Source organism: Sinohyriopsis cumingii, unplaced genomic scaffold, assembly GCF_028554795.1.
Source record: "Sinohyriopsis cumingii isolate HCF-2022 unplaced genomic scaffold, ASM2855479v2 utg001870l, whole genome shotgun sequence".
NCBI classification, from domain to species: Eukaryota; Metazoa; Mollusca; class Bivalvia; order Unionida; family Unionidae; genus Sinohyriopsis; species Sinohyriopsis cumingii.
The window spans coordinates 796,551-940,729 of NW_028316076.1; the positions used below are offsets into that span (position 1 = coordinate 796,551).

Here is a 144,179-nt window from a genome sequence, read left to right on the forward strand (position 1 = left end):
TTTTAAACACACATTCTTGTGAAATATTCCCTAAAGGGTAAAGAGAACAATTTTAAGCACACATTCTTGTGAAATATTCCCTAAAGTGTAAAGAGGACAATTTCAAGCACACATTCTTGTGAAATATTCCCTAAAGTGTAAAGAGAACAATTTTAAACACACATTCTTGTGAAATATTCCCTAACGTGTAAAGACAACAATTTTAAGCACACATTCTTGTGAAATATTCCCTAAAGTGTAAAGAGGACAATTTTGAACACACATTCTTGTGAAATATTCCCTAAAGTGTAAAGAGGACAATTATAAACACCCATTCTTGTGAAATATTCCCTAAAGTGTAAAGAGAACAATTTTAAACACCCATTCTTGTGAAATATTCCCTAAAGTGTAAAGAGAACAATTTTAAACGCCCATTCTTGTGAAATATTCCCTAAAGTGTAAAGAGAACAATTTTAAACGCCCATTCTTGTGAAATATTCCCTAAAGTGTAAAGAGAACAATTTTAAGGACACATTCTTGTGAAATATTCCCTTAAGTGTAAAGAGAACAATTTTAAGGACACGTTCTTATGAAATATTCCCTAAAGTGTAAAGAGAACAATTTTAAGGACCCATTCTTGTGAAATATTCCCTAATGTGTAAAGAGGACAATTTTAAGGACACATTCTTGTGAAATATTCCCTAATGTGTAAAGAGGACAATTTTAAGGACACATTCTTGTGAAATATTCCCTAAAGTGTAAAGAGGACAATTTTAAACACACATTCTTGTGAAATATTCCCTAAAGTGTAAAGAGAACAATTTTAAACACACATTCTTGTGAAATATTCCCTAAAGTGTAAAGAGGACAATTTCAAGCACACATTCTTGTGAAATATTCCCTAAAGTGTAAAGAGAACAATTTTAAACACACATTCTTGTAAAATATTCCCTAAAGTGTAAAGAGAACAATTTTAAGCACACATTCTTGTGAAATATTCCCTAAAGTGTAAAGAGAACAATTTTAAGGACACATTCTTGTGAAATATTCCCTAATGTGTAAAAAGAACAATTTTAAGGACACATCCTTGTGAAATATTCCCTAAAGTGTAAAGAGAACAATTTTAAGGACACATTCTTGTGAAATATTCCCTAACGTGTAAAGAGGACAATTTTAAGGACACATTCTTGTGAAATATTCCCTAAAGTGTAAAGAGGACAATTTTAAACACAAATTCTTGTGAAATATTCCCTAAAGTGTAAAGAGAACAATTTTAAACACACATTCTTGTAAAATATTCCCTAAAGTGTAAAGAGAACAATTTTAAACACACATTCTTGTGAAATATTCCCTAAAGGGTAAAGAGAACAATTTTAAGCACACATTCTTGTGAAATATTCCCTAAAGTGTAAAGAGGACAATTTCAAGCACACATTCTTGTGAAATATTCCCTAAAGTGTAAAGAGAACAATTTTAAACACACATTCTTGTCAAATATTCCCTAACGTGTAAAGAGAACAATTTTTAGCACACATTCTTGTGAAATATTCCCTAAAGTGTAAAGAGGACAATTTTGAACACACATTCTTGTGAAATATTCCCTAAAGTGTAAAGAGGACAATTATAAACACCCATTCTTGTGAAATATTCCCTAAAGTGTAAAGAGAACAATTTTAAACACACATTCTTGTGAAATATTCCCTAAAGTGTAAAGAGAACAATTTTAAACGCCCATTCTTGTGAAATATTCCCTAAAGTGTAAAGAGAACAATTTTAAACACACATTCTTGTGAAATATTCCCTAAAGTGTAAAGAGAACAATTTTAAGGACACGTTCTTGTGAAATATTCCCTAAAGTGTAAAGAGAACAATTTTAAGGACCCATTCTTGTGAAATATTCCCTAATGTGTAAAGAGGACAATTTTAAGGACACATTCTTGTGAAATATTCCCTAATGTGTAAAGAGGACAATTTTAAGGACACATTCTTGTGAAATATTCCCTAAAGTGTAAAGAGGACAATTTTAAACACACATTCTTGTGAAATATTCGCTAAAGTGTAAAGAGAACAATTTTAAACACACATTCTTGTGAAATATTCCCTAAAGTGTAAAAAGAACAATTTTAAACACACATTCTTGTGAAATATTCCCTAAAGTGTAAAGAGGACAATTTTGAACACACATTCTTGTGAAATATTCCCTAAAGTGTAAAGAGAACAATTTTAAGCACCCATTCTTGTGAAATATTCCCTAAAGTGTAACGAGAACAATTTTAAGCACACATTCTTGTGAAATATTCCCTAAAGTGTAAAGAGAACAATTTTAAGGACACATTCTTGTGAAATATTCCCTAACGTGTAAAGAGGACAATTTTAAGGACATTCTTGTGAAATATTCGCTAAAGTGTAAAGAGGACAATTTTAAACACACATTCTTGTGAAATATTCCCTAAAGTGTAAAGAGAACAATTTTAAGCACACATTCTTGTGAAATATTCCCTAAAGTGTAAAGAGGACAATTTTAAACACACATTCTTGTGAAATATTCCCTAAAGTGTAAAGAGAACAATTTTAAGGACACATTCTTGTGAAATATTCCCTAACGTGTAAAGAGAACAATTTTAAGGACACATTCTTGTGAAATATTCCCTAAAGTGTAAAGAGAACAATTTTAAACACACATTCTTGTAAAATATTCCCTAAAGTGTAAAGAGAACACTTTTAAGCACACATTCTTGTGAAATATTCCCTAAGGTGTAAAGAGAACAATTTTAAGGACACATTCTTGTGAAATATTCCCTAATGTGTAAAGAGGACAATTTTAAGGACACATTCTTGTGAAATATTCCCTAAAGTGTAAAGAGAACAATTTTAAGGACCCATTCTTGTGAAATATTCCCTAAAGTGTAAAGAGAACAATTTTAAACACACATTCTTGTGAAATATTCCCTAAAGTGTAAAGAGAACAATTTTAAGCACACATTCTTGTGAAATATTCCCTAAAGTGTAAAGAGGACAATTTTGAACACACATTCTTGTGAAATATTCCCTAAAGTGTAAAGAGAACAATTTTAAGCACACATTCTTGTGAAATATTCCCTAAAGTGTAACGAGAACAATTTTAAGCACACATTCTTGTGAAATATTCCCTAAAGTGTAAAGAGAACAATTTTAAGGACACATTCTTGTGAAATATTCCCTAACGTGTAAAGAGGACAATTTTAAGGACATTCTTGTGAAATATTCGCTAAAGTGTAAAGAGGACAATTTTAAACACACATTCTTGTGAAATATTCCCTAAAGTGTAAAGAGAACAATTTTAAGCACACATTCTTGTGAAATATTCCCTAAAGTGTAAAGAGGACAATTTTAAACACACATTCTTGTGAAATATTCCCTAAAGTGTAAAGAGAACAATTTTAAGGACACATTCTTGTGAAATATTCCCTAAAGTGTAAAGAGAACAATTTTAAGGACACATTCTTGTGAAATATTCCCTAAAGGGTAAAGAGAACAATTTTAAGCACACATTCTTGTGAAATATTCCCTAAAGTGTAAAGAGGACAATTTCAAACACACATTGTTGTGAAATATTCCCTAAAGTGTAAAGAGGACAATTTTAAGGACACATTCTTGTGAAATATTCCCTAACGTGTAAAGAGGACAATTTTAAACACACATTCTTGTGAAATATTCCCTAAAGTGTAAAGAGAACAATTTTAAACCCACATTCTTGTGAAATATTCCCAAACGTGTAAAGAGGACAATTTTAAACACACATTCTTGTGAAATATTCCCTAAAGTGTAAAAGCACAATTTTAAACACACATTCTTGTGAAATATTCCCTAAAGTGTAAAGAGGACAATTTTAAGGACACATTCTTATGTAACAGACAATTTCATCCATAATTAAGAATAAATTTGTATTTAAATTACTTCCAGAATACTGTGAAATGCATTAACTTTATGGGGTTCCAATTTTTTATGTGGGTGGGTGTCATGCATATCTTTATTTTATTTTACTCCTGGTATATGATTTTATCTATATAAAAAAATATATTTGTATCCATGGCTGTAAATTGTACAGATTATCTTTAGTTAAATTTTGCCTATGTGACTAGGGTCTGCTTTAGGAATATTAAGAGCGTAGAATTACATAGGATCTATTAATAGATGCTTACATATGCATTGACAATTCCTAATAATCTTTACAATAAGACCTGATGATGACTGGGTTAGTTTCTCATTGGCTGGTGGGGTTTGAACAGTTCTAGAAGAATAAAGTAATTTGCCTTTGATTGGGCTAGGTTACACAAATATGCACTTTTGGCATAAATGGAGTAGTAAGATCTGTTACATTGGGTCAGTTGTGAAATATACGTGTATATAAGGAGGGACCTGAGCAATCAAGAGTCATTCCTATTTTGGATTGATCCTCATTTGTTATGTTCCTCTTGTAAGTCTGCAGATGTGTTTTTTATTGTACTTAGATATTCTTCAAGAGGAAAAACAATAATTTGGACTGTTCTGTGGGGAAACAAAGTGCTCATTATTTGGACTATAATATTCTGTAACTATTGTGAATTATTCGCAGGAATTCTTGACAGCGCCATCTTGACATCATGATTCTTTGCAGGCATGTGCATTTGTGGTTTTGAAATTTATGTGGAACTTTTCATTTATTTGGACTTTCATAGAACTTTATCAAGATTATTTTGGATTCACTTCAAAATACTTCAAGTTTCTCTCACACTTTTATTTATAACTTTGATACTTAAATTTTTTGTTAAGTTTTACCGCCATCTGGACCCCATCTTTTGCAATGGAAATGCATCACCTGCTTCTTTGTTTTAATGCCATGGCAATCTATAGTGCTGAGACTGTGAAATATAATTAGGAAAAGTACATGCATGAGAAACACCAAAACTAACTGATTGCTTACAATTGAATTCCAGTGCAAAACTTCATAAACATGAAACCTCCTGTAACATTGTAATCACTCTAACTGATGTACAGAATTAAAAGCATATTTATGCATTGTCTGTGTTCTGTATTTCCTAAAGCACATAACAATCCCATTTTTGAATACATGTTTGCACGAACAAATGATAACGAAGCAATCAGCAGATTAGTCCCGATTTCCCAAAGTCTATTTTAATCCAGTCTCACCAAAGTGCTTTTTTGTCATGTGTACAGATAAGCCACTTGGCGTGAATTGGCTTTATGTTGCTAGATGTTTTCAGATCAACTGAGATCTTATTTGAATGTACCAACTGTCCTCCAGTTCATTTCATGGATCAATAACCTGTGTTGGATACCACTAATGATGTCGTATATTGTAACATTCTCCAGTTATTACAATACAACATTAATAACAGCACCATTAACCCCACCTTCGCCGATTCCATTTTATACCGCAACGTCATGGTTACCCAGTAAAACGTGGGTTTGTCACGTGGCCATATTAGGGGTCTTGGTAAACAACGCTAAGAACTGTTAAGAAGCAGTACGCGGCTCAAAGTGCTAAAATGTGGGCACCAAGAACATAGTAAAGCATTAAATGACCCCCAAAACATAAATGGAACTAAACTAAATCGATAAATATTGTGAACACGGGTCGTAACGGATGCAACGCCTTTTGAGTATCAGGAAAGACAACTCTGTCAGGGCTAAGTATGCTTACTATTCTGAAAATAAGAATTATTCACCATTATCGTCATCACTATCATCATCATCACCATCAGAAGCAGCAGCAGTAAATCAGAACATGAATTATGTTAAAATGTAAATGACTGTCTCGTAAGAGCCAACTGTACGTTTATTGCATAATTTTCCAATTACAAAATTATTCACCAAGAACTCTATTTAGCAATACCTCCTAGAAGAAAATGGAGGCTTCATTTTCTTTTATATATATATATATATATATATATATATATATATATATATATATATATATATATATATATATATATTGTAATAACTTGCATTTAGGGAGTGAGGTATGCATGCATATATACGGTAAACACTATTCATACAAGCCGTCCAATTCGGTATAGATTCTTTTTTTAAATTATAAATCTGTGCATTAGCAGTGAATTGCTCAAATGAGTTGACATTACTATTTTCTAGGATCCTGTGTTTTGTTTACTTGTCGATTAATAGTTAGCTGGTATAGTCTACGTGTTTTTGTGATAGCGAAAATAGGGAGTATCATGCCGGCGGCTGGCATCCTTGATAATTCGATTAATGGCTATTTCTAGTTAACAGCTTAAGACTGTACACTACATACTCAATGTGTTTATAGTCCCTGGGGTTTCATTTGTATACGTCATTGCATTTAAGTTTGTTTTTCCTCTTCTTTGTTTATTTGGTACATATAACTGTTGACTCCTCTTCATGCGGTCTACCTCGGTAATATTGTAAGAGTGCATAACACGGTTTCCGAACCATTGCTATAGCGACAGACTAACACGGTATGTGCCGCCAAATACAAATCTGAATTTTTTTTCTTTTTCTATTTTTACTTATGGCAATTCATTCGCAATGTAGCAATGTGTAAAATATCCAGCTGGTAATTTCCATAAATAATCACTGTGAAAATTAACTAAATATACACATGCAATACTAGCGCATGATGGTTTGAACATTCCAACAAGGATTGTGGGTTTTGTGGGCTTTGTGGGTTTTGTGGGTATTGTGGGTTTTGTGGGCGTTGTGGGTTTTGTGGGTATTGTGGGTTTTGTGGGAGTATATAAGGCTTTGTGGGCTGCTTGAGAGGGGTCAGTCAGCTAGCATCCATCAAACTAGGTACATCACAGTTATTGTGAGTTTTATTTTTTTTATTTTTTTTTTTTAATTTTTGTTTTGTTTAGTTTATTAGAGAATTATGTAACTTTAGGCAATATTTTGGACAGTAAATATTTTTTTTATAAAGCTTATTTAAGTACAAATCAATTTTTATTTAAGGTTTTGTTATTATTTTTAATTCCTTTCTCTCTTCCAACTTGTACACATTCTAGTCATTTCTAATTTATTTTACAAGCAACATAGATATTGTTTTATCATTTGTTATTTGAAATTCAGTTATATGGTCAAGTGAGTGTTGTCCTCACAGACCAATACTTTTATTCATTTCTTTATTTATTTACTTTATTTAATTAATTTTATGAAGCTAAATACATACAGAAAAGTTTTGCTACACTACAAATATATAATTCCTTTTTCTTAAATTATAGGTCCAACAAAGTTCTTAGGGAAATAAAATGTCTAAGTCAGTGTGAGTGTTTTCCTCACCAACTTGACATTTTAAATTCAATTCAACAATACTTGATTATTCTAGCAATCTATAAAACATAAGTTATTTGTCTATTTTATAATTTACTAGTTGTCTAAGTCACTATGAGTGTTTTCCTCACCGACTTGACATTCTAAATTCAATTCAACAATACTTGATTATGCTAGCAATCTAAACAATGTAAGTTATGTTTCTATTTTATAATTTATTAGTTGTCTAAGTCACTGTGAGTGTTTTCCTCACCGACTTGACAGCCAATTTACTTCCATTTATACCAATACACTTCAAATAAGTATTACGCGAAGGTTGAAGTGTAAAGTCAAGCAAGTGTTTTCCTTGCAGATTTTTACATTTCACGATTACAATCAAGTCATAGTTTCTCTGCTGTAGTAACCTTTAATGCAACTAAATTCACATATGGTAACTCAAATATAATCTTTACTCATCAGAAGAAATAATATAATGAACCAATAGCATAGTGCTAATGTGTATCCTGACCTTACATGAAATTATCCTATACCATACAGTACCTTCAAACAATGATAATATTTTGGCTTAGGACAAAAACAAGACTGTCATGGTCATGAACTGGCTTTATTCGCTGTTTCTTAATAAATGAATCATCTTGTGTTATGGTTGAAAAGAAATCAAGAGTTCGAGTTTACTCCATTCTCCCCCTCCTTAGTCAGCTGATAAGAAGCATACCACTCATTCTACTATAATGTGACCAATTAATGATTATTCATGTCGTTAACAAATTTGCAGTCGTAAAACGTTTATTGAATTCATTACACCATTAGTTTCTGTTTTGATATATACTATAACACGTTTTTTCTCATTTCAATTTAAATAAAGGTATCTAGACCTTTTTAATTGTGAAAATATATCAAAAATGAAAATCTAATTTACACGTAAAGTAATGTGTCGCTATGCATGCATCCACTTTTTGAATCCTTGACACTTTTTTGTGTTGGTGCTTTTCTCTCTATATTTCGATATTTCTATATTTTGTTGTTTTGCTTGATTGAAAGAAGACACGATCTCAAGCAATAAATACATCGATTATGTTTTATGCTGATTTAAACCTAGTCGCAAAAATTACATTAACTTCCGTAACCTTTTTATGTATATACCAAAACGTTTAGTTAAATCGAAAACAACTATCGGGTTTTTTGTAAGCTAAAAACAGAAAACCGTTAGCTCTGATCTTAGTTCTGTCGAAAAGAAATAGTTGGAAACTTTCTGCTAAGAAGATAATGAAATATAAAAAAAGGATGTCTTACTTAAGACATTAACTTCCGTAACAACTATCTCTGTGAAATGGTAAATTTAAACGGTAAATATTAGGCGAGTTTCACTGCAAGCGCTGGAAATCTTTAATATAAACTATTCAACGAAGACATTATCGATGTCTGTAACCAATAGTTCAATTTTAAATATAAAATATTAACTTCCGTAACTTTTAACTTCCGTAACGGTTTTTTTTCCGGAATCAGAAGTCGATACCGGATCGAGACTTGTACTTGGTGGTTATTTTTCACGATTCACCGGAAGATTATCGAATATAGCAGACATCATTTATCAACGATTTTTACTATAATTTAGAGCTACTTGTTGTTTTCTTCAGGTAAGTTCTTTGTGTACTAGTGAAAAAGCATGCCAGAAACTTGATTTTAATAGTAGAAAAGACAAATACAACTGATTTTCATCCCAAATACGACCTGATTATAACTTAAAAAAATCGTCTGCATGTTGTCGGTATAGAGTGAATTTTTGCCCAATCGAAAATCATGTCCGATTCCGTTATGGAAGTTAATTGAAATATTTTTTATATGGTTTTTGTATTCTTTTACATGTTATGCTTTCAATTGTCACTTCTATAACTTTAAATTTAAGCTATTCATGTGTAAATTATAAAATGGGCGTAAGTTAACATCGTGTCTACAGACCAGTGTTCTATGATGATTCTTGATGTTGAGGTATGGCTTATCAAAGATAAAACACACAATGTTACCCCCCCTCCTAAAAAAAGAAAAAAAAAACTAAAATCGTTGAACAAGAGATCGAGACTAGAAATAAAATTATCACCGTTTCCACTCAATTCTAATATTATTATATTAGTAATAGAAAAAAATGCAAATTGCTTTCGTTACGGATGTTAAAAGGTTAAAAACACTTCTTGTATTTTTTCAGTTAACCATGCCACTGTCAAATGCAGAACGACAAAAGAGATGGAGAGAGCGAAAAAAAGAACAGAATCTAAACGCATTCATGGAAAAGGAGAGAAAAAGAAAAAGGGAGTCATATGTTCCAGTTGAAAACCTTGGCGAGATAGCACATAAAAGAAGGAAAAAAGAAGTAAACCAGAGAGTAAAGAGACATTATTTGAAAAAGAAGATTTCCCAAATGACCCCTGTGAATAACATAGAAGATGGTCCAGGTACATCAACAAGAAGTCATGAAAAGACAACAATATTGGTGAAGTTTCCATCGTTTGGACATAATAAGGGAAAAGGCTTAAGAAAACGGTACAAAAGCTCACTCAAGAATGCACAGAGGAAAATTCAAGAGTTAGAACAGAAAAACGTAGATTTAAGCAAGTGCAACAAACGTATTCAAAAGAGAATAGAAAGACGAAGAGCAAAAAGTACAAAAACTCATGACTCTTCGGATGCAGACTTAGACACAACTCTTGAAACAGACGAAAACTCAGTTCCTAGCTCACGTATGACACCACGATCAAAACAAATGCACTGCTTAATAGACTTAAACTCACACCATCAGGAAGAAAAATACTTCGAAAAAGGCTTTTCTTTGCCAACTGCATCACAAAAGATTTAAAAGAATCTGTGGCTTCAGTTAAAAAAAGTGTTTTCAAGAAGCTCCCATTTTATACCGCTAGAAAGTATCGCTTCATGTCTGAGTTACATCGAAGAACTGGCATACACAGAAAACAGGTGGTCAAAATAACCACGCTTACAAAGAAACAAGCATCTAAACAGAATCTAAATTTACAAGTAACAAGTTTCCTGGAGAGAGAAGATAACAGCTCAGTACTTGTCAGCAAAAAGAAGAGTGATGTAGTGGTGATTGAAAACATCGAGCATCAAAAGAGAATTTTATCCGACTATATGCATAACCTTCATGACAAATTTCGCTTAGAGAATCCTGATATCAAGGTGTCACGAGCTCGTTTCTACCAGTCAAGACCGAAATATTTGTTGCTAGCTAACTTTGCATCTAGAAGAACCTGTTTATGCGCACGACATCAAAATATGGCTTTGAAACTTAAAGCAATGAGGTCATTAGGTCTAAATCTTCCAAAAAGTCCAGATGCTTTCATTAAAGAACAGGACACGAATGAAAAACTGAAAGAAACACTTGAAACCGGTCTCCCAGATATGGTTAAATACACTCAATGGAAAAAGGTAGTAGAAGGGCAGAAGTCAAGATGGAAAGAAGTTGATGAAGCTGTAGCTAAAACCGATTTTATTCATTTGATGGACAGTCAAACGTCAGAATTCAGAAACCACGTCAAGAGGGTAAAAGTACAGTACCAAGAAATGAGAAACCTTTGAGAAAATTTACCCTAGAATGAAGTAATGTTATGGATGGACTTTGCTGAAAACTTTGTGTGTACCTCCGTGGAAGCAGTCCAGTCTTCATATTGGAATCAGGCTATGGTCAGTCTCCACACTATAGTTGTTTATTTTCCAAAGTCACAAGGCCAACGTCTTCAAAGTTTTGTGGGAGTCTCTGTTGTCTTATGTCATAACGCAACAGTTGTTTATACAATTTTGAAGAAACTCATACCAATGCTGCAATCAACTTATCCATCAATCAAAACCATACACTACCTTACCGATTCACCAACGAGCCAATATAGAAACAAAACAATCTTTAAAATTTTGGCTGACCACAATGAAGACTTTGGTATAGCTGGTCGATGGAACTATTTGGAATCGGGCCATGGCAAAGACCCGTGTGATGGTTTAGGTGCTAGCATAAAAAGAGCCGCAGATATGGCCATTCGTCAAGGAAAATGTCTCATTCAAAATGCTGAAGATTTCTACACGTGGTCTAAGCAGACGGAAGAGAGTGGTAGCAAAATAAAATATCTGTACTACAACCAGGCAGACGTTGACATGAGCAATGAAACAATACAACAGAAAGAGAAGCCTATGCAAATATCCGGTACCTTTAAGTTACATGCAATTGTGCCAATAAACTCTTGTACGATCCTTACTAGAGAAACATCATGTTATTGTAATGGTTGTCTTGTCAATCCTCAAACCAGCGTCCATGAATGGCAGGAACATGTGATATGTAAAAGACAGGATGAGGAAGTCATTGATACAAATGGAACTCTCATGCCAACTTTAGAGGTCGCTGCCGTTACAAGCGACCAGGAAGAAGTGTTTGAATATGAACGCATTCAGTACTCTGACATTCAACCATCCCGCTGGGTCTCTGCTGTTTACGAACGAAATTTTTATTTTGGTCAAATAGTAGCCATTGATATTGACGATGATGAAGTAGAGATCAATTTTTTAGAGAAATCAGGAAAGTATGGCAAAGCATTCCAAATGCCGTCTAGGGAAGACAAATTGTGGATAAAAAGAGAAAAACTTCTGACCATACTAGAAAAAGAACCAAGACCTGCAGGAAAATCCAAACGATTGGATAAAACTTACCTGATTGACAAAAGTGAGATGGAAAAGGCCGAAAGGGCTTTCAAAATGATCAAATAGACAAAAAAATTGTTTGCCTTTAATCAGTGAACTAAAAGAATAGAATTACTTCGTTCCCTGTAATACAATTTTTAAGAATTCTTTCATGTTCTTTCATGAACTTAGTAAAGTTAACTTCCGTAACGTTTTTACTTGTTTTTTATAATGGAGATAAAAATATACAAGTGCACAAAAAACATATCACCTTAACTTGAAAGATAATGCATTATATTAGCACAAACAAGGAAAGTTAACAATAACTGGCTCTCCCAAACATGCTTTTGGATAGTTTATTTGTTTATGTGTGACTGTTATCCAAACGCAGTTTAGTCTATTTTGAGACTTTATTTGTAAAAACAAAGTATAAAAAACAAGCCTTTCTATAGTATATAATTAAAAGATAGATCAGAATTTAGCTTTAAAAAGTGAGTAAAAGGTTGAAATTTACTATTAATTGGATTGAATAGTCTTTAATTGATTCAACTAACTTCCGTAACGACAAGGTTCACCATGAGAGATGCATTTGGCGTAAAATGAAAACGGTAAACAATTTGTGGGCATTTTTTTTGTTTTCATGTGCGGTGAAATGTTAGTAACATGATTAAATATCCAACACTATGAATTTAGATTGAAAAAAAAATCACTGTATTATTCCATATTTGGTCCGAATTTAGTAGAATCACTGATACTCATCCCTGGTGCGATACTCCAAGATAGTATTATCAGGACCTAGCTTGGCCGTTACAATATATATATATATACTTGATGTTGCAAGAGACACTAAGAAGCACTAAAAAGTATAATTTGATCCTATGAACGTTTTTAAACACTTTAGTGAACTAAAAAGCATGCATAGTAATTGCAATAAATGATTAACTGTTGTTGCCGTATTCTGAAATGTAAAAATATACCATGATATTAATTTCAGCAGTTGAAAAACCGCGAATCTTTTCCCTTGCCTTGAAAATCATGTTCTCATTGTTTCATAATGTACACGTATATGTATTGGTCGCTTCGGGCCTGAGGTGACAGTCGTTTCCTACATAAAAGGATGGTTGTTAAAAACACGTTCTTGTGTACGGTCCAAAATGTTGCACTTTCTCTCAAGTAAAGGAAAAATGGCCTTTCCAAATAATGATTATTTATTTACGGATTTTAATTTATCATTAATACCATCGAGGTGACAGTCATTTCCTACATAAAAGGATGGTTTTTAAAAACACGTTCTTGTATACGATCCAAAATGTTGCACTTTCTCTCGAGTAAAAGAAAAATGGCCTTTTCAAATAATGATTATTTGTTTACGGATTTTAATTTATCATTAATATCATTGATGTTTTCAAACTTACAAAACGTAAGAAACGGCATTCTACCACTACGAGTGAAAAGAAAGAGAAATATGTTCCAGATTGAAAAAACTAAACAACTGTCTGTTTTTTTTTTAAATCGCTTTTATGGGATGTGAGACCATATGGTACTTTTTTATTGGTTTTGGGTTAATCATTTACTTGGCACTCAGCATTATGAGGCTAGTGTTAGTACTGGTCGGCCTGGTGCCAGGATAATGTGACTGGGTGGGATATGATGCTACATGTCTTCGGCATGATGCCCCTGTGCTAGATGTCACTGTAAACTGCCACACTGCAGACATCGTAGCATTTGAATGAATAATTGTTAAATATACTTTACAAATCCAATTCACACACACACACACACACACACACACATTCATGTAAAACGAACAAAAACGGGGACAACTTTATTTGAACAAATTTTGGTCGACAAAGATCAGTTTTGCTATGCATTTGATATATAAATGACCATTATAATTGATTTGTGCTTTATTTCCAAGAAATAATGTATCAGTCTTTTTATAAGTCATATGTAAATGTCGCCGTTTTGTAGGTACCATGTCACCGTTTTGTGTACGAAAATATTCCCTTTTTATGTACTTTGCCAAGTACACGTATATGAAAATGTCCTCGTTTTGTATGTACCATGTCATGGCATTGTGTATTTAAATGTGCCGAGTTTATATTTACAGTTTTATTATTAAAATGCTTTACTTCTGCATATATCACATAAATGATGTGTGTACATTAATGCGCCCGTTTTGTATGATCCACTTTATTGTTGTGTGTATGAAAATGATTCCAGTTTGTATCTACCAGTTCAAGGTTGTGTGGATGAAAATGTCCCCGTTTTATATATAATTCTGCAAAAATGTATGCACGGAAATGTCCCTGTATTGCATATAATATGTCTAGAAAGCAAAGTATAAATCTGTTTGCATTTTGCATATCCGTGTTGCATGTTTTAAACTATCTTCAGTTATTTTATGCCCAAGAAAATGACAATTACTAGCAAATTCTTCGTCAAGGAATTTTATAGGACAATGTCCTTGTTTCGTATATATCACAATATTACTGTTATCACTTAGCATATAAAACGCCGTTTGCGTGAAGTGTCTCCATTTTGTAAACTGCACTTCAAATTGTATTCATGAAAATGTTCTCGCTTGGTATAAGCACTTTTACATGCTGGTTGAGAAAGCCTCCAATAGGTCTTAAAAACGTAATTGTTATGCATATAACATTTTTTTTTTTTTTTTTTTTTGGTTGTTGTTGTTGCATTATCTCAAAGTCTGTGTCTCAAAATGTCTCTCAATTTCCTAGTAAACACGTTGAGTTATTGAGGTCGGCAGCCTCTAAATGTCCTTAGTATGTGTATTGTAAAAGCCCATAGGCTGCATAGATGAATATGTCACTTTCTGTTCTAAATGGACGTATTAATCGTGTGTATGAAAATAATCACAATAAGTATGAAAGAAAATATAAAAATTTGGCAAGAAATACGTAAACGTTTCGTAATCAAAGCCCAAACAATTGTGTGTAAGTCGAAATACTGGTTGATAATCGCCGAAAACGCAGTTCTTTTTTTTTTTTAAATGTTCTGTTATGAAAAGGATTTTGATCATAGCCTTCTTCTCGTTTCTTGCTATGAGAAGGAATTACTCATAACTTAATAAATCTCGACTAAATTCATGATAGCCAAAGAGTATAAAATTCAATAGTTGCGATTAATGTCACAATCATTTTTGAAGAAATGTATTTTACTAAATTTAAAATAGAATACTAATTTCAAATAGGTTACTAAAACATATTCTTTATTGCTTAAAGAATATTTTATTTCTAAATTAAATCTAAATTTGAAGTTGGTAACGAATTCGAATTTTCCAATATTGCATACCATAAATACGAATGAATATAAAATCTTTTAAACAACTAAACATTCTATTACATTATAATATAAAATAGAAATAGCTCACACAAATGTTGCAAAAATATAAAGTCTAGATTTAACTTTTCCGTGAAATTCTAAAGCATTTAAAAGTCCCAATCCTTTAAAGAAGGCCACGAACACAGACGATTCTTACCTGTAAGGAAAGACAAAGACAGAGGCTTCTGATTCTCGATGAACAAACTGATTTTGCGCAATCTTTTTCTCAATTTATACGCAATTTTGAACATATCCGCATGACCAAATATGGAAATTCGTCTACTTGTGTTCGTTTATTCCGATTCAGAACTGGGCTCTCATCTTTCTTTACTGAATCTGTTTGCATCTGCTTATTCATTTCAAGAAACGCGTGAATATTATAGCTGCTTACTCAGCCGAAAGGAATTTTAGGAATTTGCTTGTTCAGCAACTTACAACTGAGCCTAAAATTTGCTGACTTTTCGATACAAGAGAAATGTATTTTATAGTACAATGGGGTTTTGAACTTGCTCGCAAAAGCGCAATCTTTATGAAAATAGTATACAGTTGTAATGCAGAAATAAATAAAATTAATCACAATGTATTTTAGTGGATATTTACTTTCAATATAGTTTGAATGAAAACTTACTTTTAATACAATTTAGAGAATTTCAATCTTAATACTTTTACTCAAAACTTCTGTTCAATTAGTTCTTATGCAGTATGAACCTTTGAAGGTTGTATATATGAAATGCCTCAGGCCACCTACCATAACTTTCACCATAGTATAAGCCCTAATATCACATTTTAGCGTTCTGAATAAATAGATCATTAAGCAAATACACGATTCATGCGGAGAAAATAAACAATTTACTTACTATTTGAAGATATTAAGGCTGTAGATTGCGTATGACCTATAATACAGATCAGAAACTTCCGGTGTAATTATGTAATGACAAATCATTGGTTGAAGTCTGATTAGCTCAAATGCATTAAATTATATTTATTATTCAGTGAAATATAATACAAAATTAAATAAAATAGAAATAATACCTGGATATCACATTCTTAGCAAATACTTTACGGTCCATGGACCCGTTTCCCAAAATAATGTACGCCCAAGATTTTTGTAGTGTTTGCGTACGATATTAGTAGGTGATTACGGACGTTTTACTAACGAGAATTACGTACGTTTTTCGTAAGTTTCCCTTACAATTTTACATAACTTACGGCAAAGTACTAGGCAGCCGTAAGTGTCAAAATTTATCATAAGAATGTTTGTGGAAAGCGAGAACCAGTGTTTATAAACGTTCTCTCGAATACAGATAAATACGTCAATCAAACATTTAAGGGGTGGGGGGGGGGGCGCATGGGCACGTGTATTTATGCGCTTTGTTAATTCCGACATTTCTATTCATTTAAAACAAGCATGTAATAGAAAAGGTTTCTGCTATCTTAATTTGCATCAGTGTAAATATATTTTTGCATCGAAAACCGAAACAAAGACGGGTCGATTTCATTGAAAAGGCATATATGTTGTAAACTGAAGCATGGCTGATTAAACCACTTTATCCATTATGTTTCGCTTAATTGAGGTTTTGACCACTTTCAGTTTCAAATGTAAATTGAAACTGAAAGCAAATATTCATGCTATTGCTATTGTGCTATTCAAATTTGTGCTTTTAAGAAACAGTCGGCGTTCATGTTCTTGCCAATGTCTTAAATTGCTTGCAGAATTTTCAAATTTTCTATGAAAATTTTAAACAAAGTAAAATATATCCAGACGTAACCATATTCTTAAGCACAAAGTAAAATATATCTAGAAGTAACCATATTTTTAATCTTTTGTGAATTTATTTAAATATTCAAAATTGTGTGTGCTTCAATTTGTGCTGCTGTTTTTGGTTATCTTCGGGTTGTTGCAAGACTGGAGAAATCTGTATAAACGGAAGAATTTCTTCGTCAAGAACTCATTAACAGGCAGACTATAAGAACTGATTATACATCACTAATGTGTTTGGAATCATGTTCCGATTAGCCTCTCATTTACTATCAACCAGTAATGACCACTGGAAATGGAAACTGCCTTTTTAACGCAATATCACTAGCCATGCGCGGTAATGAATCCTGGAGCACGGAACTACGTTTACAGACTTGTACGTAAATGCTTACAAAGGTTACTACATTTCGCAAAGCTGTGCTAAATAACTTCTGCTCTGTGCGCCCATGTTTGATGAAGAATGTAGTATCGCTTGTGCGAAATCTGGAAGCATGGCCTTTGCAAGCAGCATCGGATGCGATAGTTTGTGACATTTATGCTCCGTACCCACCAGTCAATGGCATGACGGACGACACTGCAAACTTACGTACACGTGTTCATGTATTTCTGGTTAGTATATGGTTTAAAGTCAACATTAAACTTGCAAAGGTTGTTTTGTAACATGATCTCAAAAATATCAATGATTCTAACGGGTATTTAGCAGCAAATAAATTATCCTGTCATTTAAAGACTGACATGTTGCAGACTACATAATATCCTTAACACTGATATACCATCTCTGAATCAGTACCATGCTCTAGAAAGGATGCTTTTTGTTCTTATCAGTGACAAAGAAAATAGACATGGAAATCGGTCTGAAATGTGAGCCAGTCACCACGATGACTGTGTTCAGGAGAGGTTTATATCAGCATACCATGTATATGTTTAACTGAATTAAAGTGCTTTGCAAAAGATTTTAGTGTTAATTTCCAAAACTAATTGCTTTCTAGAGCCCGTAGTGTTTCTTAGTAGTTGTTAATGCTATCAGACAGTAAATGCATGCTATTTATTTGTAAAGAAAGTAACATCATGCAGAGATAGGAAGAAAGGAAACAGATTGTGCAACAAAAATGGAAATATTTTGCCAATTAGAACTCTTTGCACACAGTCCGAAAAAGTAGTTTTATAACTGTTTTATTCCCAGTTGTATCTGAACTATATATTTTTGAAGATTTTTATCTTCCCTGTTTACTTCTGTGTCATACCTGTTTCTTTTCCTGTTTTTCATATTCGTTTATTTTTGTTGGTGCATTTTTTATTGTTTTTTTTTTTCCTTTCTCGTTTAGTTTTCTTTGCGTTTCTTTGTTTTCCTTACATTTGATATATTTTAATACACCGAGCATTAAACCGAGGTTTAGACAGAGTTGTCTTTCCTGATACTCAAAATTCGTTTTTATCTGTTACGACCCGTGTTAACAAGATTTATCGGTTTATTTTAGTACCACATATGTTCTGGGGGTAATTTAATGATTTACTATGTTCTTGGTTCACAAATTTTAGCGCTTATAGCCTCTTAGTGCGTTTTAGTAGTTTTTAGTACTTCTTAACAGTTCTTAGCGGTTTTTACCAAGACCGCATATTATCAAACTTGTTAGGCTGACGGTCATTTGCGTTGTTTATGCGTCTATCCCTAACTGCTGACAACTTTATAAATAATAACGTGATTTAAAAACACACGGGGAACCTAACTACATAAGATTACGATAGTGGTATTAGATGTGTTGGCACAACTATACGTAGAACTTTTAAAATAAAAGTCCGCATTTTATTTCAGAACTAACGTTTACGCCTGATGTTAGCAATAATAATTGCAGTGCGGATTGCGCCCTCAATGGAAATGCATTTCGATATATTCTAGTAAACCTATACAGAGACATATGTGGGGGAGTTGTTTTTTTTATATAGAATGTTAGATACACGAAATTAGGTATATACGAATAGGTTGATTTTAAAAACCCAAACCACAAATTTTGAAACCCACGAAAATAAAGTGCCTTACAGTATATAGTTTGCCCAGTACATATGTCATGCCCTATTTTTCACGAGATACTTGCGTTCACAAACCTAACTATTGTGAGGCAGAAAGTTGTTAAATGTTGGAATGAATAATTCTGATTTTTTAAAAAAATACTCTGTCATCTTAAAGAAAAATTACTCCACACTATAAACAAGCTCAGATCTGTTTATATAAACTTTAGCAATCTACCTGGTAAAGATTCGATAAACCATGGGTTTTTTAAGGACCAAGAGAATGCCAGTGCCCTGAAGGCAAGTTCAAGTAAACATGTTTGCATACAAGTGATAATTTTCTTAAAATATAAGCTACGATCATAAACAAAAATTAAACACAGACAATCGATATACGTAAGAGATGGGTTTGTATGTTTTCTATATAACAGCTTGTCTGTTCGGTTTTCATTTACCCACGTTACATATCCATTGGTTTCTTCCAAAGTTTCACTTTACAACTCGCCTCCATATATACTTCGTTGGCGGGTCGAAACTAATATCAAGGATTTACATGGTTTATTTTGGTGCTTTGGTTGTTGGTTTTGCTTGTTTTGCTTATTATTATATTTTCCTATTCTTTGTTTGTTTTTATGGGATTTGTATGCTTCCTGGGTTTTGGGGAGGGGGGAGGCGGGTGTTTTTTTTTTTTTTTTTTTTTGTTTTGTTTTGTTTTTGCAATAACTGAGTATTCTCTATGTTTCTGATGGATTTGGAATTTGGATGGTCCTTATAAGACTTGTTGGTTACTGTTCTTGATATCAATAAGATCAATAGTTCACACACACACACACACTGGCGCGCGAGCAATCAACCAATCTGCTGAAGAAGACCAAATATAAAATTAGTCTCATCATCGTTACTTCCCGGACCATCCACTTGAGGTACTAGGGGATGTCCTCGATGATGTTAGTGTTACTGCATTTACATGGACATCTCCAAATCCCATTCTTTTTACATAGTCCGCTCCCACTATTAGGATCCTCATCGTTAATGTTGCTGTACCTGCTTCTTTTCGTCACTGTCTGTGACTTCCGCTCGTCTTTTTCTTTTTCTTTTTTTCTTTCTTTCTTTCTTTCTTTCTTTCTTTCTTTCTTTCTACGTGCTTTCTTTGATGAGCTCTTTTGCCATCTTGTAGTATCCATGTACATTTTACTAAACTCTCTTGGAGAAAGAGATCGATGTCTTGGAACCTGTCTATAAAAATTCTTGAGTTTGTAAAAATGGATGGTGGCTGTCCGAGGTCTTCCAATAATACTCGAGCATGGTTTTTTTGTTGTTGTAGAAACGATGATGAATGGCAAGGCTGGTGAATGCACTGGTTTATATACAGATATGAAGGGAACCATACCTCAAAAATAGAGATAAGGACGTAAAAGAAACGTCTCTGTGTTATTAGCATATGCTTTTAAAATAAGTAACAGAAAAGAGTGAAAAGCTATAAGCTTGGTAAAATTCAACAATCTATTTCCAAAAAATACGAAGTCAAAATGTCATAAAAAAGGATTAATGCTATTAAGAATTAAATTCTAAATAATTCTAGAATTACAGACTGAAATCCTAACAATATCCAGTAGAAGTCCCAATTAAATCCAAAACTGGAGGTGATGATGTGTCTGTGGTAGCTCGTAGAGTGTTGACGTGCCAACAGTCTTTTGTTGAATTACAGTAATATAATTCCGGGTTTGAATTCACTATAAATTCAAGTTAAACAACTATTACCAAATGGAAAATAACCTTTTAGAATGATCCTGACTTATACAAAATAAAATTATTAGTTATTATTGGAAACCTATTACTAATATTAACAATATAATGCCTGGACTAAGTCAAGCACACTAAGGAAAAAAGAAAACCTAGACCTAGACCCAGATAAACAAATTTACTTCTATTAATAATGATCTTGATGTTAAGCCCATACACACAGAGAATAATTTAGCTATGTATTAGTTGTTTGCAGAATAACATAATTAAAAGAATTCAGGTTTAGCAGAAATAAACTCAGTTCTTTACAAGGTCAAGTCTAACACACAATATTACATTACAAAAGCATGTAATCAAATACTATTTAAAAAAATTAAAAACAACAGACAATGCAAATTAAGTATACATAACACCAGGTAGCCATTTCAACAGGCGATAATAAATAGTAAGCTCACTCTTGACTTTGCCATTTTGTCGATAATCGGGAAGTCTCGGTTGTCAGAAAAAAAGATTCAATGCGTTTCGTCTCCAAAGAAATCAATGAAAGTATGGATTGTTCACTCAAGTCTTCTTATTATAGTTTCAACATTGCCTCGTCTGAGAGGCTTGTAACGTCGCCCTCTTATAAAGAGGGGTGGCTAATTGGGATTGGCTGGCGTTATGTAGAGGATGACCTCTCTCGATATTATAGCCCGGCGGGAGTGAAAGAAGAATGGAATTTCAACAAAGAACTGAGCGAGAATACTGAGAAGAAGCAAACAGTACGAGCCCCCTTTGACAAGAAAATAATAATATTGATCAGAACAAATTAATACCGGCAATTCAAATTCAAGTTAGATTATATAAGTAGAATTTAACAGGTGTGTCCAATTTGGATTTATTACATCATCATAACGAGAGGTGAAGAGAGCGCAATACCCACAATTGATTGCATCACCTTCATTCACTTTGATCGTATATTAGAGTCTCCTAGTTCATCTTTCTTGAACTCTAGGTTCTGCCCTTCATTGACTTACTGGTCCTTTATTCTAGCTTCGTCCTTCTTTCTTTCTTTTCTCCGTACTCCTGTCTTCGGACTGTCTCGTCCTTCTCTCAGAAAGCTGTTCCTTAAAGGACAAATTTACCCCATAATAATGTATACCTACTATTTAAATGCACATGCAATTCCCTTAAAGTTATTCAGAGTCTGTGGATATCCACACACCGCGTAAATTCTGACTTAGTATGGTAGGACATTGACCTCGCTTTCCAGCGGCAAGTCTTGAATTACCACGTCAACGACTACTAAGTATTACCGTATTAATCTGCATAGGCTACAACATGTTTGATTACTAATGCATGAAATTCAAAAGAAATGTAACTCACGGCATTCCTTAACTACAAGATTATCCAAGCATTACAAAATAAGATATAATTAAGTAAGTATCGTTAACTCACGATGATCTGTATCGTCCTTACAACAAAGAAAGCTATTTCATATAGCCATATGAAATCTTACACAAATGAATGTTTGGATCACATGCAATCAATTCTACCAATGAACTAATAACTGTATAATTAAAAAGGTAAATTGCATGACAATTCTGTCATCAACACTTTCAATGAAATTGAATAAAATATATTGCATAATATCTCTAGCATCAACATATTTCCATGAAAGTGAACAAAGTAAGTTGCATAACAGCTTTAACATCAACACATTTCCATGAATTGAATAAACGATACATAATATGGAATTCTAGTCATAGCAAACATATTTGCATAAAACAAGCAACCAAATAATAGAATATTACGTGGAACTAAAACTGCGTACCTCGTCGCTGTATTTTTTCCTTCCTTCAGGACTTGTGCGTCCTAGCACTAAAGATGCCTTTCTTTTACACGACGACCCACTGGTCCCTTTCTTGTTTCACGTTGAAAGCACTAATCTTGGGCTTCCACGGAGTCGCCTAAGTTTCCTCTTCTAGGAAATTTTCAGACATAAGAATTTCGATTAGGGTCGTCACTTTAAAGTCTGATTGCTCTAAAGTGTACGCCCTAATTTATTCTACCCAATCGTAGGCAAGGGTCCCTAATCTTTCCCAAAGAAATAATTTCTTTCATCAGATTTAGCTGAGAATCTGTGCACGAGCGTGCGCAACAATTTTCCTTTTGAAAATATGATAAGTGGACATAGGTTTCTACCAAGCGGTTAGGGTTGGTAGCTCAAATGTTTACTTCTAAGGACGTGTTATGATATCCCGGTCAATGTCACTGGGTCGGAAATATTGTTCCTTTGAATTTTACACTGACATGGGGGAGATGAACGACGAAAGTTCGAAGTGACCTTTCACAAAAACTTCTCTGGCTTAACTGTGATAAGACTTCAATTGCTAAATGCATTCAACTTTATAATTTCTGTAATTCAAAATTCGACAATTCACAATGCTTTTTCCACATATTCTTCAATACATTCGTTTTGATTCGTCGTCACACATGTGTCATTTTGCACTTTCCTAGAATGATAGATTTGACAAACAAAACAATGCTCCCAGATAAAAAAACAAATGTAGTCTTATTCCTTTCCTTCTCCACTTTGTTGTCTGTGACTGCTGTTTCGGATGAGAAACATTATTTTTTGCCTATGTCCATGGCTTCCTGTTCCACATTTTTAATATTCTGCAAGCACTTATCTGAGACTGATGATTGAAGAGAATTATCAAACTCTGTTGTTATGTATATTTAATTTAACTGTTTGTCAGTTTTTTTTTTGTGTTTTGTTTGTATCTATTCCATTATATGCTTTTTTATTGTAACTTTGTTTCCTGGACTTGACTTTGTCCGGAATTGAGTTCAATTCTGATTGACCTGATTGATTGTTTTATATTTAAATTTTATTATTTTATTGATGCAAATAACTAATAATAGCTTCATGAAAGATTGTGACTAATTGCCGACCTTGTTCCAAAATCAGTTACAGTTTTGGTAACCATATATATATTTATTTTTAACTTTCTCAGAGTAAGAGTCATTAAGTTGAATCAAGGTCATACCTGGACTACATGATATTGATAATGTGCCGATTGGTAAGAAACGTATATTTTTTTCCAGAAGAATGATTTTTGGCCCCTTGTCCGGGAATCTGTTTTGAATCTTAGTCGTATAACTGATGTTTCGATAAAGGATTGTCAGTTGGGCTTAAAAACACTTAACACGTTAAGTTGTATATTGCTGTGACCAGTTTGGGCTGAATTTTCTTTTTCTTCAGATTATTGAATTCAAGTGATTGTTTTCCCTGAAAATACAAGATTGCTCTGATATTTCTTGGACAAAGACATTCATTGGAAATTATACTGAATTCAAACCTGGAATAATATTTTCTATGAGTCAACAAGAGACTGTTGACAGATCTGCACGTCGTATGTTCTTACAGACGTCATCGCCTTCCATCTTCAATTTCATCGGGATTTGAACTGAAATTCACTTAGAACTTTTTAGTATTAGGACTTGTGTTTTTTTCTTTCTTTCTTGGATTACAATTTGGATTTAATTCGCAATACGGTAAGTTTTGTTTTCATTTTTCATTTTGTATTCTATGGAAATAAATTATTTGTTAAATTTTACAAAGCTTGTTGTCTTCATTCTTTTCTATTACCTATTTTAAGAGCATTGACTCGTACAACTGTAAACAAGATTACGCTCAATGTATAAACTGAAGTTCCACTCGGAGTTAGCCCTCATCTCTGCCTTGGTCTGGAGTCAAAATAAAATTTGCACAAAGCATATAATTCTTCATAATCGTCGTATGTACTCTTGGTTCCTAAGTGCCCTGTGGTTTGAAATAGAGTCAAGTAAGTTTTTCAGAGCAATAATATGTTCAAAGCAAATGTTTCTCAACGTCTGGCCTTCTCAGTTGACTTATTTAAGTTTTGTTGTTGTTGTTGTTTTTGTTGTTTGTGTTTTGTCTTGTTTTTGGAAGCAAGTTGTTGGGGTGGGGGTTTTGGGGGGTGTATTCTTCCTTTTACATTACGTTCTTAAAATATATCAGAGTAGGTTTAGCTGTATCTTCTAATGTTTTCTTGTGCAATCTGTTCGATGCATCAACGACTGAAATTATTGTTGTAAGTATGCCATGTCGATGAGATTTTGATAGGATGCATAGGCCTATATGGTCTCCGTTCTAGGTAACAACGAAGGAATTCCATCCACCGTTTGTAAGGAACAGAGGTTAATTTCCGTTCTTCTGTAAAATCCAAGGGTACAAGTGTGATGTCTTTCAGGAAAAAAATGACTTTGTATCACTTCATCATCTCATCATTCCTTCTAAAAGAAGGAGGATTCACTTTAAACAATGGTCCGATAGTCATGGTGGAAATTCATCTCGTTGAAAAGGCATATATTTTTTATTTTTTTTATTTTTTTATTTTGCTTTGGTGAATAAATAAAAATTGCACAGCATAACATATATTTTTTAAAAGACATAAAATGTGTTCAGAGTATAAATCTGCTGTATATACCTATATAATATTGTGTTTGAATCATCCGATTTACGGATAATTTTAATAGCAGGTCATTTGATTCAGTCGAAACATTTATTTATAATAAGAGATTTTCAAAACCTGATTTCTTTATTCAGCTTATTGCTTTCATATTTATCAACAAGACGTAATCTCTCTCTCTCTCTCTCTCTCTCTCTCTGTCTCTGGTATATTTACATATAATTATACGGAGCCATGTCACATTGGTGCCGCTATCCATGTAATTTTTATATAAGTGTCGGGTACGGCCTTACTTGAAGTTATGAGAATTTTTAGCCCGACCCCATTAGTCAACAATTATGACTGTGAAAATTGTTTAACTAGTTGCACACGAAGATAAACTAGGTAAAGAGAGATAACTCTTTTATAACTATACTTTTTTTATAGAAGAGTGAATTCCCGTTTCAAGTGTATTTGGAATCGGGTCACAATTAATACTTTAAGTTTAGTATGAACGAATGTAGTTCTAGTCTATTTTTAGAACATTTTTTTCTCTCTCATTTTGGTGTTGATAGAAGAGGTAGATTGATGTATGGATGGTAGGGATTTAAAGGTAATTGTTTATACTTGAGAATATGAGCTCAGGGTGTGATATTCCGTGGCTAAGTCGGCGACAGTGCACAGTGAGTAATGAGGCTTTGGTGATGATCCGGAAGTGAAATCTGCGTTGTTTACATGTTGCTCTGTTGACAGTCCAGCACCTCAAAAAAGAGCAGGTCAAACGTTGACAAGAACTTCACCGTGATGTCATGTTTGAATGTATTTTAGATTAACGTACGATTTGTATTGATCGTCAAACATTGGAAAGATCAGTACTGAGAAACAAATGTAGAGAACATATAGTGAAATTAATTATTCTATGGCCATGTGGCAATGTCGTAGTTTTCGAATGTAATTGCCGTATGTGTTTACCAGATGAAATACGCATTCACCCTTACCGTTCTCTAGTTACAGCCTGTTGAAAACCAGGATATTGACTTACTTGATACAGATGTATGATTGTTTATAATTCTGGATGTACGTTTGGTTTTTACATTTGATTTAGAGCAAAGAGACTACAAGAATTAAATGCGTGTTTTTCCATTGGTAAGAGCATGGCGAGTCTATCTTTCAGTCCTAGAAAAGCATCAGTTATCTACGATGGCTTGCACAACCGGTGAGTAGATATTTTAATACATAATCAATAAGCTAGTATTTATAACGTAAGACATTTTCGTTTTCTTTTCTTAATAGTACTTATTTGGCTTATAATTTCTTTTCTTTGATTTTGTGATTGTGACTGTCTTCTACGAGTTAGTGTGTACAAATATTTAGTAGATCCCTAATCAGACCTGCTCTGAGCATTCGTAAAAAATTCCCTACAAATCAACAGATCTTAATAAAATGTTTCAAATGTTTATCAGTATCTTGATTATGAAAATCAGTGATTTAATTAGCATTTATCAAAAATTTATTAAATAATCATTTAATTGATATGAGCCTGTAAAGCTATATTTTTATTTGACTTTGCAGTAAAATTGCTATTTATGTCTATAGTTATTTTACAGGGTATACTGCTACTACTAGCCCATTCTTCTGAGGAAATAATTATATTAAAACAATGCATGAACAAAATAATGGAAATGGTTACATACATAAAGGAGATTATGTAGTTGGTTCAAAGGATCTCATGAACTCCTTTTGTTTGGTGACACTTTACAAAAGTATATGTTGATGAATGGCCACAACAATAAGTTACTCTCTGCCATACGTTTTGTAAACATTTAGCTGTAAAAGAAGTCAATCATTGTTGAAAGTTTGGAAAGCAACGATATAGATTTATGGCTTATGCAGCTGTGTGGCAGTCGTTTTAGCAAATAAGAAAGGCTTTACCCAACCGAATGTTCTTTCTAAAAACAAAGTAAGAAAAGGGGTGGGTGGGTGTGTGTAACAAAATAGATATGCATAGTCTGATTCTTCTCTTTATTAATAAAATTTTGGTGCAGTGATCTACTTGTCAACATAGAAAATGGTTCCTATGAAAATGTGTTACTTTTGCATTCCTTTTTTATGATCTATTTACAAACCGGGAGGCCCCGGGAGGACGAGTTATCGAAAGTGCTCACCTGTACCGATAACTGCCATATTAACTCTGTGTGGGTGGGTTCGAGCCCCGGGTTCGGCCAATGTGAGTATGTGAGAAAGCTTGCCAGTCGGTCAGTGGTTCTAATATGGGTTTTCTAGGGATCTTCCTCCAACAGTTATGCTGGCCTTAATGTGTGGCCGATCGTCTGCTGAAAAGGGCGTTAAACCCACAACACCAACAGCATCAATTTTAAAACCCAAAACCCGTCGATTTTTTAAAAAGCTTCAGCATGTATGTTGTTTGACAAAATATTAAGAAAAATGATATTTATAGTGCAGTGGCATGTGCTTGTTTTGCGACCAAATTTCTTGATAATAATTTTATTCCTTTAAAAGTTACGATTTTCAGTATTACCAAAACTGATTGTAATTTTCATAATATTTCAAATATAGCCTCCATCATTTTAGTCAGTTTTATCATGTAGTAACATAAACATCCATTTTATAACATATGAAATTTTCCACACATTTATGCCTTTCTTTGTTATCAATATTGTCATAGTTTGTGATTTGGGGTGGGTGGTGAGGGGTGGGGTAAATAACTAAACCTTATAATAATGTGTTGCAAAGACAGCCACGAGAACGATGTAGAAAGCAGGAGAGACCTTCGTGGCATGTGTTAAATTTTGAGGCAGATATTTGGCAAATAATACATATTTTATTTCTATACAATTGATGAAATTTTCAATAAAAAACTATTCTACTTTTGATAGATAAATATGCGCTAAGACAGCCAGCCTTTATTATATCTATTAACCTGCATATTGAAGAGTATTCAACTTTGATCAATGGAACACACACACACACACACACACATGATACAAAGTGAAAATTTAAAAACAATTTGCAGTATTTTGAATTAAATCCGTAATAGTCCTAAAAGACATCATATATGAAGTTTTAATTAATTCCAGTGGAGATCTAAATTAAGTCCAATAACGAACGTGTTGACGTGGCTATGTCTCGAAATGCTAATGTGCCGATGGCCTGGATTATGGTAATTTGGTAACATTATTTTGATGTATCACAAACATATAATCCAGATTAAAGTTATGGCCTAAGAATATTACTCAGCACTTTACAATTCCAGTGAATACTATTCTGAATAAATAAATCCACCCAAAGTAAGAACTGAACAGAACAATAAGACTCCATGATTCCATTTCAGATGTTTGGGCAGGAATGAATAATCCTTAGGTAAACATGATCTCCAATTGGCCTACGTCGCAATTACTATTTTCTGGAAATACTCTGCAAACTTCATGGCAACTTTCCTTTCTGGAACTTTATAAGGACAGAATCAATACTATGTCTCTAACTCAAACTGAAGCAGTAAACATTTTGTTATACAATTAATAATGATGTGAATATGGAATCCACAATCCCAGAGAAATGTTAGCTATGTGGTATATTAGTAGTGAAGTGGGACGATATGGGGCAAATGAGAACAAAGAAGGAAAAGCACCCTCGGACGATATAGGGACAAAGGGAATTTAACATGGGAACTTGTAACATGGGAGTGACTATACAGGGACAAAACAGTATTGGGACTGTATAGGGGCAAGAGTAATGGAACAGGGCAGGTGACGTCACCGTATTGACGATGAGCAACAATGTAGCAAGAGGCTGACTTCAATCGGAACAAACAGCGGTGGGAAAAAAAAACATAGAACCCTTGGCGGCAACGTAACTGGCGGGACAGATTCGGACAACATACAGTCGACAAGCACATATACAACACACAAAAAAAAACAAATTTGAGGCAAGAAAGTCATTCCTTTCGAGGCATATGAGTGGCCCTTACATTCACTTCACATATTATATACTATCCACACACGCGAAGAAGCCAAAACTAACCACATTATTTACTATCCACACACGAGGAGGAGAAAATCAAATCCAAAATATACTATTCACACACGCGAAGAAGCAAAATTAAACCCAAAATAAGCTATCCACACACGCGACGAAGCCAAAACTAACCACAAATATACTATCCACACACGGGAAGAAGCTAAAAACTAAACACAAATACACTATCCACACACGTGAAGAAGCCAAAACTAACCACTTTATATACTCTCCACATACGGGAAGGAGCAAAATCAAATCCAAAATCTACTATCCACACACGCGAAGAAGCAAAATTAAACCACTAATCTACTATCAACACACATGAAGAAGCAAAATTAAACCCAAAATCTACTATCCATACACGCGAAGAAGCCACAACTAACCACATTATTTACTATCTACTTGCGAGAAGGAGAAAATCAAATCCATAATCTACTATCCACACACGCGAAGAAGCAAAATACAAACCAAAATATATTATCCACAGACGGGAAGAAGCTAACAACTAGCCACTAACATACTATCCACACACGCGAAGAAGCCAAACCTATCCACATTTTTTACTATCTACACACCCGAAGAAGCAAAATTAAACCCAAAATCTACTATCCTCACACGCGAGGAAGCCAAAACTAGCACTAATCTACTATCCACACACGCGAAGAAGCAAAATTAACCCAAAGTCTACTATCCACACGCGCGAAGAAGTCAAAACTAACCACTAATCTACTATCCACACACGCAAGGAAGCAAAATTAAACCCAAAATCTACTATCCATACACGCGAAGAAGCCAAAACTAACTACATTATTTACTATCCACACACACGAAGAAGCGAAAAACATAACCAAAATCTACCATTCGCACACGCGAAGAAGCAAAAAACAAAACAAACCAAGATATACTATCCACACACGGGAAGAAGCTAAAAACTAACCACTAATATACTATCGACACATGCGAAGAAGCCACAACTAACCACTAATATATTATCCACACACCCGAAGAAGCCAAAACTAACCACATTATTTGCTATCCACACACGAGAAGGAGAAAATCAAATCCAAAATCTAGCATCCACACACACGAAGAAGCCAAAACAAACACAAATCTACTATCCACATACGTGAAGAACCAAAACTAGCTGCAAATATACTATCCACACAGAGGTGCGGAACTAATACAAAGTGTGAGTGCATGAGTAAAGGTTCTTATTCTAAAAATGAAAATCAAGAGACACTTACGTTTTATGCATGGCCTATTCTGGTACAAATTTTACAATCCAATTCACAACATAACATAACACTTTAACATAAAAGTTCATAGGCTTTTCTCTGTGTATGTGTGTGTGTGTGTGTGTGTGTGTGTGTGTGTGTTCACTGTCAGTTTGTTTTTTAAATTTTGTCACTTTCACTGGGTTTTTTTCTCCACTTCATCCTCACTTTCTCATCGTCTTCTTATCGTCTCATGTTTCTCTTTCTGCACGTGGCTGGGTTCTTCTTTTGGGTTGGGTACCTCCTGTTCGGAACCCCGATCTTCTTATTGCTCCTGTTGTTTCTTAGGGCAATCTGAAGACCAATGTCATTTTTCTTGACAATGATAACATGTATCTTGACTTTTGTCTCTTCTAGCACCTGTTTTGCTTTTTTGAAGTCTGGACACTCTGAAGACCAATGCATTTCTTCTTACAGACATAGCAAGTATCTTGACTTTTATCTCGAAAGGAGGGTGAATAGTCCGTCGGCTTGTCTGAAGAAAATTTTCTTATGACACCTCGGAAAGCTCTGATCAAAAGTTCGATCTATGTAAGCTCTTCCATTGTTCCGCTTGGTTTGAGAGTGAAATGAATATTGGAAGAGAAGACACACGCCCTTTATATGTACACAAGATATATACACAGGTCTGCTATGGATGCAAAGTGACCCATGGTGTTTAAAATTTAGTCATTTGACTCTTCGTGAAGAAAGGAGAAGAAAGTAAGAGGCCGAAACGTGATTTATCGCCTCGTACAATAGCTGAAGTCTTGGTACAAATTCAAACCAGTGATATTGAAGATGACATGAGTGAACCAGAATCCAGACCCAGCTATTCTACACCCAGCCAAACTTCACCACCATTAGTACACCCGAAAAATTATTATCACATTCGAGAGTAGGAAAAGCGCTCCTCTAGAAATTAGAACAACGGCTTACACCTACACGGTGAAGTTTAAAGATTTCAAGTTCGACGTACCACTGGAGAAAGCAGAGGACTTCATCACCGAGGTGTGTGATTCTTTGTTAACCACTCTGAAACGCCAATGTCAAGCCAAGAAGACAATCGCTTGAGACTTTATATTCATCACGACAGCTTGAAGGCACCTGTTTGGATCGAGTTTAGCAACCTAGAAGAACTGACACCTTCCAAAGTTATGGAGAAGATACAACACGTGCAACAATCCAACGACAAATTTCACATCACCGACGGAAAACCGACACTGTTCATGACTCACGTCTCTCTACCCCCAAGGGACCGGACAACGCAGAAAAGTGTTATTGATGAACGACCTTCGTAGCATCAAGCGTAGCCTCGTCCAAATTAACCCTCAAGACCAGATGTGGTTAGCCAGGGATATCGTGGTGGGACGAACCTATGCTGACAAGAATGACATGACAGAATGTAAAAGAGCCTGGAAGAACATTTGGAAATCGAACAGAACCAAACAACAAAAAGAAGCAGAACTCCTGTTACATCAAGCTGACCTGTCCAAAGACACACCCTGTGGCATTCCTGAAATGCAAAAATAGCAAGATGTACTAGCTCCACGCTACACCTTGAAAGTGTACCTTCAGGAAGTGCGCGAGCCTTTGTTGTTTCGAGGCAAAGATTTCTAAGACGGAAAATACATTAACGTCTATCATCACCATGAACATTTCGATGCCATTACCAGTATCACCGCATTCTTGGGATACGGTTATTACAATGAGAAATGTGACTATCGCTATAACAATCGAGAGCAACACAAGCATTGTCGATCGAAATGCTCAGGATTCTTGGCCTCTCAACCTTGTCTGGACGAAAGACAAGAACGAGTGCATTGCCCTGCTTGTCAGCGCACTTTTGTCAGTCAAACTTGTTACCAACAACATCTAAAGACGCAAGGTTCACATCATAAAAGTACTTGCAACTTTTGAGATTGTGCCCCACTTGGGAACAAGGCATACTTACCAATAATGCCAAGTCACACGCATGCTCAGGAAAGAAACGATATCACATTTGTCACCAAATCGTGGACTTGGAACATCAATGGTACATTCGAAAATACCAGCCACAACAGGAAGACGATCACCACAAGAAGATAGGCAATTTCATCTTTTTCGATTTCGAATGCATACAAGAGACTGACATTCACATTCCTAATTACTTCGTGGCTCACCGAGCGTACGAGAAGTGCATCCAATAAACCTATTTTTAGTCATAACCCTCACTGTAGCAAGATTCATGGAGGACGTAAAAATATCTTTCGGGGAGTGAACACGCTGGCCAATTTCGCTCATTGAATCAATAGACCCCATTGACGAGACTTGGAGCCAAGAGGACATCAAACGTTACGGAGATTGTCATCGCCACGCCATAGTGATGGCTCACAAATTTCTAGGGATACGATGGACATTTTCGTTTGAGATACTATACGAAGCAAGGCACCGAACGTCCTAAAGTGACTTTGAATGGAGCCAAAACCATTTCCATGCAAGTGGGACAAGTGCACTTTAACGATTCGACGAGTCACTTGGCCATGTCTTTGAGTAGAATGTCTAAAACGTTCGGAATGACAGAAATGGCCAATGGTTATTTTCCGCACTTTTTCAATACCGAAGCCAATCAACACACCGTTCTACCCCATTTGCCCGAGGCTCACGATTACGACCCTGACAACATGCGTACCGAACAACGAGAAGCTTTCTATGCTTGGTACCAGGCTCACGCCACAGACACTTTCGACATTCAGGAAGAAATGTTTAAGTATTGTCGTTCCAACATGGACAATTTACGGCGTTGCTGTGGAAAACTTCGAGAACTGATCATGGAACACGGAGGGTCGATCCTTTCAAATAAGCTTGTACCATTGCCAAATCATGTTCATTAGTATACCGTCAAGGATTCATGCCCGAAAACACTCTGGCTGTCATCAGTCCTCAAACAACCAACTTTGTCAAACGTCAATAATCGGTCAAAGCCCTACGTTAGTTACATTACTTGTGCGACAAGGAAGACAAATGGATCCAATATGCCTGCAGCGGAGGAGGCGAAAAGACAATCGGAGTGTATTCGGTGGATGGCTGTAACCGCATGATCGTGTAAGAGTCTCACGGTTGCTTATTTCACGGATGTCCCGTCTGTTACCCTCAATGTGGCACTAAAAATAAGTTTTTACAACGGACCATGGAAGACTTGTACCAGGCCACTTGTCAGCCACTCCTGAAGTTAGAACAGCAAGGATACCAAGTAGCATAAATGTGGGAACACGAGTACGATCACCGTTTGAAAACCGATCCTGAGTTTAAACGGATCGTATGAAGTTACAAGCTGGTCGAGCCACTAAATCCGAGGGACAGTTTGTACGGAGGACAGACGATTGCCACCTGTTTGCTGTACCACGCTGACGAAGAGAAAGAAGAAGAAACCAAATACTTGGACGTGTGTTCACTGTATCCTTATGTGTGCAAATATTGTCACTTTCCTGCAGGGCAACCGCAATTGCTGACGGAACACATGACTTGGACAATATTCGACAATACGAAGGCTTGATCAAGTGTAATGTTTTGCCTCCCACCGACTTGTACCATCCCGTGTTACCTCACCACTGCCAAGGAAAACTGATGTTTCCCTTGTGCCGTACTTGTGCCGAAACGTGTAACCAAGACCAACCATGTCTACAACCATGAAGAACGTGCCTTGACGGGAACGTGAGTCAGCGTAGAATTGTTCAAAGCTCTCTACATGGGATACCAACTGTTAGAAGTGTACGAAATTTTCCACTTTCCCAAGACACAAAAATACCACAAGGGCGACGAGACCCAGAAAGGCATTTTTGCGCACTACGTGAATACCTTTTTGAAACTGAAACAAGAAGTCAGCGGCTATCCTACCTGATGTCACACTTCCGAAGATCAAAAGACATTCAAAGAGAAATACTGGGAACAAGAAGGCGTCACTTTAGACCACACCTAGAAAAACGAAGACAGGCGATCGTTTGCCAAAGTGATGTTAAATTACTTGTGGGACAAAATGGCATAACGACCATGTTTACCCAAGACGGAGTATTTGACAGAACCTTCCCACTACTTCCAGATGATTCACGACAAAACCAAATACATGAAACACGTGGAAGCCTTCCAGAGGATTTCATCTTAGTCAATTACGAAGAAGATCTGGACTTTGTAGAAGCCGACGAGCTTGGAAATGTCATCATTGCGGCTTACGTGACAGCCTATGCTCGATTAAAATTGTACGAAGCTTCAGAACTGTTAGGTGATCGCGTCCTGTACTTTGACACGGACAGTTGCAGTTACATCGATCGCCCGGGTCAACGTCACCCTAATATCGAAGGAGACCGTTTAGGAGCCTGGACAGACGAACACCCCGACGAGATGATTTTAAGTTTCGCTAGTGGCGGTCCCAAAAAATTACGGCTATGAATGCCGGAGCCCACAAGGAGAAGTGTACAAGTAGTGTAAACTGAAAGGGTTGATCTCAATTATAGCACCAGTTAAGTAGTGAACTTTCGGGTATTGAAAGAAGCCTTGCTGTCTGTTTAGAATGGAAACTTTAAAGTGACCACCTACCAACCGAATAAGATTGTACGTTTACCCATTCACCAAATCGTCAGTCGACCCTTGGAAAAACTGTATCAAATCGTGTACCAGAAGGGAGTGCGTCTTCCCAATCACGTCACTTTGCCGTACGGTCACGTCAATATTGGCCTGTATATAAAGAAGGACAATATCCAAGATTGAAAGTTCATTGTCACTACCAAGACCAAGTGAACATGCATGATGAATCCTTTAAAACAGACATCCTTCAAGTTGGAGGATTGTCAAAAAACATTTACCTCCCCATAGTGTGACTAGTAGTGGATGGATAAGGCCCATGCATTGCGACGGAAATTGTCCAGAAGGAAATTGCAAATGTGCATGCGGTTACCATTGTAATTGCGTATCGGAGCTTTCAGTGGAGTACGGTGTTGTGCCTTGCAATGAGAGCGATGCAGTAAAGCATCATGGGAACTTTGTTATCACTACTACTACTACCACTACACATGCCATAGAAAGTGATTTTCATTGTTGATGTCAACCTTCACGTTGCCACTCTACGGATGTCATCCAACACTGAGCAAACTCCTGTCGATGGCACCCTGCCCCCATCGAAACGAACCTGTTAAAGATGATTTGTTCCCTGTGCGTTTACCTGAATAATGTGACTTTGAAAATCGTATTCAATCCTTCAGATGAAAATGTCCAAAATATTTGGGAGGACCAACCCCCGAAGAATTAGCCAAAGCCAGATTTTTATACTTGGGCGAAGGGAATAAAGTTAAGTGCTTCAGTTGCAGTGGGAACAAAAAGATTCAGCATACCTGGAACATGCTCGATGGTCTCCGAATCGCCACTACCTACCTTTAGTGGGACCGAGTCATTGAAGTGACCGATCATTCCAACGTCCTAGGAAATAAGTCACTTTTAAACCTGTGTTAGTGACGGTGCTAGAAGAACCCGTCAATACGGACAACCACTCCCTTCAGGACACAACTGTCATGGACATTCCTGAAAGATCATTACCGGAGGACACTTGTGTGATATTACCCCATGTAGGAACTGTAAGAACATTACACACTATCCCTAGGACATTTTGGTTACCAAAAACATGTTGTACAGAGACTTGTTTCTATTCCACTTTGATCGTTTTGATGTTTATTTTATCGTTGTGCTTAACCCTTTGGCTTTTTTGTATATTTGTCTTTCGTGTCAATTTTAAAAAAATCAATAAACGTGTACTGAAAAAAGTATTAAAACTCTTGTCTGTCTTCGTGTCACAAGGGACATTCCTTGTAATATGGCTACCTCTACTGTCTCTGCTCCTTCTTCCTCCGCTTTCAAAGTCATCGACGAACACTTAGATCGTACCAGATTGGAGGCCTTGTATCTTAGCCATCCCTTTAACAGGTTAATTGCTGGACCTAGTGGTTCAGGCAAAACCGAATTTGTCAAACGTTGATCGAACATAAACATCATTTGATTGATCATCCACCTCAACGAATCGTGTGATGTTATAAAGTGTGGCAATCAGCGTACAGTCACTTGCGAGAAAGTCAAGGCGATTCCATTGTATTTGTGGAAGGCATTCCTAACGAAGACGACGGAATCTTGTCTGACCCCAGTAAAACTCATCTGGTCATTTTCGACATGTTAGGAGAAGACGAAGAAATTAGACTGTGGTTTACGCGCAAAGCGCATCATCGTAATGTCAGTGTCATTTACATCACTCAAAATTTGTTTCAACAAAGTAAAGCCCATCGCACCACCAGTCTCAATGTTCATTACGTGGTCTTGTTTAAAAGCCCTAGAGATAAATCGCAAGTGCAAGTCTTAGCCAAACAGTTAGGAACGCCTTGGCTGACTCATGCGTACGACGATGTCACTCAAACCACACATGCCTATCTACTCGTGGATTTGAAACCCACCCACTCCCCGATTATTTGCGATTTCGTACCCATTTGTTTCACCACTGGTGTCAAGACGGAGGGCCTGTCCTGTACATGTCTCCGTCGTCGAATGAATCAAAAAAAATCTATAAAAACCTCGGACACTTTTCGTCTGTCTCACACATCGTCAACATGACGTCCCTTCAGGCTTAACTTTCCGTCAAATTGATTCTTGCCTTGTATTGCATCAGTCGCGAAAAAAATCCACAAATACGTGTTCGTGTCTTAGAAGCCAGTCTCAAAGAAGTCTTACTATGGTTTACGGTGACAGCACGTCAATTACTGGTATCATTCACATCCCTCATCAAGCCAAACGCTTTTTTTGACAGAAACATAGTAGCCTTCACACAACTGGCCGATCGCCGCATCGACACTCATAACCAAAAAGCAAATTATTTTGAAACCTGGAGGGAGCGGTTCTCTAGGTGTCGTAATTTACTCCCTCTTAAAATGGGATCCTAATGCTACCAAAGTTCTCCCCAAGAAAATATCCACTTCCCAAAAAGCCAAACAAAGCCCAAAGAAGAAAAAGAGCAAAGGTGTCAGGACCAGGTCACAACCCCAGAAAAAGAAAATTCCTCAGAAAACAGCTTCTACCCGCAAGAGAGACACTTCGGCCAGGACGCAACCTTACATTCGCAAATCACGATCTGCAACAACAGGGATCGCGTCTCCGGTAGCCTCAGGTATTTCCACTTCTCCGTTGCTGGTGATGCATGCCCAACACCATTTGACACCCGTTCTTCCTCAAATGATGAAACAATGGAAACCCGCGTCTACAAAAACTTCACCTCCAGCGGTGACACCATCCTCCTCTTTAGCTGCAGTGGCAGCTGCTCACAAAGTACCTGCTCCCAAAATCAAAGCCCAAGAGAGATCGGACATATTACAGAGTTTAAAGAATTGTCTAAGCAAGAACTGTCCCGATTTAGACCGTTGCGAACCCCTCCCCGATGCGTGATGCCTGTCATCAAGTTGATGCGACGTAAAGACAATCAGTGCCGACGCGTTCCAGTATAAAAAAGCATTGGTGTCAGTGTGTTTTGTGCTCCAGAATGCCCAAAGATGTCCCCTCAAAGAAGTGCACACCGTCACTATCGTCATTCTCCTGTCCAAAAAAAAAGAGACAAGGACAGTCTCGTCGTCCGACAAAACGATTAGCCAAGCATCGACGTTACCCTAAGAAAAAACACCGTAGTCCAAAGAAAAAGAGGAGTTACCGAAGAGGTGGATTTTTTTGGCGATTTTGGAATACACATTATCACCTTTCTGACGAAGCGATAGTAAAAATAAAAGATAAAAGGGCGTGTGCGAAGTCATCGACGTCAGTGTATTTTTGGTGTGTGTCCCGGAACCAACAATCAAAGATGTCACCCCCAGAAAACATCCCTCTTCTAAACACAAAGGAAAGAAAAGGAAAGGACTGCCTTCTCATTTAGTCAAACATGGGGACATGTTGTCTGACCTGTCCAAAGATTCTTCACCCATGCGAACAAAAATACTTCAAGCGTCCTCCAAAGATGTCGTCGATACCGTGTGCGAATGTTGCTTGAACGTCTTGAAAAACACGATACCTTTGTCTCAACACCAGAAACAATGCTTAGGCAAACATCGTCATGTTCTTCGCCAAATGGTTCAAAAGATAATACCCATTCGTCAAAAGAAGATGTTGGTCAAACGCGGAGGAAGTTTGCCACTGTTGTTAGGACCTTTGCTGAAAGGAGTATTGGAAACCATGTTGGGAGGACTTGTGGGAGCAAGATAGGAGGGGCCTCTGAAGTCTAAACATCTCATACGTGACCCTTGAAATCGAATGGAAGGACGAAACCTAGCTGTATTGCCTTACCAACTTTGGATGGAGTACCATCGTTGGCAAGAACTACGGACCCGCATTTGCCTCCCAATCCAAATTTGACCGAGATGTCCCAGTTACAACATGTATTTCAGTCGTTGATGGATCGCCACGATTTGTCCGAAACAGAAAAATCACGAAAGTACGGTGAACTCTTGCAATGACAGCAACTATTTCGCCAGAAAGCTTCAGACGAAACAGCTCTACCCACTCTGAAAGATTTTAAGACCTTGATGAAAAGTCTATCACCCACACCACCACCACCACCACCACCACCACCACCACCATCAGCATCACCATCACCACCCCTAGTGGTCATGAGAGACGCAACTCCACGAAAGCCTGAGGAAGATGAGGTACGAGAAGTCTTTCAAACACCGTCTTCAGCTCCCATTCCTAGCAAACTTTCAGCGTCCTTGTTGACCCATACCTCCGCACCCCAACGAGAAGAAATGAAAGCTTGGGTTAAAAAGATAATGTCCACTCCTCCTTCGACAGAAGTTAAAAAGAAAGAAGGGAAACCAGAAGTGAAGAAAGAAAAGAAGACCAAAGCCATTCCATTACCACCTCCACCACTAGCTTCGACTGCTACTCGCGTAGCCCATCGGACACGTAAATCCGTTTCCAAACCACCCTATCGCCCCGTCCAAAGAAGCAACAGCGAAGAGTGGGTGACTTATTAAGACAAATGGAGAAGGTATTAGCCAGCATTTACTACGATCCATCCCATCCTACAGCTTACAGAGGAGTTCAGAAATTGTATCGTGCTGCCAAAACTCGACTGAAAAGTCTCCGTTTACCTCAAGTACAACGACGATTACAAGAACAAGCTACCTGCACTTTACACAAGCCCATTCGACGAACGTTTTCCAGAAATAGTACCCAAGAAGAAGGCATCTATCATCACTGTCTAGCCGATTTAGCCGATGTCTCTCATTTGGCCACCTACAATCCTGGTTACAAATATTTGTTTTGTGTCATCGATGTCTTTTCCAAATTTGCTAGGGTCGTGCCATTAACTTTCAACGGGTGTTGAAACAAAGCGGTCGCACCCTCTTCGATGGCAAACTGACAAAGGCACCGAACTTCTGAACCAAGCTTTCCAAAAAGAACTAAAGAAACGTGACATTCATTTTTTCACCACCGAGAATCCCGAAACCAAAGCCAGCATTGTGAAACGTTTTCCACGCACTTTGAAAGAACGCATGTGGAAATATTTAACGCAGCACCACACTCTCAAGTACATCGACATGTTACCGCACCTGGTTCAAGCATACAACCAATCTTACCATCGAAGCTCTGGACGTGCCCCCAAGAAGTGATTCCCGACAACGAAGTGCTCGTTTCTGATCGCCTGTTTGGTACGTCCCTGACGGTGGCTGTCCCCAAGAAAAGTGGAGTGCTAACCGTAGGAGATTCGGTGCGCATTGGCAAAACCAAAGGCACTTTCGACAAAGGCTACTTACCCAATTAGACCACCGAATTGTTTCGTGTCACTGAACGAGTGCATGGTCGTCATCCTGCCTTTTATAAATTGGAAGTCATGTACGGGGAAGTGTTAAAAGGGACAATTTACTTACCCGAGTTACAACTTGTCACCAAAATAAGAAGACGACGTGTATGACATCGAACGCATTCTCGAACGAAGAATCCGTAAAGTGGAAAAAGACGTGTCAAAGAAGTCAAAGTGCGTTGGAAAAGATATCCTCAAAGTTTTGATTCAAGATCGACGCTTCGCAAGTCATCGACTGTAAAAAGAAATGACCATCATGCCCTTTCACACAGACTCAGCTGCCGCAACCACTGCAGTAACCACTCTTTCACCCAGTTCTTCTCTGCAAGATCTACAAAAACAACCCTTATAGGTGTGGTGTGGAGAACGTGTGCCTAAAACGCAAATCGTCTTTTTCTGCCAAATCTTTGTGGTGGATTGTGTCATCGGTGCGGCCATCGCCAGTTTGAGATTGCAACAAGGAGACAAACAATTGTGGACGATTTTACTGAGTAGTTGCATCGGCTGACTTCTTCCCAATTCTTCCCTGAAATTCTTTCAGTAACCCATCGGACAGTCACAGAACTCTGGAATTATAAACAGCAATAACCAGTTTTACTTAACCTTACCCAGTGACAGTTCCATTGATGTGTTTCCCAATAACAATTTGTATTGTCACGTGGCCAAATTATCTCAGGTCATCCAATTACATCACGAAGCCCATTGGGAAGTGGCTTTAGTGGAAATGATTTACCCTACACAAATTTTAAAAAATCACTGAAAAGTAAAACACTTTCCGGGTCGAAATACTGAATGCACAATTGCAAGAAGAAATAAATAAAATTGGGTGTTCCGGGTACATCAAGTCAGCAAGCAATCCATCTTTCAGTATCTACATGTTGAAATTTGTTTCATGTTAATATTTTAGTAGTGAACATTTGTTGGACACCCTTGCAGACAAGTTCGACTTAGCCTTTGGCAAAGCCCTGAACAGAGACAAAATACGTTTTAATACTGAGTATCATAAAGTGGCTCATCGCCTCCTGATCAAATTTCAGAATACCGACACCGTGTCCCTCAGGTTTAATGGTAGTTTGTTTGAAATTTTGGGAGGACATCCACAGATGGTAGCACAGAATTTTGATCCCAAGATTAACAGTAATATGGATTTTTACAGGGCTTTTGGATCCCCGGTAGAACTGAACGAAGGACTCAATTTGATCTTTGTCTACTCCGATGTGGTAGAGTAAAACGTGGTGGGACACACCTCCGTGTCTTACTGCGTGTCATTCCTTTTAAAGTGAATAGTACCACGACCAGTGACCAGGAGGGTGTAAACACATATCACGTTCACATCGAATTAGTACATCATAACTATTTGCCCGTCAGTAAGTCGTATTTTGACACTGTCAACATTACTAAAAAAAAAAGGAGACCTAGGACAAAATATTCCATTTTCCAAAGGCAAAGTCATGGTGAAACTGCATTTTCGAAACCGATTCTTTAACGAATTGTACGTCATGTATCCACTGTAGCGAGACGTCGCTAGACAGCAAGGACACGGTTTAGGAGATATGCTGAAGTCGGCCTTTCGTTCAGTGGCTCCGGTGTTGAAACCGATGGTGACACGAGGATTGCATACATTGAAAGATGCCGCATTGACGCAAGGCAAAGAATTTCTCCAAAATGTCAGCATCGACGTACAACACCCAAAAGTAGCATTCTTGAGAGCAGGCAAAAAAAGTCTTGCTGCAAACGGGCAAAGATATTTTGGGCCGACGAGAAACACCTATAAATGCCCTGAACGCTACGCTAAGTCAGGCATTTCTGCTTTCCTGACACCACAGCAAGGACAAGGCAGAAAGAGACGACGAAGAAAACTCCCCTTCATAAGACTTCACACTCATAAAGCTAGACAGACTAAGAAAAGAAGAACTGCTCGAGACTTAGAAGTTTTTGATTATTACATCATAGAAACAGAAATGATGCACTGAGAGTCTTGCGCCTGTTCCAAGTCGGAACTGGATCTGTTTGTCATGCCACCGACCATGATGACGATGCAAGAATCCCAATGGGTCGAATTTCATCCCGTTTCCTCTTTGACGGACTCACCTCCCACTGAGTTTGAAATCAAAGGACAACCAGAGTAGAGTAGCTCCAATTAACAATTTCATGCATTCCTTGTTCAGTGAAGTGGACTTGTACTTGAATAACAAACTGGTAAGCAGCAGCATGGATACTTACCCTTATCAAGCGTACCTGGAAAATCTCTTGACGTACGGAAAAGAGAGCAAGAACACGCAATTGGATGATTGCGTGGTATGGAAAGCTAACACAGCAGGTGAGAACACGTTTAGCGACACAGCTTTGACAGCAGATGACGATCCTCACAATGTAGTTTTTAACGACCGTAGAAAGAAAAAATCCGGCAAGGACGAAGATTAGAACTAATGGATCGTTTGCTTTTGGACATATGGCTGCAAGAGAAGCATTTGCTGAACGGTATGGATATCCGCCTGAGACTGAATCGTAGCAGTACCGCATTGCATCTGATGGCCCATGCTAACGAATACAAAACTATTATCCAAGAGGCCTGGCTCTACGTACGTCGTGTGGAAGTGTTACCTAAAGTGGGAAACGACATCAGTCACACTTTAAGCAGAACGATCGCCAAGTATCCGATAAGACGCGTGGAAGTGAAACCTTTCACCATTGCCTCTGGACTCCGATCCAAGATCGAAGACAATCTGTTCCAAGTACAGTTACCCAAACATTTAATCGTTGGCATCGTGAGCAATGTAGCACTCAACGGAGCCCACGATCAAATTCCATTCCAATTTAAGCACTACAGAGTGTCCAAAATCGAAGTCTGTCACGATGGCAAGGCTTTGTCTACCAGACCTTTCGAACCTAACCTTACCCAGAAGAATTACTTGAGGTCTTACTTGTCCCTGTACGAAGCCACGGGACAGTTAGGAACCAACACCAGTCACAGCATTTCGTACGATGATTATACAGGAGGTTACACTTTGTGGGCTTTTGATTTCACGCCATTCCAAGGCAGTGATGAGGGACATTTCCACCCTTTAAAATCTGGTCAACTACGTGTGGAACTTCAGTTTGCAGAAGCTCTACCCCAAACAGTGAACGTCATTCTGTATGCAGAATTCGATAATACCATAGAAATCAACAGTTTGAGAGAAGTCATTCTAGACTATTAGAAGCCATGGAAGACTGTTATCCCTCTTTACATAGTGGAGAATCTTTGGACATGGAATGTGAGGAGACCGTGGAAGTAGAAACCCAAGACAAAGACGAAAAGGACAGAGTGATAAAGTCCAGATGGCCAGAACAAGAACAGCATTTAGTTTCCTATTTTGCCAAACACCTGGCAGAAAAAATTACAGAAAGATTGCTATGGATATCAAAACGATCACCCAAGTCAAATTCAACACGATAAATGTCTAATGCTGTGTCAAGAAGAAACATTGGACGAGTATCTGGAAGTAGCTTAGAGTCTCATCTCGGAAAAAGCCGTGTTGAATCAGTGGTATAAAGGCATGCGTGAGCATTCTTGTCCTCCATTAACGACTCTAGAGATCTATCACATCGAAGCTCTGGTTGCTCAGAGTGAAGAGACAAAACGAAGAAACGGTTACTTGTCAGACAAATTCAAAGGGAAAGTCAGAATTGAATTGATCACTTATCATTACCAGTGAAGAAAAAACAACACACAAATGGATACCTGGGAACTTTATTACCTTTTGAACCACAGTTCGTACACTGCGTTTTGGAATCATGTCGTATGTGCTAAAGATGAACTACCTCATTGCAAACCTCAAGACCATCAAGCTTATGTTATCAATACGGACGACAGTCATCTCCCATGAACCCACTGGGTAGCCGTCTACTTTCCTAAAAAAGGATGTGTGGAGTATTTTGATTCGCATGGATTGCCCCTTTGGAAGACGATTTCATTGACTTTATGAGAAGAAATGCCCAGGCAACACGATTCAATAATGAGAAATTATAAGACACAGATTCATTGGTGTGTGGACAATAGTGTGTGTATTTCTGCATCAGTACAGTCTTGGTTAGTCTTTAGATCATTTAGTGACTTATTTTGATCGTCATTCTTCTAGAAACGATGACAAGGTAGATCGATGGTTTTGTGACCATTATGGTTATCTTTTGTCTTTAGCTGGGGAACGTAGTGTACATAAATGACCCAATGACTTCCAACAGTGGAAGTCTAACTTCAGTTCAGAAGTTAGTTAATCTTGACCAGAATAGATGGTTAATAGAACAAACATGTTTATTGTTGAATTGAATTGTTAATTAAAAAAAATTTGTTAATTGTTAGTTGTTAGTTATTTAAATACATGTTGTGTTTTGAAAAAAAAATGAGTATGTCGTTTGTTTGCCATTTGTATGATGAACCATGCTCTTTGACTTCTCTCTATCCCTCAGATCAAACTATTTGAGCGTTTCGACTCTACACAGTGTAGGGATGTTTTCAATCGCATCCGCGCTTGAACCGTATAAAGCGGGGTATTCTCCAGTTTGACATTCATTGTTGACTCATCCTCCTATGAAGATGTGCTCAAGACTAGCCAAGTTGAACGAAGCTTACGCGAATTTACATCGTATCAGTCAAAGCCTGGTATCGAAACCTGTAAAATTTGTACCAGAATAGACCAGTCATAAAACATAAGTGTCTCTTGGTTTTGATTTTTAGAATAAAACCAACACTCATGCACTCACACTTTGCTTTTGTTCCTCACCTCTGTGTGGATGGTATATTTGTGGTTAGTTTTTGCCTCGTCGCGTTTGTAGATAGTAGATAATGTGTGAAGCGAACGTAAGGGCCACTCATATGCCTCAAAAAGAATTATTCTTGCCTCAATTTTTTTTACTGTGTTGCATATGTGCTTGTCTATTGCATATTGTCTGTCTCTGTCCCGCCAGTTACGTTCCCGCCAAGCGTTCTAGGTTGGTTTTTTTTTTGGGGGGGGGGGGCCGAGTGGCCGAGTGGTCTAAAGATCTTACCGTTACGGATCAGTGCCATCTCACCTCTGTCTGCGTGAGTTCGAGTCTCAGCCTCGGCTAACGTTGGTACGTGAGAAAGCCTGCCAGTAGCTTCTCGTGGGTAGGTGGTTCTTCCCGGGGTTTTCCAGGGGTTTTCCTCCACCAATTATACTGGCTGCCATGTATAGCCTATCTTGTGCTGAAAAATGGCGTTAAACCCTACAACAACAACAACTAGGTTGGTTTTTTCCCCCGCTGTTTGCTCCGATTGAGGTCAGCCTCTTGCTACGTTGCTGCTCGTCGTCAGTACGGTGACGTCACCTTCCCTGTTCCATTCTTCTTGTCCCCATACAGTCCCAATACTTTTGTGTCCCGGTATAGTCCCACCCATGTTAAATTTCCAATGTTAAATTCCCCTTGTCCCTATATCGTCCCAGGGTGCTTTTCCTTCTTTGTTCTCATATGCCCCATATCGTCCCACTTCACTACTTATATTGTTTACAAAATAAATGTCACTCGTACGATAGACCATAAACTTGATTTTGGACTAAGGTTGTGTATATATATATATATATATATATATATATATATATATATATATATATATATATATATATCAAACACACGCCGACATGTTTCAATTTTCGGACTTTCAGCAACACTAAAAGGCTAATTATATTGACAGGGCAGTGAGAAAAAAGCAAAAGGCAGTGGGCAGTGGGATATACTTTTCTCACCCATGCGACAGAGAATTCTAGCTGTTATGCTAACCTTACTTTTCTTATCTCAGTTTGTCATCTCAGACCAGTCGTCTCATTCTAGGTGTCCACGCGCTCAAAATTAATTTTAGAAACAGAAACTCATGTTCTCTTCTGCTGTGCCTGACGTAGTTGTTCTAAAATCAAACAACAACAACAACAAATATATAACAAAAACATAGTAACTTCATGTCAATCCATCTCTGAGAACACAACAAGCAAAAACATTTCGAGAGAGACAAAAACACACACGCATACGTGGTCGAGCTTTTTTGGTATAATGCTAGTTTGTTCCACATAGCATGTTCAATTTTATCATTTATACAGGCCCTGCTCAGTACATTTTCAGGTCAGCGTCATTAAATGTAGCTAAAGCTACGTAACTAGTTTTATATACTTCGTTTGAAACAAACTATATATTGTTAGCTACATTAAATGACACATGCCTGAAAACTGACTGTGCGACAGATAGGATACAATTCTCAATGCTGTGTAAAATTACCTATGACAGAAAACATTGATCTATGCACACAGACTATAGACCTATACACTTCATAGCCTCCCAACGCTCTTAACAACTACGGAAAACTTTGTAACAGCCAGAAATATGTAATGTCAAACATACTTTATTCTAATTTTATTAAGCATCTCCATTCTGTTCCAGCTGAATAAAAAATATACCTACAATATTTAATGTCAACTAATGCACTTACTAGCCAGAAGAATCATTTACCTGTCAACACCTTAATCCATAAGCAAATTTCACTGTAGCACTTGCCATATTTCCAAGACAGAAAAATTAATTTTCAAAGAATCCGTGAACATGAGAGTTTAGCACATGCATATCTGCTAGGGTCTGTATTTGGAAAGTCTTTTTATACACGGGGGTAATTTTACAATCAATATTAAGGATATACAAATCTTTATTTGCATCTTTTACATCGAGATTTAGAGAATTCATGGGGTTTTTTTTATTGTACAAACTTCATATATATATATATATATATATATATATATATATATATATATATATATATATATATATAGTATACACAATTTAAATTTTATTTAGGATTAGTTATGACCCAAGAAATCATTAATTCAACATTTTGCTACAGCAAATAATTAATTGTTCATGCTAAGTGTAACAATCTGTTTGGTTTATGTGCCCTTTTTAGCCATTACACAACGTACTTTGTCCGCAAGAAGTCCATGTGCACAGCGGAAACTATACATTGTAATTATATCTTGTAATTATACGTTGTAATTATATGTTGTAATTATACATTGTAATAATACATTGTAATTATGCGTTGTAATTATACATTGCAATTATACATTTTAATTATACGTTGTAATTATACATTGTAATTATACATTTTATTTATAGATTGTAATTATACGTTGTACTTAAGCATTGTAATTATACATTGTAATTAGTTTGATTGATAGGAATACCTAATTTACATTATTGTAATTACAAATAGGCACAAATAGTTAATCGTCTGTCACTATATCAAGTTATGCATTTTGTTTTGCTTTTAGATTTCCAAACTTCACGTAAACTTTACAAGGACCCAAGGATGTTTTTGAATTAGCCCTCTAAACCTGTACTCATAAAGTTACAGTTACTCACCTGCAACATCAGTGATCACAATAGTTTGAATAGACGAACACTGATGTGTGAAGACATCTGTGTATGAGCTGTCGTGCACATTTATAGGGTTTATGTCGACACTGTTTTAAATGTTTTTGACTGTCTTTTTCTGGTGAAGTTAGGAAACTACAAAGACAATTAATTGCTTGTTTAAGTGGCAGATTATTAAATATCATTATCTATTTGTAATTACAATACTGTAATCTGGATACTTCTATCAGCTGCTGTTTCACACGAATTGTCAAGATAGACCAGACCTTCTGGACAGTATACCTTGTAGAGGAAAAACCTGGTAGAACCCACTGACCCACAAGCAGCTACTGGAAGCTTTCTCACATACCCACATTGTGCCGATAACAAGACCTGAACCCAAGATGAGAGGAGACTGTATTTCAGTGATCAGTAAACACGAGCACTTTAGACCGCTCGGCCATCGGCGGCCGCCTCCTATCACTTAAATTTAATGCAATGCTTAGTTTGTTTCTGCGTTCATAGGACGTCCTACGGCCATAATGCATGGTTCAGTGACCATGAAGTGCGTTTAAACTGCAATAAATATGTTCCTGATGCTGCTTCTTTAAATCCTTATATTCATCCAATTCTCGATTATGGTTCATTCATTTAGAAACACTGCTCAAAGGAAAAGTAATATCTTGACAGTGGTGCTTTTATTTATGAACACTTTTCAAGGGAACAACAAACAAAAATGGAAGGGAACGCTTTGATGTTAGTGTTAAACGAGTCTACTATGGCAGCTAGTAAATGTTGTCTACAATTTGTACATCTTTAGAGAATAGAAGAAAATCGAAGGTATATGTGGCCTTCTTGGTCATTCCTCTGTGCTTTTTGGCCATTCAAAACATTCATTTGGACCATTCGAACCGCAGTGTTCATTTTGGCCATTCAAAACATTCATTTGGACCATTCAGACTATGGTGGTAACCAATATTATAGATGATTATCTGCAAAACTTTACAATTAGAGGGTTACTTACAACATATGGATCTTTATCGACTTTGTCTTTTGAAAACTCAATACAATTAAATTAGCTGTTTGTAATTAGAATAATACACCTGCCATAACACACATTGTCACATGATAAACACGACATATGACTCCCAAATATTCAGGCACGATCGGGTCTCTAAAAAACACAATTTTCAGTAATCTTAGCAGCAAAGTGTGTTGTTCAAGAATATCAACAACAAAAATGTCTTGACCACTGTGATAAAATTATGTTTGCAGTCAGTATGTATGAACAGTGAACAGCACTGCTCAGCTAAACCTGTCCTCGGGGCATACAGTTGATATCGAAACAATGAAAAAGGTAAAGTGGTCTGAGATAAACAACCTCCTTCAGATATTACTTAATTGGCTGATCATAGGCCTGCTTGGGGTAATATGTCGAGTCAACATTTGCTGTGGAAGAATCCATTTCGCTAATTCGCATATGTAATGTAAACCAACCCAGTTTGTCTCTAGCTAAGCATATCAAAGTGCTATGATACATAACGTATGTTATTACACAACACTGCACAGAAAATGTTGATACTGTCCTTAAAAAAGGATGCAATCAGCGGCAACGTTTCTATGAAGTCTGATTTTTCTTCTCATAATATTACGACTCTATGGTCTTAAAATAAGTAACAGAAGAACTGAGATGCAACAAGCTTTGTAAAATTTAGCAAATAATTTCTTGACCATGCAATACAAAGAGAAATGTAAAAGAGGAACTTATAGTTTTACGAATTAAACCTAAACTATCCCAAAATAACAGACACAAGTCTTAATGAATAAAGTTCTGAATAAACTATAGCGGAAGTTCAAGTTAAATCCAATGCTGGAAGTTTTTATGTGCCTGTTGTGGCCCGTGGTGTGGTGATGTGCCGGCAGTCTTTTGCTGAATCACAATAATACAATCCAAGAATGTATCTTATTTGAAATTTCGTTGTAAATCCAAGCCTCTTTTTCCTAGAATGTTATACTTTAAGCACTTTGTATTTACAGAGAAGAATCACTTGAATAAAATAATTTAAATAAATAAATTCCAGCCCAATGAATTACTGGACACAGCAATAATACAATTGATTCTGCTTAGATCTTAAAGCACAAATGAACAATTTCCAGAAGAACAAGATTATATATTCTTCTATTTGACCTCAGGTCACAATTAGCATTGTCTAAGAAAAAAATGAAATATAACTTTCTAAAACCTTTTTAATGTTTGCAAAATCAAATTTTAGGTATAATTAAAAGGTCTGTTATTAAAATTATGTTATAAAATGTGGAATATATCAGGTAGGCTATGTATATTTATAGGTGAATTCCAACAACCTAGACCAGATCCAAATGCAATATGCTTACTTCTATTAATAATTATCCTAATATTAAACCCATACATACAGATAATGTTATCTATATATTTATTGTTTACAGAATTTTTGCAAACATATGATTCGGGTGAAGTAGAAAATTAACTTGATTTTGGACAAGGTCAAGTTCAACATAAAATATCACTTTATCAATACCATGTTTTGAAATAAACAAAGAAAGAAAAACCTGGCTAATAAGGCAACTTAAATATACATAACAATATATTAAATGTAGTCTGGATACTCCTATGAGTTATTATTAAGTACAATTTGTAGTTTCTGCTGAGCTCATTTGACGTCTTGTGGACATTGTCATGTGCCCCCTACAGTATATTTACTAACACCAGAGAGGGATGGACAATTAAATGATTAAATAGCTCCGAACCCCCAGTCAGCGAGGCCGATGGTCTAGGTGTATAAAATATAAAAAATTAATAAGGTGAAAGGTATAACATTTAATAAACTACATCATGGTATTCAACAACTACAGGACAAGTTTTCAATGCATTTTCTTTAAATCGGTATAAAGACCTATTCAAATTGCCTGTTATTTCATCACGAAAACAATTAAAGGTGAGAGTGTTTCCATCCCGTGTTCCTTCTACATCACTCATCTGCAACTTCCCGCTTGTAACCCGGTACTCTTGTTTCTTTTCCCCAGCCATGTGCCTTCGCGCTACTGCCAATTCTCCCAGCCCTGCGCCTTCGCACAACTGCCTATTTCCACGTGTTCTCCACGTCATCTCTTCTTTCTAATCTTCGGGTGGCGCAAACAGGCGCCTAATCCCACCTGGAAAACTTCATCAGAAGTCTTTGTTCTCAATCTCTTCCAAATTTCCTAGAATTCATTTATCCGTCTCTTTTATCTGAGTGCACAATTTGCAATTGGAGTACCGTGATGTTTCTTTTGTCATGTCAAAATCTGTACTCATTCTTCAAAAAGGAATGTAACAGGATAATGTCAGGAGGCATGAGAAACCAGCCCGAAATTTGACTGTCTTAGTTCTGATTGGATTCCGGTGGTCTTTTTGAAACTGCCTGGGGAAAGTAGCACTGGCATGTTATGATGTCGGGTTTTCCGGTCTGTAAGTCTAAATCGACCAGTGACATCACTGGCTGGTTGCAAAATAAATAGAGTTTCTCAGCACCGCGCAAGGTTCTCTTTGAATTAACCATGAACTTGACTGTAACACAATGGCTAAGTCGCGGACAGGTAGTGTCTTTGTCTCAGAATCGGTCTAAAGTTGTAATATTATATAATACGGATTGGCACTACCCAAAGTACTTTGCATTATGATTCTATCCTGAAGACAATCGTAAACATGAGGCAGGAATTGTTCGCAAATTTTCTCCCACAACGTGATACACATAATACATGGTGTAATGACTCAGAAGGGCATGTGAACATGAAGCCTTCATAGTAAAGCAACAAAAATGATAAATAAAAGATATTAGTAAAAATAATTGTGACAAGGAATTAAAAGCTGGAAACAATTCTGAACTTTGAGTAAGGCATAAACAGTTGTAGTACAAAACCAGCAATATCACATGACACAATGCAGACTGCTAACGACGTCTGTTTCATTGGCCACTTGGTATGTATTTCAAAAATGAGTTTATGTGTGTGTGTGTGTGTGTGTGTGTGTGTGTCTGGTGTGTGTGTGTGAGAGAGAGAGAGAGAGCGATCTGGATTTTAATTAGATTTCACAATTTTTCATCATATTGCTATGATGTCTGCAGTGTGGCGGTTTATATTGATGTCTAGCACTGGGGCATCATGCAACAGGTATGTAACATCATGTCCAACCCAGTCATATTATCTTGACACCAGGCAGACCAGTCCAAATACTAACTTATAATGCTTAGCGCCAAGCAAAGCAGCTGCTAGTACCATTTCAGTAAGTCTTTTGTATGTCGAGAGAAACATTATTGAATATGTAAGATTATAATCTGTTTGAAATACAAATGAATACATTACTGTGAAAATAAATATGTATTCTTAGTGAGAATGATTCTGATATTAGAAAAGTATGTTTAATGCATTGTAACATAATGACTGTGAATTACCTGCCGAATGGTACATGTATTCACTAGATGTATGTGGGGTTCTTTAAATTATTGCAAAAGTTGCATCGGATTGTTTTCTAATGAAACAGTTATATGTGTCCATGAAATTCAATATAGTGACAAGAACTATGATTGTGTTATTCCATGTGCATTTACAAGTTGTCAAGCATAAAATTTGGATGATAATATTCTGTACATATCACGGAAAGGAACCTTCAATCAAACATGATGCAAGAACCATCAGGATGCCGTTAGTGTCTACAAAGTATGCTAAAGTGTTGTGGACACATTTGTCTGCATAAATTGCATGCCTGAATGAACAGATGAGATCACACCCATCTGTATATGTTCAGGTTTGGGAGCTGATTTAACAAACTGGGTCTGAAATGCTGGTCCTTGTATTCTTGTAAGTCAGTACAGATTTGCGGCTCATTTAGCAAACTGGGTTTGAAACGCAGATCCTGGCCTTTTTCTAAGTATGTTCATTCTTTCCTTATGACAGGTGCTCTGATGTGTGCCGGTGACATCCTATCACAAGTAGTCATTGAGAAGAGGGGATTCAATCGTGGCCAGAAATATGACGTTACACGAAGTATACGTTTTTTTGGATTTGGCATGGTTTTTGCCGTGAGTACATGATCTTGTATAGTGTTTGATATCAGAAGATGATAACTGTAGACTTTGATTCTCTCTTGACTCTGCCACTCCAAAATATGAGAACCTGAACAGCTTATCTGATGACCAGTCAGTCTGCAACCATCTGTCTTATAGCACAAGTACGTATAATTAGGACTAGGTACTGATCCTAATTACTCAGAGGAACGTCATGAAAGTTGGCTGGGTCTAGACAACCCTAATGAAACTGATGCTCCTCAAAAATCCAAGGTGGACACTACAATGGCAATCTCGAATATTCTTATCATACTGAAACAATGTTTCAACTAAAATATTTCTTAAGACAATCAAATATGGTCACCATTACTAAACAGTAACTAATAACCTTTATGTCACTGCTAAATTTAACCATATTAACAAAGAACATCATGACTTCAAGAACTGCACAGACAATTGATGATTGCAAATATGGCTTCTGCTGTTGCTAAGCCAGATTATAAGCCAACGACTGTTGCATTTAGGCAGCTGTTGGCAAGGCAAGTTTCTCAGCACGTCTTGGGCTTCCTGTCATGAATCTGAAACATGATTTACATGATGTTCCTTCTAAAGCAGAGCTTAAACCTTTACATTTGGTTCCATTAAATGTTTGCAAGAACTTTGCACAAATATGTTTATTGTCACATGTCATTAAATTATTGTCACACATTCCAGCTTGTACTTTTACATAACCTTTTAGACCTATACAGCATTCTTACACATGATTGGCTATACCATAATGGCTGGCACTGGCATCGGATGCATTCTTACACATGATTGGCTATACCATAATGGCTGGCACTGGCATCGGATGCATTCTTACACATGATTGGCTATACCATAATGGCTGGCACTGGTATCGGATGCATTCTTACACATGATTGGCTATACCATAATGGCTGGCACTGGTATCGGATGCATTCTTACACATGATTGGGTATATCGTAACTCTTGGCGTTAATATTAGATGCAGAGGTTATTGGTTAAATTTATGTTGTTTCGTAGCTCAGGATATTAAATAAGTTTTGCTTGGCAAGTAAACGTATCTTCTCACTTACCATCATCATCATCATCATCATCATCATCATCATCTTTATTTCCTTCCATGGAAGATTACATGATATAAGAATAAATCATCTGAATACAATCAATAAATATTTTAAAAAAAAAAAAAAAAATTCTATATCAGAATACAAATTCTTACACAACATCAATCAACAAAGTGTTCGTCAACTCATAAGTTGCAAGTTTCAATACCTTATTTACAGAAGATAGCTGCACACTGCAAGACAAAGTATGCTGCATGCAGGACGAATAGCTTGGAGTTTTCTTTGTCGATTACTCCTGATGGTAACCTTTTACCTAAAAGATATTGTAGTTGCAGCTCATCTTCTGCATTAAATAACGTAATGTGCAGGCTCAGGGGAAATTTATCAGTAAGGAAATCCCAGAAAGAATTTCGAAAGTTCGACATATAAGGACAACTAACACAACAATGAAGTATCAAGTCTGTATAAACATTCCCACATCTAATACACATATCAAGCTGTGTTTTTGGAACAGCAACCCATAGTTTAGCTACATACGTAAATACCTTAGTGTGTTGACTGGTTTTAGCCGACTGCCACACTGAGGCAGGTCGTAAGTATTCGTCTATCGAAGAGAATCTATCAAAATCTGCTTGATTAGACATATGAACTCTCCAGAGGCTTTTTTCAAGACCAACAATTTTTGACCTTACAATTTCTTTCCAATTATGTTTATCTGGAATTTCAGAATGATGTAAATAATCAGTTAGATACCCGAGCAAGTGAAACTTCTTTGAGGTATAATATAAATTTGAAATTAACCCGCAGCTTGACATGCATCCGCTCAAAATGAAGTGAAATAACGCAACGTTAAACACACGTTTAGTATGTACATTGTTAGGCATCAAACACAATCTGTGTAAAAACATCAATTTTCTTCTATCAATTTCGGACTGCGCTGATGTCCATCCTAGCATTCCCAGGGCAATGTCTGATCTTGTATGTATTGGAAAACCTTGTAAATGTTTGGCAAAATACCTCAGAGTTTTATCCAATAAAGCGAGGTCACTTTTTGAAATGTTACACCATAATTCACTTCCATACAACATTGAAGGGAAAATTACCTTTTTAATTACATTTGCAGCAGCCAAAGGATTTAAACCATTCGGTTTAATGCCAATACCAAACAGACCGTGAAAAGACTTTTTCCCTTTCTTGCATGCATCGAGTATTGCGTCATGCGACGTCAGCTTTGAGTTAATCCGGTGACCCAGGTGTGTTGCCGAATCGGTAACCGGCAAACATGACGGGCCAAGATACCGTTTCATATTGATATAATTCTTGTATTGGGGTTCGAAAATGATAATGTATGACTTTGTGACACTAAGCTCGAATCGCCACTTATTACTGTAGTCGTATGCTATATCTAACAGCTTTTGTAGATTGCTAGGATATATAGCCAAAAGTGAAATATCATCAGCTAGGGTTGGATTTCCCACAGCTAAGGATCCAATCTTTGCTCCAAATCCACTATTTTCTAATTGTAGCAGCAAGTCATTTATAAATATTGTGTACATCAAGGTTGACAAAACACCCCCTTGTCTCACTCCTTGGCCAATTGAGAACCAATCTGAAAATTGCCCATTTACAAGAACTTTACTCTGTAAATTTGTATACATGTTAAAAAGTATCAAAAGGGATTTACCCGTAATTCACAACGTGAATAATTTAAAAAGTAGTCCTTCGTGCCACACGATATCAAATGCCTTTTTTGTATCAAGAAAAGCAGCAAAAACCCGTAAACCCATGTTTACATTATATTGTACTGGTTGCAACAGCACAAAAATCGCTGTTGTGCAGCCTAAACCTTTTTGGTAACCATGTTGTTGTGAACTGGGTATACTAGAATTAGTATCTTTGAGCCAAGTTACCAAACGTTCATGAATAATTTTCTCAAAGGCTTTGTAGATACCAGGCAGTAAAGTAACAGGCCTGTAACTTTCGAGGGAGTTCTTTGATTTTCTGTTACCTTTGTACAGTGGTATTACTAACCCTTTTTTGCAATCTACAGGTATGTAAGATTGATCAATCATCCGAGTAAATAAAATTGTCATACACTCGATGAGGTAGTCGCTGCCATAGATCAAATGTTCATTGCAAATTTGATCATGGCCCGATGCTTTTGATTTCTTTAGACCTTTAATGATTTCTCTTACTTCGTTTAAACTGATGCCGGTCTGTAAGGTCTCGATATGGCTTACTTCGTCCTGTAGACCCCGATTTAATTCTCTCTCTATAAATTCATAAATGTTTCCGTCAAAACTATGGTTTAAATTCGGCGTGTGAATGTCCTCATAGTATCTGGCAAAGCCATTTGCGATGTCAGGACTGTCAACTGATGGAGTTTGTGTCCGTGATGGACACAAACTCCATCAGTTGACAGTCCTGACAAAAATTTATATTGTTCCCTCTCTTAATGTTGATCATTTTCCAAAAGTGTCTTACATCTCATTCATGTGCCTTTTCAATTTCTTCATACACCTCCCCCATATATTTTTCCACAGCCAGTTTTTGAACGTTTCTAAAGTCTCTCTTCTTATCTTTATATTCTCTGTAAGAATTAAATTGACTACCCCTCGGTCTTCCCTCATTTATCCAAGCATACCTAGCTTGTCTTTGAAGTTTATGTGCTTCTTTGAGTTCATTTGACCAGTATGGTTTGGCATGATAATTGAATTTAGACTTTGGAAGCGCGATGTCGCTTGACTGCTGTATTGCATTAACAATGTGCCGGTAAAAGCTATCAACATTGTCCGAAATAGTATCTATATCTAAAGTTTTCAGGCTAAGGTCCAGCTCAGATTGATAGTTTTTCAAGATATCAGCGTTTAATTAAAAATGAATTGTATCCCTAATAAGTAAGAAAGAGTCACAAACTTTGCACAGAAAAATACACATATTGATTTTGGGTAATAAAGCATGTTTATAGATTTTCCAGTCCTGCAATGATCGCCACACTTTGTAAAATGCATTGGGGATTCAGTGACACCCTCTATCTGTCAGCCTGCTTATCAATTTATCCACCTACCCATCCACCCACCCACCCACCCATCCATCCATCCATCCGTCTGTCCAATAAATTGCCACTTTTCTTCCTCACACTGAGTAAAATTTTATGAAGCCTCTTTGGGGATGATCTTCAAAGATGGTTGTCTATCTTGGCTTCAGTCCCTTGGAATCATTAATCATGATATTATAGTAAGAAGACACATTATATATGCAACATATTTTGCATGATGACTGCTAGATTACTGTCAGGAATGGGTGTGAGTATGGTGGGGTGGTGATAGTTTTAATGGTGAGCCTTTGCAGTGGCTCGTGTTTTTGCATCAGTTTTTGTTATCTTCATTTCTGTATCAAATAGAAATTCTTTTATTCTTTCTTGTTTGCTAGCTTTGAACTCTATACATGCACGAGGTAATCATGATCAATAAGATATGCTCACACAGCCCAGATGATTTAATCATGCACTTTCAGTGACTCAACTTTTGGATGTGATACTTTAATATATATTGTTCATGATGCACACCCTTTTCAAGTTTATTATGTGAAAAGGGCGCAAAAGCAAAATCTGGAGAAACCACTGAATAGCAATACCCATTTGCATCACCTAATAATCTCTGATTTTAAGCACATATTTTTATGTGATTATGCTGTTATCAAATTTCAGAATTTGAAATATGACTTGACTAAAGTTACTTTACACCTGGCCCTGTAATTATGAGCGATCGGATTCAAATACTTTACACGTGTCCCTGTAAGTATGAGCAATGTGATTCAAATACTGTATTGTTGTTGCAGGGTTTAACGCCATTTTTCTGCACACGATAGGCTATACATGGCGGCCAGTATTAATGGTGGAGGAAAAACCCGGGAAAACCTCAGAAAGAACCACCGACCCACGAGAAGCTACTGGCAAGCTTTCCCATATACCCACATTGGCCGAATCCGAGAATAGAACCTACGCAGACAGAGGTGAGATGGCAGTGATCCGTAACGGAGAGCGCTTTAGACCACTCGGCCACTCCGGGCCCCCCAAATACTTTACACATGGCCTTGTCTGTAATTATGAAATGTCTGATTCAAATCCTTTATACATGGTCCTGTAATTATGAGCCATCTGATTCAAACCCTTTATACCAGGCCCTGTAATCATGAGCCATCTGATTCAAATGCTTTACACATGGCCCTGTAATTATGAGCCATTTGATTAAAAATCATTACACATGGCCATGTAATTATGAGCCATCTGATTCAAATTCTTTACACTTGGCCCTGTAATTATGAGCCATCTGAATAAAATACTTTACACCAGGCCCTGTAATTATGAACCATCTGATTCAAATACTTTACACATGGCCCTGTAATTATGAGTCATCTGATTCAAATCCATTTCACAAGGCCGTGTAATTATGAGCCATCTGATTCAAATACTTTACACATGGCCCTGTAATTATGAACCATCTGATTCAAATCCTTTACACCAGGCCCTGTAAGTATGAGTGATCTGATTAAAATCCTTTACACATGGCCCTGTAATTATGAGCCATCTGATTTTAAAAATTACACATGGCCCTGTAATTATGAACCATCTGATTAAAATACTTTACACAAGGCCCTGTAATTATGAACCATCTGATTCAAATCCTTTACACCAGGCGCTGTAGTTATGAGCCATCTGATTTTAAAAAATTTACACATGGCCCTGTAATTATGAACCATCTGATTCAAATACTTTACACATGGCCCTGTAATTATGACCCATCGGATTCAGAACCTTTACACCAGGCCCTGTAATTATGAACCATTTGATTCAAATACATTACACCAGGCCCTGTAGTTTTGAGTGATTTGATTAAAATGCTTTACACATGGCCCTGTAGTTGTGTGCCATCTGATTCAAATACTTTACACATGGCCCTGTAATTATGAGCCATCTGATTAAAATACTTTACACATGGCCCTGTAGTTGTGAGCCATCTGATTAAAATACTTTACACATGGCCCTGTAGTTGTGTGCCATCTGATTAAAATACCTTAGACATGGCCCTGTAATTATGAGCCATCCGATTCAAATATTTTACAGATGGCCCTGTAATTATGAGCCATCTGATTTAAATGCTTTACACATGGCCCTGTAATTATGAGCCATCTGATTAAAATACTTTACACATGGCCCTGTAGTTGTGAGCCATCTGATTAATATACTTTACACATGTCCCTGTAATTATGGCCATCTGATTTTTAAAAAAATTACACATGGCCCTGTAATTATGAACCATCTGATTCAAATACATTACACCAGGCCCTGTAATTACGAGCAGTCAGAAAAAAAATATTTTACACATGGCCTTGTAGCTGTGAGCCATCTGATTAAAATACTTTACACATGGCCCTGTAATTATGAGCCATCTGATTCAAATACTTTACACATCACCCTGTAATTATGAGTGATCTGATTTATATCCTTTACACATGGCCCTGTAATTATGAGCCATCTGACTAAAATACTTTATACATGGCACTGTAATTATGAGCCATCAGATTCAAATCCTTTTCACATGGCCCTGTAATTATAAGCCATCTGATTTTTTAAAAAAATTACACATGGCACTGTAATTATGAACCATCTGATTCAAATACTTTACACCAGGCACTGTAATCATTAGCCATTGGATTCAAATCCTTTACACCAGGCACTGTAATTATGAGCCATCTGATTTAAAAAAATTTTACACATGGCCCTGTAATTATGAACCATCTGATTCAAATACTTTACACATGGCCCTTTAATTATAAACCATCTGATTTAAATACTTTACACATGGCCCTGTAGCTGTGAACTGTCTGAGGAACCCTAACTTAGATTAAGATGCCGAACATGAGCTATTGTAATTTAATGTAAATTAAATTTAATAATGAGAACAATTCATGCAATTCACACCTTCATGGCTAACAAAAATAAAATTTATATTGGTTTAGAAAATTTTTTTTAGTTCACTGTATTAACCTGACATCATTTTGTGTTTTGCATCCCTCACATTATAACATCATATGTCAGCGTTTTCTCAAGGGATGGCATCAAATAACATCCATTGATATAAACAAATTGCAAGAAGGCAGTATTTTTGCTGTTTCTTCTCCAGACCGATGTCTGTAAATTCTCTGCGCCAAAAAAGTCTGGATAAGCCGAGACTGCTTAGAAATACATAGTAACCACCATTGAATATTCATGTACCAAGTTTACCAGATGACATCATGTGCATATTGTACACCCCGACAGTGGTCATCATTGCATCTCATTGAATGCTAAGACCTATTTTCAGCTGAAACATTCCCATGTTTCTTTTCCCATGTATGAATTTAGTTCAACAATTCCATAATGGTATAACATTCTTTTGACATGTTTCTAGTTTTATAACAGACTTAGTTGTCCTCCATTTTCGGGAAATTTCCACCATTTTGTGCTGTACATTGTATCTCACAAAATATAATTTGTGCCTAGAATTTCTGAGTTTGATCTTGCTGGAAAACCACAAGCTGTTGCAAATGTGGCAAATGGTTTCATGATCATTGTTCTCAGCATGCATCAAACTCTGCATAATGCCCTAGATTTTTGTATGTAAGCTGGATGGCCTAATCCATTATGCCCTAGATTTTTGGATGTAAGCTGAATGGCCTAATCCATTATGCCCTAGATTTTTGGATGTAAGCTGGATGGCCTAATCCATTATGCCCTTGATTTATGGATGTAAGCTGGATGGCCTAATCCATTATGCCCTAGATTTTTGGATGTAAGCTGAATGGCCTAATCCATTATGCCCTAGATTTTTGGATGTAAGCTGGATGGCCTAATCCATTATGCCCTAGAGTTATTACATGCAAACTGGATAACATATACCACTGTATCTTATAGCTAATATTAACGGTGATATATATATATATATATATATATATATATATATATATATATATATATGTATATATATTCAGGCTGATGTTATATTTGGGTAATTTTCATACAAAATGTACCTCTAGGATTCCACTGCAATTTTACTGTGGTTGGATGAAAAAACTTGATCACTGTTCAGAAATGGAGGCATAATTTTCAGATAAAACGTTTAAACGACTGACCATTTTTTTCTGATTTAACAATTCCAATGGTTTTCTCAAGATTAAAAAATGTGTCCTTCACCATAAAACTATGTGGAAATATTACAAAAGGAGGAGGAGGAGGTTGGAGCAAAACCTGATGACCTATTATTCATACTTAAGAGGGACATATGTTCACACGAGAATAGATTCACAATTATTGTAAACAGTTGATACCTAGAATAGTAATGAATCTGGATGATACTTTGAGAATTGGAATAAATCTGCATCACTATTTTGGACATAGTCTCAGAATAGAATTGAATCTGGGTGAATAATTTGGACATAGTCTCAGAATAGAATTGAATCTGTGTGAATATTTTGGAAATAGTCTCAGAATAGAATTGAATCTGGGTGAATATTTTGGAAATAGTCTCAGAATAGAATTGAATCTGGGTGAATAATTTGGACATAGTCTCAGAATAGAATTGAATCTGGGTGAATAATTTGGACATAGTCTCAGAATAGAATTGAATCTGGGTGAATAATTTGGACATAGTATCAGAATAGATATGAATCTGGGTGAATAATTTGGACATAGTCTCAGAATAGAATTGAATCTGGGTGAATAATTTGGACATAGTATCAGAATAGATATGAATCTGGGTGAATATTTTGGACATAGTCTCAGAACAGAATTGAATCTGGGTGAAGAATTTGGACATACTCTCAGAAAAGAATTGAATCTGGGTGAATAATTTGGACATAGCCTCAGAAAAGAATTGAATCTGGGTGAATAATTTGCACATAGTCTCAGAAAAGAATTGAATCTGGGTGAATAATTTGGACATAGTCTCAGAATAGAATTGAATCTGGGTGAAGAATTTGGACATAGTCTCAGAATAGAATTGAATCTGGGTGAATAATTTGGACATAGCCTCAGAAAAGAATTGAATCTGGGTGAATAATTTGGACAGTCTCAGAAAAGAATTGAATCTGGGTGAATAATTTGGGCAGTCTCAGAAAAGAATTGAATCTGGGTGAAGAATTTGGACATAGCCTCAGAAAAGAATTGAATCTGGGTGAATAATTTGGACATAGCCTCAGAAAAGAATTGAATCTGGGTGAATAATTTGGACATAGTCTCAGAATAGAATTGAATCTGGGTGAATAATTTGGACATAATTTCAGAATTAGAGTACCCATAACTTGTTCCAAAGCCAACATGCATGATGACCTTATTATGACCATTATTACATTGAAATTATTAACACAAGGTCAAGTGTAGTCGACTAAGTTTGAACTCTAAGAGCTTTATATTAAAAGTCATTCATCACTATAATAATAGTCTTTTTGCCTTTGAAGTACAGTTTAAATTTATTTGGAATTAGCTACACACTAGTGTACAATTTAAAGTCTTTATAAGTAGCTACACACTAAGTATACAGTTCAAGTCATTTAGAAGTAGTTACACACTAGTATAAAGTTTAAAGTCATTTAGAAGTAGCTACACACTAGAATAAAGTTTCAAGTCATTTAGAAGTAGCTGAACACTAGTATAAAGTTTCAAGTCATTTAGAAGTAGCTACACACTAGAATAAAGTTTCAAGTCATTTAGAAGTAGCTACACACTAGAATAAAGTTTCAAGTCATTTAGAAGTAGCTGAACACTAGTATAAAGTCTAAAGTCATTTAAAATAGCTACACACTAGTGTAAAGTTTAAAGTCATTTAAAAGTAGCTACACACTAGTATAAAGTTTAAGTCATTTAAAAGTAGCTACACACTAGTATAAAGTTTAAGTCATTTAAAAGTAGCTACACACTAGTATAAAGTTTAAAGTCATTTAAAAGTAGCTACACACTAGTATACAGTTTAAAGCCATTTAAAAGTAGCTACACCCTAGTAATACAGTTTAAAGGCATTTAAAAGTAGCTACACCCTAGTATGCAATATAAAGGCATTTAAAAGTAGCAACACCCTAGTATACAGTGTAAAGTCATTTAAAAGTAGCTACACCCTAGTATACAATATAAAGGCATTTAAAAGTAGCTACACACTAGTATAGTTTAAAGGCATTTAAAAGTACTACATGCTAATGTACAGTTTAAAGGCATTTAAAAGTACTACACGCTAATGTACAGTTTAAAGGCATTTAAAAGTACTACACGCTAATGTACCGTAAGGCATTTAAAAGTAATACACGCTAATGTACAGTTTAAAGGCATTTAAAAGTATCTATACCCTAGTATACAGTTTAAAGGCATTTAAAAGTAGCTACACACAAGTGTAATTCTTTGGGAATATTCTAAGCCTGATTCATTGGTTTCTCAGCTAGTTTTCATTTGGGGTATATCTAAATATGCCCAGGTCACAGACACAGGGCTTTTAAATTCATTTTGCTTGTCTGGGTCACAACATTATGGCTCCAGGACAGGCATGTACAGGTCATGGGTGGACACTGGGACACACATTGGTACTGGAACAATGCCTAGACTGATACAAACATCCCCAGGGCAATATAAGCTATTTAAAGATAATTGTATTAGAGCAGCCTTTAGTAATGTCAAGGTCATCTTCAAAGGACAAACAACAACAACAATGTTAGAGTGTCAGGCAGTAGACAGTGATGTGCATTTATTAAATAAATCTGTTAAAACATGTAATGCACACTTGCTTGTAAGTTAATCGAACTGCAAACTGAACAGACCCAGATAGCCATCAGATAACGCACAACAATGCACATACAAGCTCAAGTCAACATATGGATTGTATAATCTTTGTAAATGTACAGTTTACATTTATTCCAGCTTAAGGAAACTATTGCTAATTGATTTTTGTTGGAAAAAAATCCTATGTTATTTCTAAAAGGGATGTCCAGCATTTTTCTGATGAGTTTATAACATTTATGTAGGAAGAGATGAAACGATTATGAGAACTGACCACACCCATAGAAGGAAAGGCCATCCAGGTATAGTGACCTAAACTTTAGTGGAAAAACTTTCCGGGACTGTAATTGTAAAATCTGTTTACAGTAAATCACTTTATGCAATAGCAGGTCATTATCCAATTCTTATAATGTATTTAGAAAAAACATATGAACAACTTAGCAAATAAAATTTTAGATTATAAAAATAATATTTTCTCTATACATAGAAAGAGTATCAAGCTTGACAGGAAATTATTTGTTGATTTAATAAGAGACAAACTGTGCCATTTTATTTTGATTTATTTCTATGATATGACATACTTTAAGTAAATTGGTAGTCCATGTAATTATGTACGAGACAACTATTATATGTTGAACTTGACAAGTATTTATAAAGTTTGATAAAGTTCTCACATGACATGGCTCCAAAACAAAATGTAATGACAAGAACACACAAGCATGACCATTTTAAAGCTAAGAAATAAGCATAAATACATTTCATTTACAGTAGCAAAGTACATACACACACACATGCGCACACACGCACACATATAGCAGTGGAACTTGCAATAATAACAACACAGTAAGCTACATATTAAGTGTAACCCAAATTATTGTTTGATTGGTCTTAAACATGAATAAAGAAAGTTGCTAGTTTCCTTCTGCTTGAATTGCAATCTACACACAATACACAAGGTATAGGCCAATCAGAGCTTGTATCTGTTTTGTTGCTCAGTATACATAACTGTCATAATATCACCTGTGATGCTGAAAGTACAATTGTTTTCATAAACATCCTGATATAGATATTTTTTAAAATTTCACATTTAATAATCTTCAACAAAGCCCCACCTCAGAATATGCCTCTAAGATGTTACATGTATACAGGGCCTGCGCCAGACCCAGCCAGACTATCTGGCGCCCTAGGCAAGGTTAGATTCTGGCGCCCCCCCACCCCCACCCCCTGGAAAATATCAATTTCAAAATTATAAACAATAATTTTTTTTTTTAAATGCACCCCCTGAAATCAGCGCCCTAGGCGGCTGCCTAGTTTGCCTATATGGTAGCGCCAGCCCTGCGTGTATAAATAAATGGTACACAGTCATGCTGAAGTAAAGTGGTTGGGGAGGTTTATTCAGCTAATTGTCATACAGACAATTAAAAGGAAAGGTGGTCTGGTATATATATAACCAACATTTCACCTATTGCTTAATTGCTTGATAATAGCTAGAATGATGTGTTAAGACCTTTGATGACTGCTGTGGGAGAGCCCATTATGCTAATTTGCAAAGGTAAACTTAACAAAGGGGGGAGAAAAAAAACAGATTCGTTTTCAGTAATAGATAAATAAAAAAAAAGATGCATGTTGAAGAACAAATGTGATTACACATCATGTTTACAAACAGCAGTAATGTTTCTTTGAAGTCAGATTTGTGATTCCACAGGTGAATGATTCTATCAGTTGAAGGGAAAATTAATGATAACACCCTCCCTTACTTCCAATTAGCACAAGGTAACTAACTCTTTTGCAGTTCACAACATGACCCCTCAGTGACTCTTCTATTTTTTCTATACTATATGTGCACTTCCCCATTTCAAGTAAGAGATTCACTTTTTAAGGCAAAATGCCTATACATATTTACAAGGATTGAATAAGACATCAGCAAATAAAGCACTCAAAGTCCAGCAAAACTAAATTTCAGAATTCCTGGATGATGGAGTTTTACTTTGTGAAGCAAATTAGCAATAGATAGCATCTAATTCTTTGCTCAAACAACTTATCAACATATGACTTACTGGAGTGTACAACATTCATCAAAATAGTTGGACCATCTGTATATAACCAAGGGACAAACCAGAACACATTCAACTGCATTAAGGCTTTGAGGGACAACTGGGGTATTTAGGATAAAGTATGGGGTTGTTATAGGACACACAGTACTAATTATATGGAAAAATGGGAACCAACCTGGAAATGGGTGACATAAAATAGAGTATATATGGGTTTGGCTGACCATAATTGGTTAATAATGTAAGTTATGTTTTAGAAAAAAAGAATCTTTTGAGTGTTTATCCTAGTTGTAAGTTAACAAAATAGAGACATTGTTTTATTGGTGGAATTTCAGTCATTTAACAGTCTTGAGTTTGGAACACTCATTACTAAAATTAGCACCTGACTCTTTGGTGCAGGATTGAAAGTACATGTTTCAAACACATGCAGGTCTAGAAAATGCTGTGACTCATATCCTTTCCTCTACAAAGAAGCCGACTTCCAGGTTTAATCTATACTGATAAATATAGGTTTGATCATGAGCACTCAAAAATTTTAAGTTAATGAATTTCAAATATCATCGTGTTTGCATAGGTTTACTGTGGTAACTGAATTAGTACCGTGAGTTTTATAGATATTGAAATACATAATGAAAGCAGCCCTAAAGCTGTCCTTTATATATGTATAATTATTCTACCTATATTAGACTAAATATTAGATGGTATAGACCTTTATATAGTTTAAAGAAATGTAATTGTATCCACAGCAACCAGGGAGTCCCCATGACTGCCCCATATGAACTTGAAAATATTATATCCCCACCCCAACCCCATTGCCCCAGTGAAATGGTAAGTCCCAAATTAGTTGTATATTTTTTTCTATAGAGACAAGTATATCTTGTGGTCAAACTGTATCGGGTACAATTCTGACAATGCCAACATTCAAGATTCATACAGAAAATCAAGCAGGCATGTTTGAACAACAGATTAATCCAGTCTCTGATGTGTGCAGAGAGAAACACAACTGACACTTGCATTACCTTCAAACACCATACTGATTTACTGAGAGCAGCAAAGAATCCATCAAATTAAGCCATTATTTTGCCATCCAATGGATTTTACAGGCAGAAAATTGTGTGTATATGTTTTTATTTAATGTCAGTGTGATTGTGATTATGTGATTGTTTGCACACATGTGTATGTGTATGTTGATGATAGTTGACAATGCTAAATGTGCCTGCCATTTTGTTCCTTTTAAGTGTATTAAATACTTTAAAGAAAACAAACAAATTATTTTCTGTTATTCAGATTTGAATTTACATTCATTTAATATAGGCTTATATGGAAAGATAGCCCATTCTCAAGTCACTTTTTATGTAATGCACTCTGACCACACTTGGGTCCTTAAAACACACATTTTGAGTCTCAAAACCCATCAGCACTGTAAGGGAATATTAACTTTATGATGGCAGATCTGGGTATGTGCAGCTTGAAGTAGGACTTGTCTTTCATGTCAGTATATATACGTTTTATGGCACCATAATTCAATAAATACGTATCTTTAATTCACTTAATATGTATCACTGGCTACTGGTTAATGTTGTTCAAATATTATTAGATTCCAGTAATTTAATTATCTTTCCCAGCGCTGTTTATAAAAGTCTGTTTACACTGTATTTACTGGTACCTTAGAAGTGTGTACCCCAGTGTCAACTCTTGACCTGGACTTATCTACCTTGAGGCCTAATCCGTTACTAAACTGTATAATTGTTGTCAACAAATATTTGCTGATGACAACATTTGATTGTAGCATGTTTACTTCTTGTATACCATCTTATTTACCCAGCCAAAGTACAGTTACATAACAAAATAATCAGAATAATCAATTTGGACATGATTTGGCCAGTTCAACCTGGTTAAAATGTGCATGCCACTTTGTACTGTATGATCAATACTGAATATTGCTTACATGTACATAAGCAAAAAGAAAAACATTTATCAAATACAACTGCATCATAGAAATGAGCATATGTATTGTAAATAAATACAACCACAGAAATTTGCTTTTCTCATCTTGCAGTTTGTTTTAATTTAATGGCCACATTTTTTATTTGAAATCTTTAACATAATCAAAGTAATATGACAACTGACCAGTGGCCTAAGTGGTTAGAGCATCTGCCTCATGTGTGACAACACAGGTTTGGTTGGCCTGGTGTCAGGATAATGTGACTGGTGGGATGATGCCGTAATGCTAGTCATCACTACAAACTGCCACACTGCAGACATCATAATGATTATGACTGATAAATTGTTAAAGATACATTAAATATTCAAATCACACACACACACACACACACACTCATGCCAATTAGAGTTCTTTTAGAAACAGAAAAAATAAGCTAAGATTTGGATAGGTGAAGTGAGAGCCACTATGGAGATATGTATTTGTCATAATGAGATCTAATCTAATCTGTGTGATTAAAGGATTATCAAAGGCATTTTGTAGTCACAGCCTACATAATTAACTGTTGATCAAAAATCAGTGGTGATTTAATTGATGGGTGCTGAAAAATAATAACATACTGGCACAGTTGCAAACAGAATCCAGGTCAGGAGAGTTTGCCTTTATAAAGTTTTGTTTACAAGGTTACTGTGATAGATACAAAATCACCATTCATCACACCTTTGTTAGGAAAGCAGGGGCGGATTAAGGCTCACTGGTGCCCTAAGCACTGACAAATCTTGGTGCCGCCCTCCTTTCCACGTACACCTGGGAAGATACCCCTAGGGTGCATCATGATCAAGAAACAGAACATTATGATCAATTTGCACTAGTTTTATCAATTTTTTTTACAAATCTTCATTCGTTTTTTTTTCTTCTTTTCACCCTTTTCTCAACTTTGTGGTGCCCCTTTTGGCCCTGGTGCCCTAAGCATGTGTTTATCTGCTTAATGGTTAATATGCCCCTGTACGAAAGGTAATATATAGTTACTATACATATGCAGTCAGATGTATCATTATTTAACACAGTTAATGCAGATACTTCCATTCAGAGTTCAGCTTTTATTACTGGAATTATATGATCCTTAGAATTAATTATCCATATGACATCTATGTCTTCAGTTGGTCCTGATGATCAACATTTTATTGGACAATCAACATTTTATTGGACAATCAACATTTTACTGGACAATTAACATTTTACTGGACAATTAACATTTTACTGGACAATGAACATTTTACTGGACAATCAACATTTTACTAAACAATCAACATTTTACTGGACAATTAACATTTTATTAACATTTTACTAGACAATTAACATTTTACTGGACAATTAACATTTTATTAATATTTTACTGGACAATTAACATTTTACTGGACAATCAACATTTTAATGGACAATCAACATTTTACTGGATAATCAACATTTTACTGGACAATTAACATTTTACTGGACAATCAACATTTTACTGGATAATCAACATTTTACTGGACAATCAGCATTTTACTGGACAATTAACATTTTATGACATTTATATAGTGTCAGCAAGGTGACTGACATTAAACCAGCATACCAAGCTGAACATGTCATACTATACTGACTAATACCTTTTCTAGTGATAGTACCAGTATGCAGACATTGTTTGACTTTGATTGAAATTTGGCAGTTTGTTTATTGTTTGATATCCTGGAACCAGACCATACCAAAAGATAAAAGTATGAGTTCCAGTATCCAACCACCCCACCTCCAATACATCTACCACAATTACAAACAATTTTGCTCTATATGCACTGAAGATCTACAGTAGTGAAAGCCTATTAGTGGTAAAACAGTATCCATTTAGGACAGCTATAGTATTCCAAAACCATTAGAGGTAAACAGGCCTTCATTTAGAAGAGCTAGTAGTAAACGGACATTATAAGAACTAAAGGTGGTGATCTACAGTTTCAAAATTTTCATAGGGTTAGAATTTTAAAGAAAACGAATTTCTCTGTGTTTCATCACTGGTTATACTAGCTCTTAAAAAATACCTTGTATATCTTAGGTATTGCTCAAAGAACCTTTAATTCCCTTTATTTTGGTATATGATTGATGCATGTAATATGTGTTATAGAGTATACGGCTTGGCCTTACTCCAGATGTGGACCTTTCAAAAAAACTGCTAGCTCCATTTGGTCATTTTTACTTTCTGGATTTCAGAGGCAAACTGTATAAAAATAAGGGCCAGTAACCTTTTTTTTACATTTTATATATTTGATAATTCTTTCATTGCACTTTTAGAAGCTGATATTGTCTAATTGGGCAAAATTCATTTTCCCAATTTTAATTGGTGCTAAAGATAGTGTACTTTAGACTAAATCAGGCTGATTTGTTTAGCACAAGGGAGCAGTCATTTTAGTCAATAGTGTGCTTAGATCATGTACAATTTCCAAAAGATCAATATCCAAAGAAATGTCAGCCACATTACATCAAAGTAGCATAGAAGTCTGCAAACACTCTCTTAACTGTGCATGTTTCAAGCACTAACAACTTCACCTTACATACATCACTGTATTAAAAGTACATAATAACTGATGATTGTCCCCACAGTAGCTGTAGTCCATTAGAGGCAAAATGATCTCCATTTAGAAGAACTTCAATAGTCAAAGACTATTACAGGTAAAACAGCCTCCATTTAGGAAAGCTGCAATTTTTAGATGGTTAACAGTAATGCAGACTGAGACTCCAGTCTTCTTATTTTCATATTTTGTGCTCATGAATTTTTCTGATCAGTTTAAATAAACACTATAACAAACATGATGTATGTTTACCCCAAATAAACTTAGGCAAAGAGAAATTAGTTGCATGTCTTCAAGTATTGACTGGGTCAAGTCATAATATTTAGATAACCACAACAGAGAAAGAAATACTTTATATTAACCAAGAAACATATGCACAAATTTTTCATCACATTTCTAAATATAGTTTGATGAACTTTGACATGAGCATCCATGCATAGGAGACTTCCAGAATTGGACAAAAAATGCTGATGTTTGATAAAAGACAGTCATCAGACGAACTATAAAACATTTGTTAGGCAATCAGCAGGTTTGGAGAAATTTCACCAGATAACATACTACTGTCCCAGCTTTCTTGGTCAGCTACTCTTGCTTTGGCTATTAAGAAGGTAGTGTTTAGGTGAGTGATCTCAGGCCCACATAGGTCTCTTGCTAATTAAAGACAAGTACAGCCAAAGTTAAACTTTTCTCATTATGTATTAACCTTTTCTAACAGTTGTCTTACAAAATCATGGAGTATTACTACAATTTCTTCTTCACCAGAGAAAGCATGTGCTACTATGTTTTGCATACCTATGGTAATAAGTGTTGATTTTACTCTCTTAATAAATACATACTGGTATTAAAGAAGTAATTTTAATTTGCATTTTTATTTTCTGTCAACTGATTTACTGATCTGAAAGCAATAGTACAAAGTTAGGCCCTGTCCATGCTTTTCTTCCATTCTCTTTTGGGGGCCCCAAGTGGCCAAGTGGTCTAAAGCGCTCTCCATTACGGATCACTGCCATCTCACCTCTGTCTGCATGGGTTCAAGTCTCGGATTTAGCCAATGTGGTATGTGAGAAAGCTTGCCAGTAGCTTCTCGAGGGTCGGTGGTTCTTTCCGGGGATTTCCCGGGTTCTTCCTCCACCATTAATACCAGCTGCCATGTATAGCCTATTGTGTGCTGAAAAATGGCATTAAACCCTACAACAACAACAACAACCATTCTCTTTTGCTAATATGGGGTATTGTTAGATTTTCCATTGCTTCAAATATATCTTAAAACTAGGTTTTAATCTAGAGCAAATATGGGCTTTAGGATGTTTAATATATATCATATTTGTGAAAGACCAATTTAGAAAACAAGAGGATGGATCTCTGTTTTATGTTAGTTTGAATGTAATTTTTATTGAAGACTAATGTTGATTTTACTCATTGTGAAACTATTGCAATGTTTGAAACAATAACTGTTTATTCATATGAATATAATATGTATCTCTTCATGGGAGAGGTAAAAGAAGGGAGATCACAACCCATTCATGAGGCATTAGACTTTGCAGGTGGTCAGCCCTTCCTGATGAAGGTTGACGTGTTTACATCGAGGCATAAAAATTGTTACCTTAATGGAAGACAAACATGTTTCTTTAAATCTTGGGTAGATTAAAATCTTGTTCGAAACTTCTTGTTGCAGTGGAAAATGTTTAAATTACCCAGAGTTCAGACGCATCCATGGAGGTTATCCAAAATCTGCATGTTTGGGAAATCTACAGGTGTTTTGAAGACTATAGGAATAATTCAAAGCAACAAGGATCCGAAAAATCAGGATTTTCTATATAATCTATGTGAGTGTCCATTTGTGTTGATTCCTGGAATTACTACAAGTATGAATTTAATGAACCAATAAAAAATATTTTATATGTAAGGACAAGCAGTTCTTGTTTTAGCATTTTATTGGTATCAACTTTTGTACCTTTGAGACTATTTATGTTTTTTTTAGCACTTAAAATAATTTGGATGGAAAATAGGGTCATCTTGTCTTTACAAATAAAATATTTTTGACTGGGTCTTTGTAGCAATATCATGAAATCCATGCAAATTCACACTCAGCAAATTATGTGTCACCTTGCATCCATGCCAAAGTATCAAAGTATATAACATTTCTTATTTGAATAAGCAAATCACACCATAGCCCCTTGTGAACTAAAGACCTTACAGTTAGAATACATTGCGATAAAAAGCATTTATGTTGACATATAAAAATGTTTTATCTTTTCTAGGGCCCAGTATTTAGCACATGGTACAGTATGCTTGATAGTACATTCAGAATGGCCAAATTTGGAAATTTAAAAATGGTATTTTTTGATCAGGTAAGTTAGTATTCCTTTTATTGTATTGTTACATGTTTAGGCTCTTACAAAACATAACAAGAAACAAGTGAAGACAACAAGCTTTGTAAAATTTAAACAATAATTTATTTTCCTAGAAAAACAAGGTAAAAATGAGACAAAGAATTTATGGTTTTACGAGACAAATCAAAAAGAATCAAGGAATTAAAAAATAGAAGTCCTAGTAATAAACAGTCCTTATGAAACTGAGTTCCAATCCCAATGAAATCCAAAATGAAGGCAATGATGTATGCTGTGGTCAGCATCATATGGATGTGTCAACAGATCTTTGTTGAATCGCAGAAAATAATATTCCAGTGTTTGAATTCTGTGTAAATTTTGAAACTGTCCTTGTCCAAGAATTAATTTAGAGCACAAGTATTTCCAGGGAAAAATAAAATAAATAATCTCTTGGAATCCAAATAATTTGAAGAAAACAAAATAATTAGCCCCAAAAACTGGTCACAATATAAAACACTTGGACTTCTCCAGTGTTAAGGCACAGAATGACTATTCTTTCTCGAAACATGAATATTAAGTCTAAGTAAGATGCAAGAGAGATGCCTGGATATGGGTCAATCCACTGGAAAAACCTAATTGATACATGTTATTTATCACATACTCCAAGTATGGCCTTGATTTCACTTTATAAATCTTACTCTGATAAAGAATCAGAAAAACAAAAGTTGTTTACTACAACTCTTACTGGTTCTGAATCAAGGTCAGGAACTAGGTCAGAATTAAATGCAAAGTTTCTATAAAGTTGTTTATGTCAAAAATAAAATAAATCAGAACTGAACTCTATCGCAGTAAATAAAGTTGCATTACAATAGCAAGTAATGGAATAAAAAAAATTATAACTTACAAACAAACAATTAAATATAATCAAATATAAGTTAAATCAAAAATACATCACAGTATGATCAAATATAGACTTTCATCACTTATAGTAAAAGAACTATAGTAACCAAATGGATATTTATAGCTCACTTTGCCATAATAACCAAATGAATATTTTTAGCATTCTTTACCATCATTAATTAAATGGATATGTTAGCCTTACTTTGCCATCATTAATTAAATGGATATGTTAGCCTTACTTTGCCATCATTAATTAAATGGATATCTTAGCCTTACTTTGCCATCATTAATTAAATGGATATCTTAGCCTTACTTTGCCATCATTAATTAAATGGATATCTTAGCCTTACTTTGCCATCATTAATTAAATGGATATCTTAGCCTTACTTTGCCATCATTAATTAAATGGATATGTTAGCCTTATTTTGCCATCATTAATGAAATGGATATCTTAGCCTTACTTTACTATCATTAATTAAATGGATATATTAGCCTTACTTTGCCATCATTAATGAAATGGATATCTTAGCCTTACTTTGCCATCATTAATTAAATGGATATCTTAGCCTTACTTTACTATCATTAATTAAATGGATATGTTAGCCTTACTTTGCCATCATTAATTAAATGGATATCTTAGCCTTACTTTGCCATCATTAATTAAATGGATATCTTAGCCTTACTTTGCCATCATTAATTAAATGGATATCTTAGCCTTACTTTGCCATCATTAATTAAATGGATATCTTAGCCTTACTTTGCCATCATTAATTAAATGGATATCTTAGCCTTACTTTGCCATCATTAATTAAATGGATATCTTAGCCTTACTTTGCCATCATTAATTAAATGGATATGTTAGCCTTATTTTGCCATCATTAATGAAATGGATATCTTAGCCTTACTTTACTATCATTAATTAAATGGATATATTAGCCTTACTTTGCCATCATTAAATAAATGGATATCTTAGCCTTACTTTGCCATCATTAAATAAATGGATATATTAGCCTTACTTTGCCATCATTAAATAAATGGATATCTTAGCCTTACTTTGCCATCATTAATTAAATGGATATCTTAGCCTTACTTTGCCATCATTAATTAAATGGATACGTTAGCCTTACTTTGCTATCATTGATTAAATGGATATCTTAGCCTTACTTTGCTATCATTGATTAAATGGATATGTTAGCCTTACTTTGCCATCATTAATTAAATGGATATCTTAGCCTTACTTTGCTATCATTAATTAAATGGACATCTTAGCCTTATTTTGCCATCATTAATGAAATGGATATCTTAGCCTTACTTTACTATCATTAATTAAATGGATATATTAGCCTTACTTTGCCATCATTAAATAAATGGATATCTTAGCCTTACTTTGCCATCATTAAATAAATGGATATATTAGCCTTACTTTGCCATCATTAATGAAATGGATATCTTAGCCTTACTTTGCCATCATTAATTAAATGGATATATTAGCCTTACTTTGCCATCATTAATTAAATGGATATGTTAGCCTTACTTTGCCATCATTAATTAAATGGATATGTTAGCCTTACTTTGCCATCATTAATTAAATGGATATGTTAGCCTTACTTTGCCATCATTAATTAAATGGATATCTTAGCCTTACTTTGCCATCATTAATTAAATGGATATCTTAGCCTTACTTTGCTATCATTGATTAAATGGATATCTTAGCCTTATTTTGCCATCATTAATGAAATGGATGTCTTAGCCTTACTTTATGATCATTAATTAAATGGATATGTTAGCCTTACTTTGCCATCATTAATTAAATGGATATCTTAGCCTTACTTTACTATCATTAATTAAATGGATATGTTAGCCTTACTTTGCCATCATTAATTAAATGGACATCTTAGCCTTATTTTGCCATCATTAATTAAATGGATATGTTAGCCTTACTTTGCCATCATTAATTAAATGGATATCTTAGCCTTACTTTGCCATCATTAATTAAATGGATATCTTAGCCTTACTTTGCCATCATTAATTAAATGGATATCTTAGCCTTACTTTGCCATCATTAATTAAATGGATATGTTAGCCTTATTTTGCCATCATTAATGAAATGGATATCTTAGCCTTACTTTACTATCATTAATTAAATGGATATATTAGCCTTACTTTGCCATCATTAATGAAATGGATATCTTAGCCTTACTTTGCCATCATTAATTAAATGGATATCTTAGCCTTACTTTACTATCATTAATTAAATGGATATGTTAGCCTTACTTTGCCATCATTAATTAAATGGATATGTTAGCCTTACTTTGCCATCATTAATTAAATGGATATCTTAGCCTTACTTTGCCATCATTAATTAAATGGATATCTTAGCCTTACTTTGCCATCATTAATTAAATGGATATCTTAGCCTTACTTTGCCATCATTAATTAAATGGATATCTTAGCCTTACTTTGCCATCATTAATTAAATGGATATCTTAGCCTTACTTTGCCATCATTAATTAAATGGATATGTTAGCCTTATTTTGCCATCATTAATGAAATGGATATCTTAGCCTTACTTTACTATCATTAATTAAATGGATATATTAGCCTTACTTTGCCATCATTAAATAAATGGATATCTTAGCCTTACTTTGCCATCATTAAATAAATGGATATATTAGCCTTACTTTGCCATCATTAAATAAATGGATATCTTAGCCTTACTTTGCCATCATTAATTAAATGGATATCTTAGCCTTACTTTGCCATCATTAATTAAATGGATACGTTAGCCTTACTTTGCTATCATTGATTAAATGGATATCTTAGCCTTACTTTGCTATCATTGATTAAATGGATATGTTAGCCTTACTTTGCCATCATTAATTAAATGGATATCTTAGCCTTACTTTGCTATCATTAATTAAATGGACATCTTAGCCTTATTTTGCCATCATTAATGAAATGGATATCTTAGCCTTACTTTACTATCATTAATTAAATGGATATATTAGCCTTACTTTGCCATCATTAAATAAATGGATATCTTAGCCTTACTTTGCCATCATTAAATAAATGGATATATTAGCCTTACTTTGCCATCATTAATGAAATGGATATCTTAGCCTTACTTTGCCATCATTAATTAAATGGATATATTAGCCTTACTTTGCCATCATTAATTAAATGGATATGTTAGCCTTACTTTGCCATCATTAATTAAATGGATATGTTAGCCTTACTTTGCCATCATTAATTAAATGGATATGTTAGCCTTACTTTGCCATCATTAATTAAATGGATATCTTAGCCTTACTTTGCCATCATTAATTAAATGGATATCTTAGCCTTACTTTGCTATCATTGATTAAATGGATATCTTAGCCTTATTTTGCCATCATTAATGAAATGGATGTCTTAGCCTTACTTTATGATCATTAATTAAATGGATATGTTAGCCTTACTTTGCCATCATTAATTAAATGGATATCTTAGCCTTACTTTACTATCATTAATTAAATGGATATGTTAGCCTTACTTTGCCATCATTAATTAAATGGACATCTTAGCCTTATTTTGCCATCATTAATTAAATGGATATGTTAGCCTTACTTTGCCATCATTAATTAAATGGATATCTTAGCCTTACTTTGCTATCATTGATTAAATGGATATCTTAGCCTTATTTTGCCATCATTAATGAAATGGATATCTTAGCCTTACTTTATGATCATTAATTAAATGGATATGTTAGCCTTACTTTGCCATCATTAATTAAATGGATATCTTAGCCTTACTTTGCGATCATTAATTAAATGGATATCTTAGCCTTACTTTGCCATCATTAATTAAATGGATATCTTAGCCTTACTTTGCCATCATTAATTAAATGAACATCTTAGCCTTATTTTGCCATCATTAATTAAATGGATATGTTAGCCTTACTTTGCCATCATTAATTAAATGGATATCTTAGCCTTACTTTGCCATCATTAATTAAATGGACATCTTAGCCTTATTTTGCCATCATTAATTAAATGGATATCTTAGCCTTACTTTGCCATCATTAATTAAATGGATATCTTAGCCTTACTTTGCCATCATTAATTAAATGGACATCTTAGCCTTATTTTGCCATCATTAATTAAATGGATATGTTAGCCTTACTTTGCCATCATTAATTAAATGGATATGTTAGCCTTACTTTGCCATCATTAATTAAATGGATATCTTAGCCTTACTTTGCTATCATTAATTAAATGGATATCTTAGCCTTACTTTGCTATCATTAATTAAATGGATATGTTCACTTTGCCATCATAACCATTATTTTTTATTCATTTTGCTATAGGTCATTTATGAGCCTTTGCTACAGCCCAACATCCAATTGCACTTTGTTCATCAGTAATTATTTGTTATCACTTAAAAGATTTTATCTCTAAATAGACTGTGGTCAAATATTGTATGACAGATTACATTGTATGACACATATTACATTGTATGAGAGATTACATTGTATGAGAGATGACATTGTATGAGATGATGACAGATTACATTGTAGAGATGACATTGTATGAGAGATGACATTGTATGAGAGATGACATTGTATGACACATATTACATTGTATGAGAGCTTACATTGTATTAGAGATGACATTGTATGAGAGATTACATTGTATGACATATTACATTGTATAACAGATATGTCTAATTTTTATATCAATATGGATATGTCTAATTTTTATATCAATATGGATATGTCTAATTTTTATATCACTATGGATATGTCTAATTTTTATATCAATACAGATAAGTATAATTTTTATATCAATATGAATATGTCTATGTTAAATTTCCTAGAGATCCAAGGTAGCTCATCTGGTACAGAGTCTACTTGTGATCCAACATTATGGGATCAGTACCCACCCAGTTCAGCCCAAAATGGCTTCCGCAGTGTGAAAGACAATTAGCTCCCATTTCCTCTGTATAATAAAGCCAGTAATGTTAAAAGTGGCCAAAAGTTCTAAGTAGTTTTAAAAAATTTAAAAAATCTCCTATGGTAGACAAAAGCACACATCAGGGTAGGGAGCCAGGGATACTGGCAGTAAAAACAATCTGCACACAAACACATACATCATGGTATGGAACTAAGGATGCTGAAAGATAAAACAATTTGAAGATGAAAATGCAGTTTCCAGACCACTTTGTCAGGAAAATTTAATGTCTCACCATCACCCTCCAAATGACTGGAATTTTACTGTAGTTTTGTTTCTGTTTCAGGGTGTGTTTGCACCATCATTTATTCTGTTTTTCTTCATGGCCATGGCTGCAATGAAAGGAGAAAGTATGCATGAGATTAAAGACAGAATTAACAAGGTAATTTTAACATCATATTCTCAGGTTTCATACCAGTATAACTGTTACTTGACAATTTTTGGTGGGAGTTGAACAAAGATCATAATTGATACGCTTCTAATTGTTTTACTTCTTGTCATTTTTTATTTTGACTCTGGATCACAGGTGAGACATAATGATTAATTGTCCAATGGTGCTGTCATCATAGGTGTCAATTTTAAGGTTTTACATTGAGCACTTTCTCTGACACTTTTGTTTACAGTCATAACATTTGATGGGTAGTATTACTCATTATGTAGGTCACAATGATATACTTTTCAACTCAGTTTCACTGATACTGGTATGCACAGTCATGAAGCTAGGTAGGTACATTTATCTGGGATTGTATTTACTCACCACAGCATAAGTAGGTAACATTGATGAAGATTCACCCTCCAGTGATTTATATCAAGTTTCTGAATTTAGCTTAGTTTCTATGACAATTGTATAGGTAGTTATGTAACTTTATTAGTATGTATAAACATCTTGGAAGATAATACCAATTATAGTTAAATAAAAGTCACAGTTACCAACAATTTTTGCTCTTGAAACTATAAGAATTTTGGATTATGCCATAAAGGAAAATGACCATGTCACCAATGTAGTTTTAATGTATTATGGCAGCGATATCTTTGAGACTATAAAATTTGAATATTTCATTAAAAGATATATCACCATTGTCTTAAAACTCTTGGTATTTTTTGAAAGTCCAGTGTACTGTAGCAATAGATCCAGTCATATTATCTGCAAGTCAGGACCATGACAAAACTAAAGACAGCAGAAGTAAAGAATCTCACTACAAATATATCTTATATTTTAACATGTTTTAAGACTTCAGTTTCATTTTCCTTTTGTCTCCTTTTTAGGATTATTTTGCTGTGATGTATACCAATTATCAGGTAAGCAGTTCATATAACAATAAATTTGTTATTTTGATGTGTTGTATACCAATTATCAGGTAAGCATTTTATATAATGATAAATTTGTTATTTTGCTGTGTTGTATACCAATTATCAGGTAAGCAGTTTGTAAAAACTAAACTTAAGTTCAATAAACCTTAATTTTTAAAAATGTGATTGATGAGTTAGTTACACTTTTATAACAGTATACTTATTCATCATGAGCATTAAAGGAGAGACAAGAGTGAACAATAAATAGTTCAAATCATGGATTTATATAGGCATTAGCTTTGTTGATATAATACAAATAATAATTATAGTTTGGGCATAATAATAGTGATCCTTGCTCAAGCCAAACAATACATGGTAGAATCCAGTCCAGTATCTGTTGTCCTTCATGGTAATGGATGCCTAAAAAGGGTGTAGCATGGATAAGTCCCGATAAAGTCATAATTATAACTATTTACTTTCAGCATATAAATGAGGTGATGCGGTATCTGATTGGCTGACCTTGTTCCAATTTCAGATGAAGTTTTTATGTTTGGCTGACTTTATTCCCATTCCAGATGCTGTATTTATGATTGGACAACCTTCCGTCCATCCCAGATGCTTTATTATGATTGGCTGACCTTGCATCTGTCTCAGATGCTGTATTTCTGATTGGCTGACCTTGTTTCCATTCCAGATGCTGAATTTCTCATTGAATGACCTTTTTATCAGTCTGGATGCTCTATATTCTGCAAACTAATTGGTGATCTGGCTGCTCTTGTTACCACCATAGTGACTATGAATCTGTGCTAATTTTGTTTCACCTTGGTGTCTATATCAACAAGAACATTCTGTCAATTATGAATGACATATCTGCATATTGATAAAATTACAGTCCTAGAAATGTGCGCCTTTTCCCAATTTCACCCAAACAATAGCCAGATTATAAAAGCTAAGATGCAGAGTAAAATGGCAAAATCTCTGTTCACATTTTGCATTTCTAAGTAGAAAAACAAGAAAGAACTTTAAAAAATAAGAAACCTGTATTCATCATGTTAATATTATTGGAAAATAGAAACATTTTGCCTCATTGTGTTGTTTAATATGTGTTATCTGTGTGTGTGTGTGTGTGTGTGTGATTTGGATTTTAAACATAGCTTTAAAAAATATCAGTCATATCACTATGATGTCTGCTGTGTTGCAGTTTATAGTAATGTCTAGCACTGGTGCATAATGCCACAGATATGCATCATGTCCCACCCAATGACATTATCCTGACACCATGCTGACCAGTTCTAACACTAACCTCTTATACACAAGGTGAAAGCTCTGACCCCTAGGCCACCAGAGCATTGTTTAATATTGCTAAGTAAGTCTTTTATGACAGTTCATCCCACTTTGCAACCATGCTTATCAACCACTGTATTGTGTGATGCTGATCAATGATTTATTTGGATAGTTCAATACACCTATAAACTATTCTCACTGACCACTGTATTGTATAACATTGTTAATAACTCCTTAGTACTGTTCAACCTGCTTTACACCTATGGATTTTCCCCATTGTAATGTGGTGGTCAGGGTCCATAACCAATAATAAAATTATAATGAGAAATGTGTTATATGTGAAACTATGATATACTGAGTATAGCACAATATACTGTAGTGTGATATAGTGGGAACTGTGCTATGTAAGAAGTGTGATATACTGAGTATAGCATAATATATTGAGCAGTGATAAAGTAGAATGCGTAAAACAATAGACTCTGAAAAGGAAATAAAGATATAACACTAATTTTTCATGATGATTATTGCATCCTGCAATGTTATAAATTGGTATTGGGTCCACAGTGGTACCATGTTGTGTCTTCAATCATATTATGATGAACCAGAAACTAACACACATGTTATCTTGGCTTTTATAAACTCTGAAACCTCCCAGTACAGGACATTATGTATACAATTTTTTTAATTCCAAGAGTCCCAGGACCCACTTTGGAGATGGTAGGAAAATTTCTCAGTGATATTATGTTAGATAGTGAAGCTTGTTACCAATCTAAAGACCAAGCTTGTTACCAATCTAATGACCAAGCTTGTTACCAATCTAGTGACCAAGCTTGTTACCAATCTAGTGACCAAGCTTGTTACCAATCTAATGACCAAGCTTGTTACCAATCTAATGACCAAGCTTGTTACCAATCTAGTGACCAAGCTTGTTACCAATCTAAAGACCAAGCTTGTTACCAATCTAATGACCAAGCTTGTTACCAATCTAATGACCTTTTATGACCATATTTAACTCAAACTTCAGAAAATTTCTTATTTCAGGAAGAGCTTAGATGAGTTCAGCTTAGCAGAGTAATTAAATGATATGGTGTTTGATTGGCTGAGATTGCTATAACCAGAGGTTTTATTTATCTATACCAATCTAAATCAAATCGAATATATGTATTCTTGTATCATTAAGGTCATGAAATGAATATATAATAGCTACAGGTCTCTCTCTCTCTCTCTCTCTCTCTCTCTATATATATATCTCTATATATATATATATATATATATATATATATATATATATATATATATATATATATATATATATATATATATATATATATATATTCCTTGATTTATCCACTAAACTGTCAAATAAACACAACAATAAAGTACAATTCACTAGGTCTTGTTCAAATTGTTGCTTAATGTCCGTTTTTTGGTATTATCATTATAGATGTTGCTTACTAAGCTTAATTCAGAGGTGACTAGGTCTAGTTTATACCGTATTTCTTTGTGGGATAATTGAACAATAGCGGTGTTGGTGACTAAGCTGGTTTGGTCATTATGTTTCTACAGGTGTTTAAACACTTTATAGCTACAAAGCTCAAGACAATAAAGTTAAAAGCTGATTTTCTTTTCTTGTCAGAAATATATTCTAATTGAATAGTTGCCAGAGGGCAAGTGCTGTTGAGGTTACATAAGATAATCACACTATTTTTTCTTTACTTTATATACATTGTGTTGCTGTGTCAGCACATCATACCTTTAGAACAAAATAATTTAATCCTAGTCCTTAATGAAGAAAACAAAGATGCCAAAAAACCAACTACATGTAGCTTTTATTAGCATCCTCTGGAACATTTTTAGCAATATTAAAAAGAAATCTTTGCCTTCTCATGTTACCTGAAATGCCAATCAGTTAGGTATTATATATTTGTAAGATTCTATCTCTGTTTGCTGTGAAATTAATAAGTCATTTTTAAAAATAGAATGGAATAAAATAATGTTCTTTGAGATTGTGTTGTATAGTGTTCTAAACAAATAAATATTTTTTCTATATATTTAAATTGAGAGTAAACCATTGAATCATATAAATATATAAAGTTATTGCAGAAATTTGGATTCTATGTTAATTTTGTTGCTGCTTTTTCTTTCTTTACACATTTTAATATATTATTTTACCTAACATAATTTTGAGCATAAATCTAATGAAAACATGAGTTTGACAATATATAATTATTGCTGTGAATGATACATTTTATCAAATAGATATGTTTTACAGGTCTGGCCACTTGTTCAGGCATGTAACTTCACTTTTGTCCCAGTACAGCACAGGTAAGCTTAGAGCTCCTCAGAGCAAACCATCCGCCTTCCATCCTTTCATCTTATCAAGCCATTTGAGAGGCTTGCAAATTTATTGCAGCTTAAGACGTTGTTCAAGAACCATGACTAAACATGTCCCCTGCTCCAAAACACACACTAGCTCTGAAGTGGGAGTAGATTGATGAGAACTCAGCTGGCATAGCATGCCAAATATTGATCTTCTATGTTTTTTGTTTTTTCCTGTGAACATATAAAGTTGTTATGGTTAAAACACTCAGGAAAAAGCAAGATAATCTGAGATTATTTTCCTTTGGCTCAATTGTTTCTTTGATATCTTGTCATTTCCATCATTTGAAGGAAGTCCATTAATCATTGTAGATGCGAATTTTGAGAAGAGAACTGTTTTCATTCATCAGTTGCTCTTTCTGCCCATCAGGGCTGTAATTATTTTTTCCATCCATACTTTTCTCCCTTCTGTCAATCATGACTATAATTTGTATTTCATGAGACCTATTTAGTCCAAAATTTCATCAGTGTAGGTGTATATTTGGATAAAGTTGAGTTGCTGTGATCTGTTTTCAAAACTATATTTAACATTGCTTTATAAATAGTGTTTGGTTACTAATGCTATTTGAATAAATTTATATTGCAAAAGAAGCAGTGTCGCTGTAGCCTATTAAGGTGTATTCAACTTTATTTAATATTAATCCATCGAGTGTCTTGTCAACTTGTTACCAGCTTACAGATAATACCAGTCATTTATGTTACTTACACTTGAAAGAGAAAACACAGCTTTTAATATGGGGATAGTAGTTGTATTTGTTACATGCCTACCATAAAGCAGGCATAATTATTTTGCTTTTATGCCAGTCCATATATGTGTATGTGCGTCTATCGCCAATTTTGTTTCTGCTTCCACACAATAACTTTGGTTGTCTACAATCTACAGTTACCAAACATTGTGGATGGTTTGCCTTGGAGTAAGAACTCTTTTGATTTTGGAGTCAAAGTTCAATGTAAAAGTGTCTCAAAAACAGTTCCTGCACAAATGCTCAATATCTCTATGGTTACAAAATATCGTTGATGGTTTGCATGTGGGGTGAGGAAGAGCCCGACAAAAGTGACTGAAAGATTAAATGGTTTCTAATAAATAACTTAAGTTTTCCACTATAAAAAATTACCAAACTTTGTGGATGGCTTGCTCTTGGATCAAGAAAAATGCCTGTTAGTTTCAGAGTCAACACATCTAAGGTCAAGGTCACTATGACTGAAAGAACAAAAACTTGTGCATTTGGTTTGTAAATGTGGGTGAGAGTTACCATGCCTACTGAAATATTATTTGATGGTCAAAAGACCAGCTGTTTAAAACTACATGAGATGGAACAAAGACCAAATTATGCTAAATAAATTTCATTTGGTTCCTCACACATTTTAATCTTTGTTATTGTTAGTTTAGTTATCACTCCTCATAATTGAATACTGTATCTATTAATAATGATTTAAACTTTTAGTGCTAGATTCTTTTTTTTTTGTTTAACTATTTAATCTTATTTGGTTTGTCTGGTGTTTAATATGGATATGCACTGGAACTATTTAGATTTTTTGCACTGACATCTAAGAAATCAAAAATGCACAGTTTCTAATTTGTTTTAAGTTTCATTCACACCACATAACTAAAATATATTTTGAAAGAAAGAAAAAGGTTTATATAATAAATACAAAACTGTTTTCTTTCAAGGCTAGGGAAAGAATTCACTAAAGCTTTGTATGACAGCCTTCTATGCACATCCTTATATCTTATCTAATTTCTTCTATCCTCAACCTCGGATCAAAACATGTATTTGGTTTTGTGCAGATCTCACAGGCAGTAGTCAGTGGTGAAATATATGTCATTTATCTGGCATGAGAACAACCAATGTTAAAGATTCTGCATTTAAAGTTTTGTCTTCAAATTTTTGTAAGGAGCAGTGGGTCCACATTTTGCAGTACATCATTATAACACAGACCATAATATAACACATACCATAATATAATACATACCTTAATATAACACAGTCCTTGATATAACATGGTGCTTGATATAACATGGTCTCCTGATATAACATGGCCTGGCTAAAATAGATATTTCCATATAATGTACACTAGTTTAAAGTGACCCTGCCTATATCACAGTACCCCATTATAAGGTGACCCTGCCTATATCATAGTAACCCGTTATAAGGTGACCTTGCCTATATCATATTACCTGAATATAAGGTGACTTTGTTTATATCACAGGACACATTTATGGTTTCCTGGAGGAGCATTTAGGACCAATGTACATTGGATGGCATCTTATATTAGGTAATATATCACTTCTCCTTAGCTGGGAACCACTGTATATTAGATGGTATATTATAGATAGATATACAGGTGAAATACCACTTCCTCCATACACTAGATGGTATACTACACTTGGGTGCACAGGCAATATACCACTTATCCCACACACCTTTTTACTACTCCGGATGGTATATTATAGTTGTGCACACAGGCCATATACCACTTTCCCCATAAACCTTGCTACTACACTGAATGGCATACTATAATTAGGCACACAGGCCATATACCACTTTCCTCATAAACCTTGATACTACACTGGATGGTATACTATAATTAGGCACACAGGCCATATACCTCTTTCCCCATAAACCTTGATACTTAACTGGATGGTATATTATAATTGGGTACACAAACCATATACCACTTTCCCCATACACCTTTTTACTACACTGGATGGTACATTATAGTTGGGCACACAGACCATGTTCCACTTTCCCCATAAACCTTGTTACTACACTGGATGGTATAATATACTTGGGCACACAAGCAATATACCACTTTCCCCATAAACATTGTTACTACTCTGGATGGTATACTATACTAGGGCACACAGGCCATTTACCACTTTCTCCCATGCACCTTGTTAATAAATTGGATGTTATATTATAGTTCTGCAAGCTGGAATGTGCGCACCATGTGTACAGGCATCTCTGACGACCTCAGAGAAGTGGACGAAACCAGAAAAACGGCCATCATCGATAGAGAACTCACCAGACTACATATCAGCATAGCTGCCCTCTAGGAAACCAGGCTCGCCTCTAGTGGCTCCCTCAGAGAGGAAAACTACACCGTCTTCTGGAAGGGTCGAGAACCTGAGGAGCCCCGTCAGCACGGAGTGGGCTTTGCCATCAAAAACAATCTCCTGGCCTCGGTTGAACCTCCCACAGGGGGCACTGAGCGTCTCTTGTCCATCCGCCTCACCACTGCTTCAGGTCCTGTCAACATCATCAGTGTCTACGCCCCAAACCTCACGTCATCAGAAGACGTGAAGGATCAGTTCTATGGGCAGCTGGACGAACAGATCAAAGGATGCCCCAAAAATGAACCACTATTCCTCCTCGGCGACTTTAATGCCAGAGTACGTGCGGACCACGAGTCATGGCCTACCTGCCTCGGATATCATGCCACTGGAAAGACCAACGAAAACGGCCAGAGACTGCTGGAGCTATGCACCTACCATGGCCTGTGCATCGCAAACGCCTTCTTCAAGTATAAGCCACAACACAAAGTGTCATGGAAACACCCCAGATCTCATCACTGGCACCAACTCGACTTGGTCATCACCAGGCGCTCTGCCCTTAACAGCGTCCTCTCCACCAGAACCTACCACAGTGCAGACTGTGACTCCGACCATGCCCTTGTGAGCAGCAGAGTGCGACTACAGCCACACACGCTACACCGCTCAAAACCAAAAGGACGTCCTCGTATAAACACTGCGCAGATGTCAGTCCCTGCCAAGGTGGAGAAGTATGTGTCTGCCCTGAACAAGGCTCTCCAGGACCTGCCTGAGTACGACGCTACAGCCAAGTGGAACGCCATGAAGGGTGCCATCTACAGTACAGCTATGTCAACGTTTGGCAAGAAGGAACGACCCAGCCAGGACTGGTTCAATGCACACCTATCAAGGATGGAACCACAAATCGAGGAGAAACGAAAAGCTTTCATAGCTTACAAAAAATGCCCTAACGAACGGACGCTTGCTGCTCTCAGAAGTGCCCGAAGTAACACCCAACGCGTTTCTAGACAGTGTGCGAACGAGTACTGGCAACAACTGTGTGAAGGGATCCAGCGCAGTGCCGAGTCCGGACACATCCAAGGTATGTACAGTGGCATCAAGAAGGCTCTAGGCCCTACAGTGAAAGGGGTCGCTCCCCTGAAATCCCTGACGGGAGAGAAGATCACAGACCGTGGGCAACAGATGGCCAGATGGGTGGAGCACTACTCAGAACTATACTCCCGAGAAACGTCAGTCACTGATGCAGCCCTCAGCAGCATAAAGAATCTGCCCACCATGGAAGAGCTCGACAAAGTGCCAACCTTAGAGGAGCTCAGCAAAGCAATCGACTGCCTTCCAAACGACAAAGCACCAGGTAGTGACAGCATCCCGCCCGAAGCTATCAAACGTGGAAAACCAGCATTGATTAAACCACTGCACGAGCTACTTTGCCGCTGCTGAGAGGAAGGAGTAGTCCCCCAAGACATGCGTGATGCCACAATTGTGACCCTTTACAAAAACAAGGGCGACCGCAGAGACTGTAATAATTACAGAGGGATCTCGCTCTTGAATATTGTTATTAAAGTGTACGCCCGCATCATACTCAACAGGCTGCAGTTGCTGGCAGACCGTGTGTACCCGGAATCACAGTGCGGCTTCAGAGCAGGCAGGTCGACGACAAACATGATCTTCTGCCTACGACAACTCCAAGAGAAGAGCAGAGAGCAAGGTCAACCACTCTACATGATGTTCATCGACCTCACCAAGGCCTTTGACTTGGTCAGCAGGAAGGGCCTTTTTGAACTTCTGAGTAAGATCGGTTGCCCCCCAAAACTCCTCAGCATGATAATCTCTTTCCATGCAGATATGAAGGGAACAGTCCTGTATGATGGATCCTCCTCAACCTCCTTCCCAATTAACAGTGGTGTGAAGCAGGGCTTCGTGCTGGCACCAACACTTTTTGGGATCTTCTTCTCCCTGCTCCTGTCCTACGCCTTCGACACGTCCACGGATGGCATATATCTACACACCAGGTCCGACGGGAGGCTGTTCAACCTGGCACGACTGCGCTCAAAGACCAAAGTGAGAGCTGTGCTCATCAGGGAGATGCTTTTTGCAGATGACGCAGCTCTTGTGGCCCACACCGAGGAAGCCCTCCAGAGACTGGGAGACCGTTTTGCTGTTGCCTGCACGCAGTTTGGTCTTACCATCAGCTTGGAAAAAACAAATGTCAGCGTGCAAGATACCACCATTGCCCCTTCAATCAAAATCAACGGTGTCACCCTGGAAGTAGTCAACAACTTTACCTACCTAGGGTCAACCATCAGCAACACTCTCTCGATTGATATGGAGCTGGACAGAAGGCTTGGAAAGGCAAACACCATCATGGCTCGATTAACGAAGAGGGTGTGGGAAAACAACGCGCTGACAGAGCACACCAAGGTCCGAGTCTACCAGGCCTGCGTTCTCAGCACCCTCCTATATGGAAGTGAGACCTGGAGTACCTACATGAGGCAAGAACGCAGGCTCAACTCCTTCCATATACGGTGCCTAAAACGCATCCTGAAAATCAGCTGGCAAGACCGTGTTCCACACAGCGAGATCCTGCAGCGTGCAAGTACCCCCAGCATGTACTCCCTGCTAATTAAACGCCGCCTTCGATGGCTGGGTCACGTCCGACGCATGGAGGATGGAAGGCTGCAAAAGGACATCCTATATGGACAGCTGGCCACTGGCATGAGAAGAGTCGGACGCCCCTCTCTCCGTTTCAAAGATGTGTGCAAGAGGGACATGAAGGCATGCAACATTTCACCCGATGGCTGGGAAGAGCTGACCGAGGACCGAGGCACCTGGAGACTGATGGTAAACAATGACATATCAGTCGCTGATGCGAGAAGAGGCCAGTTGGCGGCAGAGAAACGTAAGAGAAAGAAGAACGCAGCAGCAACCACAGTAACGCAGACTTCCCAGTATGTCTGCACCAACTGCAATAGGGACTGTCACTCACGTATAGGCCTGCACAGCCACAGCAGACGATGCCAACAGAGACAGACAACACCCCAAGGGCGCTATTCGCATGGTCTTTCGAGACCGAGTCGCCAATGATGATTATAGTTCTGCACACATGCAATATACCACTTTCCCCATAAACCTTGTTAGTACATTGGATTGTATATTATAAATGGGCACAGGCTATATACCACTTCCTTCTGGGTGGTATGTTGTAGTTGGACACACAGGCAATATACCATTTCCTCCATAGATCTTGTTCCTACATTGCCTGGTATATTATAACTGGACACACAAACCATGTACCACTTTTCCCATACACCTTGTTACTACATTGTATGGTATATTATAGTTGGGGAAACAGACAATAGACCACTTTCTCCAAAGAGAGAGACTATCAGTATTGTATTGGTGTGGTATATTATAGAAGAATACATATGAAATATACCAATGTCTCCTTGACCCTTGTTACTACATTTATTTAAAGTAGGTCCTAATATGGATCGAATAATGAAGAATAATGTTATTCTGCATAAAGTGCAAGAAATAAAGAGGGAATAATTGGAAGGCTTTTGTTTCTGTCCCTATGTATGCTGCATTGTGGGATGCAAAGTTGGTATTGTGAAAGTATGGAAGACTGCACATCAGTCTTTTATATAAATGATGTACAGTCTTTTTTGAAAATGAGATACATAACAGCAAACTCATTCGATATGAAGCTTTTTGATTTTTTTCTTTCATTTACAGATTTAATTTCTTGAAACAGTCAATTCCTTAAGCCAGCTGAAGTTTTGACCATTTAGATATCTGCTTAAAAATGTTTCCTGCCATTTAAAACTCTACATGTGGTCGCAAAAAAGGATCGTTACAAAGGTCTGCAGCTAAATACATGACCAACCATTTAAGGGGACTGGGCACGATTTTTTTTCAAACTAGGATATTTTTTCTCATGATAATTGAATTTCTCATATAATATCATGGATGAAAGGATATAATTAGTTATTTTGAAGCAAATCAGTGGGAGAATGCTTGTTTCAAACTGTTTATGGTTTGGAAACTTTTTTTCATCACAGCCTTCGACCACCACCACCACCACTACCATTACTAATTCCCAAAATTGAAATAGTCTGTTGTTGATTAGAAATCAATTGATTTGAAGATTTAAATTTTGCAACTGTCAATTCTAGTGGTTGTTACTTAACAATTTGTTTAATATTTGCAACTACAGTGCGACCCCGCTATAGCGTGCTCCATTATAACACGAATTCGGATATAACATGGTCGTGGTCTAACTCCCGAAATTTCATATGCATGTATTTTTCTTGTACACAAAAAAATCTTCTTAACGGTACGAAAGCACGTAAAATCTTTATTATCATTTTGGGGAAGAGATCGCGTATGAATAATACAAGACGATCGTGGAAATTTTGTATGTATTTTTTCTCGTACACTAAAAAGTAGTTTTTTCTTCTTAAAATTACGAAAAATAACGCATAAAAAGTTTATTCTGGGGTCGCGTAGGTCTTCGCCAATGTTGCAAGCTTGGATTGTTTTTCCTTATTGGCGGCAAATCATACCATGTGGCGATTTTGTTTTATTGGCGACGTTGTTGGCTGTTTAAACTTTTATATACAGCCATTGGTTTGGAGTGCAGAAATTCATTGGCCCCATGAAAGGAAGCCGCAAACTGGATATAAAATGCAATGAAATTTATATATTTTTACAAAAACAAATTCTTTGTCAATATTGACAAACCATCTAAACAATGCATTGCTATATTATAATCCGCTTATCATGAGATCAATCATCAGCACTGTATGTTGTGAAATATCCGCTTTTATGTTGTTGACATTTCTGGTAACGGAGATCAACCGTACGAGGTATTATCTAGTAATCTATTTTCATCGGATTTTCGGCCGCACTTGTAATTAATATATTTACAAAGACTGACATTTGTATGTGGATGGTAAATACAATTCCTCTTCTTTTCACTCAGAATTCAATCCTTCAGAACACTCACATTTTCTGTAATAATCCCTGTCATCAAACCAGAACACCTGCATCTTTATCGTCTGTTGAACCTTCGTTAATTTTCAGACGAATGCGTGGAAGGCAGCATCATGCTGCTACCACAAATGTAAAAAAAATAAAAAATAAAAACTACATCTTACTTATTGGCTTATTCAATAGGCATGGAGGGACAGTAACTAGAATAGTCCAAACGACAGCCAATTCCTTTTTAAAAAGTGTACCCAGATGAAATAGTTTGCTGAAATTTCAAAGGAAGCAGATTACCTTTAAATCACCGATTATTCTAAAAACGTACTCAGCAAATGGAGAAGAAAAAAAAATCAGTCTCAGTCATGCAGTACAATTATCTGATGTTGCCGCCGCAATACGAAATGGGAATTTGTTTGGTTCTCCAAAGCTGTCCTTTAGCGGTGACTTCAATAACGCATGCACCCTTCATCAAAGAAAGCCGACTACAACCTTTCAATAAAAACAAAGAACTTTTCATCAAAGGAAGTCAGTACCAAACTTAAATGAAAGTGATGGAATCTGATGGATTTTTGCATTTTCCATCGTGACTGGAACACGTTAACTGTGCCGTGAAATTTTCTTTCTGTAGGGAAAAAGTTTATGCTTACGAACGCTACCAACGGTGGCTTAAAACGCAACCAACTTTACCGACTTTAGTCGTACTGAAAAGTAAATGTGATTCGTGATTCGTTATGTGATTGTGCTATACTGTTTCACTGAATTCAGATCAATATGACCTGTGACAAAATTATTGAAGATTTTAAAGCTGCGTGTGTGCATATTTTCGATGGAATCACTTGTATTGTGGATTAAGTGTATATGATGATGTTCGCAGGTGAGTACACGGTGTTGATACTATTCATGCTATACATCAGACATGTATATATAAACAGTATTTACGTATATGTACCAATTCGTGGTTCTCTAAATAAAGTAAACTATTATATATGTCTTCTCTGTTTTCATTACAAGCGTATTTCTCATTTAATATGCATCAATTTAAGATGGTAACTGTGCCGATGAAGCACGTATTTTACCGCCCACATTTATTACCTACACCCCCTCCCCGCAATTTTTTTTGGGTACATGCATAATTTTCTTCAGCTAACTGACCTGGTTGATTTTAGCACGTTTCGGTCTATAACGCGGTCGGGTTATATGACTCCCAACTACCGTGTTATAGCGGGGTCACACTGTACTTTGTTGTTAACATTAAGAATAATAATTTACCTTTCAGAGTTTTGGTTGTCAATTTGGTGTCAGTGGGCTGGAACACCTACCTTGCATGGAAATCAGAGCGTGAATTGAATCATAAAAATGTCTTGCAGTAGAGGTAAAAATCATCTGACTGTAATCACTACATTATATGAGCTGATAGAAACTTCACAACATGGCTGGAAACATTATACAATGATCTTTATGCCCTGAATTTGAATTTTCAGAAAATTTCAGAAAATACTTTATACAATTCTGCAGAAGTGACAAAGCATTTTATTTGCCTAGTGATATTTAACTTGCTCCAGACTGTGTGGAAAGGGATTTTTCCACACCTGTTAAAACTACAGTTAAATGTTGAGGTATTCAACCTGATGCAATTATCAGTACACATAGGTTATGCAGCATGTGGATGAGTCACTATCGTCCACTTAGTCATTAGTGCTGCAGATATTGATATGCAGCCGTGTAAGTTACCTTAATATACAGGCATTTTTATGTGCTGCCAATATTTACATCATCTTATCATCTGTTATTTGTTACAAAAATAAACAATAGTCATTAAAGTAGTCATCTGGTAATTATTTACTACCTGATTCATTTACAGGTAAAAACACATACATGTATTTTATTTATCTCATCAGAATTTTACAGGCCAAGAGAGCTTTTGCTATGTACCAATTCATCATGGGTGCCATTTGACATCTATGTTTGCTTTCTGAAATTTCTCAACAAATACCTGAAAACTATCTTCATAAAAGGTTTTATTGATGCAAATGTATGGCCAACTAATCTTGCTATTAGCTAAATAGCAGATGCCAGCCAGTTGAGTGATTTTGTGCCGACTTGGGTCTCTTTTGTTATTCATGTGGTAACAATCTTTGCAGATTTTTGTGTTCCTATGTTGAACCATAGATTCAAACATCTAAATACCGACTTGCATAAAACTGTATGTTATGGTGTGTGAGAAAATAACATCTAAATACATGTACCAACTTGCATAAAACTGTGAGTTGTGGGTATTTTTTGGAGAAAATAACATTGATACAAATTCTAACTGAGTTCAATACAGTTACACACCAGACTTCATAGCCAGTAGTGCCTGAGATAATAGACTAAACACATGTTAACCGAAATCACTGGACTAAAAAATATATGTCAGAGTGACCTAATTTTCATAGTGTCAGAGATAATAATCTAAATGCAATCCTTAACCTGGAGAAAATGAGACAGATTCAATGTTCTCCAATACTGGTCTCAGTCATCTTGTTTTTACTATGGATGTAGTACTCGTCACGAATCAGTTTCATGCCATTCTGTGTGACCACTTAGGCTATTGTGCCTTAGAAAAATGAAAAAGATAACTTAACTCAGTGGACCATGAAATTAGGGTTACACTGACCTCATTTTATCGAAAGGTATAGTACACCACATGATAAATCAAAATGACATGTTATTTAACTATACAAATAATAATGTCTGAATTGTTTTTACATAAATACAAATCTTAACCTGAGAGTTAACATCAGAAAGATAGCATTACCACACTCCAGACAAGCCACAATTGCTTTGTAATTTAAGCATAAGCAGAGAAAAAAAACTTTAACTGATCTCTTCTCTGAGTCTTTTGTCAAATTTACAGACAACTTGCTTGATACAACGTTGCGTGAATCTGCAATCCAGGCTGTGTGCCACCTCATCATTTAAAAACAGACCCCCCAAAACAACATAAAACTCTTTCTAAAAACTGATCAATCAAATTTCACCAAATTGACAGCAAGCATTCACGCATGAATGTCCTCAGATTTCTAAACTGATGCCAATTCATTTCTAGACATTGCCACAGTTACATCCCTTAACAGAACGTTACCAAATTTGACAGAAAGCACTCTGGTATTGCCGGCTAATGAAATATATTATTATTCATGTGGATGTGTTTGATGGGACTATGATAACTTAGTAAACATGTACATTATTGGTTGTTGTTGTGGGGTTTAACGCCACTTTTCAGCACATGATGGGCTATACATGGCGGTTAGTATTAATGGTGAAGGAAGAACCCAGGAAAACCTCGGAAAGAACCACCGACCCATGAGAAGCTACTCGCAAGCTTTCTCACATACCCACTTGACTGAATTCGAGACTTGAACTTTCGCAGGCAGAGGTGATATGGCAGTGATCCGGAATGGAGAGTGCTTTAGACCACTCAGCCACTCGGGGCCCCGTACATTATTGGTACTCTTTGGTTAATTTTCTTCATAAAGCTTGGTTTTTGTTCACAATGTATAGATGCTGTTTTACCTTCAATAATGAAAATGGATGAAGGGATGCATTTTGATAAGTATTATACTCTCATCACAAAAGTAAGTCACTGTGACCCATATTTCATATCTTACTAACTTTGACTAAATGTTCAAGCTCTGTTCTTGCTAGAATCATTAGCATTCTGTATGCATCCAAGTCAAGAAAGAAGGCCCATTATTACCAGTGTAATTAGAAATAAGAATGAACACATTCATTCATTGATATTAACTGTCTGTGTTAATGATCATGTCTTGCATATTGGGTTAGATTACCTTTGAAAGGTTAACTGTGTATTGAACATGCAGTGATTCAAGGTGATTATTGATGCATGAACTACGCTTTTAATAATGGTTTGTTGGCTGTCATTGCAAGCTTGCTCAAGCTGTGACTTTTACCTGATAAAATCAGGATTGACAGTAATAATAGATTTTGAAGTAGATTTTAAAACAATGAGTTGAACAAAAAAAAATATCAAAATTAGCATCTGGTTTTATCAACACATTATAATAACTCTGTTTTGCTATCATAGAAAACGCTGTTCTTTATGTTCTTATGCTGTTACATTAGGTTACTTTTTGTGGTCAGGATCACTTTAGCTGGAATTTTCTTTGCAACATGGCTCCTGGATATTGTATAGGTGAGTTGTTTTATGGTTGATTACATTGTAATTGTTTTGTGTTTTTTCAGATTCCAGAAAGAACGGGACTTTCAGAATCATTTACCCCATTTATGGAAACATGGAAGCATTGCAGTGATTTCAAGTGTTCCTAATTTTTTTCACAGATGGGTTATTCTACCAGAGCTTCAACTTAGAGAATTATAAATTGAATATGTAATTTAGGTTTCAAAATCATTCAAATTGCTTTTATGATCCAATCACAATGATGCCACATTTGACATGATGCCTTGATTCAAATTCTTTTTTTCATATTTTGCAGAGAAGTTTGTATAGTACCAGAATATGTGCCTTTAGAATGTCTTAAATTAGCTCCAGTGATTATGATGTGTTTTTTTATTATTCACAAAAAATTTTAGTGCAAAATTCAACGCTCAACTTTTATCATGCTTTAATTAACTGTGAATTTAATTTTAATTGCACATATGTACAACTTTTTTCCAGTTATTTTTCTTGTTGCAAACCAGAAATTAAAAACCTCTCTGTAAATCACTGTCATTGGCATAATGACTGGTGATTTTTGTTGTTGTTGTTGGGAGAAAAGCCCACACAATTTTGCACAGGAAGTTTAAGTAACTTCTTAGATTCACAGCAAATCCTTATAGAGCTTTTTTATTTGTCGCTGTATTTTGTGATGTTTTATTCTTGGTATCATAATTTAATCAGTTTATTAAAATCTGCACTGTACTTCTCATTTTAATAAAATTTTTAATCCCATAAGTTGAAAGCCTTTTGAATATTGCTTCAGTTATCAATTAGCAATGATTTACCCAAACTTTGTTGATTCTGGTTTCAAATTCTGCACATATCATACAGTGTCAGCTGCCATTGTATTTCTCTGGGCAGTGATCTCAACAGCCAATGTCAGCTGCAATTGTATGTTTCTGGGCAATGATCTCAACAGCCAGTGTCAGCTGCCATTATATTTATATGGGCAATGATCTCAACAGCCAATGTCAGCTGCCATTGTATGTCTCTGGGCAATGATCTCAACAGCCAGTGTCAGCTGCCATTGTATGTCTCTGGGCAATGATATCAACAGCCAGTATCTTGGCAATAAATATTCTTTCATATGCTGATATTTAAATTATGCTCTTAACCAGTCAGATTTTAATGAACCTCACTTAATCTAATTATTGTAGAGCCTGGCTTGATGAAAGTTCACTGTAGCTATCAGAGTTATGTCTGTGTATGTGTGTGTGTGTGTGTGTATGTATCTCTGTGTGTGTGCATTTGTATTTGGTGTAAACTGATGATATTCATGAGATTACACACCAAGGTACCGAGGACACACCTCCAATTGAGGATGTCCTCGGTTGGAAAAATGGTAAAATCTTGCTTCTCCCAACTATTTTAGCATAGAATAACGTACCATCATGATTGGTAGGAAGGTCCCCGTTTACACGATTGGTTCTTGTTCGCGATTTTTGAGTGTATCTTTCTTTCAAAGCTGGCGATACACACGCCCGAAGCCATGTCCTCCATTGCCCGGTGGAAAACTTGTAGAGAGATCTCCGCTATCAAATTACACGTTGCGAAAACGTTGTATCTCCCTTTAGATCCAAAGATCAAATACCAGCTACTTAGCTAAACTATAAGAAGATAAGCTGGTGCATATAACAGTCCCTGGTATTTTTATTAATATTTCATGCATGTGAGAAACTCGGGAAACTCACGATACATTTATACCATACATGTCCAATACAGGCAAATAAATCTACGACATGTACGAAAGAAGTACATCAAAATGCTATTGGAAACACGCATGAATTCATTGTAGAGTTGTACCAAAATTGCTAATTATCCGACCCATCTGTAAAGTTAAAACGTCCTGTTTGCAGCGAGATTTTACACACATAAATATATTGAAAAGATATCCTTGATATGCAAAATTTATTTTATGATTATTAAATGAACTATATCCGCCCATTTTCATCATTTGCCTATTCAGCATTCAAACATGAGAGAACAGATGTGAATCAAATGAAAAATCCCGTTAAGGTGAGATCCAATTATCACTAGCCAAATTTAGAAGTTACATGCACAGAATTTCAATAAATATATAGAAAAATAAATGTATTATACAGATGTCAAACATTTATCAACAAGATGATCAGTCCGAAAATGAAACATTTAATTACAGCAATATCTTTTTGATTATCACGCTCTTAAGACCTGCGACTAAGCGTGCAAGCAATCATAAACTGTTGAATGCATTCAATGTTCTTTTAAATGTATATACTTGCTTCAGTTGGCGATTGGATGACTTTGCTGAACATATCATAAATTATATTTGTATCGGTAGTTCTGTTGTAAAGGAAGTCCTATTAAAACAACACACAACATGTAAAAACAAGGCGTCAATCTATATCATTTTCCCAAATTTAAAGAGGTTTTTAACAATAGCTAAAATGCGCAGGATGTTCTACTGGACCAACTTGGATTTATAACTTAACAGAACATTTATTTAGAGCTGCATTAGACTTTAATATTCTTACTCATTTAGTCTTTTTTTCAGTACGTTTTATACAGAAGGCGAGGCGGAATCAAGTTGTTTAAAACTTCCAATCAGCGATACGAAATACCTTTAAAAGTGTACCTTGAATTAGCAAATGTAGAAAACTAAGTGATTTGGAAGGTGAACCAAGAGGGTGTTGTACCATTAAAGTATATTCTTGCTCAATCATGGCTCGAAAACAATAAAACAGGATAAATTGTTTGTAAAAAGGTGTTAGAAAATTATCCCCATCCACTAACTCTATACATACATGTACTCTCATAGATCTATGTTCTTCACTTATGCAATTACTGACCTTTTAAGCTATTTAGGAAGTTTCAATTCAGTTAACATAGATAAGTTGTTGTTGTTGTGATTGCTGTTTTAGTATATCGTTATTCTTTGTGTTGAGGTTGATATAAAACACTATACAGATTACAACATAAATAATGTTGTATGCATCATCAATTTATTCAGCCAAAGTGACTTGAAAAATACAAAGTCTCTGTGAAATACACAATATGGGTAACACTAACATTCGTTCTTATTTTCAACTTTACATCTGCACATGCCCCCAAGAGAGGGAGAGAGAAGATTGATACGCGTGTAATGCGACGAAGATATTACTCTATTTTGTCAAAAAGCGAATAGTCATTGCCGATAAGGCGAGTTTCCTGCCATTTCCGCTATAAGTCATATGTTTACCCTAAATTTCCATAGACTTCTATACAACTTCAGTTGTAAATTAGAAAGCCCGACGTGTCCATTCTATACATAAATATTTTGATAATCAATGCAAGAACGGTCCTACTAAATACTGCTAAGCCTGACAAAGCCCGACAAAGCCTAACAAAGCCAGACAAAGCCCGACAAAGCCTAACAAAGCCACACAAAGCTATGGAAAGTCAGATTAAAAAAGAGTGTATATATTGTTCATTATATTGATGAAAAAATTAACTTAGCCGAAAGACTAATTTTCAACTTATTATTGCAGATTTAAATGACCGAAAATTGGGCGACAAAGTTTGAATTTCAAACAGTCATAAAGTATTGATAAAATATGACACAGTCAATGTTTGCTATAATTTTATAAATTGTTCTTCGACTGATTATGGAAAGAACATTCAATTTTCTCATATATGTTATAATAGGAAAAATACAATTGAACTTCATTAGTTTAATGTTGATACACTTTAATTCATGTTTTAAAACTGTGCTTAACAAGACTTTGAACAATAATCTTGGTACATATTTATACATTTTTATTTAACGGCGAGGCATGCCATATTTTATAGAAATCTGAAATCGATTATAAAGAAATTATGTGATACTTTCTGTTGTTTGTTGTTTTGTAATGTTAATAAATATATGCTGAGAATTATTATATATTGGTGTGTTCTGTGAAGACTGAATGCATGTGTGTTTTTCATAATAATGGCCAATTGGCTTTAGTGATCTCAATTTATTAGTAAAAACCAAAATTGCTCCATCGCCTTTTGTTTAATTGGTTAAGCCAGGTTCGTGTCTTTGTTGACGTAAATCGTCAAACAGAAGTCAGTCTGTTACGGTGAAATGATCGCTTGAACAACAGATGGTTGAGAAAGAAAAAAAAAAACATTTGTTATGTTCAAAAAAAGCACCGCAAAACATTTATTTAGGCATTGCGTTTGACGGCTTCGGGAGTAAATCCCCAAAATGTAACACCTGTATACATTTGAAAAACTAGCCAATTAAAATCATGCCAAATGATACCTATTTATACTAGGGGACACATACATATTGGTTTATCATTCAAAAATTTACTAGGTGTTAGCGTCATTGTATATCATTTACATCTCTCTGAAATATATTTCTTGTTTATATTTAACAAACATCATGCCTAGCGCTTCTGCTCCAAAAAGACGGTTTTGCGCCGATCAAATCCGGAAACAGAATTATTTATGTCCAAAAACAAGATGCAAAGAAAATACCCCTTTTTTTCTATGTCATGGGGTTCAAACTCAGAAGTTGGTATAGAGGAGCAGAGCAAGATCGGAGATGCCCCAGATATTTTCAAACGGGACACGAACCACGTGATTGCCCAGGCGTAGAACAAACAGCGCAAGGCACAACCAACAGGGATACGTACGCAAGTAGGGTGGCAGCTGCACCACTAAATCGTAACATGCAAGAACCCGATCCGAAACTAAAACTCAGAAAAGAAGTCAGAAATGAAAAAGAGCAAAATAAGGAAGCCACGGCAAGCTCACTCGCGGATATGGACTTAACAGAAATAAGAGGAGAAGAACAATCGACACCGGAGTGGCAAAAAATATTTAGCCCAAACAAATCGGGACCTTCAAAAACCCCAAACAACAAAGAGGGACTAACGTTGAGAAATAGGTACAGATGCCTATCAGAGGAAGAGGAACAGGATAACCATACTGGGAATGACTTAATAGGAATTCAACCCCTAACATCCACGCCCATACCAAAGTTGAGAATAAAAAGAAAAGCAGCCACAGGACCGGAATCACCCCAGGAGGGCGAAACAGGAAGAAATGAAGATTATACAATAGAAGAAAGGAAAAATGTGTCAGGGAGGAAGGAAACCATAACAAAAAGAAAAGGGAGGAAACAATTGAAGAAGAAACAATGGAAACAATGGAAACAGAAACAGAAAATGGAACTAGATTTGAACAGGAAAATGACAAAGAAACTGGAAATGATGATTATGAAACAGGACGTGAATACGAGAGTGAGACGGATGAAACGCAAAGAAAAGAAATGGAAGACAATACGACAGAAAACAAGACTGAACAAGCAAGCAAAGGAAATACAAATTCAACAGAAGAAACCCCATCCACCCTTTTGACTGGGTGGGGGGACTCTGAAGCCAGTGCCCCCGTTGAATAAAAATCTAAAAAATTATTATGAATAAAAATCAAAATAAAATCAAGTGGCAACCATAAATGCGGCAACCTGGAGGCAACCAGAAATGGAAGGAACGAACTTCCAAGTATACTCAATAAATGTAAATGGAATAAATATTGAAAAACTTGTCAAATTCAATAAAGACCTAAATTATGATATTTTTTTACAAGAAACCCATAATGGTTTTAAAAATGATGTGATATCTTTTTGTGAAAGTCACTTAAATGGAATTCTGTTGAAAAATGACTTTGAGGGGAGTGATGTGAAAGGGGTTGTGGCAACAATAATTAAAAATAAACCAGGAATCCAATGGGAGAGAATAGAAGAGGGTAAAGATTTTAAAGGGAGACGACTACATGTCAAAATTGGGAAAATACATTTTATTAACCTCTATATGCCTTCCAACAAATATCCAGGACAGGAATTTATTAGAAATCTATCAAAATATCTAGAAAGATATACAATGGAAGACGTAATATTAGGAGGGGACTATAACTGGGTAGGGGATAATATAGATAGGGAGGGGGAACTAACAACCAATGATATAAGATTTAAGATAGAAATGGAAAACTTCATAAATAGGCATACATTTAACGATGTATACCGACAGTTAAATATACTTAGGAAACAATATACATATGAATATAAAATAAACAAAGGGAGTAGAATAGATAATTTCTTGTGTACAAACTTTAACGAAGAAACACACAAAGAGGCTGCAATTATTGATTTTCAGATCTCTGATCACAAACTTATATATATGACAGTAAATTTTAAAGCTAAAAATAACTGGGGAAAAGGGGGCTGGAAATTTAACAATAAGTTATTGGAGGATCCCAATTTTATAAATGAAATTAAAAATGAATTAAAAAGGTTTATTGAAAGAGGAAACATGGATATTATTAGAGAATGGGATAAATTTAAATTAAAAATAAAAAGTATAGCTATTGAAACTTCAAATATCTGAAGTAAAAAACTTAAAATGGAGAAAGAGGAAATAGAACGACGGTTAAAGAGGGAAAACACAGCAGATATGGAATAAAAACTAAACGATAGACTAAACAAAATAATAGAAGAAAACATCAGGGGTAAAGAAATGAGAGCGGGAAAATTCACACATATATACAGAAAAGCGGAAGGGCTGTATAAGCGAGAAGAGATTGGGGGGGGGGAGAAAAAATTATGGAGACCTTGAAAATTAATGGGGAAAAAACTACTGATAAAAATAAAATACTCAAATACATCGAGGAATACTACACCCAAATATATACATCTCAAAAAATTGAAGACTACAAAATTGATGACTATCTAAAAAATATTCAGTGCGAGAGGATAACATCAGCACATAAAGACTTATGTGATGAGTTCATCTCGCAAAATGAAATAGTGGAAAGTATTCGAAGCCTCACCAAAGGAAAATCCCCAGGTAGAGATGGACTCACCACGGACTTCTATGCGAAATTCTGTGGTGAGTTGTCGCTCATCTTAGAATGTTTGTATAATAACATTTTACTTAGAAATGATGTCATGACAGAGAGCATGAGGGAAGGGATAATAACACTACTGTATAAAGGGAAGGGGGATAGGGAAGATCTTAAAAATTGGAGGCCCATCTCCCTCCTAAATACGGACTATAAAATACTAAGCAAAATTTTAGCGAATAGGATAAAAAAGGAAATGGGGAAGATAATAAATATAAATCAAACATGTGGTCCCAAAGGCAGAGACATACAAAATAATATATTAAGTATAAAAACAATTATTGAACATATAAATGATAGTGGGCAAAAAGATGCTATGGTACTTTTTGACCAAGAAAAAGCCTTTGATAGATTAGAACACAACTATATACAAAAAGTCTTAGAGAAATTTGGCTTTGGAAACAGATTTCAAATATGGACCAAAATCCTGTATAGAAAACTAACTTCAAGAGTGCAGGTGAATGGAGCAAAGACGGGTAAATTTGATATTAAAAGATCGGTGATGCAAGGCTGCCCACTATCTATGCTATTATAAGTAATAACGATTGAAATACTAAGCATGAGCATTAAACTAAATAAAGATATTTAAGGTATTAAAATACCGAATATAAAAGAAGTGAAAATGTTACAACACGCCGACGATTGTACAAACTTTATAAAGGATCATAACTCCTTTAAACACCTGATCCAAGAATTCGACAAATTTAGCAAAGCATCAGGATCACAGATTAATCACGAAAAAACGGAAATACTCAAAATAGGAAACTGGAGAGGTAACCACCCAGGTTTACCCCACATTTAATCAAGAAAAGGGTCAAAGTTTTGGGAGTCAATTTTGGAGAACATGAAGAGAAGGAAAACTGCAGACAAATAAGAGAAGCAATCGAACAGAATGTGAAAATCTGGGCACTAACGCCACTTTGCCTAATGGAGAGAGTACAAGTAGCGAGAACATACATGTACGCCCATATTAATTATATCTTAAAATCTATAGATATTAGTAACAAAGCATTAAGCACAATAGATAATAATATAATAGACTACATTTGGGATTTTAAACTTCATTATATTAATAAAGAAACTATATAAAGCTAAAGAAAGGGGAGGGGTAGGACTCCCCAGCCCTATACTACTTAAAGCCGGCAATATTTTAAATAGATTTAAGAGGCTAAGAGTAGAACCAAAGAGTCCATGGGAAGGTAATTACATATACCGTTATGGATTCTCCATAAGAAATAGGACGATATTTACAAAAATAATAAATTAATAAAACAATTAGAAATTCCAAGAAAATTCAAAAACATAAAAGATTTACTAATAAAATATAGCGATAAAAAAGAACTATGGAATAAAGAAGAAACCTTAACATATAACTGGATAAGGGAGGACGTAACAAAAAATATTAAAAGCACGGCAGAAAAAGAAAATTTATACATTAACTGGGACAGAGCATGGGGGCACTGGATGAAACTAGTCTCCCTTAAAATTCAAAGCCTCTGCTTTAAATACATGCACAATGCATGGTTGACAGGAGAGGCTGCAGTGAGACGGCGCATGGTCAGAGTACCGCCAAAATGTCCACTGTGTAAAAGAGGCCCGTTTTCTAAATTCCATGTGATAATACAATGTGAAAAAAACAAAAATTAATAGGGAAAAGGTAATAGCTGAAATAAACAAAGCAGATAAATATAAACAACAAAGCATTTTATTTCTTGATGGGAATTTTACTAAAAATACGCTATATAAAATTACTGACTATATCGTTACAACAATGATGGCCTGTGGCCAAACAATAGTCATAGGAAAATAAACTAAAGTGAGAGGCATATGTAATGATAACTACCAACGGTAGTTACCCCAATGGGACATTACTCCTGCCTACTCTCGACAAATAATAGTAGAACGTATACCTCTCCATTTATACTTCAAGTGCCATACCAGTGTATATAAAGTAAATACAATTCAATATTATTTGAATAGAAAATCAAGTCTGGAAGCGGTATAAAAAAAAACCGATGAAAAAATTCGCCATAATAACTGAGAAATACGCTCAGGTGTGTTTTCGAAAATAATACACATCGGACCAATTTTATCGCTCGGTAATTTCCGGAGTGTGTAGATCGCCTGACGTCATATTTTGAACACACAAATTACTTCTGTTTCTATCGAAACATAAACAAAGCACTTGTTCCGTTCCATATTAGCTAGTTTGAAAAGTTTTATCATCACAGTCATGCCAAGAGGAGATCGTGGAGGTACAAGCAAGGGCAGCGGGGTCAGGTGCAGAGGCGTAGCTATGATATTTTGCGCCCGGGGACGAACTATAAAACTGGCGTCCCAGCCCCCTCCCCGTTTAATCACATTTTTGAATATTACCCTTGTTTGCTTATTATAATGTAACGTTGTAAGCCTCATTTTGGCGCCCCTGTACCTTGGCGCCAGGGGACATATGTACCCCCCTGCCCCCCCCCCCCCCCAGCTACGCATCTGGTCAGGTGTGTTACAGCAAATTGTTGGAATTCAAATGCTGATGGGTTTTCCGCGCATTCCTTTCCGAAATACCAAGCACTTCGTCGCAGGTGGACAGATTTTGTAACAATCAAAAGAGCAGACTGGGACGGTCCGACTGAGTTTTCTGCCCTCTAGGCTCTACTCCTTTCAGTTCACACCAGAATGCTTCCCATTTAGGTATAAATTTGATGTTGAGCATATGGGTAGGGCACCAAAAGAAAGTCAAACTCAATGATGCTGCTGCTCCGTCATTCCACTGAGTGAAGGAAACTGACAACCAAGCCAAGGTAACTGCAAATGTATCAGAAACTTCAACACCAAAGCATCAACTGTGTAGGCTTGAAATGTTGTCACCATCAGAGTTAGTAACTTGTTAAGTGTCACCACCAAAGAAAGTAAGAAGGGGCTATTCAAGGAGAGAAGTTGCAAGGGTGAGTTTTTAATGACATGTACCATATTATATATATGATATTCAACAGATCAGTCACTGCAACATTTTCATTTCTACCCTATAGAACGTTTTTTCATGGTTTTCAAAACAAATGCATTAAATATCTAATCAATCAAGAACTGAGATATAAACAGTGGATATATGTTCATGTTGCCTTCAACTTTGTTTGACCATGTGAATAGAAAAATCTTTCTGCTGGTAGATTTAGAAGGCCTGCATATATATTTCATTGTCGGACAAATGTGTGAATCAGATTACATATATATATATTTACAAACGTGACGAGGTTTATTCCCATCTGCAATGAATAAAAATCTGAATAACACAAAATGTGGTAGAAATTTTACAATATTGTGTTATGATTTTTTTCAGTGGAGCAGAGGAGGGGAACAGACCACTTAAGGGAAGGGTCACCCTTGTTATACAAAAAAAATAGTGACCCTTCATAGAGGTCAAATACCATGTCTACAATTGTTTGTCCCCAACATAATTGTAGACGAGCCTCCTCTGCTGCTATGTTATTCTGAATAATCCTGGGATTTTGTTTTATGTTTCAAGTAATATTCAAGTTCTGATGGTGGTTTTTCTATTTTTGGATTTATGTTTTTTCTTTTTCTGTAATATATCATCAAACTTCTGTATCGATCTCCACCGCAATTTTTGCAAATCTGATATAATCCTCTAACGCCGTTGTTACATCCAACACATCTTCGTGGACCAGCATGAGGGTTTTTCTTTATAAGATAATTATGTTTTTTGCAATATTCTCCACGACATTTTTTATCACATTTGTTAGTGGTTCCTTGACGCAGCCACGCACAATTGTTCATTATATTAATGATATCAGTTTAATTTTATCATCACCCCTCTGCTGTTATAATAATTAAATCATTATGGTATAATAAAATGGTACATCCGGAATCTCATACTGCAAGGATAGCTCGAGAACGATTAGAAGCAATTAAAAAATTTCTTCCTGTTAGAGATTCATTTAGAAAAAATCTACAAGCGCAGCAAGAAGCACAAGTTGAGTACGAAGAGGACACTAAAAAACTGTTTAAGCCCGTCACTGCAGCTACTGAACAAGTTGCAACAGTCATCAAAGAAGATCTTCTTCCGGTATCAAAACAAACTGCGGCGCAGACTGAAAAAATAGCAAGAAGAACTAAACAGACAAAAAAGATTTTACGAGATCTTCCACCTGGCATAGCCAGGGAAATAGCTGCAGCTCAACCTCCATATGTCGGTGAAGAAATACTTGAAGGTATTGGAAAACTTCGTACTGAAGTCGCCGACGTGCAAAAAGAACATGCATCTGAATCCAAACCAGTAGGAGAAAACTTAGAATTGATTGCAAAATTTAAGGAAGGGTTTGCCGAAGATATTAGAAACACTGAAAGAGAAAAATTACCTGAAAAAATATTATTTGGTATATTTAATAAATCTAGTATTTTAAAACCTAGTCATGAAAAAGTGAGTGATGATAATCTTATTAAATGGATATATCGCATATATGCAGACGAAAGACGGGTTAAAAAGAATGATTTGAGATACAAAGCTCTTCATAAAGAAGTAAAAATACTTTATGGAAAGAGACTGGAACAACTAGAACAAGAACAACCCTTCCACTGGAAGCCTCCTCCACCTCTGCAACGAGCAGAACAAAAACAATCTTTTTCACCGCTGTCGAAATTTAAGGAGATGTTTAAAATAACATCACCTGAGAAATCAGAAGAAGAAGGAGCTACTGGCAGTGGTCTGGGAGATGATTTTGTTTGTCCTGATAATATCATCAATGACGTGTCACGGTTAGAAGTTCTCATAGGAGGAAAACGAGCCGGAAATAATTCACCAGAATTAATTAATGAAGCATCTGATATTTGCCGGCGACTATTTCAAGGTGGTATCATGGATATCGGCGTTTACCGAGAACTTATTGATGAGCTCGTTGATGATTAGTCACCGCGATTAGATAAATGGTAAATAAAATAAGATGATCGTACACAATAATCATCGTAAACCCGTATCGGTCAGAGCGGTAAACTCACGATTACCAATCTATAGGGTTATTTACGGAGATGGACTTGGTGATGTCATTCGGGGATTATTCACAAGGATAGCTCCAAAAGCAGCACCTATTGTAAAACAATTAGGTATGAAGGCTATCGATATTGTTCGTGAAAAAGCTCCTGGAGCAATTGTCAATGTTGCTGGTAAGGTGTTCTCGGCGATCAAGGACAGACTATCACGATTATTGCGACGAAAACGACAACCACCAGTGAAACTGGCAAGTACTGATATTATGCCCGCAGACGTAAGTAAAATAATAAATCAAGCTGCAAATCAAAAACTAGCAGCGTTAGCAGATCAGGGACTCGGTGAATCGGGAAATAATGTCTCAAGTTTGATATCCGGAAGTGGAACTTCCCGAAGTGGAACTTCCCGAACGCGGTAATCAACGTGTTAGACGAAATAATTATAATAAAATGTTCAAGCGCGTATCCGACACAGCATTTGACATGGAAGCACCTGTCCTTAAGGATGAATCGGTACGTGATTATCAGTTTTATTCTTATGAAGCACGAGTACCAGATCAACGTGGAAGAATTGAACTACAAGTTCATGACACAAGTAGATACTTTTTACCCGCTGAGGCGTTTATTGAGGTAGAAGGTACAATTATAAAAACGGATGATACTAATTACGCAGGTGCAGTAAAAGTTGGTTTTGTCAACAACGGGATCATGGCATTATTTGATAGTGCCACGTATATGATTGATGGAAAAAATATTGAATCGATTGAGAAAGATGTAGACGTTGCTACAACAATAATTGGTCTAGCAAGATATTCTGATGATTATACAAGATCAGCAGGTCCCACAATGATGTTTGTGAAAGATAACTCCAATAACCCTGAAAGCGATCCGTATAATATAAGACGACCAAGAAACTTCGCCGATAACAATGATGCTGATGTGTGGCCAGTGGTTCATGGTGCTAACCCAAATTTCAACTTGGGGTTTGCAACGCGTAGAAATATGTTGTCAGGAGACAACAGAAGTTTTTCATGTACAATTCCACTATCGCACATTTTTGGATTTTGTAGGAATGTTAAAAGGGTTATTTTTGGAGCTAGACACACGGTTGCTCTTGTAAGAAAAATTAATGATGACGACGCTCTGTGGAGACCTGCTGGTGATGCTGGTAAAGTAATATTATCGAAACTTTCACTGTGGATGCCGGTAATGACTCCAACGATCGCAGAAGAACAAAAATTGATTTCTTTCATGGACACAGGTGGTAAATCCTTGTTGTCATGGTTGATAACAAGCACAGATAGTATGCAAACTAACGTTAACGGTCAGTTTACATGGCATATAGCATCACAACAAGGTGTTTCTGCACCACGGCATATTTTTATTGCGTTTCAGAACCATGATCGATTAAACTCACAAACTCACTCTCATATGATATTTAACCAACTAGGTCTCACAAATATTTCCTTACGGATAAACGGACAACAAGAACCAACAGAAAATATACAACTAAATTATGCACAAAATCATGTAGGACGTGCATATCATCGTTTGATGTCATTTATGGGACATGATCAAAATGTAGATACTGGGTTGCAAATATCACAATATGATTTCAGAACCTTGTATCCGATTTATTATTTCTCACTGGAGCATCTTGATCTATCAAAACAATCTGTCGTCGATATACATCTTAAAGCAGCGTTAAATACAGGTAATGTTAATTATAGAGCAATCGCGGTTATACTTAGCGATAAAGCCATGTTACTTGAAGGTGGTAGTGGTCGAATGAGAGTCGTTGATGCACCAGTGGAAAATCTTTAATCGTGTTATTTAAAAACACGAGTATTATCATAAAATGCCATATCAACACGTTAGTGTCAGTCTGACTCACGGTCAGATTAAAAACCTTCAATCAAATTCAGCAAAAAACTGCGGAATGAAAATATCACTAAAGCGTGATCAGATCACGGGTGGTCAAAATAAGCTATCATTATCAGAACACCAGCTTAAACATTTCAACGACGCTAAACAATCAAAAACAGGCGTCAAACTCAATCTCTCTGCGGGTGCGGTTAAAGACTCAATTAAAACAGGCGGTATATTTCCACTTCTCGCGGCCATTCTGGCATTAATAGCTGCTGCCGCGCCAGCCGTAGCAAAGGCAGCCGCGTTAGGTGCTGTTGGAACAGCTGCTGGAATGGCTCTAAAGAAAGCAACAGGGCAAGGATACAAAAAAAAGGGACGCGGCTTAAGATGGCCAGGATCTCGTTGGGGAAGAGGCCTAAGGCTTCCACGTTAGACGTTCCAGCATCAAATTTTGATTTACTTGATGCCGCTAAACGATTAAAAATATCTGCCTTTAGAGGTGTTTTCATGCGAGATCAATTACCAAAACAACCAAACAAGCTCGAAACAGGTATTATTAATCTCGACGAACGTTCCGGACCTGGTACTCATTGGGTATCATACGCGGTTGATCCACGTGGAATCGTTTATTTTGATTCATACGGGTTAGCTCCGCCTGTTGAATTTATCAAGTATGTTGCACCACTTCACGCAACAACCAAAGTTTGGTATTCAACGCTACCCACACAAACAATGACAGATCCGCCAATATGCGGCCGTGAAGTAATTAATGTACTCGATGCTATATCAAAATCATCCAGGCCGCCACATAAAGTCGTGCATGATTATGCAAGCAACCGATTCGTTTTAAACAACAGGTCTTATTATAATGGTTGATATTTACGGAAGATCTTCCTCACGCGTTAAGAAAAAACCCGGCGACGTTGATCTATCGAAGTACGCGACTAAGGATGACCTCGCTGATATTATGAACCTGGCTGGAGTTGACCCAGATGAGGTTGTTATTTTTCAGGATCGACATGGTAAACTAAAAAGCAGCAATATCAAATGGAATGATATAGTTCGACGAGTATTTGGTGCAGTTGCGGATAATATACCCGTGTTTACCGACAGCGGCAAAATCAGGGATTCAAGTATTTCGTTTACAACCATTAGAGATGAAATTGGAAGAAGCGTTGCTAATCGCGTGAAAAACACCGGTGACACAATGACGGGTGAACTTAACATGAACGGAAACAAAATAGTAGTTTTAAGAGATCCAACATCCGACGAAGATGCTGCAACAAAAAGGTATGTTGACACCGTAGATGGTAAATTATCCACGCTGAGAGCCGAGTATGATGTTCACGTAGGCGCTTTTGGAAGATTTCGAAGAAACCATCAAAAAACCACAGAAGAATTCTTCGGAACTCCGCTTATCGTCAACATAAAACTCGTTGATATCAAAACCAACATTGACACGATCAAACAAACACAGCAGGATATCAAAACTAACCTAGACACGATCAAACAAACACAGCAAGACATCGTAGCGGGAATTCCTGAAATCGTTAACAAAACAAGTCTGATTAAAATCCCAGCCGGAATAACTTCCGGGCATATTACCAACATCGTATGCACGGTATCATCGGGATTTGCAACATGGTCGCAGCAAAATAATACTATCAAATATACCGCAACAGTCACTGGCGTGTACAGGCTGTCTGTGTTTAGTGCTGCAAAATTTGAAATATTTACAACGTTTCCATGGCGTCATTCCACCGACAGGTTTTCCGGGGTTGTATCTGTTATACTAAATAGCGGAACCGAAGAAATATTTATTCTGGAAGCAGCTGATAAGAAATTAACCGCAACATCCTTCTGGTGGTGTTTGGAATTTGTAGCTGGAACACCTCAATTGATTACGGCATAAAATATAATGAGTGCTATCGACGTTCAAGGATTTAGGTACAATCAAGCGCGTGAATGGCAGGCAGCGTTGAAAGATCGAGTCGAACAATATACAGTAAAAATAAAAAAGTATCAACGACGATTAGTTATCATCGACGTTGTTGTTTATTCGGTATCCGCTGTTGTTGCCGGAAGCGGAATAATATTATCCGCGGTAACAATGATGGCACCAGTAGCTGTGACTATTTGTGTTTGTGCAACTACGACAATTGCAGGTGTGCTTAATATCGTTGCAAAAAAAATATGTACTTGCACGAACGAAAAATTATCCGATTACAAGATAAAATTACACATAGCAACTGTCGCATACACAAGGTTATCCTCGTTGTTATCAGCGAGTCTCAATGATGGAATTATATCCGATTTTGAGTTTTCAATGATGATCAGCGTATACAATTGCGCCGGTATTAAAGGTACGAGTATCAATAATGACGGAATTACTGCAGCAGATCGTGACAAACACAACCCCGCACAAAACCACGATGATCTCGCTAAGTTCGATTAATCCTGAATTTAACATCAATTTTCCAACAGCAATTCGCGCGAATGAAATTGCACTAGCACAATTACGAGTATATTACAGCTGGCCAAACATCAGATCAAAATCATTTAATGGTACACCAGCAAATAATTCGCTTGTGTTTGCTGATAAAAACAAACCCGATGGAACACCTGACTGGGTTGTTGTTGGAATACCAACTGGTAGTTATGAGGTCGAACAAATCAGTGATGAATTTGCTCGTAGAATAAAATCAACAACAGGAAAAGAAGCAAAAATATCAATTAATGTTCATGAGCCGACCCTGTCCTCGACGATTGAAATAAACTCGCCTGATTATGCCGTTGATATTTATCAGTCCACGATAAGATCCGTACTAGGTTGGCCTGAAATATCACCACCGACAACACAGATACCACCAGAACCGAAAAAGTCTGATTATGTCACGGATAGGCAATCATATCATGAAATTAATCCATCATACCGCGAACAACTACGTATTTTAAAAAATAAATCACTGTTTAGATTATTTATATTTGTCGGTGATGTTACTGAGGCGTGGACTTTTATAAATTCTGGGGAAACAGGAAATATTTTTTGGTATTGGTCAGAGTGATATTATTGAATATTTTCAGGAAATCAATCAAGAATGTAAAAAACAACTAGATCAACTAAATCAATATTTTAACGAACATATTTTTGACATATCAGCGTCATCACGTAAAAAAATCATCACGCGTGTGGAAATATTAAATCAGCTTATATCAGATATGGAATATTTTAATGACCGAATAGTTCAAGCGATGCTTAGTTTAAAATTTTCTGAAAAATCTGATGCAAAAGCATGGTTAGATAAATATAAATTAACAGAAGCCGATGTACCAAATTTTAAATTTCCCGGGTATAGTGTAACCGAATTAAGAAAATCTGTCAATGATGTCATTGATGAGTTCTTTCCTAAAATACTTGGTGCATGGACAAAAATAGCCCCACCAGCAACTGTTCTTAGATATGATAATGATCCACTCGGAGGCGGTAGGCACATATCTCCGGGAATCGTTAATATAACATCGACGATCGCGGTTAATCTAGTTTGTGACGTAATTGATGGCAGTTATCAAATAGATCTTGGAAAATCAAATCAGGCTCAACAGGGATACATCCTATACACGTTCACACCACAAGTCCCCCCTGGCGATTTGATCGTGCAAGTACCAACCAATCCTGTCTATCTACGCACACATAATCAGTATTTGTCACGAATAAATTTCAAACTCACGGACCACCTTAATCGCTTAATTGACCTACGTGGAGAAGAGCTTGTAATAAATCTGTATGTAAAGTCGTAAGACTTTTGTCGTAGAAAGATCCAACGTGAGGGTTTTTATACACTTGAAAACGCGCGTTTTCACAAAACATAGAACAATTTAGCCACGGAAACGAGGATTTCTTATTAACACAATGAACTCCGGCGCACTCCTGCATCAAAGTCGAATAAATATATTTGATGAGGTAATTCATCTTTTTTAAAATGTTTTATTTTTTTCTGAAAATTTGATCATTTCACATAAATAAGAATCTTTGATTCTAAGTACCAACTCACCCATAGAGTTATAAATAAATAATAATTCAGAATAAATAATTTGTAAAATTAAGAAATTTGTACAATTTTATGTTTTTGATGGGGTAAATGGTAGCAAAATTAAGAAATTTGTACAATTTTGTCAATTTGATGGGGTAAATGGTACTCAAATTTACAAAATTGTACAATTTTATGTTTTTGATGGGGTAAATGGTAGTCAAAATTAAGAAATTTGTACAATTTTGTAAATTTGATGGGGTAAATGGTAGTCAAAATTAAGAAATTTGTACAATTTTGTTAAATTTCAGTAAAAAAAAAACAAATTAATTCAGAAATAAATAAATAATAATTCAGAAATAAAATAATAATTCAGAATAAATAATTTGTAAAATTAAGAAATTTGTACAATTTTATGTTTTTGATGGGGTAAATGGTAGTCAAAATTAAGAAATTTGTACAATTTTGTGAATTTGATGGGGTAAATGGTACTCAAATTAAGAAATTTGTACAATTTTGTAAATTTGATGGGGTAAATGGTAGTCAAAATTAAGAAATTTGTACAATTTTGTTAAATTTCAGTAAAAAAAAAACAAATTAATTCAGAAATAAATAATAAATAAGAATCTTTGATTCTAAGTACCAACTAGCCAATCAGAGTTATAAATTGCATAAATCAGAATCTTTGATTCTAAATCTTTGATTCTAAGTACCAACTAACCCATCAAATTCAGAAATAATATTTCTGATCAAAGATCTCAGTCATCTTCATCGGAATTACTACTCTGGATCGTTTCACCAGTAACGAAGTTACTCTCTAACATAATTTTTCTTAATAGTCTTATGCGAGCACTAATCGTTTTCTTTGCCTCATACTCGTGGGATAATAACGATTTAATTCTTTCTACGGCGGCAGAGACAGGAACGAACTCCTTCACATGATCATCTTCTACGGTAGCTAGCGACTGAAACATTGCCGCCTGAATCCGTTTCATGAGACTGTATTCAGATGATAGTGTGTGTGTCCCCTGGGTTTTACGTTCTTGTAAAATCTCAAAGTCAGAAACTATTTTTTCAGGATTTAGTTCATCAGATATATTAATTCCATCTTTTTTCAATTTTTTAATAGCAACAATTACATCATTGATATTTTCATGGTTCATTATATAATATATAAATCTTTAAAATAAAAAAAAATATCCCTAGAACACCTATCGAGTGTTTAGCGAGTTCGTCGGGATGTTTCAGGGACAGCACAACATATACAATGAATGAAGAGCTCCTATCGAGTGTATTAGCGAGCTCAGATTATGAATGAAGAGCCCCTATCGAGTGTATTAGCGAGCTCAGATTATGCATTGGACGGCACAAACATATATTATGAAATGGAACCTCTATTCGAGTCTTTTAGCAGGTTCAGTAAATATGTAATGAATGAATGAATGTAATGAGATGTAATGAATGAATGTTATGAGATGTAATGAATGAATGAATGTAATGAATGAAATATATATAATGAGATGTAATGAATGAATGGCCATTTTTCTCCGCTCAACAGAACCACCTACCCCAATAATCAACCCGTGGGTGGTACAAAACATGTATCAACCACCGGTGATACGTGGTTTGGATGGTTTTGAGAGCGGAGAGAGGCTGGCGGTGCCCCAATTAATTATAAAAATCGCTAATATGCGTAACCACCGACCAATTGTCAGTCATGGGATTCGATCCAGGACCGCGAGCGTCACAGTCCAATTCGATACGGATTGAGCTATCAAATCTTATTACAAACATATGTTTCGGAAGTTAATATATAGCTACAGCAATTCTGAATTAAAACAGCGGAATAGTTTCTACATTTAAATAACTGTTTCTACATTAAAATGACGGTTTCTGAATATAACAAACGGTTTCTGAATATAACAGTGTCTTTCATAACAGACTGCAAATATAAACCTGCGTGCAGTGATCGATTTGTGCATAACAACGGTTTGTAAATGCAGCTACTTGCGGATCAATAACAACGGTCAAGTTACCTCAGTTTCTCGCTATGTTGTATGATGGGAAATTTCTATTTTGTAAGTTAGAAACCATAAATATACTTCTACGAGTAATTAATTACGACGTAAATGGTTAATCTGACCATAAAAATCGGAAATTTACGAAGAAAACTATATATTACAAAGTAATCTCCCTTTTGCATAATTAAAAATTCAGTAGTATAAGGGGGACATACAGCAACTAATATAATTCAATGTGGTTAAATATAATTCGAGGTGGTAATGATAATTATTGATATCGGAAGATAATTTTTTGCTTATATTTTTTCGAGAAAGATGTTTTATATATATTTTCTGCTACTTTTTGTACTGAATGCGGGGCAATATCAAAATATTTCGCAGCTGAATGCATCGAACGAAATATAATTTCTTCGCCAGTTTCTGTGTTTGTAGCCTTGATCACCCTTCTAGAAACTGTCTTACCTCTTCCTGTATTACCACGCGCAGAGTTCACGCTTTGCGTGACAACACAAAGGTTGGATAAGGAGTTGTTCTGAGGATCCCCGTCAAGATGATCAATAACAAGACCGTCATTGATCAATCCGTTATGACACTCATAGGTAAATCTATGACACAGATAATGTTTCTTTCCTCCCTCGTATGTGAACGCTAGATAACCAGAATTAATGACATGACCAACTGGTTTTTTTAACCTGCAGTGTCTGATGATACCATTAATATTTGATTCGTAGTTTGTCACGACAGGATGTGGGATAAATATATTTTGCTCCATATATGATAATATTATTTGTTTAAATTATTGTTTGTCTGAAAACTTAGTTAGATAATCCTCCACGGATTTTATAGCATTTTCACTATTATTATTTTTTTTGTCATAATATCTTTTAAGCTCTCTGAACCGTTTTCCCCCGCACTTTCCACATAATTTTGTTTTTCCTCGCACTCCAGTACCACATCGCAGACATGGTATTGGTCCTAAGCTTCCACGGTTAACGCACTGCATGTGTTGTCCGCAGAACTCCCTTTTACAGGATTTATTACAACGAGTCAATGAACCCACCATGAGCCATCTGCATTGAGACATTGTATACATAATATTTTAATTTAAATACTTGTCTGAAATATAGTATGAACGAATTCGATAGATTATCCCGAATAAAGCCCTGGAGCGTGGATAAATTCAACCTTGACAGAATATCTCCAGACTTGCCAGTACGAGATCTGGTTGATCCGAAAAATAAAAGTCTGATCTCGAAAATTCACGACGCCAAGAAAGAATTTCACACAGATGGTGCATCTCATGTCTGGTCAACGTTCAAGATTATACGCAACGGCGCCATTAACGCTATGATGAACGACAAACGAGCAGCAATTACCATTAACTACCTCTTTGATATTCATCAAAGTAATCGCAAGTATCTTTTCAAAATAAAATTTTTCGTGTTGACAGAAACAAATGATTGGATTATCCGTGACAAATATGATCCTGTCCACGGTAATAAAAAAACTGTCGTACTAAGTAAAGATTCCAAACCAGGTCTATTGACAGGTATTGACAAACCGTATTATGAACGAGCATATCCTGTGACCGCGGTTATTTATGTAATCTATGTGATAAATGAAAAACCTAGCGTTGATAAACTAGCGCCGATGAAATTTTCAAAAATAAATTGTGTAGCTGAACGAGTAACAGAACATTTTACCGTTTTGACTCGTGGAAACGGCTTAACGGATAAGAGACGTAAAATAATAAACACGTGGGGAGAAATGGTTAAAGATACTAGTGCGTCTATGAAAGATGTCGCTGAGTTAGGAAAAAGATTAAAATTTCCAATAACCGTAGCGACGATAACTGGAGAAATTTTGTATGAATCAAAATATAGATCAAAAGGAGCTTCGATCGAAATTATTGATCATAACTCACACGCGTGGACCAACGCAGTAACAATATTTCCACGAGATCGAACTGTTAAATGTTATCCCGGAGGCATGTTTGATTTTATTAACGAAATAAGTAAAAACGATCCTGTGTCAGTATGGTTATTTCATTCTTGCGTGGAAGAAAATAATCAATTTGATCGGTTTGTGAGGCCAAATGGTGTTATTTATCGAACAAATCATCTTCACGAGAAAATGAAAAATCTTGCGCTGCAATACACTGATGACACTGACGAATTATTGACCAACTGCTTTACTGTTCCGTCCGTTGCGGCTCATTTTGCTAGAAAGAAAAATTCGTGGAAACCAACTCGGTTTGATTTTCTCAATGACATAGTATCCAGTTGTGTCGAATATGGACACGGCGGACTATGGAATACTAAATACGATCATAGAGATGTTATTTCAGTTGATATGGTTGCGTGTTATCCGGGAAGTTTTCTTGGATACGGAGATTGTTCTGTGTATTTTGAGCGATTCGGTCATCCCACGCACGAAATGACGCGAGTATCGATAAATGGACCATTACCGGATTTTGATCTGACTGGATTTGCTCGTATCGAGTCATTCGAAATGTCTAAAGGGCTCCATGCAATTTGTTATGTTTGGTTTGGAAAACATTTTTCGGAAAAAATGTGGACACCAATAGTACTATTACGGTATATGCTTGATTGCACGATGTTAATATCGCTGACGATCAGCGAAGCAATTATATCATATCGAAAACAAACCGAAGTTTGGTTACCACATTCGGATGAAACCGATTCGAAGGATCTTGGTAGAAAAATAATTGGCAAATTTACCCAAGGAGCAGCATATGATCACAGACAACATTGTACAAGATTGATCATGGACGACGCTGAGTTAGATTTTATAATCGCTGATACAACGAACAAGAACACGTTTGTAAGTCGAGAAACAGCTTTCTTGTCAAATGGAAATAAACTAGGTACAATTGTGAACTACATGGACGGTGAGTCACCTCAGTATACTCATTTAAGATCATCGATGCTCGCGTATGTTTCAATAAATCTATTATCGATGATAAATAAGGTTTCTACGCATGCCGTCAGAGTTGCTACCGATTCGTTTTATATAAGCAAAAAACATTCAATGCTGTTAGAAGGATTAAACATAGGCACTTATGCATCGTGGGGTTCGTGGAGAATAAAAAATGAATATATGCTCGATTATTCCGAATCCGCTGATGTTGCGGTTAAAGATATTTACTGTAAAAAATATCAAACGTTGACGACTTCGTTGTTACCATCGATATACGATCCAATAACTAGACACAAAACGGTTTATCTAAACGGACCTGGCGGCAGTGGTAAAACCACTCGAGCTATCGAACTATTTCAGAACTCGGATATGATCGTGCTAACACCCACACATAGACTCGCGCGAGAGATGAAACAACGCGGTGTTAATTCCTGTACTTATCACAGCTTTTTTCGATGGAAGGGTGATACATGGACATCTTTAAGGATGGGTGAGAAATACATTCCAAGGATTATAATATGGGATGAAATATGCACTGTACCGCAAGAAACATTAAAAACATTTCTTGATTGGTTGTTAACAAGAAATACTGCTGTGATAATGTGCGGCGATCACGGTCAACCACCACCTGTAGCTGGACCATCTCCACATGATTGGCTAAAGAACTTTGTCGACCACTACGAAGAAATAACTGATGATCATAGAGCACTTGATGCAGCATTAAAGGAATTTAAAAAATTAATCAGACTGCAACCGAATAAAATACAGTGTGAAATAATGCGCGAGATAATTTCAGAAACACCCATGAAAGACTTTATGCAAACGTGGCGACCAAACGATTTGATAGTTGCAAGTAGAAAGATAGTTCGTGATACACTTCAGCGGGAGTTGTTTCAGTTGCAACGAGAAAAGTTTCCAACGTTGTCAGTTCCACTATGTTATCGACCAGCAGATACGCGACGGCAAAATATCGACGTTGATATACCAGGAGAGTCAAAGAGGAAACAGAATCTTGTATTGAATGATATTGTTGCCGTCGACGTTGATGTTGTTGAAGATGCTCTACGTGCTGATAAATCCCCGTGGACGCTCGGATACGCGATGACGATTCATTCATCTCAGGGATTAACTATTACTGACACAGTTGTTTGGATCGTTGATGATCACATCGAATGGTCGAACTTGGTTTATCTCGCAGTGTCTCGAGTTAGAAAAATATCTCAATTGAGACGAATCGTCATGGACTCGTCAGTGATCAATGATGATGTTGACGGTGATATAATAAGAAAAAAATTATCTGGTTATAAACAGTGTGATAAAAAAAATAAACGCAATTTTGATCTTGATGTTGATTTTATTAATGCGCTAAAACAACAACAGAATAATCATTGTGCAAGTTGTAATTGTATAATGTTATGGCGGTATCTGAAAAATGATCCAAGACAATTTACCATAGATAGAAAAAATAACAATCTTGGTCATACACGAGAAAATATCATGTTGACCTGTCTTGAATGTAATCGACGCAGAGGCGCCAGTGCTAGTTAAGTGATTTTGGTGGTAATTGTGTATCCGTAGGGATTACTTGTAATTGTTCACGCACAAATCCGCGTTGAGGAGCAGCCGAATCTAGTCTGTAGATTGCGGGTCTACCTGGCGATCTTGTCACGGTGGATATCTTATGCGTGGTAACACTCCAAATAGGATCAGTCGCTCTCGCTTTACCGCCTTCAAGTTCGCCGGGCTCATATAAATATCTAACTGTAACATCACCCAATATTTTTTGCTTTTCAATATCTTTTCGTTGTGTTGGTATATTTGTTTTGGTAATTGCATTAATGGGTTTCATGTTGGTTGTTCGTGTAATCTCATTATTTAATGCAGCTATCACGCTTGGTAATCTTGCCACCCATTCACGAGATCTTTTATCCTGAATCAATTCCTTCGCGTATTGATATCCAAATAACCGCTCAGCGAGTGTTCGACTAAATCGCTCAACAATCGCCTGATCACGATGAATTGCAGTATGCCCTCGTCGTATTTTGGTATTATGTTGTTTCATCAACGATGATACTGGACCAAGAAATTCCTTGCCAGGATCAACCTGTAGCAGCTGTGGCCATCGCAGACCACTTTGTGGTCCACCACCTCGTTGATAAATTCGTTTAAATGCGTCGGCTACTTCAGCGGCTGTTTTAGTCGTTAACGGTTCTGCTTCTTTATATCTACTTGCAACGTCAATGACAGTTAGCACGTATTTGTACGTTTTTCTACGTACAGTATCATATGGTAAAAATAAAATATCAGCTTGATGAACTTCATTAGGAACACTGACACTGAAATACGCGTACTGAATTTGTTTAGGACGTGGTAGATAAATTTGCCATATTGCCTGCCTGGACAACCACGCGCTAGCGGCAGAATGTTTAACCGCTGCTGCATCAGCGAGTTTACTAATTGCTGATTTACCCTTCCAGTATCCAATTGGTGAATAATAAATCGATTCCATTATATATTACCAGCCCCTAGCGCTAATTTACTTTTCATCGCGGATCTTACTAACCAATTAGCTAATGATTCTCTGATATTTTTATTTTTTATGGAATTTAATGAATGAACTAATTTCACATCTGCAATATGCCTATCTTGTAGATTTTTACTCTTATAAGCTACATCATGAACATGACAAGCTCGATCAATGGCGTTTATTGGTTCCTCGCCTGGTTTTGGTTGATCCTGATTATCAAGCCTGATATCGAGTCGAGTACCAGGACCGTAATAATTATATCCTGGTAGATGTTTTTCTCCGCTGTATTTAGCCCATGGAGCACCTGGAAACTTTGACATCAAATTAGCAATATCACCACCGCGCCTATTAGGTAAAAACGAAAATTTCTTTCTACCGCATACAGAACATTTTCCACCATACGCTATTTTTTTATTTTTTGTTATAACCGTAGCTAAATCAGTGGTTGGAGTTTTAACTTTACAGCGTAAACAATATAAATTCATGTTATAATATATATGGATATAATTGATTTCTCAGCAACTCGGCAGCGAGAGCCAGTTAAACACCATCCTGCACTACCGAATTCCATCAGAATGATTATCATGGGACCATCTGGATCGGGTAAGACGCAATTATTACTTAATCTGATAATGAGATGGTTGAAATGGGATAAGTTGTATTTGGTAGCACCATCCGCTGATGATCAACGATGTTATGAAGTACTTAAAGATTTTAACGAAAACGCGCGATTACTGGACGAAAATAATGATGTTATAGAGTTTATAACAGATATTGATGAAGCACCGTCCGTTGATGTTTTAAACGGATTTATTAATAATTTAGTTGTGTATGATGATGTGATGCTAGATAAACAGTCAAATCCAGCTAGGATTTTTTCCCGTGGTAGACATAAAAATACCGATGTTATTTATGTTACTCAACGATACACACAAATACCAAAAGTGATCAGAGATAACTGTAACATTTTAGTTGTGTTTAATGGCGTAGACACACACACGTTGCGAAATATTCATCAAACCTGGTGCAGCGGTGACATGGATATAATTAAATTCAGAAACTTCTTTTCACGAGCGCAAACTACTCCGCACGGGTTTATAACAATAAATTTGCACGATCCTAGAACAAGATATCGTATTGGACTTGATAAAATATTTGGATAACGGGGGGTGATGATAAAATTAAACTGATATCATTAATATAATGAACAATTGTGCGTGGCTGCGTCAAGGAACCACTAACAAATGTGATAAAAAATGTCGTGGAGAATATTGCAAAAAACATAATTATCTTATAAAGAAAAACCCTCATGCTGGTCCACGAAGATGTGTTGGATGTAACAACGGCGTTAGAGGATTATATCAGATTTGCAAAAATTGCGGTGGAGATCGATACAGAAGTTTGATGATATATTACAGAAAAAGAAAAAACATAAATCCAAAAATAGAAAAACCACCATCAGAACTTGAATATTACTTGAAACATAAAACAAAATCCCAGGATTATTCAGAATAACATAGCAGCAGAGGAGGCTCGTCTACAATTATGTTGGGGACAAACAATTGTAGACATGGTATTTGACCTCTATGAAGGGTCACTATTTTTTTTGTATAACAAGGGTGATCCTTCCCTTAAGTGGTCTGTTCCCCTCCTCTGCTGCTAGTGGTGGTGGTGTTGTCATGTTCAACAATTTTTCAGTCGTATCTTGGCAACAATCATTTAAGTCCATCAGGTTTTTCAGTTAGTAGATTTATTTCTTATTGATCAATGATATTTGGTATGCAAAAGCATCTTATGGGGCATATGTCATATAGGTATGTGACTTTGATTTAACTGTATTGGTGTAGTAATTCATTGAACTTAGATACAAAAATTCTGATTCAGCTTTTTCAGTGTTTTATTTATAGTCCAGTATATTCATATTCAAATTAAATCATAGATATCAAGATCTGATCTTTTGATATCCTACAATGTAAAATTGTTTAAAACTTTTTAGTGTTTTGTAATGTTTGCAAATAAAGTATCTATAAAAATAAATTATCTGTATTCTGATAGAATGATATACTGTATTTTGCATCTTTATTTACTTTGAAAAAGGCTTTAGCTAGCTGCATTGCATTTTAATGAAAACAGCCAAAGAGAGAAAGTATGCATTAAAGGAGACTAGAAATCAAAATTTTCCTTTTACGTATGTAATTCTCTACAGATTTTAATTCGACTGCAATGTTTATAAATTAAATATCGTAAGCGGGTAGTGATTATATTGCGTGGAAGATACCACGATTCCGTAAATTGCCGAGTTTTTCCGAGTTTTGATGAGACGACAGATCACGTGGTACGTGACGCTATACTAGCCAGTCCACGAATACAAACAAACATTGGCGAGCGAGGCAGACAGGAGACCACATTTGGGTTGCACATTCAAAAGTTGAATCTGCAGTCTGATATAATAGTTTATGTACTGTACTGGTAAGTGCTAAAAGAAATTTGTTAGGCACAGGCCCCGGGCTGGTGACTTAAATAAACTAAAAGTCCTGAATGAAATTCCACAAGCCCGGACAGTTCATACCTGTCAACTCTCAAGCCGGGAGAAAAACCTCCCGATTTTGGGGGTATTTCCTCATCTACCTCCCGATCTCGTAATATCTCTCAATTTTGCGCAGCGAAGTCCCGATTATTACATTATGTCTGTCAATTTTCATTTGTCAGAAGAAAAAAGCCCAACCCCAAACCATTTATAAATATAACGTATGCAATCCACAGTCTAATCTGCCACACGGCAGACATCATAGCGATATGACTGAAAAATTGTTAAAGCTACGTTAAAAATTAAAATCACACGCACACACGTCTAAACCCGGCACTGGACGAAATAATTAATATCATACAACAGTTTTTTTTCTTCTTTTATTCTTCTTCAGTAAATAGAACGTGAAGATTAAACATTATTCAAGTAAATTTCAGATCTTTTAAACAACTACAACATTACTATAGAAAATAAAATATTAAAAGAATAAAATTGTCACAATTAGCTTAAATGAATGATCACTTTGAAATTTTCTCTGCAAACAAAATCGCATCTCCATTTCCGCCAAAGAAACTCGGCCAGTTAACACCTGACATTCCTCTTCCTTATATGAAAAGTTTAATTACCATGATTAAATTACAAGGAATAAAACAAAATATACCATGCAGTATATGTGGCCCTAAAGAACTAATTCTATAAATATTTTAATCAGCAAACAGTGTTACATGCATTAAGACTTAAACCTAAGGAAATAAGGTGGGGCATAAAACTTGAGAAAAACAGTTGCCACATGTACGGTAACTTGTGACTGCAGATTTGAACTGTTAAAATGAAGTCCATGGCATTGTAAGTAACAACAAAATAGGCATCGTTTACATGTATTTGGCAATCAATTGCTGGTGCTTACACATACACACACTGTCGAACATGGTTTCTTTTGAAGTATGTCCGAAGGGCAGTCCTTTTCACAAGATCAATGCAAGGATAAGGATTATGTTCATTAGTCACACTGGCTTTATTGTTTGCGTACTTAAATCAAAACTTTAGCTATTTTGCAATTTAGCCAGAACTGACCAGAATATGCAAAAGCGGCTTGTCATGGGGAAATAATAAGGCGTATCACATGGAGAAAAGGCACGTCAAATGGACCGTCGCACATTGGGGCAAGGGGGGGGGGGGGGTCAGTAGTCCCCTCTCCCGTTCTATTGTCAGACAGTTAATGTGAAACTTTGACGTCTTTTTTTTTAATCGCTGCTTTTTAAACTGCCCAAGGAATAGTTTTATATCAGTTCCAATTATTACAGATCACCGATTATGCATACTACATGTATACAATGCATTTTTGTTTCAAATTTTAAATTTTTATAAGATTACTGAAAATTGTGTTTTCTCGAAACACGACAGGTTTAGAATCTTATTTTTAGCAAAGCTTCCATTTGATTAAAATCAAATCTAAATTTCACCTAGGACAGAGGTGATTTGATCTAGATTGTGCCATGTTAAGACATGTATGTCAACATCTTGAAAATACATTTACTCATTTCACCAGCGCGATCAAAGTTTCCTCAGGCAAACAATTTTTGTTTCGACAAGCCTGACGGGCACCTCACTTTGAATACAGGATGGGCCGGAACTAAAACCAGAAGGGGCCTAGGGTGTCGGGCTATCAGATTTGTTTTTAGCACTGCTGTTTTAGATAAAAGATATGTGGATTGATTGTTGCATTTTGTGGTCACTTACTCGTCCTTCTGCCTATTTTCGTAACTCACACGTTTAACACTTTTCCCAGGATTTAAAATGTCCAAAGGTATGTCTGGAACAGCGCCAACTTTTAGTCTAGGCCTAGCATTTGCGTATCTTTGAGCTGCCATTTTTTCATGATCCCTCTCGTAACATTCCTTTGAGAAATGTAACGAGCACATAGTGCTGTATGGTTTTTGCTTTGAAATCGACTCGTTTGTAATAATGTACCCATTCTTTCATTATGCCTTTGTCTTTCGGAAAAGAAAAAAAAATTATGTCCACAGTCTTTTCTTAATGTTCTATTACACCCGTAAGCAACGCAAAACGGTATTGTCTTTTACTCTGGCAACTCCCACTTGGGCTGCTGGAGTCGCTACTATGACGTCACATCCCGAAAGTAACCGAATAGGCGCGGAAATTTTGCATACGAGGTCACGGAAATTCAGCTCCTAGAAGATAGGCCAATATTTAAATATTGGCATTACGGTCGCAGATGATACTTCAGAATAAGGTTTTCTGCTATAGTACTTTTATTATTATTCTATATTTCGACTGATTTCTGGTCTCCTTTAAGGATGTGAGTGCCAGATATAAAATACTGTATCCAAAGTACAAGAAAGGAGAATACACTGTCAGGAAAATCCTTGTTGACTCAACATATGGCAAGAATATACATTAGTAATTAATGAACATAAAGGCATATATCACTTAGAAATATAAATACTGTTGTACCAAGTGTATGTACCTATATTATTTTTTTAAATTATTAAATTCAAACAGTAAAGGCAAAATATTTGTTAAAGTTGACACTCCTTTAATTTTAAAGGTCATGAATTTTCCCTGTGGTAAAATAGTAAAAATATACAAACAATTGTAAAGACAGATACTTTTAACTCATGTATTAACTTCAACATTATGTATGAGTCTGTATGAGAGGCCTGACAAGGATATTGCTACTCACAATCTTCTTAGCATGTTTAATTGCTGTCAGCCTCATGAAAGCCAGTGTAGTTCAGGTTTTGATCAGGAAAGGCAGTACGGATCCTCTGAAGAACACATGATAGAATGATGACCCTCACTTCCTTGCCCAAGAAGTGCCAACACCACAGAGCAAATTGTCTATATGCTGTATACCGATGTCTTCTGAAATAATAATTTGAAAATTGAGTTGAAATAAAATATGCTTTATGCATTAGATCAAATTTGGAAATCAAAAGTTTTAGTAGATAGTATTAGTAGTGGCCCAGTGTGATTTATCATTATTTTGTATATCAATAAAGTTAAATGATTCCAGTATAATCTGTGTGTATATATATATATATATATATATATGACCATCTTACTTTGCGACACAAAAAATGAAATAAAACAATATTTGTACATGTATATGTGTTTTTTGCCATGATTCATCAGTATCACTGGCATAAAGGTTAGACAGTGTAGGCCTCCAGAACATGGGTTCAATCCAAGAAGATGTCATAAAATGACTTGAAAAAGTGGCTTATTTATTTGCTGTATTAATAACCCCAATACTATGCTGTCATGCATAGATCATGAAAGCAAAATTTATGAAAACAAAAGATCATGAAAAATTACTCTGATATTTTATTTACTCATTTCCTTGTTCTGGATGTTCTCCAAATTGTTGTCTATACTGGTAGTATGAAACTTTTAAAACATGGATGTTGAGACAAACTGCAATGATCCCTGGATGGTGTGCTATACACTGTATCCCCTGGTATTCATTGCGGATACTTGTGACCTTCTCTATGTCACAACAACATACACATTCCCTTGCTGTAGGCATTACCAAACAATGTCCACATTTACATGTAAAATAGAGTTTTCTTCTTTAATGCATTGTGCTGTGCTTGTCAAATTTAATCTCATATTTATGAACACATAAATAGCACAGTACAATGATACAAACTGACTAAAGTCAGGAACAGATAAAACGTTTAGTACAGCACTGTAAAATTAAATTAGATATGAAAGAAAATAGAAGTTGCAAGAAGATGCTTACCACAGACAAAAAAGGTTTATTTCATAGTATATCAAAATCAATTATTAGCATACATATGAGAAATTCGAAATTTTAACTTTTAATACAGCGTACAGAATATGAATTCAATTTTAATGTCATGAGGGTAATATCCTGCCTATTTCAATAGTTGTGAAAAAAAGCGGACCTCCTCTCCGAGAAATCTTAAGTACAGTACTTCTAAATCATATCAACTTGTTCACAGGTTTTCAAAGCTTACAACTGTGATCCGATGTACCTTTTACTTATCAACGTATAGATACGTCTCTACCCATGAAATGCTATACACTTGTGCAGCCTTTATTACAGGTTAGAAAAAAATCCAAATTTGGAGAGGAACAGGAGACTGCCAATATCGTCAGATACACATATTTATCGTAACTTAGGCCGTGGACATATTCAAAAAACAATTACCATGAATTGTCCGTCAATCTATCTTGTCTTTCTTCTTCGGCATCTTCATCTGCAACTTCGGATTGTTCGGTATTGGAAATATAGGGTTCAAACTGGTACGGATTCATTTTGGGTGACGATACCAACTGAGCCTTTGTTTACAACAAAATAATGTGACGTCACGCTTTGTTTTCACTAAATACCGGAAGTGGTCGGCGGTTGCATTCAGTTATTATCGTAAACAGGTGCAAACGCGATATTAGGTAGGCTCCCATGTAGTTATTACTGAAAATTTTTCAATCGGATTTTTTACATTCGTATTTTGAATATATAATCTCTTTTACCAAGAAATAAACTGAATAAATGTAGATACACTGTTGTGGCACTTTAAGCAAATGTATATTGAATACAAATACCTTTCTTTTATCTTTGAGAATTATAGGAACGAAACACGGACAGAGACCTACACTCACATGGAGCTAGGAAGGAAGGAACAGACATGCGACATGGTCCGGAAAAGTAGACATACAACACAATAGAAACCAATCTATACTAGCACCTATACTGTCACTCAGTTGTATAGGAAATACAAATTTTGGCAACCCTTTTCGGAAACATAATAAATAAATAAAGGTAGCCAAGTTCGAGAGAGTGAAGTAAAAAAAAGTAAAGTAAATATGAAGCTCTCTCGAACACAGCTGATATCAGCAGAATATAGATTTGCGAAGAACGACACACACATAACACACACTAAAACAATAGTTGTTTATTTTCCCTAAAAATATTATTACACCGTTACTTCGCCCAAAATTCAAAATTCTTATTCTAAAAACTTGGAAATATAAATATGTACAAAATCTAGAACATCCATTTTATAAGGATCGCAGGACAACTGGGGAAATATTCGATATAGACGGTTGTCCCAACACGAACACAACTATAGCACGAACAAACATATAGCACATTCACACATAGCAAACACGGTAAGTAGGCGACCTTTAGCCAAGGTAACAAAGATACTAGGAGAGGGACTCCGAGGCAGGTGATTGAAACCGACTCGGAAGAACAATCCTATAGAATACACTAGGAAATAAATACCCCGTCAAAAATTCATTTAAAATTTTTGATCGAAATTCTGTTTAAATTAAAAAAACAAAGCAACATATCTGGGGGACTCAGTGAAACATAAAAACACTTTTATTCTTTGGCTGGGGGGGGGATCTGTCTGGTGCCCAAAAACAAGAAAGAAAAAGACAAAAGACGAACTGGTCCTGTGCCTTATGTGGGCTTAAATATGGTGTTGGATCCCTTGCTTGTGATAATTGCAAGTGTTGGATGCACGCAAAGTGTGATGGTTTGACAATTGATGATTTAAAAACTATTTCTGGACAATATTCTTATGAATCTCGTATGTGCAGTCGTACAGCCGACGGTAGAGTGTACAACTATGAAAGTGCAATGAACAGGCTAAATACGGTAATTGTTATTATTATTATTATTATTATTATTATTATTATTATTATTTTGATTATGAAAAAGCGTTTGACCGTATTGTCAGAAACACACTTGTCATAAATTAGCAAATGAAAATAGTAAAATGCTTACTATACTAAAACCCATATATGCAGATGTCAAAGTTTATGTGAAAACGCCAAATGGCTTGCAATAAATATGTAACTGCCCGGCCGGGGTGTTTTATCACCTTTTATATTTTCATTATTTCTAAACTATTTCTAGACATATATTCCTGACCATATTCACGGTGTAAGTAGTGAAGTGGGATACCCTGGAGACAATGGGAATTACCATTACAGGACCCCTTGGGACAATCTGGAGACAATGGAAATTTAACATGGGGAAAAATCATGGGACAATCTGGTGACAATGGAAATTTAACATGGGGAAAAATCATGGGACAATCTGGGGACAATGTAAATTTAACATGGGAATAGATTGTGGGTCTGTTGAGCGACAAAATGAAACAGGGTCGGGACCCTATTTTAATAAGGTCCCGACCTGAGGGGTCTATGGAAAGGAAACAGGGGAGAGGGATAGAACACACACACACACACACACATTTAAAAAAACAAATGGGGTAGGCAATTGAAAGTCGATCTCTTTTCGAGAAATGTGGGTGGCCCTGAAAAGGGCCTTTGGGTTTATATATGCCCTTAACATAAAGGGCATCTGTGACTTCTTCTTGTCCTTAGGCTTCGTCTCATTGTAGGACCGTAAATCAGGACTCTTCTGAGGCATCCTTGCCTCTCCACGTAAACCCTACGTATCCATAGGTTGCTAGCGGTCCTATGGACAACTGTCCATTCAGATCGGACATACATCGGTATGTCCGTCCTGAACATCATCGAAGACACAAGGGTTGATGATTCGACTGTGGTCCACATCTTGAGGCGCCGAGAACAGGTGAATCAATGCAGTGAACTGCGCTTATTTATAGGTAGAGGAAGGATTGAAACGGATTGAGTTCATTGACCAATCCAAACACGCGTTACAAAATTCAGTCAGCCCGCATCCAAGCCGAAGAGAACAGTCTGTGACGTCACGTGGTCTATATAGATTCGCTAGCGCCTGTGCGCTGTCAATCCATGCGACAGTTATTCAACATGACGGAAACTCAGAAAACGATCCATTGGGGTACACCAGCAGTGGAGACTACACAAGGGAACCCGGACTTAATTTCAGAAGAGGTACATTGGGATTTTGTGGATTTTCTTACCTCGCAAGAATTTGTTCCGGAACCTTCATTACCACACGTGGAGAATTTTAGACAGAGACAGAAAGAAGAATTGGAGAAATTTATACAACGACAAAAGGAAGCGGAACAAGCTTTTCGTTTACAGCAACAACAGCAAGAAGAGTTAAGAAAAAAAAACAACAACAACAAGAAGCAGCAGCAAAGAAACAAGGGGGTGAAAATCAAACGGTCACGGTACTGTTAGACATTTTAGCGGAGTTAAGAAGTCTGAAACAAATGTATCAGACTTCTTTATCACGACCGAAGAGAATACGACCTTCCCGAGCTAAACACGCCAACCCTGTGACTAAGCCTACCGTGCCACCCTTAGTGATTTCAACCAAATCATCATCATCAACAGTACGCAGTCCAGAAGTAGGCCTCGACCGTGGCAAAGGCTTAAGGCAGTTAAAGTTGATTGCTTAAACTCACCCCTTACACCAAAAACCAAAGGCCCTTTTCAGGGCCACCCACTTCTCTCGAAAAGAGACCGACTTTCAATTGCCAATAACTCAAAAAAAAAAAAAAAAAAAAAAACATTTTACCCCTATAGTACGTGTATATGAGTGCGTGAGTATAGCTTCTTATTTAAAATCAAAACTCAAAGACACTTACCTTATATAATTAATGTATTCTTTTATCAATAGTTACAGTCCAATTCACAATTCACAACAGAGCACTTTAAAAAGTACATTCACTTCTTCTGTCTCACTGTTTAGTCTCTGTTTTTTTAAATTTCTTCACCGTCACAGTCTTTTCCTCCTCTTCCTCCTCACTTTCTTCCCTTCTTCTTTTCTTCTCCTGTTTCTTTTTCTTTACCTGGCTGCTTTCTTCCTCTGATGAATCGCTCTCTTCTTCTGAAGAATCCCTCTCTTCTTCTGACTCCTCTTGTTTCTTTTTTGGGCAATCTGGAGACCAATGTCCTTTTCTTGACAATAATAACAGGTATCTTGACTTTTGTCTTTTCTAGCCCCATTTTTTTCTTTTTTGACGGTCTGGACACTCGGAAGACCGATGCCCTTTCTTCTGACAGATATAGCAAGTATCTTCATTTTTATCTTGAAAGGAAGGAGAGTAGTGCGTCGGCTGGTCTGAAGAAAATTTTCTAATGACCCCTCGCAAAGCTCTGATGAAACGTTCGATTTGGCTAGTCTCTTCCATCGTCGTGCTCGGTTTGAGAGTGAAATGAATAGTGAAAGGACAAGACACACACCCTTTTATATACGCTGGTCTGCCATGACTATAAATTAGTCTATGGTGTTTAAACTTGAGTCATTTAACGTTTTGCACTCAAGATGAAACGATCCAATTCATTTGAGAAGAAAGAAGAAGAAAGTAAGAGGCAGAAACGTGATCTATCGCCTCGTAACAGAGCTGAAGTCTTGGCACAAATTCATGCCAGTGATTTTGAAGAGGACATGAGTGAACCAGAATCCAAACCCTCTAAACAAAGTTCACCACCCTTAGTCAACCCTGAAAAATACTATTCCATTCGAGAGACCGAAAAGCGCTCCTCTACAAAATTTAGAACCACGGCTTACAAATACACGGTGAAGTTTAAAGATTTCAAGTCCGAAGTACCGTTAGAGAAAGCAGAAGGATTCATCACTGGGGTGTGGGATTCTTTGCTCACCACACTCAAGCGACAATGTCAACCCAAAAGAAGACGATCACTTGAGACTCTCCATACAACACGACGGTTTGAAATCCCCTGTTTGGATCGAGTTTAGCACCCCTGCAGAATTGACCGCTTCCAAAGTCATGGACAAAATTCAACACGTACAACAATCCAATGACCAGTTTGACATCACCGATGGAAAAACCACACTGGACATGACCCACGTCTCTCCTGCTCAAGGGACTGGACGCAAAAAGATGTTATTGGAAAAAGAGCTTCGCAGCACCAAAACAAGTCTCATCCGAATTCACAACCCTCAAGACCAGATGTGTTTAGCCAGGGCTATCGTGGTGGGACGAACCTATGCCAACAAAAACGACACGGTAGAATGGAAAAGAGCCTGGAAAACTATTCAAAAATCGGACCGAGCCAAACAACGAAGTGAAGCAGAACTCCTGTTGCAACAAGCCGACTCGCCCAAAGACAAACTCTGTGGCATTCCTGAAATGCAAAAATTGCAAGATGTCCTAGCTCACGATACACCTTGAAAGTGTACCCTCAAGAAGTGCGCGGACCTCTGTTGTTTCGAGGGAAAGACTTTAAGGATGGAAAATACATTCATGTCTATTATCACGATGACCATTTCGATACCATTACCAGTATCACTGCATTCCTGGGATACGGTTATTACTGTGAGAAATGTGACTATGGCTATAACAATCGAGAGCAACACAAACATTGTGAATCGAAATACTCAGGATGTTTGGCCTCTCCACCCTGTCTGAGCGAAGGGCAAAAACCATTGCGTTGTCCTGCTTGTCTGCGCACGTTTCTCAGCCCTGCCTGTTACCAACAACATCTGAAGACGCAAGATTCACAGCAGAAATGTGCTTGTCAACTGCTGAGATTGTGCCCTACATGTGGACAAGGCATACGTACCAATAATGCCAAGGCACACGTATGTTCAGGAAAGAAAAAATGTCACATTTGTCACCACATCGTGGACTTGAAACACGAATGCTACGTGCAAAAATACCAACCCCCACCAGAGAAAGAGGACGGTCACAAGAAGAAAGGCAATTTCATCTTTCTCGATTTCGAATGCATGCAAGAGACTGGCATTCACATTCCTAATTTCTGCGTGGCTCATCGAGCGTGCGAGAAGTGCATTCAAGAAACTACCTTCAGTCATTGCCCTTACTTCAGCAAGATTCCTGGAGGACGGGAAAAAATCTTTCGGGGACCGAACACGCTAGCCGATTTTGCCCAATGGGTCTTAGACCCCATCGACAAGACGTGGAGCCAAGAGGACATCGAACGTTACGGAGATTGTCATCATCATGCCACGGTGATGGCTCACAATTTCTCCGGATACGATGAACAGTTTCTTTTGAGATACTATACGGAACAAGGCACCGAGCGTCCTAAAGTGACTTTGAACGGAGCCAAAATCATTTTCATGCAAGTGGGACAAGTACAGTTTAAAGATTCGATGAGTTACTTCGCCATGCCTTTGAGCCGAATGCCTAAAACGTTTGGAATGACAGAAATGGCTAAAGGGTACTTTCCACACTTTTTCAATACGGAAGCCAATCAACAAGCCGTTCTACCCCATTTACCTGAGGCTCACTATTACGACCCTGACAACATGCGTACCGAACAAAGAGAAGCTTTCTACGCTTGGTACCAGGATCACGCCTCCGACCCTTTCGACTTTCAGGAAGAAATCTTAAAGCATTGTCGTTCCGACTTGGACATTTTACGACGATGCTGTGGAAAATTTCGAGAACTGTTCATGGAACACGGAGGGGTCGATCCTTTGAAAGAAGCTTGCACCATTGCCAAAGCGTGTTCCTTAGTGTACCGGCAACGATTCATGCCTGAAAACACTGTGGCTGTCATCAGTCCTCAAACGACCAACTATGTCAAACGTCAATACTCGGGCAAAGCCCTACGCTGGTTACATTACTTGTGCGACAAGGAAGACAAATGGATTCAGCATGGCCGCAACGGAGGAGGCGAAAAGACCATCGGAACGTATTCGGTCGATGGCTGGGACTTAGAAAACCCCAAGATCGTGTACGAGTTTAACGGTTGCTTATTTCACGGATGTCCCGTCTGTTACCCTGACCGTGGCACTAAAAATCAGATTTTACAACGAACCATGGAAGACTTATACCAGGCCACTTGTCATCGACGCCTAAAGTTAGAACAGGAAGGATACCAAGTGGTGGAAATGTGGGAACACGAGTACGATCACCGTTTGAAAACCGATCCCGAATTTAAACGCCTCGTGGAAACTTACCAGTTCATGGACCCGCTGAACCCGAGGGACAGTTTGTACGGAGGAAGGACCAATGTCACCTGTTTGCTGAACCAAGCCGACGAAGAGAAAGGAGAAGAAATCAAATACTTGGACGTGTGTTCGCTGTATCCCTACGTGTGCAAATATTGTCGCTTTCCTGCAGGGCACCCACAATTGTTCACGGAACACATCGACCTGAAAAACATTCGACAATACGAAGGCTTGATCAAGTGCAAAGTTTTGCCTCCCACGGACTTGTACCATCCCGTGTTACCTCACCATTGTCAAGCAAACTGATGTTTCTTTTGTGCCGTACTTGTGCCGAAACGTGCAACCAAGATCAACCTTGCCAGCACACCCAGGAAGAACGGGTCTTGACGGGGACGTGGGTCAGCGTAGAATTGTTCAAAGCTCTGGACATGGGATATCAACTGTTAGAAGTGTACGAAATTTGTCACTTTCCCAAGACACAACAATACCACAAAGGTGACCCCACGCAGAAAGGCATTTTCGCAGACTACGTGGATGCCTTTTTGAAACTGAAACAAGAAGCCAGTGGCTATCATTCCTGGTGTCGCACTCCCGAAGACCAAATAAAATTCAAAGAGAAATACTGGGCACAAGAAGGCATTACTTTAAATCACATTTAGAAAAACGAAGGCAGGCGATCGTTTGCCAAAGTGATGTTAAATTGCTTGTGGGGTAAAATGGCACAACGTCCGTGTTTACCCAAGACGGAGTATTTGACAGAACCTTCCCGCTACTTTCAGATGATTCACGACAAAACCAAATTCATGAAACACGTGGACGTCGTTCGCGAGGATTTGATCTTGGTCAAGTACGAAGAAGATCTGGACTTTGTACAAGAGGACCCTTTTGGAAATATCATCATTGCGGCTTACGTGACAGCTCATGCTCGATTAAAATTGTACGAAGCTTTAGAACTGTTAGGGGAACGTGTCCTGTACTTTGACACGGACAGCTGCATTTACATCCATCACCCGAGTCAACAGCACCGTGACATCGAAGGAGACCGTTTAGGAGACTGGACAGACGAGTATCCCGACGACAAGATTCTAAATTTCGTCAGTGGCGGTCCAAAAAATTACGGCTACGAATACCGGGACCCACAAGGAGAAGTGCACACGAAGTGTAAAGTGAAAGGATTGACTCTGAATTATTGTACCATTCGTGTGGTCAACTTTGGGGTATTGAAAGAAGCCTTGCAATCTGGAGAAGATGAACACTTTAAAGTGACCAACTATCAACCCAACAAGATTGTACGTTTACCCAATCACCACATCGTCAGTCGACCCTTGGAAAAAGTCTATCAAATCGTGTACCAGAAGCGAGTGCGACTTCCCAATCATTTCACCTTACCGTATGGATACGTCGGTATTGGTCTGTATATAAAAATGAACCCTAGGCAAGATCGATAGTTCATTGTGACTACCAAGACCAAGTGAACAAGATGAATACTTTCAGAGAAACACAAAACAAGTTTAGAAAGGCACAATTGAAGTTTGGGGCTTCTGAAGTTGAATGCGATTGTGAGCCTTGCGACTTTTCAACCTGTGTTAGTGACAGTACCAGAAGAACCCGTCACCCAGGACAGGACTGTCGTGGACATCCCTGAAAGATCCTTTCGGGAGGACACTTGTGTGACCTTACCCCCTACAGAACTGGTCAGAACATTACCCAAAACATGTTGTACAGACACTTTTGTTTATTCCACGTTGATGGTTATCATGTGCCTTTTATCGTTGTACTTAAGCCTTTGGCTTTTATGTATTTCTGTCTTTCGTATTCATGTTTAAAACATTCAATAAACGTGTCCTGAAAAAAGTATATAAACTCTCGTCTTGTTTGTTTTCGTGTCACAAGTGACATTCCTCACACTATGGCTACCTCTGTTGTCTCTGCTCCCTCTTCCTCCACTGTCAAAGTCATCGACGAACACTTAGATCGTGCCAGTTGGGAGGCTTTGTATCTTCGCCATCCCTTTAACATGCTCATTGCTGGACCTAGCGGTTCAGGCAAAACCGAATTCGTCAAACGCTTGATCGAACATAAACATCATTTGATCGATCGTCCACCTCAACGCATCGTGTTGTGTTACAAAGAGTGGCAATCAGCGTACAGCCTCTTGCGAGAAAGTCAAGGCGATTCCATCGTGTTTGTGGAAGGCATTCCTAAAGAAGACGACGGCATCGTCTCTGACTCCCGTCAAACCCATTTGGTCATTTTTGACGAAATGTTAGGAGAAGACGAAGAAGAAATTAAACTGTGGTTCATGCGCAAAGGGCATCATCGTAATGCCAGTGTCGTTTACATCACTCAAAATTTGTTTCAACAAACTAAAGCCCATCGCACCATCAGTCTCAATGCGCATTACGTGGTCTTGTTTAAAAGCCCTAGAGATAAATCGCAAGTGCAAGTCTTAGCCAAACAGTTAGAGACACCTTGGCTGACTCAGGCGTACGACGATGCCACTCAAACTCTACATGCCTATTTACTTGTCGATTTCAAAACCTACGATGATTTGCGATTTCGTACCCACTTGTTTCACCACTGGTGCCAAGACGGAGAGCCTGTCCTATACACGTCTCCGTCCTCGACTTAACTTCATTCCACAAAAAATAATCTATAAAAACCTCACACCCTTTTCGTCTGTCTCACACACATTTTGAACATGACGTCCCTTCAGTCGCATCTTCCCGTCAAATTGATTCGTGCCTTGTATGGCATCAGTCGAGAAAAAAATCCACAAACACGAGCTCGTGTCTTAGAAGCTAGTCTCAAAGAAGTCTTACGATGGTTCACGGTGACGGCACGTCAATTACTCCAAGGAATCATTCAGATTCCTCATCAAACCAAACGCTTTTTTGATCGAAACAAAGTCGCTTTGACCCAACTGGCCGATCCCCGCATCGACACTCAAACCAAAAAACAAATCATTTTGAAACCTGGAGGGAGCGGTACTCTAGGAGGGGTCATCATTCGCTCTCTCTTAAGATGGGATCCTAATGCCCCCAAAGTTCTCCCCAAGAAAAAAGTCAAACGAAGCTCCAAGAAGAAGAAAAAGACCAGGTCCCCAAGGAGAACTTCTCCAGTGGCGGGACCCTCCTCTTACCAGACACCACCCCGGAAAAAGAAAAGAAGCCCCCAGAAAAAGAAACAGAGAAAAAGTCCCCAGAAAAAGAAAAGTCCACAGAAAAAAACTAGTCGCAAGAGAGGCACTTCTTCGGCCAGGACGCAACCTTACACTCGGAAGCCACGACCTGCCACGGCGGTGACCGCGTCTCCGGCAGCCTCAGGTTCATTCACTTCTCCGTTGATGACACCAAGAACTGAAGAGTACTTGGAGACGTTGATCACACCAAGAACTCCTCCGTTGATGACCCCAAGAACATTTCCAGTGGCAGGACCCTCCAATTTAGTGGCAGTGGCCGCTGCTCACAAAGTACCTTCTCCCAAAATCAAAGTCCAAGAAAGATCGGGCATGTTACAAAGTTTACTGGATTTGTCCAAGCAAGAACTGACTCGATTTAGTCCGTTGCGTACCCCTGAACGACGTGTCATGCCTACCCTCAAACTGATACGACGTAAAGACAATCAGTGGCGACGCGTTCCAGTTTAAAAAAGGCCTGTGACCAAGTCGGGGGTATCAGTGTTTTTGGTGCTGAAGACTCAAAGATGTCACCCTCCAGAAAACATCCCTCTTCTAAACAGCCCCAAGGAAAGAAAAGAAAAGGACTACCTCTTCGTTTAGTCAAACATGGGGACATGTTATCTGTCCTGTCCAAAGTTTCTCCACCTCTACGAAAAAAACTCATTCAATCAGCCTCCAAAGAGGTCATCGATACCGTGTGCGAATGTTGTTTGAACGTCTTGAAAGGCACGATCCCTTTGTCCAAACACCAGAAACAATGCTTAGGCAAACATCGTCACGTTCTTCGCCAAATGGTTCAAAAGAAAATTCTCATTCGTCAAAAGAAGAAGATGTTAGTCCAACGTGGAGGCATTTTACCCCTCTTGTTAGGCCCCTTACTGAAAGGAATCTTGGGAACCATGTTGGGAGGACTGATGGGAGCAAGATAAAATAGCCCTCGGAAGTCCCAAGATCTCAGAATCGACTCCTGACAACCCCATGGTAGGACGAAAACTAGCTTTAGTGCCTTACAAACGATGGATGGAATACCATCGGTTGCAAGAACAACGCACCCCGCATTTACCTCCCAATCCCAATTTGAGCGAGATGTCCCAATTACAACACGAATCGCAGTCCTTGATGGATCGCCAAGATTTGTCCGAAACAGAAAAATCGCAAAAGTACGGTCAGCTCTTGCAACGACTGCAACTCTTTCACCAGAAAGCTTTAGACGAAACAGCTCTACCCACTCTGAAAGATTTTAAGACCTTGATGAAAAGTCCAGCACCATCACCAGTACCAGTACCACCACTACCAGTGATCAAGACAGAAAAAGGAGAAGAAGAAGAAGAAGGGTTTCAAACTCCACCAGAAAAAGTGCACAAGTTAACAACATCACCTACCTCCAGAATTGGATGGATTAAAAAGATGATGACCACCCCTTCTTCATCACAAGAGAAAAAGAAAGTGAAGACAGAAGTGAAGATAGAAGTGAAACAAGAACCGATATCCCCTGTTCACACATCCTCCTCCTCGACACCTATTGCCGGTCGCACACGCAAAGCATTGCAATCTAAGAAAATACCCCAAGAGGAAAAGAGTAGCATTCTCCAAGAGTGGGTGTCTTATTAACACACAAACACAAAAAAAAAATGGAAACGTCTTAGCCAGCATTTACTACGTTCCCTCTCATCCTGAAGGTTACGCAGGAGTTCAAAAATTGTATCGTGCTGCCAAAATGCGACTGAAAAGTCTCCGTTTACCTCAAGTGCAACGATGGTTACAAGAACAAGCTACCTACACTTTACACAAACCCATTCGACGCAAGTTTTCCAGAAGTCGCACCCAAGTGGAAGGCATCGATCATCAATGGCAAGCCGATTTAGCCGATGTCTCTCATTTGGCCAGCTACAATCGTGGCTACAAATATTTGTTTTGTGTCATCGACGTCTTTTCCAAATTTGCCTGGGTCGTGCCCTTGACTTCCAAATCCAGCAGCGAGTTAGTGCGAGCCCTGCAACGAGTGTTGAAACAAAGTGGTCGTCACCCTCTTCGATGGCAAACGGACAAAGGCACCGAATTTCTGAACCAAGCTTTCCAAAAAGAATTAAAGAAACGTGACATTCATTTTTTTACCACCGAGAATCCTGAAACCAAAGCCAGCATCGTGGAACGTTTTAAACGCACTTTGAAAGAACGTATGTGGAAATATTTTACGCATCACCACACTCTGAAGTACATCGACATCTTACCGCACCTGGTGCAAGCGTACAACCAATTTTACCATCGAAGCATCGGACGTGCCCCGCAAGAAGTGACTCCCGAGAACGAAGTGTTGGTGTTTGAGCGCCTGTTTGGTACGTCCCCGACGAGGGCTGCCCCCAAGAAAAGTGGAGTGTTGACCGTAGGAGATTGGGTACGCATTGGCAAAACCAAACGCACTTTCGACAAAGGTTACTTACCTAACTGGACGACCGAATTGTTTCGTGTCACTGAACGAGTGCATGGCCGTCATCCTGCCGTCTATAAATTGGAAGACATGAATGGAGAAGTGCTCAAAGGAACGTTTTACTTACCCGAATTACAACGTGTCACCAAAAAAGAAGACGACGTGTACGACATCGAAAGCATTCTCGAACGCAGAACCCGTAAAGTGGGCAAACGACGTGTCAAAGAAGTCAAAGTACGTTGAAAAGGATATCCACCCAGTTTTGATTCTTGGATCGACGCTTCGCAAGTCATCGACTATACTAAGAAGTGACCATCATGCCCTTTCACACAGACGCAGCTACGTCGACCACTCCTTCACCTAGTTCTTCTCTGCAAGATTTACAAAAACAACCCTTGTGGGTGTGGTGTGGAGAACGTGTACCTAAAACGCAAATCGTCTTTTTCTGCCAAATCTTCGTGGTGTATTGTGTCATCGGGGTAGCCATCGCCAATTTGAGTTTGCAACAAGGAGACAAACAATTGTGGACCATTTTATTGAGCAGTTGCATCGGTTACCTGCTTCCCAATCCCTCCCTGAAATTCTCTTCCAACGGGAACCAGGGGAACCTTGTGTCCAGTGCCAGTGTCAGTCACCACTCCAATAACAACAACAACCCTATTTTGGGCGGAGACACTCCTCTGACGTCCAGTAACCCCTCGGACAGCCACAGAACTCTGGAATTATGAGTCACCAAAACCAATTTTACTTAACCTTACCCAGTGACAGTTCCATGGAGGTGTTTCCCAAGAACACGTTGTGCTGTTACAGGACACACGGTACTAATTATACGGAAGAACTGTGAACCAGTCTAGAAATGGGTGAAGAAATAATAGAGTATTTACAGGTTTGGTGGTCCATAATTGGTTAATAATGAAAATTAAAATTTTAGGAAAAATATCTTTTGAGAGCTTATCCTATATGTAATGTAGAAAAAATATTGACAAATTTCTACTGATGCAATTATAGCATTTTTACAGGCTTGACTCAGGAGTACTCAATACTGAAAGTAGCACCTGATTCATTTGGTGCAGAATCAATAACACGTGTTTCATGCACATGTATGTAAACAAATTGCCGCGGGTCATATGGTGTTCTCCACACATAAGCTTGCACCAAGGTTAGATGTGCACGAAAAATCATAGGTGTCATTATCAGCACCCATAAATTTTAAGTTATTGAATTTTGAATATGACAGTGTTTCCATATGTTTACCATTGGAGTGGAATTAGTACCGTGAGTCCTATATGCGACCTATACCATAATAGGAGCTTGTTGTTTCCATGGTTACCACGTGCATCCAGGGTATCAATTTGGTGGTTTTTACATACGACAATCATAATGGAGTCTTTTTATCATGGTTTGCATGTGATTTTGGAGAAAAATTCTATACAAAAGACAGATGGGGATGGTTTTATACACTGGAGAGTGGAAGTAGATGGCTCAGGCCATAGGAAAAAGAGCATAGTATGGCCTGATGGCAGAATTTCATATGATGGTACCCGTAGATTGGCCTGTATGGTTAAATACCATTTAACACATGCAATAATTCCCCAAAATGGGGTGGGGTGGGGTAGATTTTATATGTAAGCCACTTATGTCACAATCACTTATGTATCAGTACTGATCATTTAACTTTAGAGACACACTCAGCAGATCAAAGCAGAGAACATTGTAAAAAAAAGGACTATGCACAAAACTGCACATGCTGCATTGCCTCAACCTTTAAATTGAATTATTATATGTCGAGTCACATTGAATATCAATTATACCGGTCTTATTTCTTATCCTAGAATTAAACTCCTTGACACCTATTCTATGTTCAGCATGTTTCTCATATTGGTACATTACATTTTTGGGCAAACAGTATTGGAACTTTTCTGCATTCCTTTTGTTGAGGGAGCAGGGAGGGATATTTTCACTTAAAATAATAGTTTTCAACCCTTCATTCCCAATATGTCTGCAAAAGTCCTATCTGTATTGCATTCTTTACACAGGCAGTTTTTCTTCCCCAACCTCTCTTCATACAGTTGAAACATTCTTAATGTATAACTGCATGTTGAACATACTGCTCTCTCCCACCAAACCAGATCTCTTTTTTCTTCATGTACCAAGTCCCATGATAGAAAACCTTTATATTCAGGGTGTTGCAACTTGTGGTCTCAGAACACATTATTCCAAATCTCAGCATTTGGTTACTGCGTGCACTAAGTGATATGTGTTTTGTTCACCATATATGTTGTTGTGAATAAATGAAAACAAGCTTCATGTCAGAAATATGGTTTCATATCTGAAACAAAAGCTATTTATAAAACCTACATTGCTCTGTTCTTACCATCAAGTAATAGTAAGGAATCATTTAGCTGTAAATTAGAGCTTGCTATTTGGTTTGCCAAATCAAGGTGTATTACCTCCCCTTTGACTGTAATTGAGTGATTGCATTGTTTGCTTTGTTTCTCTTTTGTTCAATAATGTATGCATTTTTTCAGCTTTATATTAAAAAGTAAGTAATTTAACACTGCTTATAGTGGAAAGTAGCCACAGTAATGATTTTGAGACTTTTTCTTAACTTTTTATGAGCTTTGGGTAAATGTAGGTATATATTTATGTATTAGACAACTTCAATATGCAATTCAGTTCTATTACTTAAATTTAACAAGTAGTGTATTCAGTGACAAGTTTTATCAGTGTCTGCATATTGCATAGAGACATGAACTTGTTTTGGCATAGCAAAGTTTTTCACACATTTCTCCACCTCCAGCATACTTAATAGCTTGAGTCATAACAGTTTGTGCATACACTTTCTGTCTCCAACATCAATGTCAGCATTATAGGAACTTTGGATAGCTTTTCAAATTTGTCTCTTGTTGTCCTTATGTAACATACCTCATGTTGATGTGTTATTTGGGTTGATACACATTCCCACCCCCACCCCCCTTGTTGTGGGGAACATTACCAGGCTTGAAGAAATTACTCTGTCTATTCTTTGCTTATTCACCCTTCCCCATAGTTTTTATACTAAAAAGTAGCACTGTTATTTAATTATTCAGTATAATAAAGCTTATGGAACTCTTCCTTGGCTTTTATACCTTTTTGATAACATTTGGGGGTCATGAATCACATGTGATGATAGTTTAAATAAGTTTGGAATGTCAGCATCTCTTGATGCTTTATGGGTGTGTGTATTTGTTTTAGTCACAAAAGGGCAATGGCCTCTTATCATTTTGACCTGCCATGTGGCACACTTATTTGTTTTGTTTGATTGATGTGAATAGGGATGCACTGTGTTTTATTTCTGTGAGAGTCAGCAAGAAAAGAAATGCAATTTTGAAATTTAAAACGTTTAAATCTTGTCTTATAGCCAGTGAGAGATGAAAATACAATGGGTCATGTAATTTGATACCCTCTGATGTCATACTTGCTGATGTCAGCATGCTTGTGTTTCTTTTGTGTAGCATGCATGCCATAGAAAGATAACATGAAGATACAAAGGCAGAAAACAATTATTTTAATAACAAGAATAAGCCATTAATAAGTACAATACAACACAGCAATATGTAATGCGGATGCAATTTAACTATAGATATTGGTATCACATAAAATGCTATTGCACTATTATCCATGCACAAGCATGGCCAATTCTTGCTTACAATTATGCTCTATTATCAAGGAGTAAAATACAACTTTTTCAAAAAAAATTAAATCTGGTTATAGGACACACGGTACTAATTATACGGAAGAACTGTGAACCAGTCTAGAAATGGGTGAAGAAATAATAGAGTATTTACAGGTTTGGTGGTCCATAATTGGTTAATAATGAAAATTAAAATTTTAGGAAAAATATCTTTTGAGAGCTTATCCTATATGTAATGTAAAAACAATATTGACAAATTTCTACTGATGCAATTATAGCATTTTTACAGGCTTGACTCAGGAGTACTCAATACTGAAAGTAACACCTGATACATTTGGTGCAGAATCAATAACACGTGTTTCATGCACATGTATGTAAACAAATTACCGCGGGTCATATGGTGTTCTCCACACATAAGAATGCACCAAGGTTAGATGTGCACGAAAAATCATAGGTGTCATT

The 144,179-nt window shown here is 36.6% G+C and overlaps 2 protein-coding genes across 3 annotated transcripts; one reads left to right on the top strand and one right to left on the bottom strand.

Moving 5' to 3' along the window:
* The first annotated feature begins 25,939 nt into the window (after window positions 1-25,939).
* Window positions 25,940-96,358, top strand: LOC149771404 (mitochondrial inner membrane protein Mpv17-like). Its single transcript, XM_089948507.1, has 8 exons — window positions 25,940-26,467; window positions 52,759-52,883; window positions 72,607-72,696; window positions 78,850-78,945; window positions 79,830-79,862; window positions 83,410-83,462; window positions 92,834-92,929; window positions 95,803-96,358. The coding sequence occupies exons 1-7, from the start codon at window positions 26,380-26,382 to the stop codon at window positions 92,925-92,927; spliced, it is 579 nt and encodes a 192-aa protein (XP_089804633.1). The 5' UTR covers window positions 25,940-26,379; the 3' UTR covers window positions 92,928-92,929; window positions 95,803-96,358.
* Window positions 96,359-125,924: 29,566 nt separating this feature from the next.
* LOC149771405 (uncharacterized) lies at window positions 125,925-127,922 on the bottom strand. Of its 2 annotated transcripts, none has more exons than XR_016418293.1 (2): window positions 127,791-127,922; window positions 125,925-126,478 (listed from the first exon to the last, which is right to left on the bottom strand). XR_016418293.1 is itself a non-coding variant. In XM_089948487.1 (2 exons), exons 1-2 carry the CDS (start codon window positions 127,140-127,142, stop codon window positions 126,313-126,315), a joined length of 360 nt encoding a protein of 119 aa, XP_089804613.1. In that variant the 5' UTR covers window positions 127,143-127,429; the 3' UTR covers window positions 125,925-126,312. The 2 variants fall into 2 exon arrangements, 1 of the variants encoding a protein (XP_089804613.1); XM_089948487.1 differs by lacking the exon at window positions 127,791-127,922 and adding an exon at window positions 126,949-127,429.
* Window positions 127,923-144,179: the final 16,257 nt, after the last annotated feature.

What these genes read in the sequence shown, in the direction of transcription:
- LOC149771404 (XM_089948507.1), top strand. Translation starts at nt 26,380, where the DNA reads ATGCGTGTTTTTCCATTGGTAAGAGCATGGCGAGTCTATCTTTCAGTC. An exon ending in TACGATGGCTTGCACAACCG is followed by an intron (nt 26,468 to 52,758) that starts GTGAGTAGATAT and finishes TCCTTATGACAG; the next exon opens with GTGCTCTGATGTGTGCCGGT. An exon ending in TTTGTCCCAGTACAGCACAG is followed by an intron (nt 83,463 to 92,833) that starts GTAAGCTTAGAG and finishes TTTACCTTTCAG; the next exon opens with AGTTTTGGTTGTCAATTTGG.
- LOC149771405 (XM_089948487.1), bottom strand. Translation starts at nt 127,142, where the DNA reads ATGCCTACAGCAAGGGAATGTGTATGTTGTTGTGACATAGAGAAGGTC. An exon ending in CATCCAGAACAAGGAAATGA is followed by an intron (nt 126,479 to 126,948) that starts GTAAATAAAATA and finishes TTATTATTTCAG; the next exon opens with AAGACATCGGTATACAGCAT.